This window comes from Lates calcarifer, linkage group LG11, assembly GCF_001640805.2.
Source record: "Lates calcarifer isolate ASB-BC8 linkage group LG11, TLL_Latcal_v3, whole genome shotgun sequence".
In the NCBI taxonomy this organism is placed as follows: domain Eukaryota; kingdom Metazoa; phylum Chordata; class Actinopteri; family Centropomidae; genus Lates; species Lates calcarifer.
Window position 1 is genome coordinate 6,836,741 of NC_066843.1, and position 144,179 is coordinate 6,980,919.

The window sequence follows — 144,179 nt, forward strand, 5'->3', positions numbered from 1 at the left end:
AATTAATCAGGTGCTTGTATATTTATTTTTTATTTTTTGAGATAATCATTTTCCATACTGCTCATCACTGTCTTAGTTTTTCCTTTACAGTAACAAACACTATGTGAAAAATATGAAGTACAGCCGATATCATCTCAACAGCCCCGAACAAGTGGAAGCTATAAAGCTTTTATACTCAATGGTAACTATAACAACACCCTCAGCACTTTCACCTCCTCTGGAACTACACTTGAGAGCCACTTTGAGTACACACCCCACTGAGCTGGTTCCAACCTTGGAGTCAAAAGGGAATATGCAGCTTCCTGCAAGATACACACTGGAGGTCATGAATATGGAAATCAAGGCCACCTTCAAGTTTTAATATGCGGACCCAGGGATAAACTTGGATAATTTTGCATTCTTTTTATGGACCCAAAACTCTGCAACATCTGATATTTCCAGATGTTCTTTCCAATTGCTAAACTGAAATATGCATGCTGATAAATACTGAGGACAGGTAATAGGATGAATATTTTAAGTAAAACAAAAATAATAAACAAAACTGCACTCTCAATTTTTTATTGCATTGTGATGGACAATAAAGTCCTGAATGTGAATCCACACAGTGCTGTCACACACAGAGGCTGGTTGAATTTTAACACATCAACAAAAGAAGCAGCACTATCAAGGCTCACGAAGGGAGCCGAGACATGATTTTTATGTGCTGGATTTAACATTCAGTGCATCCATAGCACACGGATATGACTCGGATCACTGAGGTGTGCTGCCATGTGTCCTCTAAGCCGGTGGTGTCCAGTGCTGTGCCCTGGAAGATATGTGGGTTTAAAATTCTAGCCAAATTCAACACCAGCTGATTTGTTCCTCTCTGTCTGGTTGAATGGTATGCCAATTATTAAAATTAGTGGGTGAGGTTTGATTGGATTGAAACCCAGCACACTCCACCGCTGGCAGGGAGCATTTTTGTGAATGGTGTCCTGCAGAGCCAGATTGCACAGCAGACACCCTCCTATCAGCTAAACAGGGAGTCCAGGAATGTTGTAACATTATACTCCATCATGTCCATCATTTTTAAGCATAGTGAACAGATGCAACACACATTTCAGAAATTCAGTCTATTTTAGACATGCATTGTGCATATATAAATGTTACAGTTTTGATCCAGTTAAAGTCCAGAGTAAATGTTTCAAATTGAATCTCCTTGCACTTTCATTTTAAACACAACTGAACTAAAAAGATACTGTGCAATAACAGCAGACAGGGATGTGCTAAAACTGTACAGAACTCATTCCATGTGATCTGCAGGCTGAATAATTTAGTGTTTTTTGGACTGAAGACCTTTTTCCCTCAAAAATTGTCTGAGCCTCTGATGTAATAGTATTTAAGGACTGACAGAATATGATGGATGCTATCTCTAATTGAGACTTTATCTGTTTCCTCGCCGGCTCAACAAAATGACCCAGAAATGACAACTACTTTCGCTTCAATCGGCCTGCTTGAATCCCAGAAAACGTCCTTAAAAAAAAAAAAAAACATTTGTTTAAAAATCACTTCAGTCGAGTTTCCTTCCTCCACTACTTTTCAGAAAGTTCCCTCTGTGATATCTGTGCCCTGTGATAAAATGTTGTGTTTAACTTGTGTGAAAATGAAAATGATAATTATCACCCTCACTGTTTTTTTCACAGCTTGTTTTTTTTTTTTTTAAATTTAAATTGACACTTGCTAATAGTAAACACATGCATAAATGCCTAAATAACCAGGCACCACGTTGGGAGTGTGATCTCAGGGTTTCTTCCACAGTTACTTGGTATGTGTCTTTGGGGGACTCTAGGATGCCCTTTAGTAAATCCTTAGGAGATCAATATGCTTACCCACAGAATTCAAAATGGATCATGACTTAAATCATTTTAAACTCAAGTTGAAACAGTTTTTAAAGTCATGTAGTCATGAATGATTTGGTTCCATTGCCTTCTATTTTCTCATCGGTTTTGCGTTGTGTTTGTATTGTCTGACTGAGTTTTGTGTATTTGTATAAAGGCCCACCCATAGAGATAGGCGTCGCTAACTAGCTAAGGCTATAATTGCTGTGCTATTTGCCACTGGTCCATGCTTTACAGTCAGTGGTGTAGCACAAAAGTCTGGGCCCCGACCATATGCTGCCCCATATGCCCCTTCCCCTTTTAACACATCCATTGTCATGCCTGTACAAATAAGGGAATCAGCAACTAAACACATGCATCTGTAGTGATTAGGAGGGTTTATAAGGCATTTAAGAAAGTCTGCCTGATCTGAAATCTCAGCATATTTCAGCCCTCTTCTCTCAACATGCTGTGATTACTGTGTGAAGCTTTCACTGTGAAGATTTCAAGCATTATTGCCAGTTTTTATGGTTTCATTAAACACTGGACATAAGACAAAGGTGGAAAAACATCTTACGCTGGCCTTTCTCTGAACTGTACTAGAACTGGACTTTTTTCAGAATAAAGGTGAATTAGTGTCAGCCAGAACACAGAAGCACAATAAAACTTAAAGGCACAAGCCAAATATGTACAGAAAATATAATCCAAATATTAAAACTGAAAACACAGGATTAGAACCTGCTGTGTCTCACAAATTGACTGTGATGTTAAATAATACATTACATCGATATAAGAAGATGGTGATGATGAACCTGCAGCTGATCAGAAGCTGCATACCAATATTAAACCACTGTGAAACACTGCTTTGTATACAGACTTTTGTATACAGCAGCTTTACATCTACTCTCTCATTCTATCATACCTGATATGAATTCTTTTGGAATAACACGATTGGTTCAAAGAAGTCCTGTGCATCAGCCAATTACTGCACTGATTTTGATGATCAGCAGATAAAAATAAGCTTTTAGTTCCAGGCTTTTAAAGCTTTTAAGACTTTTTCCACTATTCTACTAACCCTGGCCCTTACTTCTACACCTCTGTATACAGTATATAATTGGCTCCTTTCATTTTGCAAGATTTGAACAATCATCTGGTGTAATTTTAGTTCATTAATATACAGGCTTGACAAACAAAACCTCTGAAAATTTGAACCATGAATCTTCCTGTATGGTTATAACTTTGTACTGGATACTGAATGCCTTCTTCATCCAATGTTTTTATGCTTCCCTATCTACCTGTTATATTGAAGCATTGGTATTCTTTCATTCAGTGTAATATTACAGACCATGCAGTACACACCATTGTGTACATGATAAAAGATTAAGACATGCATCATGTAGGCACTAAGCAATGCTCACAGTCAAAAGGAGAGTACTGCTTTTCCAGTTATGAGTCACAAAGGCTGTTTACAGGATGTTATTGACACACGAAAATTAAATGAATTAGGGTCATACCTAACTGTGTTAATATTTTACACACTCCAAAGACATGTGCACCTGGTTTAGTGAACTGTATTAAAGGTGCTCTCTGGAATACATACACAATTTCAAGTTTTGTCTTGGTGAGAGATAACTTGTTAAGATATTTAAATGGCTTGCTTGTACAAAGGCGCTTTTAGGCATCCTCATACAATGAGCACATAATGCTTAGATAGAAAAAGCTTTTGCTGGAACATTTAATAAACACTTTATATTTCTAGCTGCAAGAGATCATTTTAACTGGTGCTGATATGAAAATCTTGTCTTATTAATTGTGGCTTTTCATTTTGGTCCGGGTCATTTGAATTCACAGGGTATTGTTGCTGTGATGCTAAGAGTCAAAGATAATGAAAAACTTGATGCGTAGCTCTGCCCAGATCCTTGGAGTTATGATTTCAATTGCTATGCACAACTTGATTTTCAAGGTCTGGAGTCTTTCTTGAATGAATGCTTGGAATCTGGCTCTAGGGGTTAACAAGGAGGCTCCATACACTGTTTAACAATTCAGCCCATGCTCACCCCACGTGACGGTGCATGCAATAGGGCCTGCACTTGTTTATATCTCTGGATAAAGCATCCCACTGGCCGCAAATTAAGCATTCAGGCTTGGCAGCCTTGTTGTGCTCCAGTATGACGTGTTTAGAGTACCAAATCTGACTCTGTGCACTAGGTACACCACAATCTTGTTTGGGAGCTTCATAAGTTCTGAAAATGTCATATCCTTTGAAATGACCTCAATACACAGGATTCACACTTGATATAGAGATAAACTCATCCTTTTCTTTAAATAGAAATACTTTTGTGGGGTTTGTTGGTTGGGAGCCATAACAAATTAGAGGTTTGTCACACAACAAGATAAGAGTTGGTAAATGTAGAGAAAAATATCGATTCTTCTAGATTATAAATAGCATAAATGTCAAGTTAATCAGACAGCAGGAGAAAAATCGCTTTATGTGTGTGGTCCAATGTTGAAATCCCCAATCGGAAGAGAAAAATTAAAATTAAACAACATTAATCCTGTTTCTAAGTTTAAAAGTAACCCAAAACACTAAGTCAGTTATCAATGCTGGCCTATCCAAATTAACTAATGATGGATATAAATTCACAAAATAACTGCTCATTCATACTCACTCTGAGAATTCAGCTCGCTAGGACAGAAATGTCAGCAGGGGGATGCAGATCAATGAAATGAAGAGAGCCTCTCAAATACATTTCTGTGATATTTTCCCCAGTCATTCTCAAAACTAGCCCAGATGGAATCATTTGCCATCAGTCAAGAGCAAAATTGAACAGCTTTGAGTCATTTTAAAATTCACCATATGAGCCAATTTATTCCAAACTAGCATCCTCTATCATCTGTCCTGATGAAAAACTACATATAATAATGTTTTTCTTATATATGATGTTGATGTAAAAAATAAATAAATAAATAAAAAGATATGACATTCATAGGTCTATGATCCTGGAATGTGAAGAGCATTTTCTGCATATTCACATCTGCATCAACTCCAGGACCAGACATTCACTATGCTTTGAATTCAGTCTGGATGCATCAGTTCAACACATCCTTGCATTAGACACTTAAGTCCCCGACATATGTCACAGAGACATTAGAAAGCGTTCTTATTAGAGCAATTAATAGATCTTATCTCGTACTGACGACAGGGGAAAAGCCAGATCACTCACTCTGGAGACAATTCCTCTGACGACATATTACATGCATAATTAAGCACAAGATCTCAGTTAAGTATGAAAGGTGAGTCTCTGAGGATGATACATACAAGAGGAGACATGTGTCCTTATATCGCATTTTTAGCATTAACTGTGGCTCTCTCTCCTATGCCCTGCATTTGGCACTGCAGGGCAATGTGGATGGAGAGACAAACCATAGTGTGAACTGCTTTTCCTTTTGATTATGACTCCTCTCTTCAATTAAACTCCCTACATTTTGCACAGATCAATACAGAGGAGTCTATAAAAATGTCAATACCTGAAGCATAGACTGTAGCTCCAGACAAGCTAGAGATAATGCAGCATCCCCCATGTGTGTTTGGCTAACAAGTTTCCCTCTTTGAACTCAATGCAGTCTTCCTTTGTGAAATACCAAAGCATTGATTAATCCATCTGTACTGATCTGAATTTTCTCTGAGTTGTGTTGCATCCCTTTGAAATATTCAAAGCAGAGCTCTTGGAATAACCATTATATGGACCTCTGCTCTCCTAGGGGCAAGCAATGAAAGTGGCTGCATACAAATTAAGTATCAGCAAAGCAAAGGGAGCACAGAGTGATTGAAACCACACTTGCATAATCATTCTTTTAGATAAAAAAGCAAGTCATTCATTGTAGAGAGGTTGTAGACAGAACTGATTGCTAAATTTAGAGTTGCTCAGGTATATTTGAGATATGTGTAATATATATAGTCATGGAAAGGTTAAATCTGTGAAAACAATGTATCACAGAATTTGAGGATCTATTAAATGTTCCTACATGGGTTGACAATAATCCTTCTTCTTATGTTACATAAACCACTTAGAAACCCATTGGACTAGTTCAAAAATTCATTGTCACAAAGCTGAAAACAGGGTTAGTTTTCTTAGCTCATTAGGCTTTTTTTAGCTCATGAAAAGAAAGTTGTCAACAGTTGATAAGTTGATAATTTCGAGACGTGGTTTTCACAGGACAGTGACAGCACTGCATGTACATTTATCTTGTGCACCCCAAAGGGATTACTGAGGGATTCAACCTGAATTTAAGAAAGATTTGTAAACTTAGCCTGTGGTGCACTTTGCAGTTGAAATGTAGCTACTAAAATGTGGAAATAGGATTCAAAAAGAAGCCAGAGTTAAATTAGTTGTAATTCGTATGGTTTCAGACCTGATTTGGTGACATGTGTGATAAATGTAGTAACAGAAAGTGTGGTATGACAGCAAAAATGACTACCTTGTGGAATGCAACAGAAGAGAAACTTGTGTATGTGTTTACAGTGCAGCCAAACAAACACTGTGGGGGACCCTGCTACTGCCTATGAACAGTACAAATTGCCGACCATATATAGTATCTACAGTAGGGGTTTAATTTCATATACTGGGTAGTATGAAACAGTACAGTATGTCCACGGTTGTGTGAAATGTGTCTTAACACCCAGTCATTGTTTTCTATGTTTGCCTGCACACAAATGGCATCTTGACGTCCATAATCGTGGGTTGACATGTATGAATTTGTTGATTTCTACACTATTACCCAGTGTAGAAGCACATTGACTCTCCAGAGAAGCAGCCATATTTTTCACATTTTTCTTGTCTTGCCAACTTCTTCTGTCTGTATGATGCATCCAACTTGTACTACAGGTGACAATGGATGTGAATCAAATGATACAATGCTGATAATGTCTGTCCTCCTCTATTTATATGTTTCAGATCTGTCATCTTCTAATCCAATTGGTATAATCAGACATTTTTGTGTTGCAAGTTGGACACAACAACAAACAACGCTCTATTTACATTCATAAAACAATAGCATGCCAGGTTATGCATGCTGATGAAATTTTATAATTATGGTAATACATCTGTAGCTTGTGTTCATTAATTATATCTGAAAATAGATTCATTTTGGATGTATGGGTACAAATTTAATGAGCAAATAAATCTTTCCTTTATAGTGTCCCACTCTGTCACATGGGGAAGCAGGATAATATTTAAAGTAAAACTGAAATTAATTGAAATATTCAGGATTAAGGGTGTTGTGTTCATGTTGTAAAGCATTACATAAGCCTGCGGGGTATATAAAGTATACAGAGAATGACTGAGATGTTTTAGTGGCCATGCAAGTAATACGTGATAAGGATGCTGTTCAGGATCTTATAGGAGAGCAATATGTTAGGAGACATGTGCCTTAACCCTAAAGGCTGAATAAATTTTATCACATGGCCTACATTCACTGTCAAACTGCACTGAGGCTCAAGATTTTGTTGAAACTGAGCTGTGTCTGACATGTCACATTTGGGTTAAAAATATTCAGCTCTGATGGTATATTAGGTCAGTTAATTTGATTCAGCCTGTTTTCAACCTAATTTTCTGACATTACATAAATCCCACTAAAATATTATAAAAGATGACACACATGAACTACAGACATTTTCATATGTCTACCATAAACTGAGAGAAAGAGGTCTGGCCCCTCACTACAGGAGGCTAACCTCATTAAACAAACAGGTAATGTCTGCTCTGCCAGTTCCTGTTATGTTTATGATCTTCTGTTTTTGACAAACAACGCCGCAGGTCAGAAACACCTCATCAGTGTGGTCCATGTTGGCACAAATCAACAGGTCATACACCTAGCTGGATCATCTATTGCCCTCGGGGCGAAACTACCTGGGCCTCGACAGACCACTAACAGGCCCTGCCCCAACTCCTCGGGCGTCTATACCCTCGGCTGCTTTATTCTCTAATTTTGCCTTAAAATATGCAGCAGTGTTTAACTCTCAGCTGTTATCAGCATGGCTGGCCGTCTCTACGCAGAAATGCAGGGTGTGTTTGACTTTTCTTAAGAGATTCTGCAACAGGGGTAAGCGTCTCAGCTGGCCTCACAGTGTTATCTCTGGCACGCTGCCAGTGTGATACAGTGTTCTGCACTCGGCTGGTTTCATCACATTAGAAGCTGACACACTCGTGGCACGATAGGGGAAATTAGCGGTTACAGCCAGCCCCAGACTGTCTCACAGGAGACTGCATTCATGTTAGCAGTGGACACAATGCTGCTCAGTGTGACTTTTGGTAAACTTCCACCACTTTCACTCCAAACTGTACCACTGAACTCCATATATTAGTTTATTGCCTTCAATAAATCCGTGCTACGGTAAGAGTACTTCTGGCCCTGAGCGTGCTGACCGCACTGATATGCCTCACTACTTATCCATGGGGACTATTATGCCTCTGCATACTTTTATACAAGGATTACAATGGCTCATTCTGGCACCCTGTTAAAAAAGAATATGTATATAAAAGAGGATGACCCATAACAATAAATGCAATTGAGTAAGATGTTTGACAAAGTGAGTGTAGTACAACAGCAGAATATGGTTCAGCTCAGTTGAACAAACAGGCAGCAGGAATGCACGCAAGTTTTCACTCCAGCCATTTAATTAAACATTAATACTTAATGGCACTGTTTTCAGTTTGCTGGAATCCATACAAAACAACATATTAAGATTTACCATTGTTTCTAGTCCATCATGAATTACACATTAGATTTTCTATGGATTAGTAATTGGCTTATCCCCAATAAAGAGGAAAAAATATAATTTGTAAAATCATATACTGCACAACAAAAGTCCTCTAATTGAAACAAGCGATATCTGATACAACAAGGAACCAAAAACTGTGCACTATGAAATAAGAAAAATCTGTATTTCAGCATTTGAAGATTGTGTGGGAAACACTGTGGTGTTGTGCTGCTGACAGTGCTGTAGTGTGGCCAGTGTCATGGTTAAGTGTTGGTACTTCAGTCAAGTTCAATGATTGTAACCACTTTCAAACTCATGAAAATACAGTGGTTACATTCACATCACTCAATAACAGAATACCTTGAAAGTGTTTTCAATATAACCTTACTTTTTGGTCATTTATTTCAAAATGAAAACATGCTTTTGGAAGATCATGTTTGTATGTATCAAAATTTAAATGTTGCCTTTCTGACTATTAGTTAACACAGAGGGTTATAAGTGGATGTGATTATTATATTGATAATATAAAACTATAATCCAAGGATTCTAATTAAAATCTGTAATTGGGTTTTTTAATGAAGCCTCAGCTGACAAAGAGCAAATAATATGAGTCTGTGTACTGCACCACCTTAAGAGCCTCCAGGGGCAGCATTGGTTGCAGTATGAAATGCTAATGAACAGACTTATTCAAAGCCATGTACAAAAGAAAAAGGATGAAAAAAAGAAGCATTCAGGTGCAGGTCAGGAGCTTGTGGACTGAGAGACCAGTGCTAAAAATAAGGCTGTACAGTATCCACTGCAGTAAATGTTTTTCAAGGAACATAAACAACATTTTTTAAACACAAAATCTGAAATGTGGTGCTGCACCATAGAGAATTAAACATTATATTAAAGACATTTAATTCAGTTCTGTTTTTAACAGGGTTGTTAAATATTAGCTGCACTATAATCAAACAAAAATGAAATCAATACTTCTATTTAGTGCAGCAGTTTTCACCGCAGTATTAGATACTGATGCCAGGAACCAAGAGTTTTATAGTGTAATTTATGTAATAGTGTAATTTTCATTTCGACTGACCCCCCATAAACATAATCTAAACAATAAAATTTGACAATTCCCCCCAATTCTGTTTCTTTTCTCTCCCCTAAATAGCATATTAAAGTAGAGCTATTCAAAAGCTCTACTCCACCACAATGCCTCAATTTGTCCTCATTATATTGTAGTCATTACTCTCAGCTGACAGTGGGACATCTTATATGAGAAATGTGAGCATATTTTACTTTTACGCGGGTGGAATTTTCCTCTTTGATTTTCCTGAGCAAAAATATGATACATCTTTTTTTACGCTCTTCATCTGAAAGATGAAAGGCACTTTATAACTCAAAATTTGACTTGAATTGACATGTCTGTCCATTGTTATTGTCTGCAGATACACAGAAATAACCTGAAGTTTACAAATGTGGATGTAACACATTATATAGTGGGATTTGTGAGCAGTAGAGAGTATTGGCAAGTTGTGTTATGGACATAAGGCTGCCTATTGAATCTAAAAATAGTGAAGACATGCATTTGAAGGTCCTGGAATAAGAACACATGAAAGCACAGGAGGCAATGCTGTGTCTGAAATCACCCCTTTTTGCTACTTGTGCTACATTTTCATAATTATATTCATTAATTATTGTCAGAAGTTTGGGTTGTGCAATGGAATAAAAAAGAAAAAAAGTAATGGAAAATGTAGTGTCCATGGCATATATACTTCTATTGCAAAATGCAACTCTCCTCCTCTGTCTCTGAGATGACAGATGTATATACAGCTAGGTGAACACCACAGACACGACACCTGTTAGCAGTAATACATTATGATAATAATTAATATAGTGGGTGTCTGAAATCTCAACTTCTGCTAAATATACCCTATTGAGAATTTACTTCTGCTGACATCTGGGCTGCTAACTACAGAGGCTCTCTCCTGATGACAGTACGGGAAGCAATGTAACATAGGAGGCAATGTGACAAGGCTTTTGTAACAAACTGGAGGCAGAAATATATGTGATATTATTGATGGTGATATGGATACTTCTTTTTTCTAATTTTACTGTATGGTCTTTTAAACAAAGTCACTGCTATTGTGTTGGACAATGAATTGAGCAGTGGTGTTTAAGTATACCAGCATATTGATTTGGATTATGAACATGAAAAAAGATGAGGAAGCAACGATATGAATTAGAACTTAGCATAAAATGGTTAAAAATGCTAAGAAATATGGATAAACATGGAAGTACAGTAATGTTGAAAAGCCTTTTCTTCTTAGCTCCATAGACTGTGCATTGTTAAAGGCTAATGAGGCAAAGCCTGCAAGTTAGACCATAAAAACAGCTAGAGATCTCAGCTGCATTGTCACATGAGCAACACTACTTGTTGCAAAATATATCTAACGCACCCTTTGGAATAGGCGGGCTATTTTGGCTTGCAATGCCCCCGCCCACTCTTTTTGTCTGGGCCTAGTTCTACAGCTCATGTAGCATTTTAAAAAGAAGTTCACCTGTGTGCTGCAATCATTTAAGGAATATCTCTGAGGATAAAATGGATTTTTTTTTCCTTTTTGTTGGGAACTTGGAAACCTGGGACTTGGTGACTCCTCCCAATGGATTTACCTTTCGCTGAGAAGTTGAGGATCACTGCTTCAGTTTAACAAGCTAAGTACCTACCTGTTGTGCAGTTGAGCATGCACATGTTCATGTCTTGGTTCTGCTCAGTAGTTGTGTCTTTATGTGCTAATTTTAAGCTGTGAGGCTGGTGTTGCTGTTTTATTTCCTGCAAATCCGCTTGCAGGCAAAATCATGTGTGTCTGCTTACTTCTGCTCTTATGCTAGCATGCAATGGTATTGTTTTTGAATCACTTCATTGCTCTAAATGTGCTTCCTTTCCTTTTGGTTGTTGTTTGGCATGTGTATTATGATGCTTTCATGCTGCTGATTGTTGTAGCAGTGGAAATGAATACTAATGTTTGAGCATTATGAGTGTTTTGGGCTGCATTAGTTTAGCAACATATTTTCCCCTTGGTTGTAGCTGTTGCTTTATTGGGTTCCTTCCTATTGAGACTGCCAGGTCTCTAGTAATATTGTATGTTGTCTATAGGGATGTAATCACTGTAGTCTTGCACACATCTGTTTCACACTACTGTTATCTCTGCAGTATTGTTTTCATGGCAAACTCAGCATGGCTACATATGTTTGACATTTACAAGGGATTTTTTCATGTCATCTTTTACAATACGAATGATAAATTCAATGCTTTTGCGTAATATCTGACTCTCATAGTGACTTGTAGTAACTAATTTGCTTTCTCATCTCTTCTCCAACCTCAGCTTGGCACAGCTGGTGCTTTGTGCTTTTGTGAGATCACAGAATGGCCTCCACTTTTTCTTTATTTTATTGTGCAAAACCACAGCTAATTTAAGGACTAGAATCCAAACAGCTTCATTTACGGATGCAAATCCAAGAATTCTGGCGCCACATTAGACTTACCTTTGTAGCATCTGATTACAAATATAATGTATGGGATGCTGTAGAATTTGCAGATAGTACAAAAGAGGTAAGTTCCTCTACCAGTGCATAGAAATGCCTTTTGAATGATCATTTATTCAGACACTGTTCTATAGGTTTTAATATTGCTGTCATGTAGGACTCAGACGTTAAAAGATCTTAAGCCATCTGGCAATGTATTTGCATTACAAAGTGTTATTCTAGATGGTATTCAAGTGGTATGGTGATTACGGGCAGTGTGGCAGGTTTTGCATCTGCAAGCATGCATTGCATTCAGTAACACTGAGCTAATAGCTAACTTGTTTGATAAAATTTCATCTAAACCTAAATTCTAACATCTTTCACTGCTTTTTTTTGTTGCTGGATCAGCAAGAACCGTATGATCATGGTGTACTTGATCATGGTGAAATTCTGCCCATACTTAAGGTCTTTAGTCATCTCAAACATTGTGCAGTCTTAAGCCAGGTTAAATAACTCACTTCTCTGATAAAACAAGACTTAGGAGAGTACGTTCAGCTCTCATGTGAAGCATAAAGACAATAAGAAAACCATTACTTCTTTCCGCTCATTATAAGATCTTCTCCTGCAGAGGAATGTGGTGGATGACGGCCCACAGCCCTGGGACTCCATTTCAGAGATACAAGTCAAAGTAAAATATTTAATTGAACACACCCTCCTGCTTCACTGATCACTGCAACAAATCAAATTTAACTTATCCAGATCGTGCTTCTCTTGCCACACAGAACAATCTGACACCTTGTGAGACCAGGGATTTAAAAGCTGTCTCTTTTATACTCATTCAGACTTTTATGTGTGGTTATGAGGGAATTGGGAAGAGCTGTCTTGGGACGAACAGACATTTCAACCATTGTATGTCCTAACAATGCTATTGCTCTTGACCTCTGCAAATAAATTTTCATGATGCAGGATGATAATGACAGAATGTCATGCTGTATATGGGAATTTTGGATTGAATTTTCATTAGAACTTCTAAAATATCATCTTCTCGAGATGACATTAGAATGACTTTTCCTACACTACCCTTGAGTATTGTTCTGAAATGTGAAATGATGATTGCATTTTACATGGCTATAATTATACCAGACAGTATATATGGACACCTATCTCACATGTGTTTGATGCACATTCTCTTTGTTGACATAAGTGTCTCTAGTTAGGACAAATTTTAGATACTGTATTTTTGATATGCCCTTTACATTTTCCAAACATACAGCAGTATCTGTGTCAATGATTTATAATCAGTCTAAGGAGGCATACAATTAAGATTCTATACTTTACGTATCTGTTACCCAATTTGGCCAGGAGCTTTCAAACTTCAAAGCCCTACTCAGTTACCGGTCTCTGCCTTTGTAAGGGAGAACACCACCAACAACCTAAAATAAGAATATAAACAGCCTCTGATTGAAAACCACACATATTTAATCTGGTAAATGATTATGCTGTATGTAAGTAAATGAACAAATTATATTTAAAACTGCATTACATGTGGCATTTAGTTGGGAAGTGTTTATTGTATAAACAGGATAATACAGTATAATCCTTTACATAGGCCTAATGCAGTGAACTGCAACTGAAGGGAACTATTGTTTCACATAATGAAGTGGTAGAGTATTTAAAGGAATAGTTTAACCCTCTTTATATGTGAATTAATTCAGTATTGTGTTTTTATTGTGTTTAATGCGTAAGTTCAAACTTGGAGGCACATGTCTCATTTGGAGTTTGTCGGAAAGGCTCGGTGCACTGTCACCACACATCTAAAAGGCTATGGGTTTGAACGTGTCGGCCGGTGGGGTGTGTTTCGTGTGGAGTTTGTGTATTCTACCTGGGTACTCTGGTACTCTGGCTTCCTACTTCAGTCCAAAGACATGCAAGTCATAAGTCAATTTTTTGACTCTAAATTGCCTGTAGTGCAATGTGAGCATGCGATGGATGTTTGTCTCTTTATGTCAGCCTTGTGACTGACTGGTAACCTGTTACCTGCCCCCCCCCAACTACTTATTTGAAATTGTTATGGAAATTCAATCTGAGAGATCATTGGACACTGCAGTCAGTGACTCTATACAGCACTTGTATTTGACTTGTTTGAAAATGTCAGCAAAACCTTTCGATTAAATTCAGGAGGAAAAAAACAATAGAAGATGTTTTTAAGATGTATGTATAATGAGATTCTGCTAAGAGAACTATATTTAGTCTGTTTCTTTTCCAGTGATCAGAGAAGATCTTATGACTCTGTGTATGTCACGACACATTTACTATATAATTTAAAATTCTTCAAATGTAAGTATCTATCAGGAGTCATAGGGGAGTGAGGTACATGACAATGTTGCCCTGAATAGTAAAACAGTTTTCAAGCCCCTGAACTACTGTATGTAAAACCTGGAGTACATCTTATGATTAAGTTCCCCAAATTTCTATGAATAAGCTGTGGGGGGAAAAAGTTACTCATGCTACACCCTCAGATTTCCCCATCTCTCTACCGGGGAATCTGCTGCCCTTAGGCAATTAGAGTGGCTGTCAATGTAACAAACGGAACAGCTGATACAGGTTTATTTGGAGAGACCTAAAAAAAGGGAGAGAAAGAATTGCAACAGAGAGAGATACAGAACCTCCCCAACTTGCTATCACGCATACTGATCTTTTGTTTACTGCCAATAAAGCCTTAATTATTTGTCAAACTTTTGGCTACCTGACAGAAGCATAACACATTGGTTGGTTACTGGCATTAAAGCAACACTGTTGGCCAGCAAATCTTTTGTAAATGCACAAACAGCATAATTAAAATATTGCTTTTACTTGGCTGTTTTGATACATTTTGTTAACTTTCCTATAAACTGTAATCTCTAATGCCTCATTTACCAGACTTGGGGTAAATTAGACATTGCATTTTGATGCAAGAATCCACATGGAAGCTCCTGCATTCATTCCTGAATTTCTGACCTTCTATAAAAATATGAAATCTCCTAGGTCCTCTCACCAGGGTCTGGTTGTCCTGAGGACAAGGTTATAATTCAAAGGGGACTGCGCGTTTGCCATCTGTGCTCAAAAGTGTTGGAACAGCCTCTCCCTTGATATTAGACTGATTAAACAAGCACTGCCATTTTTATTCCATTCCTTTAACTGGCTGATGATGTATGAATTCTGTTCTTGATTTCACAAGCATCCTCTGCTGCTTTCAGCGAAGTCCTTTGCAACCTTACCTCAGACTGAGACTTATTTATTTAAAAGTGAGGCTCCATAAAGGTTATTATTTGTTAGAGGTGGACACAATTGTATATTGTAATGCTTAATGTAGATACATAGGTACATAGGTCTGAAAAAGGGAAGTCATCTCCTTCCTTTCAGACTGGGCATTAGCTAGCTCCTTATTGCCTCTACACAGCCAGAAACCCAGAGTCACTGCGGCCTTATTATTAGTTATACCAACTGAACATCAGATCTATAAATGGTAAACTACCTTGAGGTGTCATGGCCGCACAGCTCTGTGTCAATAATCAGGATGTGCCTCAGTTTTGTATAAATACACATTAGACTGGAGCCTACAATACACATTAGACTGGAGAAAGTAAATAGCTGAATGATGTTCTTGAAATCTGTCAAGGTGGATAGCAACACACATTTGAATGAACTGAAAAAGCTGGCCCCAACCAAAGATTTCATTGTCCCACCTACTGTATGTGTAGAAAATACTGAAACACTTTTGTCAAACATGGCCTGAATTTCAAGGTCCTGACCAGAGGCCCTCTTGTCGTTCGCTAACTTACTGTGACTCTGGTTGCCTCAATACTGTTAGTTAAATAAAAATACACTATTTTAAGGTTTCTTTGCCAGTTAAGATAGTATTCCACCTTCCAAATTTACTTCAAAGGGTGAAAATAACGTGGAAATGATGGCTGGCTCCCTGCCAGTGTGTCCTGGCAGAGTTGACAGGCTTTCCTGCTACTGCCAAAGATTCAGCAGCATTTGATTTGCCTGGTGGCTAGTGTTAATTTGCCACCCCATACACTAACATGAAATACTGCTCTTCAAGTCAAGCAAAGCGACTAATTGCAAAGGACTTACTCTTTATTTTGCAATCAGCAACCAGGGCCAGCCTCATTTCTGTTGATTGATAGACAAGCATGCTCATGAAAAATGTCAGAATGAAATAGAAATGAGGAAGACGAATGTCATTTAAAGACATGTTACTGTAAAATACAAGAATCAAGAAATTATATTGTTGAGAATTAGTGGCATATTAATTATTTATACATATGGGAAATTATAATCGGAATGGTTATGTATAAAACTCTATTTCTCATTTGATTGCATTTTGTACTCTGTACCACAATATATCATAAGTTCTGAAATTTGACATTAAATATGTTTGACTCCCATTAGTGATTTTTCAAAGAGCAGAGCTACCTTGTCAGCTTGGAATCATTTTAAACAATAGAAATTTTTGCTCACATGCCCCTGTGCAACTATTACTGCGGCATAGCTTTTTTTTGTCAAGACAAAAAATTAAAGAAAAGTTTAGTCAAATTTGTTCTAATTAGTAATTCCATCCTATAGTAAAGACAGGAAGATTAAGAAAAGTAGAAGTAAATGGCCAATCAAGACAGAATCACAGATACAGGATATTAACAGATTTGGCCATTGTACAATAATCCATCCATCAAGACTCATAGAGCTGGAGCTACAATACATAACCTCCAATTTATTTCTCACAGTCTTTGCTGTAATAGCAATATAATACAAGGCCATCACCTTGAGTCAGGCCAGTGGTGTAGGGCCCCTGTGGTAGCACCCTTCACCCTTTGAATTACTGCTCCTAAAGTTTCTATCCTCCTTATGTGCTCAGGTTTTTGCAGTTTCCCTTGGTCTCCTTAGAGATTCAGGCCTGGGACTTTTTGTTTCTCACGAAAGTAGAATAAATGCATAAGCTAGTTGTTTTATTTTGGACAGATGTCACAAAATGTGTTCAACAATAACAACTTAGGCTTTATCTTTAGATTAGGATTCATTGTTTTGTTCACTACTTTGTTTTGGAATTCCGTCTTATCGCAAACAAATCCAGACAAGCAGTCTCTTTGGTGCATCTTAATTGGACTCATGGATTTACTGTGGATTTTGCATTACGGCCTCAGCAGAACAGACCTTAGGCTCAGTATCGACACAAGCAGCTGAACTAACTCTCAGTCCTGAATTTAAAGCAAAAACCATTACAGTGTATGCAGGAAAAAAGATGAGGCCAGCACCTGCAGTGTAGGCACTGTCTAGGTGTACAGTACGCCTGACGCTTCATTGACTTAAGCTGTGAACAAGACTGACACACTAACTAAAAGTTACAAGATTCTGAATAAATCTCATGCAAGTAATGCAGCCTATATTTGCCTCAGTGAAATATGAATCTTTTAAGAGCTTAGCTACATGTTGGATGAGAGGAACAAGTGTTTTATACATCCTCCTCCACCTCACTGTATTTTCCATTTTCTTCCACCTTAGGCATCTCTATACATTTTTCTCCTTTTCTCCCTTTTATAAATGCACTACTCTTTTACTCTCAAATCAAAGCTGAATTAATGCTGTCACACAACAGCTCATGTCCTCAACACCAAGTGCTTTGCCCCCCAGTATTGGTTATAGGTGGGATCCATCTTTCCATCTTTCCATCTTTCTACGCACAACAATCTGAAGGTGAAAAGGGCTAAAGAACGCTACATACAGGTGATAAAAGAAAAACATGAATAAATAAGCAGAGAAACATAATGAGTGTAGCTGGTTCAGGGCAAGAGGGGTCACTGTAGTTTTATGAATATGAAAATCATACATGAGCCCGCCCCCTGTCACTAATAGTAAAGGGATAACTGTCGTTAAGAGTCATACACTATTATTATCCATCAGAGAAACTGCTCATTATCATTCCAGTTATACGACATTCATTTGTTGACTGTCAGATAGTGAACAGTGTTTACCATCTTCAGCTAGCTGAGATAACTGTCAGCTTTTTGTTGCCACTCCTGTCAGTCTTGTAGCAGTCAGCTCAACAAATGCAGATCTTCTTTGTCTACAATTCCTCTTGATTAAAGGGGAGATGTATATGCATCATATGTACACAAATCCTGCACATGCCACTGATCCTCATTATTATTATTAACCACCTTCAGAGAAACAATAATCCTACAGATAAAAAGTGGCTATCAAGCATTTTGTTTTGCACTTTTGGTACTTTTGCAAACCTCTTTCATTTCATTTAACCTCTAGTTTTTGTTTATTTGCACATTCTAGTTTAAATAAGTAAAATCTTCCTTATCCTCCCTAGAAGGAATAGCTTTTATCTCTAACTACAGTCCCTCTGCCCAATGTCTTCAAGATGTTTTTAATAAAGATCAGCAGTGCGGAGCAATGTGGAGAAACAACATCCCCGCTGTACTGCAGAGAGTCAGGACAGAAAGTCTTCACCCACTCCCATCAGCGGGGCAGTGGAGCAGACCTGCAGGGCACGGGAAAAGGAAAAAAAATGGCCTGAGCTGGCCTCAGTAATACTAAATTAGTGATCAAAATAGAAGAATATTCAACACAGAATATGTGAGCATGAAAGTCTCCCTTTTTCTTTCCCAGCACAGTATGTGCAGCAGGCAGAAACAAACCTATAGGTCTGTTTGATGTTTGGTATTTCTGTGTGGAACATGTTTCCTCCACAGTCACAGGTTTTTGCGCTTTGCCACATTCATTTGTTTGTTGTCTGAACTCACTTTCTCATGGATTGTAAAGGGGCCTATTTGATGTCGATGATTACAAACTCCATCCATCCATTTACTGCAAATGATTTTTAATTAAATATCAAATATTATGACCTATTTTAAGTTTAGGTAACTTCTCCTATTACTGTCTGCTCTCTAAAACCACAGAATTATCTATAAAAATACTAAAAAACCCTAAATTAAAGCTGACAGTTGGCCCTTTAACCTCGTAGCCAGTGTTCCATTTCAAATATCATGTGCTGGAATACAGAACCAACAAATACCACAAACACAAAAAATACATGCCACTGAAAAAATTACATTCTGCCTACGCTGTACATGCATGTGTGTTACATTCAGGTCTGGGCTGGGATTCCCATAGTTTGCTCGCTCATGAGAAAGATAATATTGTATGTGCTGGCAGTAGAGAGAGAAGGAGCTTATTATTTTCTTATATGGTTCCTCATGCAGCTTGTCTCCTCCTTGCTGTGAGTGGCTGGCTCTACATTGTATAGGGTCCTCTCGAAGTTTTATCATTTTATAAATTTAGAGTGCAGGTGTCCTCTCTATCTTAATTTAGATTACTGTTCACTGCTTTAAAAATGGTGTTAACTTGTCAAAAGAGAAAGGTGTGTATACTGCTACTCAGTTCTTGGAGTGCCTTCAAAAACTGCATTGATTTTTATCATTCAGAAATACTAGACAGATCATTAGCGTAAACAAAGTGTAAGTACAAATATTGAGTTGTGTTTAGACTGCATTCGGGCAGGGTCGTATAGATCCTTTCGCAACAGGGTGAGGAGGGAGCCGGGGGTGGGAGTGGGGGTGTGTGTAACGGGTGCCATTTGGCTCTACAGTTATTTTTGTTTAGCAGGTGAAAGCTTATGTTGCTCTGAAAAGTTGAGAAAGTTGAGAGCAAGCACAGCACAGGTTGCTTCCGCTTGCTCTCACCCACTTGCAAATGCCATGCTGTTGACACCACAGCTTTCAAAAAATGGGAAAAAAATCACCTCAGCGCTGAAAACAATGAGCTTCAAAAGGCCAACAAGCTGCCAACTGATGACAAGCCCTGTATGTCCTGGTGCAAACTCTACAATCACCAGGAAGGACCGGGGGAACATTTCAGGTCTTTACCTGAAACGCATTTTGACAATAGAAGCAAACCACATACACTCTACATTTCATGACTCCTTCAAAACTCTAATACCACAATACAATAATTCAAGACTACAAGACTTCTTTCTGGTGTGGATAAATGTGTGCAGTGTTAAGTAATACCTATGTTTTAATCTTGATCGGGTGACTCAAAAACATTCAAATATCACATGGACTGTTGCATTCATACACACACACACACACACACACACCAGCTGTTTCTGAGTGCTCCCGTATCCCCACCCCACTTCTCGGGATCTCCGCCCCGGCCACTGCGAGAATGAGTTCATTCTTTTCAAGGAGGTCAATATGAAGACAATTTTAGCCAATGATATATCCTCACCGGTGTAGCCCGGCATTTCTCAACTGTCATCACCATCCCGGCTCAATAACTTTGAAAGATTGTCCGGGACAAGGTCAGTCCTCAGTCACCGTGTCCCAGTAGTTCCCCGCTGATCTTTACCGCAACCGCAGGGAGCCGCCAGGAGCTAAGATGAAATAATCTAACACATGCTCGGCATATGGTTACAGCAGGTAAACTTGATGTGGACAAACAGAGCAGTTGCCTGCAGCATGCATAGTGTCAAAGAATATTTTAATACAGGTGGAAGAATAAGCAGAATACAGTATAAGATTTCCTGTACATCAGTGTATGATAATTCTAGTTTTAGTGGTTATCTGTACAAATGTGTGGGCAAAACCTGTCTTCATTCTAAGAAAAACATACTATATATAATAACATTGGTGTATTGTATTTTGATGTGATGATAGATAGATAGACGATCTTTGTGAAATATATTAAACTATACATTAATTACAGTCACTGCATTGCATAGTGCATTTCCCTCTCTCTAAAAAACATGATTATCTTTTGAAGGCTTTGTTTGTATGACCTGACAGGAAACTGTCAGCAAAGCTCTTGAAATGGGATGTGGCCTTGAATAAATGTCCTGATAAATTCCAGCTGAAAAGAGTGATTCATCCCGGCTTTACATGCAAGAAACACTGCAGAGTTTCTGCTCAGACTTACAGTGCTGCATTTGTTTGCTGCACATACGCTAATACAGTCTGTTTTAATAAACGTCCAGCCCTGTCTCCTCTTTCTGGGGGATGAAAAGAAAGAGACTGTCAACTATCAGATGTCTCTGACTAAACAGGGAGAAATCTAAGTGACTATAGCAAACGTTACTTAACTGCTATGTCATTTACTGAATGCACTCACTGCTGCAGAGGTCACTGAAGTGTAACAGGGCAGCATATAGGAGAATACAGCTAAACTCAAGAGAATTTATTGGCAACTGTCAGATCTTTACTGCTGTAAAACACTTTTTTTTAAAAATATGTATGTATTATATATATTGAATAATTAGGTTTCTGTGTGCTGAGTCCAATCATAAATAAAACTCTTTTAAATATTTAGTATTTTAAGTATTTTCCTACGGGTAAGACTTCGGTAACTCCTCGTGGAGTTGTCAGACAGACAGATGGTGTCTATGTGTAGAAAGAGTCTACAGCAAGGTTAGCAGCTCTGTGAGGCTGTTCATAGGCACAGCAGTGCTTTGAGCTGAATACTAGCATTAGTCATTAGTTTTGACCTAATGATGACCCTAGATGAAAAGTGAGAGGGTCACCATCATCCTGAGAAGAACAATAATGAGCATACCAAACTTCTTGGCAAACCACTTAATACATGTGGTTGCTGATCTATTTTACTCAAAAACATAAATGTCAGCCTCAAAGTCCAAGAATCACCACAGACAAAAGGATATATTAACTGAGGATTGTGAATGTCCTCACAAAATTTCATAGTAATCCATGCAGTTGCTGTCAATATTTCGATATTTCGGTCTGGACATTGACACTTTCTCTTTCCAGCCAGGCAGCTAGCATGGCTAAAAGGGATGGCATTTTATGTATTTGCATTTGTTACTTCTTTTTTTATTTTTGTATATTCAGAAAACATGTTCTAAGAGATCTGTGGATATGTTTTTGGATTTTGGTTCGCATTGCCACAATAACAGATGGTGAAAATGTCCTTCACACTGCTGAAAAACAATTTCCACCACTGAGCCACAAACACCTCATGTGCCCTTGGCAACGCAGGTTTGGTTTCACTTGCCAACAATTTTCTGCCTTTCTCTCAAGACCAACCATATTAAAGTCATTTACATTTTAAAACATCATTGTGACATGGTAGAATAGAAATACCAGGGTGCAGCATGAAAGAATGAAAGGGTTGTGAGCAATTATGACTCAGTTATCGAGAGTTTTTCTTTTTTCTTTTTTTTTTTATCCTACAGTGAAACACAAAACAGGCCTGTCAGTCCACCCTGATTTTAACAAACATGGATTAGCTACAGTATATCAGGAAATAAGAGAGTAAGAGAGAGCAAAGTGGGAACTACTTAGATTGGAAAAGAAAAAAAAAAAACACTTAAGTGACAGGGATTAAATCAATGGGACATGAATAGCGCACTATGCCTCCAGTATAAAGCAAAACACTCAATTTCTCAGCAGTGGCTTGATGTGGCTAGTGTGTAGCAGTGACTGTTCTCAGGGGTAATGATGCTGCCTTTCACTCTATTAGACAGATCCATAGGAACACAGGTTGCATACAGTGATTTCCCCCTGCATGATCTATATGTTTGCTGCAAATTATGCTGCAAAATGTGCACAGTGTGACGACCAAAACGTCCATATCTCACATCCTGTAATGATGGCCGCTGCTGCTGCGCTGCCTGCGCTAAAAGAAATATGCATTGATTTAAGAAGCCGTAGTGATCTGGCTCTTTTTTCAGCCTATATGCTGGTGGTTTAATAATTGCTATTGGATCATTAGCAGCTTTCATGCTGCGACCACAAGAGTACCGTACAGACAGTACTGTAGATAGTAACTCTAAAGATATGGAGTGCGTGTCAGAGTGTCTTCTTTTCTAAAATAAAATCGACCAGAGAGAGACAAAAGAGACACTAAAGCACACCCACACCCACACTGCAGTATATCCTTGTCTACAGACCGGCACTGAATGTCATTCTTATGATAAGGAATGGCACGCCTGTGATATTAGACACAGCTTTTTTTTTAATATATTACGGGAAAATACGTGTAAACAAGCTTGACTACAAAAGGAATATGCTTTTAGAAATCTTTAATATTTTCCCTGGGTTTATGATATCATCTTCCTCTCCTTGGAGTGATTTGTGTGTTATGAACAAAACATTTAAAACATAACGTTTCTTACTTGCAACTTAAACTTGGTTTAAGTATATTATGTATACACAAACATTGTGCATTTCTCTGTGGGCATATATAGGTACAAAAATTAATTAGTTCTGGCGGTGTTCACCGGAAGACAGACTTTATTTCTCATGTGATTTAATATTGTATAGTAAAACAAACCGAGGTGCATGTTTTCTAGCTTTATTTTTTATAAATGTAATTATGTCAGATGGTTATGAGAGATTTTTTTGAGAAATGTTTCATAGGAGGTGGGTTTAATGTTGTATATTTGATTAGGAAGGCCTGAGAGTATGTTTATGTGAGGCATACGTTATGCTAGACGAAGCAGTGATGTAAGGATTTAGGACGTCTATCAAGTCAGTGACCTGGGCACCCAGAGGATGTAGTGCTTAAATAAAACTAAATCTTTGTCAATATAGTTTTATTGCATTGTTCTTGCTAATATTGCTCTGGGTCCCCGCTGCACAGTGTGTGGGTTCTGGTCACCCGTTGGCGATCTATTCATCAATACTCAAATGCTGCAATACACAAATGGATTTTTTTGAGCTGAAAAATGTTCAGTAGACCAATACATCATTACAAATAACAGTTGTGAGCCAGCACACTGAAAAGTGCTGTTTTGACAGACAGCTGCCCAGCTGAATCTATTAAAACAAACTGGTCGCCACTCTATAAAGCACAAGCCTCCCCGTATGTGTTTCCTATGGCGTGAGTGAGTGCACTCCTGGGATGAGCAGCGGTCATTTCCAGCATATTGCAAGCAGCTTTTTTTCCCTGACATTGTGGGCAAAATGCAGGTGCATTCATTATCCTGTAATTACCCTGCTGTTAGTCTTCTGGTATATTATTCATTACATGCATTCTCCACACAGTGTTGTGACAGGAAAGGTAAAATGAATGAGCGCCATAGATAGGATCAACTACACCAACCTGCACTCCCATCATTAATACTGTGCTGCAGCTAGGAAGTAACCTGCTCTCAAGGCCACCACTAAGTGACCGCTCACACACACACACACACACACACACACACACACACACACACACACACACACGCTAAACCTTGGCAATCTAATACTGAGAGCACATGAGAGCTTGTCCAATATTGGTCTGTGATAAAAACAAATCTCCAAAATCTTTTGTTCACATCACGCTGTGAAGATAAAATTCTAGTCCATTACTGTGGGTACAGGTGGCACTTCATTCTTGGAAGTTTTTCATTTTGGTGCAGGAAAGCGTCAACAGCTGGAAAATGTAATGCGTCCAGTAAATGATGCTTTGCGCTTGATGGTGAACACGATGCTTGCTGACTGATAATGTTTCCGCGGGGTTGAAAGCAGGCCAACTTAGAAGGATTTGGGAGGATGTAGGAGAGGGATGGGGCAGTGAATCACTCTGCAGGGATCACTGCACAAGGGGAGCAGCTCACCTAAATGCAAGCAAAGCTGGGGGAGCTAGATCTCCATGAATAAGGCAAGAATACATTGACCATTGATCCACTAGTGATCCCTGCAGCACAGCACCCAAACAAGGCTCATTGAAATCATTAAATAGAAGGAGAGTCAGGCTTCAATTGGAAAATGTGAAGAACCATAGTGAAATGTGATATATGCAGTATGCAACTCATTTTGTACATATAGTATACACACATTAGCATTATTTATACAGCCCCAAATCAGTGGAAATTTCACACGTTCAGAGGACAGGGTGGTGTATGGCCACACTATACAGTAGTGTGCCAGATTTTCATACTGCACAAGAGACTAGAGTTGACTTCTTATTAATATGCACAGAATACACTATAATAGACATAATATTAGAGACACATCTGTTATAATGGAGTCCAGTTCAACACCCCTGTTAGCTACAACCTCAACAATAAACACATAGTGACAGTCAGTCAGAACTCAGTTGTATTATCTTTGTAGAGGTAGCATTTATATAGCTGTGTTGTTACTTGGATTACATTGGATTTTACAGGTATACCTAAGTAAGTGTCCACTGAGTGTATTGTAGGGAGAAATCATTTGGACCTTTGGAGGTTTTTGCAGGGTTTATATAAAGTGATATGATGTGTTAGATGTGTAAAGAGCTTCAATATTTGTCCTTTAATTTCAGTCCCTCCACCAGAGGAAGTGCATTATTCTTAAGTCAGAGTGAAATTGTGATCAATGTTTCTTTTTTTTTCTGAGAGTTTAGTATTTGGGTGTTGTCTCTGCTTAGGTCAGACGCTAACTTTGTTCATGGTCAGACTGCAAATTTAACAATATTTAGTGTGCTGCTCTTTGATCTGGAGAAATAATTTTCAACTTTACTTGAACTTCTCCAAACCCACCAGTAATATCTTTTTCTTAAAAAATAGAAAAAAAGGCAGACAAAGCCTGTTTGTCCAGACAACATGTGTTCCGTGCTCATCAGCACGTCTCAGCAATGAGAAAATGACTATAACACATTTCACTTTTCGATGCATTTTTATGAAGCACTGCTGTGAATTTAATGTCTGATGTGCTGTGTTATCAGTTACTTGAGATCTTTTCCGAAGCACAACCGGAATGAGAAAATGTTTCTCATAATGACCAATTAAATGGCCGTCTTTGTTTATCTGTTCCCTGTGTGTCTCAGGATAACATTCAAAATTGATTTTGCTGCAGGCGATCCAGAGCTGTCCAAAGGAGTCCTCACCCGCACGTTTTTTTTTTTTTTTCCTTGAACCTGAAGTCCCACTTGGGGTTTGATTCTGGCCCTCATCTTGTGCCTCGGTCTAGCAGAGTTTCTGCAACACAGCAACATTTATATTTCAACGGCTGAATATGAATTATGCACAATAAGCAGTGAGAAGGAATTTAATGATGCCTCGCTGGTACAGTCTGCCTCAACAAACGAAGAGTGATTCCCCCTGTCTTAGCTGCAGGGATGGAGGTGCTGATTTGAACAAATCTTTGACCTCATCCTTCTTGTTGCTTAAGGTTTTGCAGTCAATGCACCAGGTTGGAGGAGGGAGACAGGAATGAGGGTACCACACCCCGTCAGAATATTGATCCGCTCTGACATCTAATGTAATGATTCTTTGTCAGTAAAGAAATGACTGGACAGGGCTGAATTTGGGTCGTATCACCAGTGACTTTTAATTAAGACTTCTCTGCCATCTCCTTTTGACCTCGTCATCTGCAGCGCACCGCAGCCAATGAGAGTTGATTTTTTTTTTTGTCACCCAAAGAGTGGATGCGTCTTCCACTGAAATTGGATGAGTTATCCTCTGTCGCTCAGTATAACCTTGATTTGTTAGGCAGATAAAATCTCCGCCTTGGGATCAAATAATATTATATGACAGTAACAGTATAAACAAATTCGTGTATGCACAGGGCGGATTATTCTCTGTGACTTGAAAAGCGCCACACTTGCATCTCTAAGCCTCATAAACAACAGAGGGACTGTTTGGGCTTCCTTCACAAACATTTGATTTGAGCTCGAGGACAAATTAAACATTTAACACGATGTACACTGATAAACACTTCCACTGCGAACATCAGTTCCATTCATAGACACGGGAATGTTGTGCTAAAACAGAAAAAAAAAAAAAAAAAATTTTATAATTTCATTATTGATTCCTTCAACCTCATTGTAGAATGTACCAATGTCTGCATTCCTTTTCATCCATTATTCAATAGAATATCATTCCAATCTGAGTCCATTGTAATTTGCAGTAGTGGTCCAATAATGTAGCATTTTGTAGCACATTCGTGAAACCAGATGGGACAATTGGGTGTTTACAAAATTAACATCAACTCATCATTGTGATAGAAGCGCATTTAATCTTGCTTTTTTTATACCACCGAATGTAATCACTGCTCAGTCTTTATGTTGTACATGTTAATATTTATTCTCCAGCTATTAACAGTTTAACCCCTATTAACCTGGTGGATGTTTTCTCTTTTTCCCACCACAGCCAGTGTTGTATATATTAACATGTGTTGGCAAGACTTTTTCAATTTCAGATCAGGCCAATTCCATTCATTTCTCAAGGGATCATTTGAGACAAGTGAATCTGCAAACACAAGTACACATTAACGACAATGCCAGAGTTTGTTGAAATACACAAAGATTGCTGGCCAACAATATCCAATTCCACGAAGGTTTATTATGTCAAAAAATCCCTGTAAGTGCAAGTGCATTTATCAGTCTAAACACATATAAACAGACATTTTTTGTACTGTGTGGTTCACAAGTCTAATGGCTTCTTCTTCTACGTGCTGCCTGATATCAGCAAGATTTTATCCACATATGATCTTTTTGTTTCTGTTTAAGCCTGATAAAAAGTGGAGTATTTCTTGCTGTGATGAGGGAGTATACAGTACCCCTGAAATATTTGGAAACCTTTTTTGTTTTATCTTAGCTTTGCTGCCACTGACTGACAAAAAAGTCCTACATTGACAGATCAAATCCTCCTTATTGCTCATCAGCTCAACACAGCAGGAGGTTAATATGGTGCGAGCAGTTGTTGTTACATGCTAAGGGGTTAATATGAGATAATTTCAGTTGTTGATATATAATATTAACTATGACAAAAATAGACACCACACTGTGGGATGTGGGATGTGTGCACTTGTCTGAAGGAGGATTCATGGGGTTTGATTCTGAGCCAAATCAAACACTTTTAAAATTAGAAGCTCCTGTCAGGGAGTCTGTGTTAAAATAGAGAGGTGAAAGGCTGCATGTTGGCCTGGTGTCTTGTTTGAGGAGGTGTGCTCGTTTACCCGTGACGCCACATAGATACCAGCTGTTAATTTCTGTATCATGACACAGAGAGCTATTATTATAATTATTAATCATCCCCTTTAGGGTGAAGAACAGAATAAAGTGTGCCATTCTAATGTATTTCTTTGTCCTTCTTCACAGGTAGCCACAGCCATCAAGTTGTTTTGTTTTGCTATTTTCAAAATAGGTCAGAAAATGAAACACATTTTGAAGGTGTGATGTTGAAGGGTTCTTTATATTTCAAGAGCTGAAATGGTTTTCAAAATGTTTTAGTTTGCCCGTGCATGGCCTCAGGCTTCCATTTGAGTCAAGTCACAACACTGTAAATGCCTTTGGACATTCGCTCTTAGCGGTGAGCTATATTCAGCTCACTACAGACTGACTTTCTCAAAATGAATTTAGTCTCTCGATGAAGGCACAGATTCTCTTTGCTGTATGTCTTGTTTGCATACCACAGGAACAACAAAGAGTGTTTATGCTCAAAATGAGGATTTTTAGCCCGCTAGCCTATGCATAGCGGATCTCCTCCTCCTGAAACACATCAATGACTTTGACTCTGAAAGCCATGCATCTAAATTATAATTGGGGAGGTACGCATTCTGTAGTAATGCTGTGAAAACCCTCTGGCCAGTCGTCCACATATTTCAGTAGCAAATGAATCTGCCTCAGTGGAGCTTCTACCAGCTGTGGATCAAAAAAACAACAACAAAAAAAAAAAAACTCAACTGCATTCCTCCACCATGAATCCCCACCTGCTCTGCCTTTCTATTAGATCCTTATGGGATGCAGTTATTTTGTGTCTTCACCACAGTGTTGCTCATCTTGCTATCTGCTGTGATTTCTGCTGCTGTCAATTTCCTATTCAATTAAATGATAAGCCCTTTTTTTCACTATTCAAATGAAGGTAGAGTGTCCAAACAATTTTCAGGAGCAAAGGTTATTTTACAAGAATTTAAGGTCCTTTGTTCAAAAAGATTTACCTTTAAGCCCTTAAAACTGTCTTAGTTCCTCTTAATGCTTTGTACCATTTCTGTTCCCTCAAGAGAAAATGTAATCAGTATGTCTGCAAAATCTGGTGTACATCTTTCTTAATATGGATCCTCCTCTTCTTTCTTGATTATAAACACAGTCTTTGAGAGCTGGTTTCTGTTGTAAAATACACAATTGGCATTTCCAGTACACAGGAGATGGACTTATTTGTTGAAGACTTTAACATATCATTTGTTGTTTGACAGCACGGATGGCAGGCTGGGAATACCTGCATGCCACTGTGTAATCCCAAGAAGGTTCATTACAGTAAACCTGCTCAAACCTTATTCCCAACAGGACGCATCTAAGAAACCCACACATACAACTGCTCGATATTTGAAGTTGTACGGTCTTTATACTATGTTTTTCCATCTCTCCCTCCTTTGTTATCTCTCAATGCCATGTGCTGGACATAATGTTTTGTACTGCAGTACACAGTATAATGCTAAATACTTGTGTCCCTAGTTATCTGTAAGAGACCAATGGTGTTTTTATGAACCAACCATATTTTTTGCTTTAGCACTGCTCTGCACTGTTTTGCTTAGGAGTTGGATTGCTCGAGGCGAAAACCTGCCATGACTTTGAGTCCTACATCATTTATGCATTGTCAGCATCAGGATGCAGTGGTTTCAACAGCCTCAGTCCAGTGAACAAACATATTGACATGTTGCCACCCACTAAAAGATTAAATCAGAGCCATTGTTTGCTCCATATCATTCAGATGAAAACAAATCAAGTTTTTATTTAAAGAGCATTTCACACACATAAGTCTGAAAACATCAGCAGAGACCAAGAACAAAGAAATTAGGCACAGGAGATAAAAGATACTTTTAAAAGAGATGATAAGAACAAAAGCAAGTATGCGCCAACATCAAAAATATCCCCCAGACATCCTTGGGAACATTATGTACAGTACATGTGCACATGAATGCATATGTGCATGTGAATTGGACACAGCAGGCTGTGTTGGCGGTTAAGGTGTTTCAGTGAATGTTTGTGGGAGCCAATTTGAGCCTCAGACTTTCAAAGTCAGAAATGTTTTCTCTCTCTTCTTTTTTTTAAAGTGAGGTCATTTAGGCAGGTACTTATTACTTAAAGATTCTTTTCTAGGGTTGGTGCAGGGCTTAAAGGTCCCATATTGTAGAAGGTGATATGTCCATATTTTTTAAGATAAAGTAGGTTCAGGGGCTAATTAAATACTGTCAAAGTGTCAAAATGTAGAACTGCACACAGCCCACACTCAGAAACTGAACCTCTAAATGAGCCACCAGGACTTATGGATCTTTGTGATGTCACAACTATACAGGCACTGCCCTTAGCCATGCCCCCAGCACTGCCCTCCTGGACCCACCATCCAACCCTTTTTTTTTTTGTCGTTTTACCTTTTAACTTAACCACTACACTACACAACACCGAATGGCCATTCCACTGTTGAGCTAGCAAGCTATAAGCCAGAAAAATGTTGAGGAAATGCTGCGCAAACATTGGATGCCTTCCCAAGGATAATAATATTAGAGATCAGTGACTAAAGTTTTTTTTTTTTTTTTGATATACCAAAGCATTTTAGTCTGTATTCGACTCACTGCTCAGCTCATTTCTGTGCTTACTGTTAAACAATTTCCTCAACAGTGGTCATCACCATTTAGCATTTAGTAGTGAGTTTTACAAAGCTACAGTAGGCTACAATCTGTTAACTGTGGTTGGCTTGGCCATGTTTGACTGTAGAGCTCCAGAGAGAAATGTGAGAGAGGAGAGGTAAATCTATATTGAGATGGTTTTTACTACTTAAAACTACTAATATATCATCTTATGGATGTCAAAACCTCAAATAAAACACAAGAAGAGTGTGAAATATGGGACCTTTAAGGATTAGTTTAAAATGTTACGTTGTCTTAAAGTACATCTGACCAGATAAGAGTTTCCACATTGTCACAATATACTCTGTATCTGTCTGTTCCATTTCTTTAACTTTAGCAGAATATACAAAACAATACAGTTACTTTGAGACCCATCTTTTGTCAAGGCTGCACCATTACATCAAATACAAAACTGTTCAAATCCTGTGCATCTTTTAGCAACTGAATCCTATACATCGTAAATAAAATAATGCCCTCTTGGTTTTCAAAATATGATGCCATACAACATGCATTTGTAATGATGGATCCAGCAGAGGGTCAGTACAGTCAGTGCAGGTCAGTGTATTACAGTAAGCTAGTCAGGATGAGTGAGGGTAAAGTCAGCAGAGGGTCATTACGAATAGAAGCAAGAGGACGTGTGTGTGTATGTGTGTGTGTGTGTGTGTGTGACTGGGAGTTCAGAGAGCAATTCTTCATTTAGAAACTGTGTATAATTGATTGGAGCCGTCACCATAGCTCATATGTTCAGCAATAAGACTTTTCAGGGTAGGAAAGAAAAACTGGGACTGGAGAAGTCCTGGTGCTATAGGTAAAATGTCTAAATCATTAACAGACTAGTACTCTACTATTATGACCAGATTTTTACCTTTGTCTTTAACCACATCATTTCTGTAAATCAGCAGGGTTTTTTGATATTGAAGTAAAACATACTTAAGTTGTTAAGGTCATAAAGACTTTTGGCCGACCTCTGGTAAACTTAATTTTTGAGACCGGAGAGCAGAATAATACATCTTTATTGAACAAAGGCTCTAACATTTTAAATTATAGAAGACGTAACAAGTCCTAGTTTAAAGAGGAGGAATAAATTCAGTCTAAGGTCATCACTGCAACTGTCTGGTCTGAGAAATACCGCGTGTCAGATGTGCACCTCCCGGGGCCTAAAATCATGATTCTGGTCTTATTTGCATTCAGGCCCATGACGCTTTTCGTCATCCTAAGATTTATGCCTGCCACATGTCGGGTCAAGTGTACTCCTTCAAACTTTATCTCCAGGCTGACAGAGGTAGTGCTGGTGCAGGAGCGGATAGTATATCATTTAGTAACATTTAGGGGAGGGGGGGGATTTATGTTGATAGGAAGTGTAAACTGTTGACATGACCAGATGGAAGAGTGAGTAATCAAACATGATGAAAAGATGCAGCTGACAACTCTCTTGTCCAGCGTTGACTGAGGATAGATTAAATACAGCATTAAAAATAAATAACACATATTTTATCTTTCCTTATGTATTTAATTTAACCTGTAGGCCCTGTATTTTAAAGCACCAACCTTCCACCATTGTCTAATTTTTTACTTAATATTTTACTCCCCCATACTACCCCATTGTCCTGTGCCCATCTGTTAAATTATTTATGTCAGATATCAGATTTTTTAATAATAGTAAACATAAATCCACACTATATTTTTTAGAATGTAACAATTGTACCATTATTTTTCTGAAATATTTTATTCCTCCCTTTTTTTCAAATTGCAAAATAGTCAACTTGTAAATTGAATGCATAGTTTTCTGAGACTTTTTCCCACACAAAATCCCCTTATTAGTGCCAGACAATGGGCCACTGGGCGCCGAGTCCCTGAAGTGTGAAAGTTTCTGGCTGCCTTTAGTCTTGCTCTAAAGCAACACATTCACTTCTTTCTTCTACCTACGCAAAAGTATTCTTCCTCCACCCAAACACTGTCATCTGATTCCTCTTTATTTTGATTTAAACTGAGACAGTTTTTTTTCATCTCCTCAGTACTTTGCACAGTTTTATGCCCCAGAGTGACATGAATGATGATAGTTTTTTTATTTGCTTCATCCCTTTTTGTGCAATAAACACTTTCAATGGAAAACTTCTCTTCCACACACAACCAGTTTGTTGCCTCCACCAGAACTTTACTGCACCATATCAGGCCTTACCATTCTGAGCACACTCACTTTTATGCTCCTCTCTTTTCCACTTGCCTTGTTTCTGTAAAACTCCTTGTTTGGCAGAGGATTTACTGGACTCCAGTTGTAGCTCCCCTTCACTGGAGTCAGTAAAAATGAGTGACTGTTATATGCTGGTGTGGAAGCCCATCATCACAAAAACAGTAAATATAACTCACAGCGTTATGTAATATATTAGCCAATAATCAAATGCAGGTTGAGATTTGAGAAAAGATGCACAGTATGAGCTTGTATTTGCTTGATGGTGAACATTTTGGTTCTTTATAGTGAGTGAGCGAGATGTGGATGGAGGGAAGATTTTAGGAAAGTCATCTTAGTGACTTTGGCAACTGTACTTACTTGAATCACTTACATGTACAAATCATCCAGTGCAGACACAGATGTAGTGATGGTGAACACCGGTTTGGCAGAACTTGAATGCAAACTCTAGGAACAAAGGCGTCTTTATTGGATGAGTTGCAAAAGCTCAACATACTAAACTAAAAAAAAAAAAAAAAAAAGGAGCTGCTGTCAACTTCTGAGAAGAAACTGTGTTGTGGAATTTAAAGAGGGAGCTTTATTAGTGATCAATAAGTTAGTTCTCCGGATATCCCAATCCACCCTTTAAAACTTGAAAACTTGAAAAAATCGTTTCAAGGACAACAATGATGTTTTCTCAGGAGGTAAATAACTGCTCGTTAGAAGTAAGTTATTAATGTGGGTTTAACCATAAAAACATTTGTGGCTAGTAGCCCAAGACTGCTCTGTAAATACATGATGCTCATATGTAAAGAAGAGATAATTTTCTGTAGATAGCAAGAGGCTAATTAAAACTTTTTAAAAAACTTTTACATGATCAATAACACTGGCCCTTGGTGTTGGTGCATTTAGTCAGAGGCAAACTGTGAAGCAGTGACCAGGTGCTGCTCAGTAATCCCTCACTGCCTGCTGCAAAGTTATGAGTATTCAGAGCATGATAATTGTCCTCAAAATACATGCATGACTACACAAAACACCACAAATAATCCCCCTTGTCACGTCCGGGGCAAAACATACCCTGTGTGAGGTGAGAGATTAGAGCATTCTTGATGGTGGTGGAGGATCAATAAATCGATCATTTGAGTGTAAGAAGTCAGCTGGACATCATGAAAAGACCTCTAATGTTAATTGTTTTGTTTATGTATAGCTCCAATCACAACATACCACACCTCTCCCACGGAAAATTAATGATTACTGGCAAAAGGTTAATATCCACTCAGCTGAAAATGAATCAACAGTGAATTAATGAGATCATTACCTGCATGGATTGATAACGAAATTAGTCTTCTTTTCAAAAGTGGGACTTTCTGGGATGCAGAGGTATCGATTTGAAAAATAACGCGTCTGTCGGTGATGCCCTTGACCAGATGGCCTGCGCTGAGTGGTCCTCAACTGTTGGAGGTTACAGCCAATAAAATAACTGTTAATGCTGGAATGAAATGCCCTTTATTGCTTTGTTTTTTAAAGTATTTAGCTGACCCCAATAAATGAAGAAAGTGTATCTTTCTAAGTTTAAATGCCAGAAATTTGAAAGAAAGGCCAGTTTCTTATAAAACCTTTGATATTTGACTCAAGGTTTTTCTTGCACCAGCCTGTGATTTTTTCTTCTTCTTTTTTTGCCATATTCCATAAGAGCTAAACTATCAGCAGGTCCCTGCAGTAATTTCAGGAGTGATTCATACACATGAAATATGTCTCTGCAGAAAACTGTACCGAGTTATTAATTGGCAGGGAGTCAGACAGTACTTAGAGAAGACTCTAGAGATGGGTTGATTCATATATCAATTCTTCTTTTGAACAGCACTTCAAAGTTGAATCTGCAACAGAACTGAAATTTCTTGAGTACCAGCCTCATAAATCTCTAACCTCATGGAAGGAATTTGGGGGTTTTAGCAACTTTAGGGAGTTTACTTAAAATTTGATTACTTCTTAGGTCAATAAAATTAAATAAATAAAAAGGATTCTGTTTTTTCCACCATGATTTTATTTCTTGCACTGCTGAAAAGACCCAGAAACAGAACTTAGACCTTCATGCCAAAAACAAATATGCTTAATTTTATTTTAGAAATGTCTAATAAATAGTTTATTTCCTGTTGTGAATGTACAACTTTGTAATTGCACACAGTGATTTGAAATATAACTATAACATCGAAATCTGACACTTTCTTTTTAGAGTATGCAGGGTGGACTATGAATCTGTGACCTCAGTATTTCACTATTAGACAAGCCAAATGTAGTGAGCTATTTAATTTTTCAGCAGTACACTCATTCGGTATATACAAAAAAATTTGGACTAAACCAACCAGTAACACAAACCAAGCCTTGTTACAAGTTTGTATAAGACTGTAACGTTATTTTCACGCATCACTGTAAATTGTTAGTGTGTATGTTGCCACAGCTCCATTTTAATTCTTAAGATCATTTGTTTGTAAAAGTTATAGTGTCGTTTCATGGATGCAGGTGGAGATGGATCGATACTGTAGTCTATACCTAGCATCTTCCTCGGTTGATGCATCTCATCTTATTGTGTGTCTTTATGTAAATGACGTAACAGATGCTGAGCTGAGCTGTGGTGATGTTGTGAGATGGGAGGAGACAGAAAGGAGGAAAACCCAGTGCGTGATCATCATAAACAGCCTTTTAAAGAAAAAGAAAAACTGGTGTGTCAGAAGGTGACTTCATTTTGACAAGGTTCAAAACAGAAGGTTCTGTTTTCAACAGCTGAAAACAGAAGAAAAGGTCAGAGAGGTGAAAGTCCCACTGTGTATTTGTGATACTGCTTTTTCTGTTTGTTTCAAAATTGTGGTTCCTCAGTAAATACTGTTTTTGATCTGTAAAAATTAATGAATTCAAGACTGTAATCATCTAAACACTGATTTTTTTTGTCAGATAGAAACCGCTGGTTTTAATGCTTTTGTTTTAGTATTTAGCCTCCACTTTAACATCCGGAATTTGTTGATATTTCTAATATTTCAGTGACACAAATATCTTTGTTTCCTGCATGCTTCTGTCCCAGAGGACTTGTTTCTACTTCAGCTGTCTGAAACCCAGAACTAAATATTACGTCAGGTTCATTTGAGGATTTGTTTTGTTTCTTTTTACAACTTCGAATGACACCGGTTATGCAAATGTTTCCCCATTTTTTTCCGGTGTTCGACAACTGTCTGCTGAGATCCTAGTTTCATGGAAGAAATGTCCCAATTTCTTCATCACAGACTGGAGCTGCTGATTTTTTTTTAAATTTATTTTTTTTTTACCATCAGTGATTTCAACAGTCACTCAAACAACACAGCTTATCATTTTAGGACCGGTTCAGCATTCATACCAATAAAGCGTACTCAGTTTGTTTATAGACTTACATGACACTGTTAATGTGCTATCTGTTTTTTTTAATAGAAGTAGCCCCAGAATTCACGTTTTATGACATTGATATTTGCTTGTTTGTCCTCTGGCTTGAATTTTCAAAACACCACAGCTCATAAATACATCACTGTCCTTCAGCCAACTCTGAAGTCTCCATGTTCATTAACACCATGGCTTGGCTTCCGGATAAGAATCTAACTGACTGGATCCAACCATGACGTATTTGCCTCCGGCCTACTCATGCTGCCTGCTGAGAGCTCATCATTATCAGAATTAAAAAATTAATACTTAGATGAATTTAAAAAAATAATTTTAAAAAGCTCAATCATGCAATTTAAATGATTCATCTCTCACTTCAATAATATTTTTGAATTTAGAAATTGCAACAATTTTACTCCTAGTTGAATGCCCTGCATATTAAGCAATAATTTCTTAAACATCATCTGGTAACTAAACCTCTCTGAAAATGGGCTCAAATGTTCACAGTGAACACAAAAATGAACAGCACACTCTAAATTTACCATGGCTTTCTGATGCTGAGCCTTCAAGTTCACATGAGTTTTTGTTTCTACAGTGTGCTTATGTTTTCTCAAGACCTTGAACGACAGATTCTATTGCCTGGTGCTTCTTCTCTGCAGCACAAAGGCCCTCAATTCAAGGTGACAGAGGACCACCTTAGAGGAGCTTTTCTGCCTCTGGAGTGCTGGGCTTCATGACAAGCCCCTGTTTTGACCTGAAGCCTAGACACTCAATTCTGCTCCTCGAGGGCTGGTGTCCTCCAGGTTTTTTGATCCCACTTTTGATCCTCCTCCTTGATAGTTAATGTGCTGTGCTCAGTGCCAAGTAGATACAGACCAGGTGTGGCTTGTTAACTGTCAGGGAGGATCACACACCTGCAGGACATTGGCCCTGGAGGACCAGAATTAAGTACAGAGCACAGAGAGGCTAGAGCAATGTTTAATTTTTCCCTTCAAAGTGAAAGGGATATTTAGTTTAAGTTGTTTTCTCTTTGTTCAGCCTAGTATAGCCTGTTGTTTGCATGTCTAAGTCATATTCAACTGCATGTGAAGGTATCAATTACTTCAAGGATTCTTTGGAGGATAGAAAGACAGTGAGCTTTTTCTTTCTGTGCAAAAACAAGACTGATTCTGATTCCATGGAAACAGTAATGATCATCACACTATGATCTACACTTGTCCTGTCATTGCATTCCATCAAAAGGGGCCATGATGAAATTATGTCAACATGCTGTGTTCTTAATTGCTGTTTTACTGTGTTAGGTCCTCAGTTTTCACCTTAACCAGTAGGTTTCAGTGGTAAATTAGTTGCAGACTTGTTTTCAAAGTTGAATTTTTGGGGGCAGTCCACAACATACGAAGAGGGTGTGTACATTGATTGGCCCTGATCCAACACCTTCAAGCTGCTCTCACTGCAGTTTGTGAAATTGTCATGAAATTGTCAACAAAAAAGTTGACATTTCCTGTCCATGTAGGCTAAACAAAGGAATACGTTAAATGTCTTGAGTAATTGATGAACTGCAAGACGTGTTTGCTGTCATGAAATAAAATGGTAAATTTATGTCCACGCTCACCAGTAGATTAGATTTCGTGACCATTACACAAACTGTCGTGGGACTGGGTTGACATCTTACCAGGCACTTTACAACCTAGTTTCTTACCCATGTCGTAGCTATTGGAATTTAATTGAATATAAATGAAAATAAGTTTCTTTTGTTTGTGAATATGTTTTACTGGGTTAGAGTAATTCTGTGTGTTTTGCAGTGTCACAGTCAACTGTTCAACAAAACGTGAAAGACTGGACTGATTTTTAGTGATGAGGTTTCTCCACAGCTCAACCAAGAGGCTCATTGTTCACCATGCTTCTGTATAAGAAACATAGTGGCATTAGATGCTATTTTGGCAGTAGTTAATTTTGTATTTACTTAACTACAAATATAAATGTTGAAAGCACTGTATTCATATTGATCCCCATTTCAGTACTATAAGTACTATAAGATTTTTGAATGACCTTTTTGGGTGTAGTACTCGTTATGTTCTCTCTTTGGAGGAAACTGTGTTGTTATATCAAAACTGTGCGCTAAAAACACAGAGACTGATATTTTCAAAATGTTAGAAACAAAATCAACAAATGGAAGTTTTCATTATTTCTTAGGCCAACGCAAAAAAGCCCTTCATTGTTTGTGTTTCAGCTTCTGATAAGTCATTATGTTTCCGAATATTGTGTAAAGTTAAAGGGGGAAAAAAAACAACACAGAGGAGAGCAGCTCATTTAAGTGGGGAAAGAACCACTACTTAAATTATTGTGCTTTTGTTATTTGTTTTTAAATGTTCATGAATGATTTATTGGACCAGGAGAAGTGTGTCTGTAAATCTTAATCCTTGAGGCGGAGTAGACTGCTGATGGTTTTCCACCAGCTAGTTAATTGCAGTCACCTGGCTCTGATTACTCTCTGATTAGAATGGAAACCAGTAGTGCTCTGGGTACTTACGACTGAACACGCCAGTCACATGCATGGCTCAGTGCTGATTCATATCTACCACACAACACAGAAAGTGAATTTACAGCAGCAGGATCAGCTCCTCTGTATGCCTGTATGTATTTATGTGTGAGAGCGGCAGTTGTTGTTGTTATTGTAAGTATTAATAAAGGAGGAGGTTGTGGGGTGGAAGACTACTGGGTTAATATAATTCAGTTGCAACTGGATTACTGCACATTATCATAGCACAGTTTGAGGAGCCAATGTGATTTTCTGCCGATTTCATTAAACATACATTAATTATGTATGCCTAATTTATTGGTCTACATTATCAACATGTTTATCTTTCAGTGATTACTGTTTAATTGGTGATTAGATGATAACTGTGCACAGTGATGCTGAGTGACATTAGTTTTCTTTCTTTTTTTCCTTTTCTCAAGCGGACCTTTAAACATCCCACACTACCTACAATGAACACACAGCATCTCAATTAACAAAATGCAGAAAACTGAGTTAATAGTAAATAACAAGGGTAAAAATGGCTTACTAGCGAATATTTAGTGCTCCTGTGTTTCAATTTCAATAATGAGTCAACTTGTATTCTGCAAAATTGCGGTAGGTTTTACTCGTTTTTGAACTAGAATTTGTAATTATACTGATTGGAAAAGCTTTATAAGGTATTTCGGATTACTAGAGCTATGGCTAGACATTTGCAGAAACACACAAGATGACTGAAATCTTAGTCACTGTATAACTTCACACAGGACTTGGTGTGAGACGAGGAAGGTTTCAGAGAGTATAGATGGGAAATCAACCAAACAGCACAGAGCTGAGAGTGGGTTCTGAGTCAAGATTTATGAGAGGATGCTTTTCCTCTCCTGAGGTGGTTGGATGGGGAAGTTCCTGATTCAGGAAGCAGCATCAGATGAAATGATTACTTCTGGTAGCGACTCTGGTCGGTGGAAATGGGAGTAACTGGGTTGATCTGAGGATATATATAGGAGCCGTGTGTAATTGAAGAGCATATTTAACTCTTATTGTTATGGACTCTGTGATGGTAACTTCAGTTCTTGTTTCAACATCAGTTTCGTATCATGTCAAAGCAGGGCAATACTTGGATAAATTTGAGATTCATGAAAAATTTAGCGAATGTGGAAATGAGAAGTCTTGCTGGAGAAAAGAGAGGGGACATACGTTTACGTTTCAGGTTGTGAATCTCAATATGTTCGGTCATCAATGTGCAGGTTGTCCTTGGCAACCAGCGGATGCATTGTCCTCTTTTTCTGACCCCCCAGCCCTCTTTACACCTGAAGACAAAGATACTGTAAAATTAGAAGGAAAAAAAAGATCAGTGTAGCCTACTAAGCGAGGAGGGGATTCTGCTTAATGCTTAATTTGGTGATCAATAAGAGTCTGGTGCATGGGTAGCAGCTAAATTCAATGAGTGACTAAACCACCCTGGGAACATTTCCATGCAGATACAATTGCAGTATGGATAAATGAATGGTTTTTTTTACAGGTGGGAAAAAAAGACGAGTGTGTAGGGAGAGTGTACAGTTGCATCTCATTTTTAACTTTGTGGATATTTGTAATGCAGTGATTCACAGCTGTTGATAAACCCTTGCTGTATGTTAACAATGAACAAACACACACTGTTCTTTTGCAGAACTGAAAACCTTTGCTAAATCTCCACAACATGCCTCTATTTTTTTGTTTGTTTGTTTGTTTTTTGTTTTTTCACCAATTGGGATGTCAGTGGGCATTAAAATGAGGATGTTTAGAGACTACATTAGAGACTAATTCAGTAGTGCAAAGTTGGTTGTAGAAGTTGACACCATTGTGCCTCTTTACACAGATGGTAATCATTCACTCAAATGAAGTGAAAAACCAATTAGTTGGTAGTAATGGAGACTTGACTATGTCTGAAGGTTTTTTTCTTTTGCAAACATTCATGCTTCCAGAGCCAAACTATTCACAGTGCTTTGGTTCAAACTGAGCTTTTGTTTGCTGTACCCTTTCATTATGCCCTTCAGCGGTATATAATTATAGGCCATATAACAGAAAAGTGAAATACAACACTTTCAAAGCACCTCTCATACGCAGATTATAGCCCTTCACCCAAAAAATAAATACACAACCAGCAAGTGCAAATCATTTCCAGGTACACCCAGGTAGCCTGTTCATGCTGTGAATTATCCTTTCAGCTTTTTGCCAAATTGTCAGTAATGACTGACAAATATGAATTTGTACTTCATTTTGAAAAGACTGCATTTAAGCAGTGACAGTTTGATGAGCAGGTGATGCCTGTTTATTGTCGCGGCCGTCTTGGCTTGATGCCGCAAAAAACCCACCGAGCCACGTAACGCAGTGTGACCCCCACGGGGAGGAACATGTGAAGGGCAGCTTAGCATGCCTTTCATGCGTCGCAATCTCGCAGGATGTATCACAGTGCTCCACCCGCACCTAAAACAAGCAAGAAGTACAAAAGAAAAAAAGGTGTGTGCCTGTGTTAATGAGAGGTGTGATCCAGGTTTTCACTTTGGAGAGGAATCCCTCGTGTGTGATCCTGGAGATGCAAATGACAGCACGGGTACATATTCATAGATAGAGTCCTCATCTGCTCTAATGAAACTGTAGGGTGCCTTCTGTGGATTTCGTTGAGCATCTCTTACACTGAGTAGGAGGGACTGTCTGGTTTTGAAGGTGGATTATACATGATCTAAAGCTTGGGGGAAACTGTGAATAAATAAATAATGATAAAGGCTTTTTTTTAAATGTATGATTAGCATGCCTTACTTGCAGTTCAGTTATTTTTATACAGAGAGCTGCACCTTTTGTGAAACAGCTTCCCACCACAACATATCGGCTCAGAGGATGATGTGCGCGTGTGTGTGTAGAGAGAGCAAGAAAGCAAGGGAGAGGCAGAGCGGGTAAAAGTGCAGAGAGACAGAGAGATTGTCAAGAAAACACCAAGGGATGGCTGCACAGAAAAGCCTCAAAGTGGAAGTTGTGACTCTGGGATAGTGAGACTCTGAGGTAAGTGTTCAGGCTTGGCGCTACAAAGGGCAGTATAGTGCTTACTTTGATTGAATCAATTGCTCTGTGTAAGTAGCTGCTGGTGCTGGCCTCCCCAGGGTGACAGAGAGGTCTGCAGAGAGTGAACCAATCCAGCCATCCATGGCCAGAGAACAGGGAGGATTAACAGAGCAATGCATCATAGCTGTAGCAACCAGTGATGTGTAGCAGACTGTATTTATTGACTCATTGACTGTATTGATTGTCTCAATTGATGAAAAGTCCAGAGACAACAGACAGACGCACAGCGAGTTATGCATAACCCCCAAAAAATAAAGAATAAATGACGGATCATGTTATTTCATTGCATGAGTAAAGGAGCATTTCACAGCAAAACCCTGTTATTTTCATCACAATGCATCCGCCCAGTTAGTCCCGCTGATCACAAGTGTTTGGTAGTAAACCTCTACTTACAGCACATTTCCCAAGCAGACATAATCTCATTCAAGTTAAGTACATACAGTAATGGCTTGGTAGTTTACCTGGGCATGTATGTAGCTTTTCCGGTGACAGCAAATTCTCTCTGACATTGACATTGCTCCAGCAGCAGCAGCGGTTTATTTAACACGCCATTAATCTCTAACGACAGAAGACCGCGTTACAGCAGATGTTTGTTAACAAACCTCTGCTCGGTCCTCCGCTGTTGTTCTTCACCCTCATTGACATGCATTACTTTGACAAGAGGAGGGTCACGAGGCAAACAGTCGAGCACCGGAAGAGTTTTGGTAACAGGAAATAAGTTTGTTTTTGTTTTTATTTGTCAAGATGCATAGCGAACCCTTGGTGTTTGTAGTACATGGATTCACTTGTCGAATTATGCTGCCAAAAACTACTGATACTGCACCACATCTGAGTGCATGGTCATCAGTATGCTAATGTTCAACTATGCAGTGAAACAATCCAATTATTGAATGATGGCCACTGTACATCAGTTCTCTTATTGAATATGTGTGCAATTAATGAGTGCAGAGCAACCAGAACACTGACACTGAGTAAATTAACACTTTGGTAAACTTAGACTGACGCACACACGCACACAAAAAATGGATTATCGCCATTCAGAATATGGATAATCGAAAAGATGAGCACATGTCGAGGAATTATTGTACTATATGTCTATCATTTTTCTCTCTCTTCTAAAGCAGCAGGAGGGTGTTGAAACAAATAATACAGAGCACTTCATGGCCTTTAGCCATTGAAATAGAATATCTCTTTGTACTGAATGCTGGTGAGTGGGTGTGAGGGCAACAAACTGCAGGAAAGTAAAGGGAGAAGAAACAGGCAGAGTTTACCCTTAGGGCTCATGAGGTAAGGACACTTAACTCATCGCATGCATTGCCATAGTCAACGTGATTTTCGTATCAGCACTATGCTTTAAAAACAAAAGGAATAAATCATCTCCTTTTCACAAATATAAATATATTTTATGTTTAGTATATACAATAATGATTTGCCATCATCAACAACATTAGTATTGAAGGGAGAGAAAAAGCATGTCAGTAAACTCTTGCTAATGGATACAGACACTGCAAAGACAGCCATGACTGATTGGCGTGCTCAAGCACTCTCTCTGAAGACGAAGCGAGACGATAGTAGTTTTAGTGAGAAGGCTGGTGGTGGGGGCTGCGCCGTGCCATCCCGCAGTCTTTCTAGTCCTGAGAGCCGCGAGATTCGCTGTCATCCTCCAGCTCCCATTCAAAGTTCTGGCCGGTCATTTGGTAGAACATCATGTTAAAGGGTTTGTAGAACTTGTGCAGCCGCCGAATCACGTCCGCGTCAATTTTGGGGTGAGTTCTCCCTTTCGACTTGCCGAGGCATCTGGGAGTGCTGCTGTCCTCGGGCTTCTTCAGACACGGAAATCCTTTAGTTTTATTGAAGTAAAAGTGTTTGTCTGTGACGATCCGCTTCAGGCCCAGGAAGTCCTGCACTTTGGCCATCTCGCCGGCGGGATCCACAATGAGTCTCTCCCCGCTGACAAAGTGCATTTGGGAGAGAGGGAAATACTGCATCCAGCTCTCCAAGTGCAGTGCATATATTCCTATACGCAAAGCGCTCCATGAGGCGTCTATTAGACCCAGCGTCCGGTTCTTAAAGGCCAGAACCTCAAAAGTGGGAATCTCAGGTTTCTTGGACAAAGTCTGTGTGTAGTCTGAAATGGCTCTAGTGACAGGATTACGCACCACAATAATAAGCTTGATGTCCCTGGCCATGGAGTGGATGCGCTTTGGGGCATGGTTAGTCACAAAGTAGCTGGGTGTCTTCTCCATGGTGATCTGCCCCTCCAGCGTCGAAGGCATCAAGTCTCTGAGAACAAAAACAAGAAGAAAAGAAAAAGCAACTTAGCACGGTATTACCCTGAACACCTCTTGCAGTGCAAGTGAAATACCCAAGGACACAGTGCAAACAAATTTGGTACATTTATTAAGCAGTACATTATTTGAAATTACAAGTGAAGAAAACTGTTATTATCACTAGACATTATGTTGTGAGGAGAAACATACAGCTAATTACATCCATGGAGTAATATGCAAGAGATAAAAGAACGAAGATGAAACGGCAGGCAAGCAAGTATGCTCATTGCTTAATTGACTCCATCTGTGTTACTCCAGGAGCTGTTTTGGAACTTTAATAATGAGTTCACCGCATATCATTAATACTGGGGTGCCTGGGGTATTGTTTTGTCATACATTTATTATGCATGCTAGGCTCACACTCTGTGGAGGCAGTTTTATTCCTAATGCACATGCACTTCCACTGCAATGGGTGCAGGCAGCTCTTTTCTTCTTCCTCTCTTTATTACATTTAAGGTTAGGGGCTGTTCATTGAAGGCAGCAGTGATTAATTATCAAGATTCAAGCTGATAATTTGTAGTACAATAGAAATGTCCCCGACTCGAGAAATTTATCTCGGGGATAACGGGGAGCCATTCGCCATCGCCACAAATATTATGTTCAACTCCCTGTGTCTGAGAATGAGTTGTAGGATACGACGGGTGCAGAGGCAAGTACATCACACGCACAGAGGCAAGTCGTGTTTCTACAGTTGCTATTTTTGTATCAATAATAAAGCATAGCATTCGCCTCAAGCAAATCCTTATCAAATGTTTACACTGATGTTCATTCCAATCCGTGCTGTTTTCTTTGTTTGTGGGCTAAGCGATTCAGTGCTAAATTGGTACATTAAATCCTCCGTGAGACACACCGTTTATTTAACTACTTACAAATACGAGCTCAGGTGCTCCACAGTATAATCTAAAGTCAAGCAGAATCCAGACATGCAGACTGTCCCCACTCCTCCAAATTAAGTAATGTTTGCTTGGAAATTAATGTTTAAAACAGCCAACCAAAATCCAAATTATTATATCCAGAGACTGAATGAGTTAGTTGCAGGAATATTCTCCATAATTCTTGGATAAAAGCTATTTCCTCACTCCCTGAAATATTTTTTTTTTCCATTAGGCTGCCCTGCACCACAAAACCTACAGTTGTAACGATATAGTCACATCAATCATTTGCATCTTGGACATATTCTAAATTAACTGTTCTCCAGCAAAGAATCCAATTTACTCTGCAAAACATAAGAGCTGTTATGCACATATCGACCACCCTCACACACACACATGCACCCATGGATACTGGGCTGAAAGTCTCACAAGTGGCCTGGTAATTGCATCTCAGTAACAGTATTGCCTTACTGATGGGTAATTTCCCTCCGGATTGTGTTTGTCTCTTGACAGTATAGAACTGTGGTTACTTCTGGGCCTGTAATGGGATATTAAACATATCTACAGATAGCATAGTGACTAGAAAGAGTATTAGTTTTCATTATATTCCATCACTTCCCACACTTTCTCCCTTATAGTAATGAATGGCTAAAGATTTTTGTAACCTTTCAAGGACTTCAGCTCTGTCTGCCACTTAAGTCCAAAGTGCGGTAGGTGGTCTGAGGGTGTAACATCACCATGTATGGTTGTTTGAAGAAGGAAAAAAAGCTCAAGTGTGCCACAGCGAATCACCTTGAAACAACCGATATCCTACTGTACGGACATGAACTGCAGCATCTCACCAGTAATGTGCTGTGCATCTTTGGAGCATATCCAATTGACAGGACAGATGTACAATGTTCAAGGTTACCTCTTTGAAGGCGTGCATGTAACAAGCTATTGCCCCCATTGGGCTCAACGCTAATCATCATACATTTAATTATAAAACAATGGAAACTGCGCAAGCCAAACACTTTGTTACTGTGGTTTTGATTGGGAATCAGTCATGGATCGTGTACATTTAAAATGTCAGTGGGACAGCAAGGGAAGGAGGGGAAAAAAAAAAAATCTAAATGCTGGTAAACAAGCTAATTTCTCCGTGTGTGTGTGGCAAATGACTCCTCTGGCCTTGCAGTCTAGTGGAACCAGAGTAAACAAGTTAACTCTTGCTTTTGTTTTTTTCTCTGCTTCAGCTGCTCAGCTCAGCACAGGTCATTCAGGTGGGTAGGTAAATAAAATCCATAGTGCTAAAGAGACCTGGCAAACCATCTGCTGTTTACTATCCTCACACCAAGAACATACCATGTTTCATTTACTTTCTTGCATTTCAACACATGTCCAAGCCTTTATTTACATAACAAACGCAAGTGTGAACATACAGGTGCTTTACACCTTAAGTAACTTTTAATGATCTTTACCATGTGAGGCATGCTGCAGTATGCCTGCGAGAGCATTGCTGCATTGAGAGAGTAGATAATGCAGTATTGATGGCAGCTCATGCAGAGTGTGACTGATACCGATACTACACTACGCAGAAAACAGTTAAAATTTCCTTTGTGAGCATCTGAATGCATTCTCATCGCTGCTCTGTAATTTGTAAAATATACGGACAAAAGCCAGACCCATTGAATTTGGCAAAAATATTTATCTGAGCCAGACAAATGCATAATAACGCAGAAAATCAACCTTTAAAACTACATTTCACCAGTTGTATCAAGGCCATGTACTTTAACTTAGGAAGGAAATCCATTTCACACCCACACACCACACAAAATTCAGATCCTAGAGGACGCTTCGGTCGTCTCTCCAAAGCTTGATTCGTCTTTCAGGACCAAATCACAGCAAATTTTTTTGTGTTTGTTAAGACAGAAACCAATCTTCGCAGATAATCATAACTCTTCATGCCTTAACGCCCACTGCGAAAGTGCTCTGGAACATGCCCAGGCATTTAACTCAAATGTTTCATTACGCTCTGTCAAACTAGTGCGCGGGGAATATTTTGAGGCATGATGAGGTGAGGGATCACACTAATTTACATTCCCAGATACTAATAGGTCCAAGCTGTTTCTGGAGGAATAGAGTTTCTCCAGAGAAGCTCAGTTGTTTCTAATAAACTCTGGCAGAGAAATAAAAGCTCCCCCAGTCTCTCATTTGGATTGATCACAGCTCAGCTGCGGAGTATCAATCCGCCAGGCTTCCTCCATGTCATGTCAAATACAATCAATTATTCTAAAGGAGTCCACTCATAATAAGCTCCTGAGTCCTCAGAGAGCACATTTTGGAGACGGCGCCAGAGATGTGGGCAGACTGCTGCGATCCTCTAAATAATTCCTAAAAACTAATATGATGATGCTGAAGTGTGAATTAATGAAATGTCTCATTTTTTGTGTTCTGTCAGTACCGACTCAGTAAGAGAGAGTAATGCTTCTGTCGTGGAAGCACTAGAGTCTTAGAACCTTTGCCCTTTGTGGAAGAAGCATATTTTATTTTGGTTTAATAAAGGAGTTGAAAGATGAATCAATCATCAATTTAAAAAAGCTGATTGAACATGAAATTTTAAATAACATTTTCTCAGTAAGCCTTAACCCTCAGTGCAGGCAGACAACAGAGAGGGAAACAAATGGTAATGTCACTTTGAGTCGGGCTGCAAATATCAATCGAGGGTGCAAGCAGCCATTCATCAACAACAGTCAGTCAGGACATTTGAAGTGAGAGATACTGTGGTCAGTTTGCAATGAATAATCCCATTATTACACCCTGAGTGACATGTCTGTGATTACAGCAGCACCAAGAACAAAGACTTTGGTTTACTGACAAGTGGAGAAAAATAAAATAAAAAATGTAGGGAAAAAAAAAAGAAAAACGGTCGGTCAAATGAGTCATTCCTCTCTCAGCTCACAACAAGAGAATGCGTACACAATTGGCACACACAAAAACAAGCCTACAGGCCAGAGCAAAAGGCCCTAGTGGGTCTGTTGTGGAGTGGGAGGCATTGTTTTGTCACGGTTAAGGTGCAACTTTTAGGAGGAAAACAAATACAGAGTATGCTGCCACTCTCAGTGATCAGATCAGGCTCAAATAATGGTGGAGAGTTTGGTTTGTTTTTGTTTTTCTCCCTCTCAATCTGACCTTTTCACCTGAGTGTAGTGAAAAGATCTTTTTAGGTGGGCTTGCCTTGAAGCTATCCACTCAATCTAGTTGTGTAACATACATGGACCTACTGTAGGTTAAGTTGTTTTGTTTTTGTACATGAGTGATTTCTTGTGTTAGTATCATGCAAGTTGTCAGTCAGTAAAGGGTACAAACTGACATTATGTTTCTCCATGCAGTTGTAAAAAAACATGACTATGACTATAATATTTTCTAATCTTGAATCTTTCTGATGCCTTTCTGGCATCACAATCTACAATTCAGATAATGGATATTTGATGAAATTCTGCTGGCAATTCAACTACAACATCCACCTTGCCCTGAGACTCCTCACTCACACCTATTACTTTCCCATATCCTTTCCCCAATTAGTTTCCTTCATACTTCTTTACACATTCATTTCCTATTCCTCTTTTACAGTTCCAGCTAAATAATTTAAGTATCTCTTCCTTTGTCCACTTCCAAATCCAAAAACTAACATAGTCCAATAAAATCCTTCTGAAATTCTGTTCTGTAGTTTTGTTGAAAGTTTTTCAGGGAGGTGTAGATTCAACTTTGACTTGTCAAATTCATAAATTCACAACATATCCTCATTACCATTATAGAAAATGTGATCCAATCCGAACTATGTTTCTCTCAAAACGTATTTGCAGTTACTGTTTAGATGTATAGAAACACAATTTCTAGGATTCAGAGTTGTTTTGGAGTAGTCTGTGGTACTGTTGAATTGTATCGCTTCATACTGAGAAGTGTCCTCTTCCTTCATAGTAATTAGCTGTGATAACCTCAAGCTACTTCTGCCTTTGATTCTAAGAGACAACAACAGTCAAAATTAGCAATTTCACAAGAGGTGCCTGTCAGGTAAACATGAACATAGGCTGATTTCAAGGTCCTGAAAACAAATTTCCCATTTCACCCTCTGTGAGCGATTGGATGTGATCCTACAAGTTCTCCAACCTAAACGGCTGTACAGGTCATTTGTCCTTACCCTTGGATATGACTCATAGGAGTGTACCAGTGGCAGGGAGTACTGGACCTTCGTCCTAATAATAAACACATGCTTAAGCTTGGAATGGTCTCGGTTTGGTTAGTTTTAGGCACAAAAACAACTTGGTTTGGTTTCAGAAAAGATCTTGTCACCTACAAACTCACCTTTATATTTCTCGCTAATTAAATGTAACATTTTGAGCCCAGCGGTGGGATATATGCCAAATTATCCTGTCATAAAGACATTAATCAACATTATTATTGTTGGCATCTCCTGAGCTTAGTTAGTTCTACCGACAAGCAAACCATGTCTGTTGAATGGCAAGAAGAGTTAAATGGTGAGACTAATTAAAACACAACACAGACTCCCCCACTCTAAGTAAGGCCCATTATACTTGTACTGCTGCAGGACTGTGGGCTTTGACAGAATAGTTGAGGACAGAAGTGACAGCTGGCCCTGATCAAAAACCTCATTCCCCCGCTCTCTTCCTGAGATCCCCCTAAAGACCGTCCCACTTCCAACAGTGGGCAAGCCAGGTACTTCTCTCCCCACATCACCAGACTGCCGCGCTGAGATCTGAAGCTGTGTTCAGATGCCCTTTGGACATAAAACATCATGAAATAAAGCGGGACGATGAGAGAAACTGTGAGGATGTTTGGAACGCCGCATCACCCTGCATCATTAGTCCATAACAGCGTATATGATCCTGAAAGTTAGTCTATTTTTAACTGTATTACAGTCCTGGGAGAGAATGGAAGCAATCTTATCTCAAATCAAAGACTCAAAGGATATTGCTTTTTTCAACTTCAGTGTCTAGTTTTAACATTACAGACTATAAAAAGGTGCTGATTTCTCCTCACAAACCTAAATATACAGTACAGGCCCTAAACCTAAAATAATATGCTTACATAATGACCTCAAACAAAACAACAGCAGTCTGCCACTCCTCTGAAAGATGATTTTCTTCTTTTATTGTTATTTAGTTGTGTGTTTATTTGCCTTTGGATGAGCTGATGAGAGCACTTCAAGCTACACTCATTCAATTTGATCACAATTGCCCTCAATATTCTGTTATTGATGTTTCCACTACAAAAACAAACAGTCGTGATGTGCTGGTTCCCACTCTGCAGCAACAGCAACACAGCACCAGGTACATATTGTTTAATGCGCTATGTCAGTTTATAGAATATCAGTTTGTATCAGTTTGAGAATTTAAAGCATTGTGCCTTCTTCTGTATTAAACAACAAAGAGTTTTTCATCCATCTCTGCATCTTCCGTAATTGGACGTCACACCTGAATACATCAGAGTCAAAGGCTAAAATTTACATCCAGGAAATGTTGCAGATCCAGCTCAGTTAAGCAGAACCAATTAATATGACAGTTTGAACATGATAGATTTTCTTGCCTGAGAAAAATGGCCAGTACTTCAGGATCCAGTCATTTCACTGGAGCTGACCACAGATGAAACTCTGCACCTGTCTGACCGCAGCATATGACACAACATTTTTACACAGATTCTCCTTTATTGCATATTTAAGCTCATATATTACATGACATATTCAGGAGATTTCATAAAGCATACTCGTACTAGGTAGGGTTCATCTGAGGTAACAGAAATTTACAACAGTATGTGTAAATTTATCAAGCGTAATTTTCAAAATGAGAGCAGTCCTGGCATTTGGCATTTTTAATTTCCTATTATATTCTCTGTGCACCAAGCCTGCAGTGATACACCATCTGACAAGATGACAAGATTGAAGGGCATCAATTATTGTGTGGGTAAACAAGTGGCTACAGAAGATATAAACTGCTGCTTTTCATCAAAGCAAAGCCATATGGCTGAAATTATCATCAGTAACAAATAGAATAAAACCGGTCATTTAAAGACAGCAAATTAAAGAGCATCTAATTTCATTCTCTGTAGCAGGAGAGCAAAATGATTTTTAATTTTGAATACGATGTTCAGAATATTTATATAATGTACAATATATCATATATGACTAATACAGTATGTGACTCTTGCTGTATGTTGCCCTGAGGTCTGTTGGTGCACTATTAAAGGAGGGAAGAGAGGCTGTCTGTTTTTTTTTATTTTTTTTATTTTTTTAAATATATCCATGAGGTTATTTTTTGGCAGCACTATCAGTTAAACACCTGAACGTGAACCTTTCCAAGAAATTACCTATCACAGCGGCTTTTTTCTCCATTTTTTTTCCCCAATTCATTATGGAGCTGTAGGTCAGTGTGACACCACAGAGGAGGAGGCTGCAAAGACTCTTCCCATTTTCTGTGGCGAGACATTAATACATATATCCAGTAATAATACAGACAGAGAATCGGCTGAAATTCTGCAGTTTTCTCCTTTTGGAGAAATTTAAAGGTAACTCACAAAATGTCAGGATGAATATCAGGGGAAAGTTATGGCAGGCAAACGTATTACTTTTGCCATTTCTCCTATTGCATAAATTGGTCATCAGCCATAAAAGTATTGAGAAAATGTCAGCGTTGGTCTTTGTCTGTCCAAAGAATGGTAATATTACCATTGGTTTTTACATATTTTTATCAGCCTTAAGTTACTTGCAGGAAGATAAGACTTTGAGTTGACTAATTACTGATCATTGGTTTTAATGGTTTTAGTTATTCCTTAAATGCATTTGTTAGACACTCAACATCAACAACTGAAGAAGATTTAACATATTTAACAAGTCAAATCTGACAGTTAAAATAGAAATTAATAGTCTTACTGCACTCTGCTCTCTATCACAGGCAAGAACTCATCCTCACTCCAGTTTCAAGCTCAGCAGGTATTTCACAGGGATAAATGGTGTGGGAGTCTGGTGCTTTGTCAGGAATTAAAAAGAGCAGGGAAATGAAGATGACAAAGATACTTGTTCTCCATATTTCTATAATGATCGGCAGAAGAGAGTTAGCTAGCTTAGCTAACTTGCCAAACCATACATTTGGATTCCAGCTAATGTGGAATACATTATAATTCATAGATACAGTCTCCAGGCTTTGGTTTGATGTTTGAATTCCTTAGTGGACGAATCGCTTTTTGTTAAACGTCCAGTCTCAACAGTGGCAAGAACCACCTCTAGCATTTAACTCGCTTTATTCCTGAGCTGGTGAAGGCGAGGTCAGGTCTTGATCATCTGCCTCTGTGGAGTGCTGGCAAAAAAGAAAGCCTTAAAAGATTTACTAATGGCATGTGTGCTACCTCGTTGTCCTGCATCCATTAAGATCATTAACACTATAGGGCTTTATCTACAGTGTCCTGTCCCCCTCCTGCTCTCCTCTGTTTAATTTTTATCTTTCTAAATTGAATCATAGAGGTGATTTAATGAAGGACAGCAGTGGACTAATAACTGAATAAAAAAAGTAATTGAATCGTAATTCTTCTGTATTTCCGCTGCAGTAGCGTCTCAGAAGTGTTAGCATTGTGACTCATGTTTGACCCCGTGTTATAATGGGCACACGTTTGGCAGCAGCAGCACACTGACATGGAATAGCAGTGGAATGTGTATTGATCTCGCGATTTAAATGGTGGTGTGGCTTGAAGGGCTTTAAAATTAGTCTAAAAACACAAAAAGCATGTGAAGTGTTGGGTCAGCAGTTTACTGCTGGCAACTGGTCAGCAGGTAAATGTGACAAACGGAAATGATTTTCTCTTTGCTCTCTTGAGGAGGGGTGAGAATCTATTCTGTGGGATGAGTATGGTGGCCTGCTGGTGTGTGATTTCAGATGATCCACCATCATTTTTACAATGCTGTGCTGATAGCACTTTGTATTACATTTTAAACATGGTGTGAATCATGTGTGATAAGTTACTATATAGCATGATGATGCTGTCAGTAAATTGTCAAGACTGTTACTGTAATACCATCCTCACTCAGCACTGCAGATGTGTGTTAATCTATTTAGATATCCTCTGTGCTCTGGGTATTTTATATATAGTTCTACACTAAGGAATATTTCCCACATACTTGTGCTTGAGAATGTGTCTCCCAATAGACGAAAAGAGAGAAAAAAAAGTAGGGAGGCATGAAATAAAGTGTATCTATTACCTTTGTATGAGAGATTTACCCACTCCCTGTCTCTATTTCTTTGCACAAAGATCTCTCACATATGTTTAATACACACAAAATGCACAAAGGTGTGTAGTGTGCTGCAAAGGCACCTTAAATACCAATCAAACAGTGTGGCACAAGTTAAATTTCATTTCAGCTGCTGTGGCAGGTCATCTGGGCAGGTTGGCCCACCCCACTACTCACTGTAAAATATTAATGTTGGCTGAAGCGATAGAAGAGAAAGGGGATGGAAAATGGGTCCTTGGTAGATATGGGGAAAGGCTAAAATGTGGTAAGACTGACACTGGGAGGAAACTTATCAGTGCTAATTGTAGAAGCACTAGGGGCTTCTTGAATTCAGGTTATTGTTTCCAGACAGATCAACATCAACTAATCAGTCAGTGCATTTATTTTTGTCCAGCATTTAAGCTGCAGACAGTGTTGTTTTCTCGCCTTCCTAAACAACAAGAAAACTAATCAGCTAAGGCCAGGGGCACCTAAAGAAGTGTACATAACATGAATCTTTAACACAATTAAAATAACATGACAAGCTTGAAATATTTCCTAATTTCTAATAATTATAATGTGTTAATTAAATAGTCTTAGAAAATGTGATCGCAACCTTAATCAGCTACTCTGTTAAACTGTAGTCTTTGTTTTTTGTTTCAAAAACTGCTAGATCCGACCTTAAATTACCTCAAATGAACTGGTGCAGGATAATCTCAGTGTCAAACTCGGTAGACTTTGTATCCATCCATTGTTCCTAGATGTTCTGCATTTGTGGAGCTGCAGGCTACCCTGCAGCGATCTGCTGTGTTTTCAGTGTTGCTGCCTGCATGTGTGTGTTGCTCCAAAGCTTTCACTTTAATGTTTGAAAGATGTAAATAGAACTTGCATTAAAAATACTTTTCAGTAAGAAAGGAACACTGCTTGATTTCCTGACTAATACAATTGGGACAATTTGATAAAAAATATAGTTGATAATTTCATGAGAGCTCTTCCTTTAATATTACAGTATGTGTAGTAAAAATGATGAGTTAAAAGTCCTGAAAGTGAAACCTGTTGTCAGAAGAGTGTCAAAGACTCCCTCAGCTGGACTGCACTTTGAAAATTACTTAACACAGCAGTTCACACAAACATTTAGACTGTCATGTATCGACCTTTCAGGTAATCTCCTTTTCAACTGATTTCCATCGCTGACAACACCACTTATGAAACTTTTAAACCTTTAACCTTGTCTTGGCCTGTTGTACCAGTTTATTGATTGTGCTGAGCATGCTGCTAAGAATCACAATGTACAATTATTAACAATACACCCTTGAATCCTTGGCATAGGTGACTGCACTCGAGCTTATCACTCATACACCGGCAGTTTCTGTGACATGGGGGGAAACTGTAATTCACTTTATCGTCAGTGTGTTTCAACAGCTGGGACAGTCTAGAGGGAGCTCTAATTTAAAGCACAGCAACAGACTGTTTGAGATAAATTACCACTGAAAGGTTTGAGAAGTTTTTAAACCAGAGTTCATGGCTATTTAAATGCAAAAAGTGTATAAAATGACTGAGCTGCTAAATATCAATTAACTAAAAGGCATTCTTCATATGCCAGCATTTGTAAATGAAGTGTCGCAGCTGAAATGCCTGCTGTATCTAAAGTAGTTTAAAATGTTGTTAAAGTTGTCATTATGATGCTTTGATTCAGCAAACAGATGAAACAAACAGCGAAATCGTGCCCACAATAATAACTTTTACAATAAATTGAATGTGGCAAATAAATGAGAAACAAGTATAGCTTGAAATGTTTTTACAGCCATAAGAAATTGATTCGGACATTTCTCCAGTAGCAGCGTTACAGTTCCAATTAGGTTTCTTGACAAAATACATCACATATGCAGAGATATTTTTTAAATGGTGCATCATTTCATGTCCCTGTGATCTAAATTCGTGTTGGGCTTATAGCAGGAGGCAGAGATGTTTGTACTGTAACATCTGGATGCAAGGAAATAGGCTGCTGAGAATGTTATAATCATGCAGACAAGGCCTAAGCTGCTCCATTACAGGCTAAGCTGACCTATCAGTGGGGCTTTTGCTAATCCAAATTGTGCTTTAGCTGGCAGAGATTGCTCAATTCAGACAGTCTGCTGGGAGAGAAAAAAAAAAGCTAAAATAGTTCACCTGCCATGCGAACTATCATTTATAAGATATTAATCTCTCAGTATCGTATGTGTGCACAAAAGCTTAGCTATTTTTTTCAGTTAAAAAAGCTCATTTTCATGGTGGATATTCCATTTGCTTACCATAAATGCCAGCTATGACCAGTTCAGAGTGCCTTAAGCGTGTTTTCATTTGACACAAGCTTAATAGCCACAGCTGCCACATCACGCTTAAATGTGCTGAGTGACAGTTATATTTACTACTGCAGACAGCGGAAAGAACAGAAAAGACTCTTTTATGTTTCTGTGTTTACTGGAAGGAACGCATGAATGTTTTCTCTTATGTCTGACTTTTTAGGGTGCTTTTGTTTGAACAGTATCACTTTTGGGCAAGCAAATACACAATTTAGCATCCTGAAATTCCTAGATAGTCCCTGGGGACTTTCTGTTTTGACAGTGACTTTTGTTCAAAAGCCAGACATTAGGTCAGATTAGCTATTTTATTCCAAAGCTGCTATGACTATGGCTAATAATCAGCAGCTCACAGTTGGCTCCTCAGGTACACTGTGTTAGCCAGGCTGACATGACACAGGGGAAATTAATTTGCTACAGCTATATAATGGTTGGTTATTTAATCACTGTTAGATTTAATCTAACACCTTAATCTCAATGGGTTTCTTCTCCTCTTGGAGTTTCATAACTGCAAAAGACTGAAGGCATTAGAGACGGAGTCCGCTATGAAAAGGACCTAACTGTGCAGTATGAGTGGGTTCAGTGTGCTGTCAGAGAGAAAACACGAAAATGGCGACTAAACAAGCACTCCATTAAATGACTCTTTATAGAGGAGCATCTGAGTTTTTTTGGTTTCTATCATGTATATTTAATAATTCTCAGGATCAAAGCATGCAAGTGTCGTCTCACTCTCATTAACTCAAAGACTCGCAACTATAATATTAGATGAACACCAAAGATCTCAACTTACATGCACAGGAAGCCACTGCAGGACCTCTAACCTGTTTTATTGTGGCTGTTCTGCAGTACCTTCGGCTGGTTACAGCCCCAGAACCTACAGAGAGATATTCTTTATCATTGAGGAAATGGACAGACAACACCTCAGCTGTGAAATGGCTGTTGCAAGTCATTGAACATCTCGCTGGTTTTCAATACTCAAGATGGGAGAAGATATGAGGATGTAATCCTTGAATGGATCATGGTATAGCCCTCAGCCCTCTGAGCAGCCTGTTTGAGCACTTCCAGTAAACCCCTGTGCACACCCTTAATCTCCCCACCAGAGGTAGTTTGACACAGCAAGTGAATCTGCCGTAAACACACATGACAAATGCAGGATAATGTTTTAGAGATATACAGATTAACTTGTGTAATCCAGGCTGCCAAAGGGGAGAGCTTAAAGAGAAATGTGTCAAATGTTTATAGATGGAATAAAACCAAATATTAAACCTTAATCTCCAAAAGCTTTTTTTCTGTTGTTATTGTTGTCCTCACATGTTCTATTCTGGGGAGGTGAGAGAGATCATTTACAATTCATTTAAGTAGTAATGGTGTAAATAGCCTTCATATTCCTAAATTTGAATTATCAGGCAAATTAATTTGAATATATTTCAGTTTAAATCAGCACAAAAGACAAAACACTCCAGAATAAATGTCAATGTCAAATCAAGGTATTGCAATAAAAGTCAGTAAATAAAGTCACGTCATCTTTTTTTCCAAGTAGTTTCATGGGATGACTTAGTGCCTCAGTGTCACACAGCAATTTGCAATTAATTTAGAAGACAAGGGTGTTACAAAAAGATGTCCGCTGCTCTCAACATGCAAACAGACGTTATTCTAGTGGGAGATGGCGGTAGCCACTTCAGTGCTATCATTTGTTGTAGGTTTCATCATTTCTGTGCTATTTTTAAACAGAAAACAGTGTACATTTTTAAAAAATGTTTAATGTGCCTTAGTTGGTGTTATCATACATAGTAACACAGTTTTGTCAGTATGAAAGCAAATGTTCTGTTATTCTGTGTAGATCATTCGGGAGAGGGCATGGGCAGAAAAAGACTATTTCAAAATAAAGCCAAAGATTAACTCCTTAGCTGAAGCAGTCACACTTGATCGCTCCCACAGACTGCTCTGAGCATCATGAGGTCACATTTTATCTGACAGCAAGTCTGAGAAAATAAAGCTAAAACAACCATTTTGTTTTCTGTGATGTTTTTTTGTCCAAAAGCTGCTCTGATAGCTGTGAGCAGACATAGTTCTGGTCTAAATGATAGTGCAGTTGGGCCACGTGAGACAGTTTACTGGCAGACTTAGCTGAGACATGGGCAATCACCACATATGCTTCACCATACCTTTACAGTCAGAGACTTTAGATACATTAAAAGGAAACAACCCATATAGGAAGAAACAGCTGCAGGGCCATATAATATGTGGCTTGACTGCACCATTTGCTGTCGGGTAACATATGGTTGATGCTAAGGAAACCACGTTAGCCTGCTGCATCTGCACCACTTGCACCTGAGGGTGGCAGGAATGTATTAATCCATACTGTACCTTAATCTGCACAACAGTGCCTTTGCCAGCTTCTACACACATTGATCTAACAAGGTCGAGGCACAAGCCACACCAATTATTTCCATAAGCTTTAGTGTGGGTAATGGTTTGTCAGTGTCATGGTTCAGATTTGGCTGCAAAAATCTGAACCACATTCCCCTACCAAACCCGTGTCACAGCTTGGCTGTTTGTTTGGCCCACATGTCTACCAGAGAACATTTGCACTGATGCACATGCTTATCAACTGATAAATTCTTATTTGCAAAGCAATGTATAGACTCTATGCTCTGCTAGACCCTAAGTTCCTGTTGTCCTTGTTCACCATGTTTGTCAATATTTACTGCGTTAAAATGTAAATTAACAGTCCCTCTCTGAACCTCTGCCACTGAACAAATTTCTGTATATTGATTATATCTGAATATTTCCTGTAGCCAGAGGGGGGATGGCTCCGATTTCATTTTATGATGGAATACATCTCAGGACTCTACCTAGTTAAAATCTGTTTAATTATAAAACTGACTGCTTGATCCCTGCCCAGTTCTATATGTCGACAGGTGTGGATTCATTTTCTGGGACGCAAACCTATTGCTGACCATGAAAATCCCTAATCAATAACTAACACTTAAAGGAGGTACACTTCCAACACGGAGGATAAATGAGTTAAAGCAAATTGCCCATATGGGCTTGAGTAGCATGTTTTAATTACTTGTGAATCCTGCTCTGCTATCTCTAGCTGTCTGCATTTCACATCAGTATTCAATTAAGCACTGTGATCAGATGATTTGGCAGAGCAAACTGCATTGCGGCTTTTTATTGCTTCCCAGTAAAATGCAATATATATATATATATATATCTCTTACGTTGAAGATATATCACAAAGGCTGTATTTTTCTAATAAATGTGGGCACATATGTGTGCTTCTACCCAAGATATAAAAAAACCCTCTTTTTGAAATATGCCTTTTTCAGTACACATGTCAAATTCAATATCGTGATCACTTTAATTCCCTTTTTATCTTTCACACAGACAGAAAGAGTCAACCTTAAACTGTTGTCTTATCTCTGGCAGCACTCAGGTTTTCTTCAGCGATGCAGTGAGTGCTGTGTTATTATACATCATTAACCACTGTGAGCTCTTTACTGATTTACCATCCAAGGAAAACAGTCTTCGCTGTGTACACCAGCAGAGCTGACCAATCCTTGAACTTGTTCCGCTGCAGTGAATGTGGACCCTCCCCTTAAATGAAAGAAAGCTCAGTTCATTTGAAGAATATAATTTCACTATCAATCTACTCTCATAAATCGTATTGGACACCAGGGTGTGTTAAGTTATACAATAAATTAATTGCCTAATGACTCTTGCACATACAAGCAATATATTCTCATGATAGCAGTGATAGAATGGGGGCCTCTGAAAGGCTTATGCTTTAGTTGAGGGCTTACAAAAGCTGGGAACAAGAGCCCTTTGTAGCACCCTGTTTGCAGACTTGCCTTGTAATCTGGTAATGGCAGTTCAGATATCACTCATAACACAATGTGACTTCGTATTTTCTTCAGTAACAATCTGTTTAGGCTATAAATACGTGAGGAAAGCTAAAAACAACTTTGCCGAAGGCTCTCTCCAGTGACTTTATCAGCTCATTCAAATGCCAGAAATGTATAAAAGGGAAACAGTTTGTTTCTTGAAGTAACGTATGATTATCTTTTCCAGTCAGAAATTTAGTGTAAATGATGCTTCGGTGCGAAGTACAAAAGCGAAGGCAGGAATATCCAGCTGCTATTTTATTTAGCAGTAATCAAGTGTTACGCCTTTTTTTTTTTTTTTTTTTTGCGAGGAAGGCAGCTGTTTGCTTTATTGGTATAGTTTTGAGGATACTGGCAATTCAATCATACTGTTTGTTGTATATTTGTTTGGTTTCAGATCACAAGAACGAAATCTTGTTGCATTTTATGCATGTGAAAAATGACTAAGAACAACCAGGGTTAATGCTCTCTGTTTAGAAGGTTTGGTATTTTACCTTATGTAAACTCCACATGATTTATAAAAATCCTTCTCAAATCCTATTTCTCTGGCAAATAAATGCCATATTTATCACTAAATAGTCTGGTTTTGTGTAGCCTAATTAATGTCTAGGTCTGTTTCTCATGGTTTAGTCTAGACCATCTCCAGTGAAGGGTAAACTTAATGATTCAACATAGTTTATGTGCTCCCAGCTTTGTATCAACAGTCTGGGAAAAGCTCCTTCCTTTTTCTAGATGACAATGCCAGCAAACAGAAAAATACTTTTTTTAATTTTATTTCTCTCTCACACACACAGTCTTGTCTCCATTACTTAAAGGGACATTACACTGACTTACATTTCCTGAAGACTTACTCTAACTTTAACCATAACTACTACTTCCCTAACTCTAACTTTAGCCTTAAGCTAAATCCAACCTTACCTTAGCCCTAAAACATGTCCCTGCCGATTTGCATTATGGGGACTTGATTTTTGTCCCTATAAGGAAAAAAAGTCCCCATAATGTGACTAGATTTAGGTCCTCACAATATGAAGAATACCTAGATACCACACACACACAGAACTCAGGATGCAAATCTGTGATTTCCACTATCCACCCTGACCACCTCCCATATGATCTCAGTGCGGTACAGTGCTTGCTTCACCAAACATTTATGAAGCAATTACCGTGCATTTCTTACCACAGTGTAGCAGGAAAAACAAATTAGTGCTTTATTAGAGTAATTTCTTGGAGCCTGGGTTGCAAAAGACAGATCCTTACAAGAAATGGTTTTCCACTTTGAAGTGGAAAAACTTGACATGGCTTACTTAGAGCCCTGACCTCAACAGCCTCGAACACCTTTGGGTTGAACTGAATTGCTGACAGTGGTTTTAGAATGAAGGTGTAAAGTATCTTCATACTTTAGGCTTTACAATGTATCCTTTTTCTTCTTTTTTTAAAGAGCAACAGACAATACTTTGAATTCATATTTCATGATGTTTCTGCACACCATCGTTATATGCATAATATGGTTGCTGTTGTTCCGTTTTGGTAGAATTGCATTCCCAGTGCATTCATTTTTGTCATCTGCAGTTTCTCTGAGCAGATGTTGGTATAATTAATATTACACACCAGTCATCTTTCACACAACAAGGACATACGCTTCATGGTTTAAACAGGAAATAACAAACTGTCGTCCTCTCCCACCACTTGTATCTTGAAGAAATTATGAAACTAAGAGGGGCTTCCACAGGGATAATCTCAGATGAACTGAAATGGGTATGGAGTTATTAATGTTTTTAATGGACAGTTTTTATATCTCAGCATAGCAGTTAAAAGCCTGTCGCAAAGAATTTTCTCCTCAATTAATCCTCTGCTTGGTTGTTCACATGATCACATTTCAAATGTGCGTTTTCACATCAACAGGCACCACTAATCTTTACAAACCCGGCTGGCATGTCATGCGCAAAACCTTTGGCAATTTGCATGACTCATGTTAATATTCACACACCGTGGAGGCATGTAATGTGTTGTTGTTGTTTTTTTTTCACTTGTAACGAGCACAAGAAGAGTTCTGTTGCTTGTCTGTGGTGGGGGAGGGGGGAGGAGAGGTTTGTGAGCCAGGAGAATTTCAGGGCATATTATGAGAAACAATATTATCATGAGGTCCACCTGATGATTGCCTCATTATAAATGGTCTCCACATTGACTTTTACCTCGGCGAGACAGGAGGCTATTAAAAGATGCTTTATTCTCCTTCTGGATGTTCATTATTTCTCACAGTTAAGGATGTTGACATCTCAAACAAAAACCCTGAAGTGACCAGCCTCAGGCCTGTCACCAGGAGCTGAGATAATCTGCATGTGCATAAATTTTTCCCCTTTTTCATATTTTGTTCAAATGACTAAGACTGATGAGGTACAGTCACAATAATGTCATGTTTCAAACAGGCATACTTTTTTAATTTTTTTTTAAACATAGCATGTCTTAAACAGATTTTTGTCTAACCCGGTAGCACAGAAGAGGAAACAAACGTCTCTACACTGCTGCTTCAGACATTTCTGGGGCAGAATGATGAAGTCTGAAAGAAAGACTTATATTATTGATAAAGATATGGTACAAGTAGCATTTGGACAGCTCTATATTCATGATGACTTAATGCGCAGTTTGTGACAAGCACATCCAATCTCATGACCACATTGTCAGACATTCCCAATAAAGCCTGTAATTATTCATGTTGCTTAAGTGCTCCAAAGCAGAAAAAAGTGTTGGATTTGACTTACTTTACTAAGGGAAGTAGCTTGCTAGAAAGAAACTGGGCTTGTATATAAATACATTTCACTCTTTCTTGAGACAAAACCCAAGGTGCTGGCACCACGGGCATCTAAAAGAAGATGCAGTAAAGTGTTGACATGGGGAAAAGACTTAGACTTCTTAGTTTATGACACACTCTAACCGCTTCCAGGTAATTAAAATTTCTAACTAGTGTGTTTGTATACCTTAAAGGTTAATTTTGTTACCCTAGACTGTGTTTTTTTGATGTCCCTGACATGCTAGTAATCAAATCAGACACTTATTATGTTGATTTGATTAGTATTTAGCAACAGAGTGTACCCATGATATTTCCCTGTTATTCTCAGAACAGATGTTCAGTGCAATCTGATGGAGCACCACGGGCATCTAAAAGAAGCTGTTAAAATAAATATTAAGCAACTACTGTATACACTGCACAATTAGATTTAATGTTCAGATGCGTTGGGGACAATTAAAATAAGTTGGTCAAAGAAATCCACATTTGTTGCAATAGTAATTTCATACATGCAGGTTAAGCTACAGTACCATCACAAAGAACAGTGAAAGTAAAATCTGAAGCTGTCTCCTCTCTGTGGTCTTGACCAAGCTGTCATGTTGCTTACAGTGCTTATCTTCAAATAACTTGCATAAAAACTTCCTTCCCTCCTATAATAACAATAGACGTTTCAAGGCTTCTTCTGCTTTAAAAAACTTCATTTTCACTTGAAGCCTGAGTGTTTTGTGATGTTTGGGTGATATGACACTCCCTTGCCGTGTTTTCAAGTGCGTGTTTCTTGGCCCCAGACAATCCTCCACCTCCACTATGGGTTGAGTGACAGAGAGTCCCCGTCTAGCTGTCATTTGGCCTGACCATGACAGAGGAGCACATGGCTGCAGGCTGCATACACACTCCTCTGCACTGAATCTGCCTACAACACTGACACTCTATCTCAGCTGGAATGAGCGGTGTTCAGACTCTGAAAGCCAACAATACTGTCTGTAATAGAAGTAGTTTTGAGGTGGTTCTGAATACCTGTCAAGACACATCACTGTTGTTCCTTTTGGCAATTTTAACTAAAGCAGCAACACAAGAAACACAATAGAAGCTCATAGAGCCCAGCAAGACCCCCCTGCCCCACAGCTGACACATTCATCAGCTGGTATTTTGGTGTATTTTTTCATGAAGGAACAGTAGTCCCTCATCATACTAACATATCCATATCCCTGAGCATTCCATTTCAAGTTGAAAAGCATAACAAGAAAAAACCTAAAATATAGTAATCATCTTCCTCTTCCATCATCTTTAACTGGACTCCATCATTAAGCACAATGAACAATTTGCTTTTGTGTTAGAAAACCAGACTTTGCCAAGTGTTTGTGAGCATTAATGAAGTTGTAAATTTGATTTGAATTCGATACATCATGTGCCAAGACACTCAGTTGTTGGCAAGCATGTAGCACTAAGATAGTTGTCACTGTTTCGTTTCAATTAACATAAGCTCCTCCGAATATGCTGAACACTGGGCTTCTTCAATACCACCCCGGGGGCAATGCCTTGGAGAGCAAAATAATTAACAGCTGTGCTGACACCTAAATTTGTGGCGTTTTTACTGTTTTCATTATCCATGTCAAAATCATTTAGCTGTGTCATCTCCACTGAGAACAAACAGGAAATCGTAAACATTTAACCAGTTTGAAATGGCATGTGTTGTTCTAAGTCAATAAGTACTTTCATAGATTTTATCCTTGTAATTTTAACTATTTTACCATAGTCTTTCTGACCTCACAACAGGCATGGACACACGTGAACTGACTGAGACATTAGTAGAACAGTATTTTTTACCCGTTACATCATCTATCATCTGTAAAAAGAGTGGCTTAACAATATGGTAAATGCACTTCATTGCTTTCTTACTGACACAGTTACACGAGGAGATTGATACCACTCTCGGATTTCACATCAAGAGAGGCCTGCTACGCTGAAGCAAAGTGTTGCACACATTACTTTCCTTCCTACATCTTGTTATTTTATTGTATTGACTACACATGTCAGAGCCTCACAGTCATTAGAACTCGCACCAGCTGAGACTAATCAACAAGCTGAGGATTTCTATAGGGAATAGCACTGCTTCACACAAAGACATTGTCTGAAATAGCCGTCTTATTCTGCATAACAATTACAAATCCAGAGTATTTTTAAATCTGTCAAGAGATGGTAAAAACAAAAGAGACAATGCTAATGCTTTTGTCCTATAACTACGTTTTTAGCATACTGTCATTCTGCCTCTCTTATATATCCGAGGGCCACAGAGGAAATAAGTCTGACTTTTCTGTCTTTATTTTGTAGAAGGTTACCCTGTGTTTCTGTTCTTCCCTGCACTTGGAATGGACTACTTGTTGTACTTTAACATTAGCATAAATCTTGTCTAAACGGCTGTCATTCCTCTAGAGCAGAGCTATTTCAAAGGTTGCACAAAAGAGATGGTGAGGCCATTACCCACATAGGCAGAAGTGTTTTGATAGCTGTCTTGATAGGGTGGCCTTATGAAATCTTGTGAATAAAAATATGTGGAAAATGTCAGTCAAAGCAGTTAAATGTCATCTAAAATACAGAGTGGATCAGGGCCTAAAACTTCATTGCAGCCAATTAAAGACAAATGTGGTGCAGACCGATATGAAAGATGTTATCAGGTCACCTCCCTTTCATAACAATTAGTCTGTTGCAGAATCAAAGTTCTTGTGAAGGCTGAGCTTCAGTACTGTGTAAGGAGCTCTGGAGACCCTGACACATGACATCAGTTAGCTCAAATCAAAGTCTCTGACCTTTGCTGCCTGGAAGATTGTTGAGTCTTCCATACAGCGCTTCCTACGATTGTAGCATGTACTTATCACAGTGAGGGTTGATCCCGCGACCCCAAGGCTGATATGCAGGCTGTGTTTTTACCCCCTGTTTGTTGATGCCCTTCATGCTGTACAACACATGGCCTTTATAGACTAGAAAAATAAAGAAATACCTTGCATGACCTTTTGAATATTCTACCATTTCCATTAAAAGTGACCTGTGATTCCAATTATTTTCCTCCTTTGTCTTCCAGCATAAACACCTGCAGGAAAAATACCAGTTTATTGGCTAATATGTCAATTAATGCAACAGCAACATTAGCACAGTGGTTGATTCACTCATAAAGAAAATGATTTCACATCTTTTTTAATAAAGCTACTATGTCGTTGACTTAAGCAGAAAGATGATAAGAACCTTGTTATCAGGGATCAAAATGTGAACCAGGCAACACGTTCAGTTTCACCTTGTGTTTGCTCTCTCCTCTGCACTCCATTAACCTTTACTCAAATTTAAAATGCAATGCTAACATCGCTAATATAGACACAGCAACACTGAATGAAATTTGTACAATTTGTAAAGAGTGGCAAGGCCAATGTAACATAGACCCTCTGTTCCTGTTCCTGCCTAGTTCTCTGATAATGAATGCCATAGGAGCGATCACATATTTACACTTCTGTGACATTATTACATTAGTGACGAATGCTGCTGCTGTGGTAATTTAATCAGGGGAGACTAATTGAAAAAGCTTCATTCAATCAAACAATTTAAAACTTTGGCACAGGCTGCCGTTGAAGCGATTGCTTTTGGGGGAGAAGAAGGAAAAGCAACAACTGGAGTGACAGTAACAAACAGCTGATGGAAATGAAAAAAATCTATCAGTTTGTTATTAGTTCCCAGGAGGCTGGGAAGATGCTGGTGGAGCTAAAGTGAGTAGATGGTTTAAACGGAGGGGATGCTGTGTTTTTGAAATTTAAACTGATTGGATAATAAGTAGCAGTTGTTGCTTTCAAGAATAACATGAATAAAAGAGGTGAATCTTGAGTGATTAGGTAGGAAGTGATGGATATTTAACTGAAGTGTTTTTATTGATTGAACCACTGTGAAGCTTCATTTGACAGTTCTGCTAAAATGCACTGTAGGTTTCTCATTGTTAGTGTACTTGATTGCTTCATTTTCGTAGCTTCTGCTCTACTGAGTTGAGTAATGACAAACAAATCATTGTCATTGATTTAAAATTATACTATATGTTATGTGGACTTGAATATTTTATATATGATTGTGTTCATCTGGATGTTTTATTCATGATTGTCTTTGCATTAGCTCCTGCAAAAATTCAACCTTTAATCATCAGGGTCCCGGATGCTCCAGAGGCTATTATGTTATAAAAATCTGATGCTCCCTGTGCAATATCAGAGTTTATGTACTGTAGTAGCAACAACTAAACAAAGAATGCAACATTAATCTGCAGCCTGCAGCATTCAGCTCACCAGAAACTGAATTATTGATGCCTTTTGTCAGTTTTGTGAGGCAGTCATCTCGCTCTGCCTGTAGTTTAACAGGTTAATCACTCAGCGACATTAAAACACAGAATTCAGCAGGTTGACATGTAAAAAATTGGTTTGAATTTGGATGATCTGATGCTATACATATAGTACACTAGTAGCCGGGATGGCACTCTGGAGAGGAGAAAGTTGGAAACAAACAATATCATTAAATATGGATGTTTGTCTTCTCTTCTAAAACAGCGTATTTGACCAAGTAATGGATTGTTCACATAGCAATTGAGACAGGAAGACAAAGGCTATTCAAGCAAAACAATATGGCCCTTTGAGAGGATATGATCACAGTTGAAAATACTGTATTTCTCATGCATTACTGTTACTACAGCAGAGGGATGATAGTGAAAGTGCTGGGGGAAAAAAACATAGTGCACACACACTCAGGAGGTTTTGGTAGTCTGACAAGGTTTGTCTACAGCAGTTAAATTCTTACTTGTGATTTCCTTGATGTTTTATTCTGACGTGACATCCAATTTTCATCAAGTCTGCTGCTTAAAATCATCTTTCACAATCCTTGAGCTGTACTCTGTACAACGTGTGCTTTTCTCTAAAGGGCCTCTTCCATTTTCCTCTCAGTCCACTAATTGGCGTAAGTGAATAATCCCCTGCACCGATGACACTAATAGATGTGAATATATTGATTTTTCAGTTACTGCGATGACAGTAAAAGGTGTGAATATGTATGGGAGATCTACTCACTTGATTGAGAAATACAACAGACGTATTTCACAGGTGTATTTCAGGCTGCTGTAGATTAAAACAAAACATTTTGTGCTTCCAAGAACAAGTAAGAGATTTTCTGCATCAGTGTCGCAACTGAGCCTTATTGCAGTTCAGTTAAGGTGAGCTAGTCAAAGTGTAAGACCACCAGGGTCAAAAGTCAGTGACATCAATATGGATTTATCTGCTCAGTTACTGCCACCATCTTTCTTGTTTATGAGATATTTGTCTTCCTCGCAGCAGTTTAATAAACAATAACATCTCACCCATCCGGATTATATTTAAAGATTCTTTACTTCCTTTTACCTCAAGGTTCAAAACAATGGTGGTCTTTTATTTTTTTAATTTATTTATTTATTTTTTGCATTTCTTAATTTCATGATAAACAATAGTTATGTGCAATATTTCTTTATCAGTACATATCCTGTTTCATCTCCGGGGAAGTTGTAACCTCTGCTCTGTTTTACTCTGGGACCGTGTCTAAAATGTGTAAAGCTGCAGGGCTTATTTTCTCCTCTCGTCCATCATCTACATGTCAAAAAACACTTTAAAACTCTTATCACTTCATCTGGGGAGAAAAGAAACAGCATGGTGAAATGATAATGTCAGCCATGGATACAATAAAAGGTGTGTGAATAGGCAGCACTGACATGTGTGGCTGCATTTTTCTTTCTTTCTTTTTTTTTTAAGAGCTATGTCTGTACATATTACATATCCTGTGTATATACAGTATAAACCTGTTCAAGCCTCATATCCACCAAGACCTGGGTGAGGAATAAGTTTGCACCTACACTGTGTGGTTACCATGGTAACAATAAGAAAGGATCATACCAGGGCCATCTGTTTATTGGAAGAAAAAAAAAGACATGAAGAGAAAGAAGGAAACAAAAACAGATTCAAATATACATGTATTATGATGGCCACGAAAAAAGCAGCAGATGTAAAGCTCAAATTTTGGCCAAAGTTTCTCTGGAAAGGAAATGAGCTAAAAATAAAACAGGTTTTAAAGAAAAGTAATTTAAGTATTAACCATCATTAAAATGTGCATTTAAATATTCATTAATTGTGGCATACTCATTATATAGTTTGGAGTTAACAAATACTTTGCATTATATGTAAATATCATAAATACATATTAGAAACAGTCATTACACACTGAGTCTACATAGTTACAAACTCCACTTTTTTAAGCTCATGAGACTTTCAGCTGTGGCACTGAGGCCTACCTTCATATGGAGGTATAATCTAAAAAATGAAATAGAGAATTCCTTTTGAGTTTTATTTCTGTTACGAATTTCAACTGATGGAGGTTTTACTGTCACTTTGAAATTGTTACACTCTCAGTTTAGTGCCTTGCTGCTTATACTCAAAACATAACAAAAACAAAACAGTTATTTAATCACTTACACAAATATACATTAGCTGAGTGAGCTCTCCTGCTTTGGCAAAAGTCATGTTTTTCATGCACGGTCATAAAGGTTAAGAGGACAGTAATAACCCACTGGACCTAAGAAAGAACAGGCACTAATAGTTTTTCAACTATAAAATTCAACAAGGAACAAAACCTTTGGATGGTTAGACAAAGAAATTCCTTGCCAGTAAAGTTATATAAAGTCAGGAGGCCTTTAGTATCAGTTTGATACATGTATCTATAAGTTCTTTAAAAACACAATATATTACCTAGTTATATCTGTTAATGAGAAGCCCTGATCAATATGAGAAACTGTTTATTTTCACAGGGCATTGAATATCCATTGATTAAGCTGAAGCCACATATCATAGCATTCATAGCCTCGAGCTAAATTGCAGTGTCTGTCCCTACATTACCCTTAATTGCTAACTGCTGCTTAAATGCTAACACCATGAATTTTTCAGCAACCATTAATGAGCAATAGCTTTGAAAAGGCATTTAATGGATCGCTGTTGAATTATAAACCTTCACAGGTTTATTTACGAGTGTGGCTGTGAAGGATAATGTGTATTATATAGTTTCTGAAATATATTTACGTTTTCTCAGGGAAGAATTTTCTTCCAGTAGCCAAAAGGAAAAAAAAAAAAAACACCATCATTTCCCCCCACCAAAGCTGAATTATTATGGAAATAATCTCTTTATAAAAGGAATGAGTGTGCCATGCAGCTGAGTCATGAAATGATAGCTTACCCTTTTCAGCCAAAATCACCTATGGTTACTGTCAGTGTTTTATTAATCTTAGGTATGATTCTAGTCTAGACAGATAGCAGAAGACATATTACAAAAATGACTCCCCCTTCCCAGTCACAACAACATTTGTTTGACAATCACAGCTTTTATTTTCAGGGTACTGCTAAACATTTTGGGGGAATGGTGGTTTGCCAGTGATGCATAACCTCAGGAGATTAATGGACATTAAAAAGCACTTCTTAGAAAAAAAGGCTGCAAATATCAATCATTACAAATGCAAAATCTGGAAATTTTAGAGCAGCACTGAGCCATGCACTCCCTGGTAATCCTTTAAAACCCAACAATTTCAGGGAATTTGGGAAATTAATGCCATGCTTGACCGCCCAGATATGCCTATGCTGCTTTAGCGCAGCAGTGGAGTGAGCACAGCCAGTTTTGACGTCTAAATCACTGTTTATCAGCACATATGTGGGGACAGTCAGCTGTAGTGTAGAGCTACAACTGTGTATTGGAAAATATTCTCTGGAGGAGATCAAACACGATCATCAGTTCACAGAAAGGTTGTGCTGTTGTAAGCCATAATTATCTTATTTGAGAATGAAGCAGACAATAATCATTATTAAAATGTATGTATGACAACATAAAAAAACAGACAAACTAATTGGGCGTGTTAAGTGTCCTCAAACCAGATGAGGTGTGACTAAATACATCCTTGGAAATATGAAGCTGTATTAGGTTCTGGAAAACAAAGAGTCCCTGCATTCTTTACCAAACAACGCAGCATGCAGAGGCACATGATTTTGTGCCAGATAAATAAAATCACCAATCAGCAGAAAACTGTGTGCCAAGGAACAACCCCATGATTTCTAAATGTGCTGTGACTATGATGGAAATCCTAAATAAGCTGTGTGCTGTTTGCCTGTCTTTTTCGTTACACTGTGATATGCTGTCTGTTAAGCTTCAAACAAGCACTGAAGGCAGCCAGACACAGGAAATACAGATGAAAATACTATCACTAATTTACAGGGGCTGATGTCAAACATCTGAGATAAGCCTGAGATACAGTGAGTAAAAAAAAAAAAAAAAATACTTTTTCCATACTGCAAAATACTGGTCTCTTATGTGCTCTATTAGTTTTATTTCTTGGTGACTGTAAAAATAGACACAGTGATCAAAGGCACATCTGGGACTGGTGAGAAGAAAAAGAATTCATCAGCAGTCAGAGAAAAGTGGGTCTGCGGCTCACGTCTGTCTAAAAGCAAAGTAGGAGCTGCGGAGCCGCTCCTTGCACATCTCCTCTGAGAGCCAGGTGCTCAAAATCACCTGAGGTCACCAACTCTCCTCCCACGTGGGCATCAATGCCCTCTGCAGGCACTATCAATGTTTAAAAGCTTTATAAGCGTGGAGAGACTGCGAGGCAGAGAAGGGGTTTGTCATTAAAAAAAAAGCTAAAACTAAAAGCGAGAGGGAAAAAAAAAACTATTAGTGAGGTGATCGGGGAAAGAAAAAAGCATGGTTAGGGGAATAGAGACTGGGTGGAGAGGAGGTAGAGCTAGTCATTTTTGCCACCTATATCTCTAAAACCTCTTATTTTTAAAAATCCGAAGTGGGTCAAACATTTTGGACAGTTTGTGTCTGGCAGATCTAACAAAATAAGGGCTAATTCCCTTCCTGAGTTAAAAGCAGACTAGGACACAAGTATGAAAAATTGATGGGAAACAAAAGACAGCACTTCCTGAATGCCAATTAAATCTCTGGGTTCTTGTATTCAGGATATACATGTAAAAATAACACACAGAAAGTATTTGCTAAACACTGGACAATAAGGGCTAATTTTATTTAAACATCGCTTTAGCCAGAAGGAGCAGTGCCTCGCAGTGTACAACTGATATAATTAAATACTCAGTTGTTACATATGCAGCGGCTTTAATTACTCCCCAAAGCTGTAGATGAAGGGAGCACTGCTTTTTTCTTTTTCTTTTTCGTGATGCAGCACTTTTGAGGATGATGCTCAGCTTTGGTATTGGGCCCAGTCACTATGTATCACGGTACAGTGTGATGTGTATGCTTCATACAGAGACTCACTTTTAGCATAACTGAGATCCAGAAACCTGCAGTGTAGATTACAACAACCACAGCCGTCAGCTTGGAGTTGGCCGGGTGGGAAAAACCATTACTCGAGTATGTTACAAGTCATTACTAAGTGTGAGGGTATTCTTGGTAGCTAGCAGCATGTGTGTGAAGAAGTGTGTCTGATTTGGGAAAAGCAATATGTAGACATGCAAGAAGAGGGCTGAAACTCACTGTATGTTTTCTTTGACCGAGTCTGAATCATGGCTTTGCCTTTGATACACTGGGAACACCTTTTACCTCCGCTGTCTAGCCTGTAAATGAAAGTGTCAGGGAAATACTTGACAATATTTTCATTCGTTTGGAGCCCCGCTGGGATAAGTTTTTAAAAAAAGATGATGTGCAAATCTTCACCCACGGTTTGACTATCTGTACCTACGGATTTGTAATCCAAGCCCACAATTTTGAAATCCCTGCACACTCATTATAAACCATGCTTTCTGATTTGTAATCTGCGTCCACAGATTTGCAATCAAAACCATGGGCACGGATTATGAAGCCAACAGCACGGGTTACACATGGACCCTAGGGGGGCACTGTACATTCAGCATGTAGTTGGAATATCAAACAGTCACTCAGATTTTCCGCTGATGGAACTTTTGTCCCACTAGGTCACATTACAGGATACTCTCCTTACTTGACATGGAGTCCAGATCACTGAACACTGTGTCAAGAGTATTTGTTTCAATGACAAAAAACATATTTTCTGACTTAATTCTTGTGGTATTTGTCCAAACAGGTAATTTAACTCATTCACTTGTTTCTTGTGGCTTTGATATATGCAGTATGAACAGTATTTTTATATTATTCATTGATAGAAAGTCCTGTAATAAAAAAAACTTGTTAACATGAGATCCACATATTGCTTCTAAAAAAAAAAAGTGATTGCTGCATAAATTAAATTTCATTTATCTCCACTGTATTGCGATGGTTTTCTGTTACTATGTGAATGACTAGATAATTATCTTTTTTTTTTTATAATTCAGGACAACAAACCTTCTACATGAAGCTTACCTCAGCTTTATCAATACGTGGTACATTCATTACTATTGACTTCATCCTTAAATGAAAATCTGAAAATATTTTTCTTGACACCTCTGACTGAAGCATATTCTCCGCGTTTAGCTATTAAAATGCATGTTGAGAAGCTCTGAACAGTATTGATAACTGCTCCTTTTCATCATCCTTTTCCATACTTTCTGCATATTGCAAAAATTATATGTAGAGTGCATATATTCAGTGGTCGTTAAATAGCGTGTTATCAAACTTTGCTTCATTAACGGCAGCATCATTATCTCTTTAGGGAGCTGTGGGATCAGTACATAGCCATGTGACAAAACTGTCAGGAATGTGAGGTGCGATTGTGCTTAATGGAAAATTTGCATCTCAAAACAAATCTTTTTGTGGGCAGGATGGAATGCCGACTCTCGCTGCGTTTTATGTACATTTCAAGTTGTCAGTGTTAGCCATGTCACATTCCTGAGCATAGCACTGTGAAAGCAACCCACTGTGCTGTAAACGAGATGAGATGAGTCCTGTTGAGAGGTGGCTGCACAATCTGTCTCTTTTTGTGTGCCTCTGACCTTCTAATGATCGAGTCTTAGGCCCAGGATGGCAACCTTGTCTAAAACTGCAACTCAAGCCGGAGTCTGAGGAGGGAGATATGAACGGTTAAGACTATGGTGCACAGAGACTCATTTCATAGCACCTTGCAAAGCTGATAACGAAATCCCTTTGACATTAGGGAGGTAGCTGCCCTCCCATTTTAATTACCTGAGAAACTGCAAGCCAAACAATATTACTATGCCTCCAGATTCGGTGATGGCATTTGTCATTTTAGAGAGATAGGAAAAACTGTCAAGTAGGACTAACCCCTCTCTAAACTGGCACACAGATTTCCAGCTAATCCGGGTGGGAGAGGGAGACTCAATGGATAGACACTGAATAGAACTGAGCAAGCAAACAATTTTAGCTGCTGCTCAAAGCATGTCTTAAAGTAAACAGCCCTGCCAAAGCATGAGAGATGTTCCTAAATTGTCATACCTTGGAACAGAGCATGTACTACAGCGGTTTCACTTCAGACTGGGGGAAAAAAAGCTGCAAACCAGTATGTGGTTTTATTTATTTATTGCACTGTTTTAGTTGTTATAGGACAGGGAACCTTTTTAAAGGCAACTCTTCTTCACAGAATGGCTTAAAATATCCCTTGAATAAGAAAGGTTCTCTTTTTTATTTTCTTGCAAAGAGAAATACTGCGTTCTGCCATTGTAAGCAATGCGCCCGAGGTGAAAAGGCGCTAAAAGCCGAGGTCTGCTCAAAGCTGGAGCCTGATGTACAGTATGCTTAATGGCATGGAAACACTTAGGGTCAGGACTGGTGCTTCTTTATGTTTGTGTTGGTAATGGTAGAGTATCTCCAATGATACGTGCTTGAGTAATTAACCAGGTCAAAGGATCAACGTGTATTTTTTTACTTGTCTGATGAGTTACAATGTTTGAGAAGAAAAAAAGGGGAAATGCTGTATTTTTAGATCATATTTTATCTCTACGGTACAAAGGTTCTCAATAACTGTTTAATTCTTGCACCTACATAAAGAAAGTGGGTTTCTCATAATCTTACACAACATGGGCGAGGTCATGAGTGCACAAAAATGAACTCTATTAAACTACACAATGCTTGCATTTCCTTTGATTTTGACAGCTTTGCTTCAAATTTTAATGACAAAGGAATGCTGATATAATCCTAATGTATAAAGTTTCACTGCACTTCATCAGATCCTCAGCAGCGTACCCACAAAGTTTGAAGTCAAACGTGGTTGTTGAGAAAACTGAAATACAGACAGACAGATGGACAGGAATTCCTCCATTAATAGTCAGATTGATTTAATCATGGAGTCATTTGTTCATGTATATAGTAGCTGTAGTTGTCCTGTCCCTCTTTTACTTATGAGTCTTGGTGGATTTGAAGTGGTAGTAGAGAAGTAATCTGGAAATGGGTTTTGGATTCAGAAAACACATTTCCAACAAAATAACAGTAAAACAAATTCATGTAAAAGGTATATTGGTGGTCATGTCTTTTGAAGACATGAAAATGAGGCTAAAGTCTGTTGTTAACTGAAAGTTTAATTGATGTCTAGATTATGTAGGCGTTATTTTAATACTACTCAAATTTGCATATGTGACTCTTGAAATAAATTATTTTAATAATCCTAATTCTTGGTCAGAGCTGTTACATGACTATTAAATGACATATTGGGCCTACAGTTGATGTCCAATCCATTTCACAACCACATTCTCAACAATGATTAATTGATTGAGATCATGTTTGATGTCAACCATTGTATGTCCAAGACTTGAACATAAGATTTCATCTGTGAGATCAAGTGAGACAATATGTGTTGTAGTTTTTTTTAAATAATCTCGCTGACAATTTCTGGTGACTTTACTGGGTCTGCAGTAATGGAGAAATAAAGAGATTTTGTGATAGACAGATATGACCATTTAATTTTTCTAGTTTTATGCAGAAAGCAGGTTTGAAACACTGTTATACAAAAACAGTAATCAGTGTTACATATCCTTTAGAGGCCTCTGGAGTTTACGTAGCACAGCGAGGTGATGATGAATGACTCTGAAGGAGGATCCTATTTTTCTCCTTGATCAATGTTATCTTTCCTTGTTTTATTCTGTGATTTTTTTTTACCACTCTGTTCTTGTCCACTTGCAGTAAGTCTCACTTGAGATAGTGTCACTGGAAGGGTATGGTGAGCACTTTAACATCCCCTCTGTTCTTGAGACACTCTTTGTCTCTTGTCAAGTATCCAACCAGACAGGGACAAGCATGCTCGCAGGTTATCTATGGTCATCACATAGTGCCATTAAAGATAACACCCCGAGCATGCTGCACAATTCAAACATTGGTAGATGGGTGATGTGGCAGTAGTGGTGTATAAAAACATTTGGTTGAAAATTCAGTGTTAAAAAGTGTATATTTGTTTCATGACAGGTTTCCTCCCAAGCAGTGTTTCTACCTCGGTAAACAACACAACTCAAACCCTGACTAAACTGTGTGATTTTCAGAAAACTGAAACAAAATATGTCTCAGGAGAGGAGAAAAAGAGAAGTGGGCTCATTTGATTTACTGCAGAGACAGCAAAGGAGAAAACTTGAAAGACACAGGTTTACTGTGAGTGAGGCGAGGCTTCCCCCGGCACACAGTAAATTATCTTTTTCACTTTGAAATTTAGAAGCAGAAGTAGAACTAGGAAATCAGCCTTTTGGGGAAAGATGGACATCTGTTAAGAGTTTTATGTTTCTAGTAGAAAAATGTTGTATGCGTTTTACATTTTGTGTAAACTGCAATAATTCTTCAAATCTTCTCTGAAACACATTCAATTACAGTTCATTAACTATAAATTTGTCATACACAGAAAACATTTCCCCATTACATCAAGATCATTGATTATCTAGTTATTCTTGCTGATCTTGTTTTATCTGGTTACTTTTTATCAATATGACACTGCATCTAGAGCTGTAATTCCGATATCTCCTCAGTATCTTTAACAAAGACTTTTGCTTCTTTTTTTTTTTGTCATGACATTTAAAAAGTTTCAAAAGCTCATTTTTACATTCCACAGGTCTGTGATTAGATGCAGTGAGAAACACTTGAGTCTGCAGCTAAATGGTGCACTGAGCAGTGCCATTTATGTGCAAATGTTAGTAATTTTCTTGTAGTTTCTAAAACTGCCTGGTAACTAATTAGAGCCAAACAACATGCAGAATACAGTGAGCAATGTGGAAGACTTTATCTTGTCTGAGAAATATTTAAACATAAAAGTAACATTTACCAGGAATGAAAAGATTTATATTCTCCTCAACTTTCCTGTTATAAAGTGCCAGTTCTTTAATATCCTTTCAGTGGCTGATAAAGAGGTGAAAAGGCCTTTCCTGTGATAAATTAAGATTCCTCTGTCTGCTCCTGACACGTGGCGATGTGGCAACCGTTCTCTACATTTAACACTTTACATGGCCTGTGGTTTCCAATAGGCTCAGCCAGGAGTAAGAGACATTTAAAAAAACGAAGAAGGAAGAGGAAAACCAGCCAAGCATTTACTAAGTAGAGCAAATGTCTTTATTCCTTACGACTGTAGTGAGTTTATGTGTACAGATGATGATAGACTTGAGTTGCTGCAGCTAAGAATGTAGTCACCTATTTAATATCAGGTACTGAATCTTTCTAAAACTATAAAACAGGAGCTGTTGTTCATAAAAATGATGAGAAAATAATGATTTCATTTAAAACTATCCCTCATGATACAAATAATGCTTCAGTTTTTCTGTGCTCAGTTATGTACAGGATGAACAAACAGAAAAACAAAACGAGTTAGTGTCGGGTCATGCTCAATGCACAATGTTTCTAATTAATCAAAACAGCCACACTATCATATAAATATGGGGATAATGCACATTTTCAGGTAGTCTCTCCTGGAAGACATTTCTAGTGTTGCGCTTGGTTGAACCCATGAAAAGTGCCACAAATAGTTATGTACCAAATGGGAAAAAAAAAAAAAAAACTACAGAGAGAAGCTCAAACCCTGGATCCTTTCATCTTGTCTTGCCTCCGCACAGCTGGGCAATCATGCTGTGAACTTAGTCACAGCAGGGCTTTAAGATAGATGCTAATGTTGGCATGCTAACATGCTCACAGTAAAAAAGTTAACATACTGATGTTAAGCAGGTATAATGTTTACAATGCTCACCATCTTAAACATGAATTACAGCTGAGGTATTTGGTCATAGACCAAAGTACTGAACAAAAAGAAATTTGACCTGATGGTGTTGCTAGATGAAAAGTGGAGGATCCCTGAAGTTATTACAGTTCACCCTATATGGGCACCAGCATCTGTGATAAATGTCATGGCAATCCATTGAATAGGTGCTCAAAATCATTTTGTGTTTTTTTCTAGTGTTTTCAAATGTGTTTGTGCGGTGTTTTAGTTATGCTTTCCAGTTTACTTGATTTAATGAGCAGCATGTGCATATAATTACTCTAATTGATAAGATATTTTGATTTAATAAGATTCTATTCAAAATAAATATTCAGTAAATGTAAATGTGCCTCCACAAACCAATTAAAACACTGTAGTGGGTTATACAGGGTACAAATTGGGGTTCACTGCCTAGACTGTAAAAATGCAGCACAAGCAGCCGGTAAACAAGGGTGCTGAATACAAAATTATGAAAATGTCTAGGGACACTTTTATGGAGAATAAAGCTGTTTACTTTTGACCAGAAAAAAGAAAAAGGGAGAATCAGAGAGAGTCACATGGCTGATGTACAGTGCTGTCAATACAGATGGGTAGGAACAAGTGAGTTTCAAGTAAATGATCCAGAATACCAGCCTACTTCACCCATCATAAGCTTTAGTAGCAATTTAAGGCACTTGGTCAGTTTGGGGGAAAAAACCAGAGATGGTTAATTTTTAACGTGTCTCCTCATTTATTTATTTTCTGCACTCATGGTCCCTTTGTGTCGTCCATCGTGGCTTGAAAAGAGCTGCTCCCCTGTGCACTGCCATAGGGAGCCAGTCATGCAGTGTAATGTTAGAGCGTGCAGCAGATAAGAGCAGGCTCATGCGACACACAATAACATGTTCCGACATAAGGACCTAAAATCTGCACAGTATACAAGCTGAGACAAATGTCTCTTGGTTTACCTCATTTAAATAATCTCACAACTATTAAACTATTAGTTGAATTAGGCTAAATTAGGCTAAAACGCCTTGTTCCATAATTTACACATGTGAAATGTGCCTGGTTAGTAATCTAATTAAATGAATGCAAATGCATTTGAAGGCACCTTGACAAGGATAGAAAAGGGTGATAATTGCGATCCTGGATCTTGTCACATGATAATGGGAAGATAATATAGACACATGCAAGCTACCAGGATAATTGTGAGGCACAGAAATAACTAGTTTCACCTAACATCGTGATCACAACGTTATGATTTAAAAAAAAAAAAGAAAATATGTGCATTACATTACCTCTGTGGCGTTACACCTGAAACAAATCATGTGATTTTAGTTCACCAAAGTTGTAGCATCAGCCATCATTCAAAACAGGAAATGTGTGCACTGTAAAAATAAAAAATAAAACTACTATTTTAATTACTTAAAAAATCTTAATCATTACAAAGTAAGAAAGTTCTGCCAGCTGCAAACTGCAGGGGAATGCAGGAAAACCAATGTATCACTCTGAGTTTACTTTATCTTTGGCACTGTAAAATCTCATTAATTAAACTTTTATTGTTTATTCCCTGTAACTATATAAGTTTGGCCATTTCAAGTTCACACTGTTTAATTATCATTTTCTGTACAAGTACCAGTTCAGTTGACACATAAAATGAATTTAATTAGATACATTGTTTGCTTATTCACTTTTTCTTCCCAGCATGCATTGCATGGTTAATATTCTCCAGAAACCTTTTTTCTCATATGAAAAATATTACATCATGGAATGCTGTTATGTGTATAACAATACATGTGCCTCATGACGAAGGTCTGTGTACAATGTGTGCGCTTTCTGCATTCTCTTTGTGTGAGGCACTTGAGTCTTGGAATTCATATTAAAGGAAATTTTTATCTGGGCTTCCTATAAATGTCAGCAGTAGAGCATAAGCTTATACAACAAATTATAAGATAAACAGAATCCAAACTTAATTGTAAACTAAAAAGTTCTTGTGGATACAGCATAAAGGTCTGATACTTTGGGTTAGAGTGAGTTAATGTTGTAATTAATAATAATTAATAATATATATATATATATATATATATATGTCTTACTCAGAATAAGTTGTCTTCAGTAAAAATTCTAAGTTGGAAGAACTTAGAAATTAAATGAAATTGCCTCAAAATATTGCTGAAGTTTGTTGCCTTGAAATATTCAAGTTTTCTCAACTTTGTCTTTTTTGCGGTGTGAGAGATGGCATGTGCAAACAGCATAAACATATATCAAAATCAGCTCATCTTGCTGTTACGAGGCTATATATCAGACTGCATGTTGTGTAAGGCTGTAATGAATTGTCACAGAATACCAACTTGTGTGCCTTCCACACAGGATGAGAACAAAAGACAAAGGGATAACAGAGCTAGTTGTCTCCGATATTGGATATTACACACTATGCCTGCAGAATCGCTAATGAACTTCATCCAGTTTCATGCTAATGGTTATCTGGGTGATTTCATTCCCCCAGCCTTTGTGTGTAATTATTGATTGTCCCAAGAAAGGTGGGGTGTACAAAGCCCAGCAAACAGCAGGTAATTAGTATTTCTGGACCTTTGGCAGGATATTGTCCTGTGTTGCTTGTATTTGTATGCATGAAAGCCGAGAATGTAAGAATTCTTTTCACACATCTAGATAACTGGGACCAGATTCACAAGCTGCTACCTGAAGCTTCATCTTATCTTCCCATCTTATGAGTGTTAACAGTTAGAAATTACAATTGGAAGATACTCGAGTTTTCAATTAAAGCCAGTAAGACTAATAATCGGCTAAGAATCAGAGTTTTCCATGATAATGGGAGTGGTGCTCCATGGAAGAAATCCTCTCTATTGTGCCCAAGTGCCTGAGAAGGAATACTATTACATGTTATTCCAACATGCCAACATTATTTTCATTATCATGATTTATCTGAAGCTTTTCAAGAAAAAACTGTGTATGAATCCTTTTCCCCCCTCAGAGGATAAATGGCACAATCTACGTATAATCTAGGAAGGTTTGGCTTTCATATTCATGAGGTGTCTCAGCTTGAGGACCCAGTGGTGGTTTGTGGCGTAATCGACATAGGCAACTGCCTAGGGCACCATTGCGTGGGGAGATGCACCCCTTCTTCTCAGAGTCATAACTTAGTCAAATCTGAACACACAGACATGTTATACATATTACAGTCCTGAAATAGATACAACTTACATTTTACAGTAGTCTATCAAATTACCATTGCAGATAAGTGCTGCTTTGCAAAAAAACAGACTTCATATAATTTCAATTCTTGCCTCATAATCATCATGATTAGAAATTTTCTTCAGTCTATGCTGCAACTAAGGATTATTATTTTTTAAATCATTAATTAGTCTGCTGATTATTTCTCAATCATCTAGTCTATGAAATGTCAGAAAAATAGTGAAAAAAAACCTGCTGAAATTTCCCAGAGACCTATGTCACACCTTCAAATATCTTGTTTTGTCCAATCAACCAGTACAAAAGCAGCAAATCTTCACATTTAAGAAGCTTGAATATGAAAATCTTTGGCATTTTTACTTGAAAATAACTGTGTACTGAGTAACAGTAATCCATTATCAAATAGTTTATGAGGTTTTTTTGTTTGTTTGTTTTTATTTTGGTCAAACCACCTAATAGTTTCAGCTCTAGTTGGCTGTAAATCCATGGTCACATTTCATATAAGTGCTAATAGCTAATGCAGCATGACTTTCCATAATGCAAATTTGCCACTGTTATTGTATGGGGACCATGGCTCATAAGGAGAAAACACATCTAAATGTGCCCACTCATTGTGCAATTACAGTGATGTTGCAAGTTCATTGTATGTTGCATTGTGCAAGATCAGTCTAAATCATGGCTGCTGTGTCAGACTGTATGATATTTTGAAGCCTGTCATGATTGTGTTATGAATGCCTGTTAAATTGTGGCATCAACTTTTGCCATACATTGTCTTTGGTTGCTGGCTCTAAATAGGCCGTTGGTGGGTGCGTGTTATGGTACCTTAAGTTTATAGCACTTTCTTTGCCCTTCAAGCAATGCATCTATTTGTAAATAGAGGAACAAATTGTTGATGTTGTATCCACATTAACTGTCCATTTCCTGAGCAGCAGAAGGAACACAGTAATGTCTTGTTGCAAATTTATTAAACTCTCTTTAATGACCAACCACCTCCAGCCCTAAGCACTGATTACCAAACACTCTGCAGGTGGGATGCACAGTGTAGACGTTGCATCAGCAGAGCATTAATTCACCATCAGGGCAATGTGAGATCATGACCATGTTTTTTGCTCATGGATGTGGAAGTATTACTTGTATTTCCACATGGGAAGCAGCCATTTATCAACCGGAAACCATTTTTTTAAGCAGCGTCTTTCATGCAGAGAGAAATGGAAAGCTGATTTGTGCAGCTTGGTGAAGCATCACCTCCGCTGGCATGGTCGGGATGACTTGTGTTGGGGCTGTACGGATACAACAGACTTCTATGAAAAGCAACACACCATTAACGAACATTTGTTGTGGATCACTCGCTCCAAAATGTCAACACGGTTACAGGCTGCCACTTTTTTTTTCTTTTTTTTTTTCCTCTTTCCAGTCCTGGGAGCGAGCTAGGCGATGCAGGGTCACTATTAAAAAGCCCCTGCAGCTCTACATGTGTATGCATCATTCATGGGCTGGCAACAACATATACACACACACACACACACACACACACACAATTCCAGGAAAACAGGAACATTAAAGCAGCCTGTGAAAAGATGGCTGTATATTTAAAATTAAAGGAACAAATACAGATTATGGTAAATTTGTACTGAAAAAATTTAATTCAGTATTATTTTGATCCCTGAGCTTTGTGTCACAGTTTGTCATAGACCCTCAATATTGGCCCAGTTCCTAAAATCCAAGAAAACTTCAGCTGTCTAAAGTTTTGGAACCGAGTGCCACATTCCAGAAGAATATGCACAAACACCCACACAAGTCAAACCACTTTTTGTCTACACAGGTGGTAGAAATTCATGCAGACTAAGTTTTAAAGGAATTTCTGAATTTTTCCATTAAATTCCGGATCCCTAACTGAATAATGTCAGGGAGTGGTGAACTGTTTGTTTTTTTTTTTTTATTTATTAATTGTCTTAAGACACGTTTCTACCACAATTACAGCTGCATTTGAATTTTACATGTACATACAAATACTTCTTGTGCTGTAAACAATGTTTTAAATCTCTAACTGTTAATTGATTTTAAAGGTCCAGTTGCCAGTATATGTGAAGAATTTATATAAAAAACAAATAACAATATATCATAGAGATATTATATTTTGAATGTACTCAGTTTGGTTGGGATGCAGAATCTAAAAAAGCAGATCAAACAAGTATTTTTATTGTTTGTATTTATCTTCACAGCTAAAACCACAAGATGTTTGCGTGTGTGTTTGCTCAACACTGTCAAAATCAAGGGTAAAATTTTGATGGATTTAGTTTTATGGACTTGTTGTTTGGGAGGTTCATAACAAACACCACCTGCAACGGCATATGTTGTCTCCTTCCTCCTGCTAGAATAAATCAAGAACAATGATCTCAAAACAAATCCAAAATGAGTACACAACTTTTGCTGCATAATCTGCACAGTTAAAGTGTCTATTACAAAAGTAAGTCTGCCAGATGATTATATAAAAGCAGTTCACTTCATGACTAACCATTGGACATTTTTTGTCAGTTTATCTTTTGATTTTTCATTTAAATTTTTAACTAGATTTTGTCCCATTAATGCTCTTTAATTACACCCCACCAAACAGAAACCCTTTAGAAACTATGTAAACTATTATAACTGATGTCTGCATGAGTTTCCTATGAAGCAGGCTAAACTCATTCTGATGTAAAAGCATCAGAGCGAACTGTTAAATCTTTCAGACATATTTGCAAATCCTCTGAGTGGGAGCACAAAAACCCACTCTTCTCTGTGTACCTGATGCATTATTTAACCACCTTCTAATGACACTAAGCAGTCTGAAAATTGAATAAGCTTCAAGGAGGAACCAACTAATTAAAACAACCTTTTCATTTATGCACATTTATGGAGGTGGCACAGGTATGGTCCTGTGGCCTGGGATGGCTGCCATACCCCCTGACGGACAGGCTGCCTCTGGGCTCGGCTGTCTCCCCCTGACACCGGATGACCTGATTGATTAGGGCCACTGCCAGTCTTCCTGACAACTGCCAATACCCAGTGTCTTGCCAAAATAAAGGCATCAAGTGTGTATCTACAATTACAAAGCTGGGATCCTCTGCGTAAGTGGACTGCAGACTTATCCCCACCTGCTGTCTGAAATTTCATATACTCCCAGCTCCATCTTTCTCTTGACTTTGGGCTTCATTTTAGGAGGATTAAAGTCATCAACAGCCCGATGCTGCTTTTGGTGAAGTTAAAAGAGACCAAGATAAGCTGGAAACATGATGATAAGGAGCTATCCATAGAAAGCAACAAGAAAAAATCTTTTCAGCTTTACCAGGTATAGGATAATTACTCCACTGCCCCCACCTTTTATCCACTGTGGCATTAGATGCTGCCTCTGACAGATTATGGAGTTCAGTACATCATAAAAGGAAAGGAAGAAGTCATACCTGTGCCCCTTAAGAACCTATATAGCATTATATAAAGGTGAAAAACACACTTCATTAAAAAGACAAATATGAACAGTGGGGGGATGTGAACAAAGAACAGGGGTGTGTATCAAGTCCATACACCTCTTCCTTTAATTAATTCTGCCACACAGCTCTCACTATAGCATCTCAGATTACAGAGAGTAAATTGCTATGTAATTACATGCTAAAAGTTAGACCATTACAGCTATGCTCTCTTTTCTACAGTAACAGCTGCATAATCGCATGCAAATTAGTTTGGGGGGCTGTTATCACTTACCTATGTGAATGGCATGCTGAAATCACTGAGTTGGGTGCTTAATGCACCAAACACTTCTTATGATTAAAAAATGTCTGGGGTGTGATTACACCAATGGTAACACCCTGATCTTTAAATAATGAAAATGTAATTTTAGCAGTGATTTTGTTATTTGCTTAGTTTTAGTTCCCTTGACATCTCACTGTTGAGAATATGGTAACGAGGCCATGGTGGGCAATCAGTTTTACCATCTTTTTTTAAGGGAAAGGTAGCAGAGAGTTGGCCTGGCAAATGCAGGGAAGAGTTCTTTTCAGTTTCTCCACTGCAGTGGCTCCTGGCGATCACTTATCAGCAGGCAAATCAGCTTAGTCATTGACCTCGTGCCCTCTGGCACTCATTAGTGCAGCATGCGACAGTGATGGAAGGGTGGGCCTGTCCTGGAGTACGCTGAGCACACAGGGAATACATGGGTCACAACTAGTGGGTGGCCAGATTAGTGTGTACCAAAGAGACCTCTCTGGTGTGCTCTGCCCCAGGCGAGCTTTTGTCTGTTTTTTGCCTGCCCTCCTGCCAAAACCCTTCTTCCACCTTTTTCTCTCCCAGTTATTCTGTTCTTGTTACCCTGCAAAGTGGAGGAGAAACTAGAATTGGAGAGTGGCTGCACTGAGTGATGTCATGTAGCTCAGGCAAGCACTCAAGGCATTATGGGCCCAACGTGCTGAGTGCACTGAAATGAGAGAGGATCAGCTGCAGCTTTCTAGCTCTTTCTATAGCATCAAGAGCCATGCACAGTGTCGCATCTTTGGAGAACCCCCTGGGTCACTGTGGCAGTGCATATGCGGTGTGGTTGTTATTGACTAAATCCAGACAAATAGGACAGTGTACCTTTTAAAGTATACAGGAGGTGGACACAATAACGGCAGTAGCCTTAGTTATAATGAAATCCAATACAGCAGCCCATTTGCGAAGCATAGTGTGTCACACATTTGTGTCACATTGAATGCGTGACATTATTATTTTGCACTCACAGCCTAATATTAGAACACTAGGTTCTGCCTTATAATATGCAGACAATTCCCCCTAAAATATACAACATGGTAAGTGTGAAAGAGAAAATTAAAAACAAATGAGAAATTACTGCAGGGTTCTTGTGTTGTATTGCAAACAATCATGCAATAACAAGCAAAAAAAAGTGCTTTCTTGCACTGCTATGAGGCAGTTTATTGGTTATACGGCAGTCTTTTCTTTAGCTTTAAATGTCAGACTATCACTAACGTCAGTGCTGAAACACAGCTAGACAAATAAAAAACAGATTTTGTACTTCAGATCCACACATCCCCTCCCACCTTCTCACAGTTCCACCTGGGGACTGGATTTTCAGTGCTGATACTACTGTAGATGCAGGCGCTGACGCATTTGGAGGATTCTTCCTGTAGCTTTGGGTGCTGGTCGACTGTGCTTCCCCAAAATAACACAAAGTGCGATGTTAACACATAAAGCTTTCCACAATTGGTATAATTACCCCGTGTGACAGAAAATACGTAAAGAAATTGCAGAGAAAGAAGACTTGAGTATGTGGGATGTGTGGCTAATTTCATTCTTTAGTATAGGCGGGTGTGAACACTATGGAATAGTGTTCACCCACATACTGTATTGTCCAGATTAAGCTGGTTGGACAGAAGCTCCCATGGTATTTAATCAGCTTCCCCAGGCCATTACCCCAGTATGGAGGAGTGCAAACACCCAGTATTGTCTCTTCTCTAATTCTGTGCTATCTCTTATTAAACCAGCATGACAAGAGCAGACGTGGGAGCGGCAGTGTTGTTGGCGGCGGTGGTGGTGGTGTGTGTGTGTGTGAGAGTGTGTGTGTGTGTGCACAAAGGGGTGTACTCTTGCAAAGCTGTAAGGAATGACAAGAGCCAGGAAGTCCACTGAGAGAAGGTAAATAAAGAAATATCTCAACCTCTAACAAGGATTTTAATTGGCTATTCAGCGATATAATTACACAGACTTTGAGTAACAATTACTCCAAATATATGACCTTCAATGCTGTTAACAGTAACCACATTAGCATTGCAACTCTATAGCAGCAGTGTCCTTAGAAAGAAATTATTCAATAATGAAATTATACTCCATTAAAAATGATAAAGGATGGGCATTTTTTTCTTTCAATCTGCACCTCTTTGACTTTGCTTTCATTTGCTGGTCAAACACCCACGGCCTAACTTTGATGGACTCATGTCCTCGAAGAAAGTATTAAGTGTTCTTTATCATGTCATACCTTTAATTTTTGGAAATTAAAAGAGAAAGAGGGAAAAAAAATCTGAGCTGTTTGTGAAGTTTTAGTACAGAGTGATCTGGCCTTGCTGAAACAGATGAGTAACCACACTCTCACTGGAAAGGCATTAACATCGTTATGTGCCACTTTAGGAACAAATGTAAATTGAGGTGCACAATTGTGTACAAAAGTTCAAGTGTTAAAACTGCATTTTTAAATATATTTGAAAATGACATTTGGCCAGGATGAAGTGGGCACTATGAATCTGTGCTCTCTGTGCATTTTGCAGAGACTTAAATGATGGTCTGACTAAGGTAATAAATATTTAGTTTTCACCTTCACCAGTGAATGTGATAGCAGATGTTAATCTTTCAACCAAGGTTCAGCTCTGCTTTTGTTCCCCTCAAAAACAAGCACACATCAGAAAAACAGAGCAGACTGAGGAGGAAAGTCAGGAGGCAGTTAAAGACGTTCTGGCAGAACTCACTCCACAGATCAAAGTGTGAGGCTTTGTCCACTGTGAGATCAGCCTGTGAAAATGGGACTGGGGGACTGGCAGACTCAGCTCTTTCCCTCAGTATTGCGTTAATACAGTTGTGCCACTAAACCTGTCAGAGCCTGTAACAGCACGTCAGATGTACAGCTGCTAGCTCTGAAATGCTATTATTGGTGCTACAGTCAACAGCCAGACAGAGAAACCTACAAACACAGACTAAACCTAACAACCGATTCACATTGAACTATTTTTCACTGTTTCATGGACAGACATATTTTATACTATGGCAGAAAATGCTGAATTCTGCCAGTGTTTACATTATAAAAGTTCAATCAATTATGTAAATGTGCTTCATTGCAATCAGTTTAACCCTTGGAGAGTAAAAAAATAATGGCATGATAATTGCGTGCGTAAAGTTTAGACAGCACAAGCTACTGTTACATATGAAGACTGTCAGATTTACCACAGACTAGACTTCTGTGTTGCAGTATGATGTGTCTTTGTTCTAAAGATGAGAAGATTTGAAAGCTATGTCATGCTTTCATCTCAGACTGACTGACTTCACAGACAGGTCTCCACAAATACAGCTACAATTTAAACAAAGTGTTTTAGCGTATAGATCCATCCCAGTGTCCAAAACAAGGACACACTAAGATATCATTGTAATGCAGACAGAAGCTACCGTAAGAGGACACCATACCCGAGAGCATTTTTTTCCCCTTCAATACCATTTCTTCTTGTATCCATTATGTTCTTGATTCAGAGGCTCTCAGAGGGGAAGACAAAGAAGATTTACTTTGTTCAATACAATGTAGGCCATAAGCCTTAAAGCAAAGATCAAACCTAGAGTTGGTCAAAGAATACCCTGACCATCTCTAGATAGAAAAATACACCAAACCAGGCTTGTTTGTTGGAGTTTTCCCACGTTTCCAAATTATTATGTATTGTAGTAAAACAAACAAAACCCTGAACTAACACAAATAATTGCATTATGCTGTTATGTAAGAAATGATTCCCCCTCCCCTGGTGTTTCTCTCCTCTATGTTCAGGATTTAGTAGTCTTTTTTTTCCAGAATAAAATGAAATATTAATATATTAAGTTATTTTGCAGTATTCAGCTTCCCTTGTCTGTAGACCCGGACAGTAATAGATGTGAGGTGTGAAACCAGGGTTTATACAGGCTTTTAGAGTCTTTAAACACAACAAACAACAACACAAAGAATAGTGCTAAAAGAGTGTTTTGTTTTTAATCTTTATTTAGTCAGATTTAACCATTTGACTGTGTCTGTAAATTCAAATATGCTGAGATATTGCATTATCTATCAATACTATATTGTTTATCCTATAGTCTATGATAACATGTAAATCCCAGCAGGATTAATGTTTAATGAATAATTTATCAGTCATCGTTTACACTGACACAGTAGTACATATACTGTTTCAAAGTGGTTCTTAATTACTGTGAAAGCCTTGTTAAATAATTTGAGCGTGACCTTGAAATTAGCCCGAGCACCAAGATTTAGAAACCTTGTTTCTCCCCTTATCATGTAAAAAATGAGAAGCAACATTTAGTTTTATGTTGCTGTAAAACTAAAATTTGAATGTACTGCGAGCCATTCAAGTACAACTGGTTTTTGACATGGCTCATTTAGCAAAATCACTTTACTGCTATGATTATTTCCAGTAAATCTTGATTTTCATAATCTGTCTACTACACATCTATAAACTAACATTCATTCATTACTGAGCAGTTTTAGTGCCACCATAGTGATAGTATTTGTAAAACAATAATTATGCATATTCGAGAGGCACACCCACGCTCTCTGTTTCCTGCATGATTGTTGATTGTTGATCATTAGTGCTAAAATAGCTTGTGATTCATAATTTTAGAGGGAAAATCTCATTTATATTGAACTTTTATTTGACAGCCCTACAAACATGGATTTCATTTGTGCCCACAGAGACTTCAAGTTCTCGTCAACGTTTAGTTTATTGTGAGACACTTTTTAAAATTTCAAAACTATTGGTGTTAATGAATGTCATGCCTCATTTTTCACACTATTATGTGAAAATTTCACTCAGCTACACAGCAATTTTCACTTGTCTGTATCTACTCAGTTAAGTGCAGAATAGAAAAGATTCTTGGGATTCTCAGCACATTTGAATTCATATGCAGCCCTATTTACCCGCCATCACAGAGTGGCAAATTACATGAACATTCTTCAGCTGAGTAATGTCACAAGCAGCAAGACTCATTACTTTCCTTGATTCAAGGGTAGTTCTTTGGCTAATCTGTTGTGCAGTGTCAAGAGCTGATTTTGATTAGCTGGCTAGCAGAGTGAAAAAGTCGGTTTACTGTTGCCATGGAAAACTGTGCTTCACACATTGATCATCTCACCATTTCAAAGGGGGGTTTTTGGTTCTGGGAAAGTTCAAACGGTTCTGAATCAAAGTCATAACAATGATCAACACACTTCTAAACCAGATGCCTTGTGCAAAAAAGAACAAACAACAGTTGCACTGTTGTACTGTGTTCATTAAGGTTTAACAGTAAAAACAGTACCTAAGGTTTCTGCATCATCTTGTGAAGCTCTGTGATCTAAATACTCCATTTTGAAATATTTAGCAGAAATCCATAATTCCTCTTCATTGATGCAGAGGATAATGTACCTTTAATGTGGGTGACAATTGGGTCTTAATTTACATTAATGGTAATGTGGTTACAATGGCATTGTGATTGTATGTTCTCCGGTTATGGATAGTTTCTAGTTTGGGATGGGGGAACTGATTTGTCAGCTAGATACTTGCTAGTCTCCCAGGGAAGAATGAATGATATTGCACTGTTCTACGTTTAGCAGGAAGAAGAAGCCAGTTAAATATATAAGAAGGGGTTAAGTGCATCCCACCTCTGGCTCTGCCCTGACAATGTTACTGTTAACAGTGACCGGGCGGGCCGGCCTCTATCAGGGATGCAGCGGGCATTACCACAGACAGGTATCACTACAGCCAGGATGAATGAGGACAAGAATGAAGGTGGATATTAACATATCCTCTCATTACCATATTAACAGTGTGCATGAAAATGTGGCCCTAGCACTTACCTCAATTAAACTACAGTTGAGTTCCAAGGTCATGGCTACATTAACTCTGATCCTTCAAAAAGTCTAAATAAATCAGTTTTTCAAAGTACAATATGTAAAATATATATTCACTCTGAAAAAAAAGGGTTGGCAGTGCGAGGGTGTTATTTTATCAGCCAAGTAAGAAAGTGTTTTTGTGTGAGGGTGTTTCTTGTAGTGTAGAATTCTTTTCTTGCACTTTGAGCTCTTTCCTGAGCTCAGGGATCACTTTGCTGAGATGGTGGATATCGCTGTCGACTGAATCTGTTCTAAAATATTCACAGAAATTAATCAACAGAAAATTTCAAAATGATGAAGGTGTGATTGAATGTTATTTTTGAAAAGATGTCATATTGTTATTAAGGATGTAATTGTAAAAATAACACTATTGAAGTTTTAGTGTCACAGACGGGTTTGTCACCTTCACACCTTCACAACAGTAGAGTTTGACAGATGGGGATGAGCCGAGCGTAGGTTAACATATGCTAAGGCAGGATGGTAATTCCCATATCTGTACAGAGGCACACTGTTTACATAATATTCTGAGGGGAGTTGTGAACCACATACTGCATGCTACTTAATATCGTACACTCCACAATTTCCCGATTACCTGGGTACGCAAACAGCTCACTTTAATCAGTGAGTCATACAGTATATAAATAAAGCATGAGTGTAAAACATGCAGGCAGGGTTAAAAGGTTCAGCTACTGTTCAGTGAAATGCTAGAATGGGCAGGGTGTGTGATTGCAGCTTTTAACGTGTCATGACTGTTGGTACCAGACTCTCGGAAACAGCTGATCTTCAGGGACTTTAGTGCGGTAGTGTCTATACATAACTTGGAATGGCATGATAAACTAAAATAAACATGCAGTCAGAGCTGCGTGATGGATGAAATGGTGCAGGGAATGTTTTTTTAACACGTCAGGCTCTGTAGTATCAATTGTCCATCTGAACACTGTGGCTTACCTAAGCATTGTCATGGACTATATGCATCCCCCCCAGGCCAAAGTGAACAATTTTCAAATGGTACTTTAAAGCAGGATGACACACTGTCTTAAAATGCTTACAGCAACATGAATGTGACTTTATTTCAGTCTAACTGCATGTGCAGCCCTCAGATAAACTCAACACAGCACCTTGGAGATGAGGTGGAACATGTTTGTAGCAAACATGTTCCACCTGCCAAAAATCTGCAGAAACAGCACGGTGTTATTGAGTCTCCTGAGGAACATTAAGGCCTTGTAAAATTCATTCCTCGAAATATCTGCAGAGTCTTATCAGAACGAGATACAGTCTAGTTTGAACAGAACTGCTGTCTAGTTAAGAGCAGCTGACATTGTTTTAGGAGACTAAATTGATTTTATGGAGTATTTGTGGTTTGCATTTGTTCTGTTGTTGAGAGAAGAGTTGCGAAGTGTAGGACTGAAGTCTGACACGTGGTATGTTTTTTTTATTACTTCTGTTAAACATAATATTACTCTTATGATGTATGCTTTTCACACTGCTATATTAGGTTAAAGGTGCTGTATGTAAGTTTTTGCTATGTTAGATAGCCAATGTTAGCATTAACAACAGTTTACTTACCCCTCTAGAGGAAACACTTCGGCGTTCAGCAAACTTTACTCCTTGCCAGCAGTGGGAAGAATTAAATTGTAGACTCGATATTCTAATTGCTGTACATAGTATGCAAATCTGTATCAAAGACATCGTATTTGTTTCAAATATTCAGTGAAATTGCACATTTGTCTACATGTTGCTACAACAGGCTGTCAGTTTGAGGAATGGCTTGTCATAGTAGTGCCCATGGGCAGTGTGAATTGAATTGCACAGCTGGAGTTATGTTAAACGTAAGGCGAAGTGACAGAAATGCTAATCAAGTATCAAAACTGACACTGCATTCCCATCGATGCACATCAGACCTTCAATGATTTATTAGTCAAAGTGAAAGCATGTGTCACTGTGTTGAGTGCTCATGGGTAAACACGGCTCTCGCCAAGGTGCACTACTTAGCATCTCTCCCCTACACGTCCCCTCGAGCATGAACAAGACTCTCCACAAGGGCCACTGATAACACGGCTGAAGAGTTACTTTCATAAACAGGTAAGCCACATGCGATATATCTAAGCAAGTCACATAAGAGTGTACTAAAGGGCTATTATAACAGCAGAAGGTAGAAGTGCGAGTGTGTCCCCACTTCAAATGGTTTCCTCTGCTGAGTAAGCCCTGCCACTCTCCCCCTTCCCTACTTCCATTCCCTTCCTGTCCCCAGATCAGAGGGAGGACAGGAGAGCTGCAGCAGACCCCAATTATCTGAGCGTCATTCACAATCCTTCATTTACCTCCTCAATTGATGCTCACTACTGCATTAATTTTAGTCAGGATATTCCTGCCAGAGCCTTGGGGAACCAGGGGTGGAGAGGTTAAACACTCCACAGAGCAACTGAGTCTTGGCATAAGAACCAAGGAGATGAGACATAAAAGAGAGGGACCTCTGCTTTTTCCCCATACTGGATATTATTTGCATCATGGACAGAAGGAGAAAGTTGTCTGTTTGCTGTGTCTCCACTTTGGTGTTGCCAATTAATTCTGAATTTCTTTGTGAGTGGATTGCTGGAACAGGGCCTGGTTTGATGGATAAACAATGCTCCAGTGCATAATTTAGTTGAGCATGGAAGTGAAAACATAAGATCCATTCACTCCTCACTCTCCCAGTTGTATTCTTAGCATCCACTTAAGTTGACTGCAGAATTGTAATGCGATTATTGTGACTGAACAACTGAAAACTGATAACTGGACACTGTTTGTGTCACTCACTCAAATGTTCACAACAACAGCTACTAGCAACTGTGAAATCTAGATATATGACATCACGCCCGTTTTTCCCCCTATGCAATAAAGAATATCACGTATAGTGATAAATACTGAAATAGCTGCTTTCTGCATTATTCATACATCTTAACATCTGAGAGAATGCCCGCCCCTGCCAAGACATTTCATTGGCTGCTTTGCAAATCAAGACAAAGTCCCTGCTGCCAAGTTTTGCAGCTATAGTGGGTTTGTTCATTTTTAATAGCATAGGGAGAAAAAATAGAATGGCTAATGATGTTGATTATTCAGTTGGGTAGACCAACATGTGTGGCTTTCCTTGAGAAAAGCATGAATCATCACAGAATTATGGACTTCCCATATAGAAGAGACTGTCCTCATGCCAACACACACACACACACACACACACACACACGTGTGCACAATTATTCTCCAAGGATCTTATTTACATTAAGTTCCTCCACTAACTTTGATAGTGTTTATCACCATTAACAAGGTTCCTTTGTTCACCTATGTAATTAATGCAGAGTCTTTGATTACTTCAGCTTCATTTGTAGAAGAAACTGAAATTAATATTCTACTCTAGGCAAAATTTTTCCACATCATTATAATTATGCATAATATAATCAATCCAACCATGCACAGTGGTGTCCTATATGTATGTTTTTTCCCATGTAGACTGATTTTTAACTCTCTGGGAGTATTGTGTGAACACGGTGTCTGCTTTCCTCTTACAGTACAGACAGTAGGACTCCGTTGCTGCACGAGAGTAGCCTGGAGCAATTTATGCTTTCATGTGAAAAGTGAAAGGGACAGTGCTGTGGGAGATTAATGGTACCTAAACAATATAGATGACTGTGTAAGCATAGAACCAGTGTCCTGTGCATGTTTTTTTTTAATCTTTATGCAGTTATTTATTTATTTATTCTGTCTCAGGCAGGTCTGTGAAGCATAAGCCCTGACAGAAACCTTGCCGAGAGGTTCACATCCCCAATGTACATATCTAGAACTGAAATATGCAACCTGCTGTATCGTGTGCTTGCACATGCAGACCCTCACCTCAGTGATTCAATATTTGCTATAAACTTCTACCAAAAAAAAAAAATCCCTTCCAGGAGGACATACTGGGTTTTACAACTCGCGAAGTAGTCCAAAAACAAGCTTTCTGGAAAAATATGAGTCACTCAGATGTAAGTTTGGTAAATAGTGAGCATCTTGTGTCATTAAGCTATTTTTCATTTAGTATTTTGCTGGCCCAGTTTAAGTAATTTCCCTCATATTAAAGGCCCAGCAGGGCACAGCTTCTCTATATAATAATTTAAACAGTTTGTATCTGTGCTATAAACAGACTGTTCCTGGAAACAGGAGAAGATGTTTGGCATCATTCAAAGTTTTATCTCAAAAGACACACAAGGGTTTTGATGGCACATTTGCACTTTGCATAAAACGAAAGGTGCTTGCTGGGTAAATTTGATTATACAGGGCCAAATCAAGATAAACACATGCTGACAACAATAAAAAATTCTTCTGTCTGATCACATCCGTATCATTGGATGATGAAACGAAATCTGATATGTTATGTGCAGAAAGCAGGCTGCTGCAAAGGCAAATCTATGGCATCGTACTGCTCGCTGAGAGTGACTCATTTCACCATTTGTTTCATTTCAAAGAAGTTAGTTACAAACCCAAATCACACATACTCAGCTACAAACAGTGTGCACAGATTTACTGTGATGTTACTTTATGTGTTACAAACTATACACCAAACACTTGATATGGTGTGTATGTTTGTCTGCATTCTCTAAAAATGAGGGAAAAAAAATTGTTGAGTTTGAAGACTGAGTGAACATTACATGGTCTTATGAATCAATTTGAGGCCCTCTGAGGATTTCTAATGGAACGCAAATGTAAGTGTCCCACAGGGAATAGTACCTTTAATTAATTTGGACATTAACCACACGTTTTGGACCTGAGATTTAGGTATGAACAGATGAGTGTTTGGTGATATACCTATAAAGATGTCCCCATAGCATACCCAAATGCTCCAATATGCAAGCGAGGTAATTCACAGTGTGCCCTGATTTATTTGCTGTTATTAATGAGGCGGTGTTGAAGGAAGTGGTCTGTGGCTGCCAGCACAATATCTGACCTCTGAGAGTGCATTAAATCAAGGCATTAGGGAATGCAGTAATAAAGAGGCCAGCTAAGGCACTGAACCTGCTCCAAAACAAACAAACCACAACACTAACACGGAGGAGGCTGAAATCACACCCAGATGCTTCTTTCATACAGATGAAGCCCACATAGAAGTCCACCATCATGCAGCAGTACAACAAATGCAACAGTTTACTGTTCATTTTCAAATGTTGTAAGGTTAGGCATCATGATCCCTTCTTCTTCTGGTGGCTTAGAGGGGTGATTTGTAAGTTTTCTCTGCCACTGAACATGGTTTCTTCCCAGGAGTGGGTGTTGGTGATTTACCAAGATGATTGCCAAGAGCTTCAGCCGTCATTGCATTTATAATACAAGAGGTTAGAATACGCCCCTCTGAGCAGCACTACTTTATCAGGGCAGGATGGGCGCCACAGTCATTATCGGAAAATGATGAGACAGGCCAGTTGAGCATTCTTTCTTGTAGCAGTTGCACAAGTGCACAGTTGCATCAATGTTTTTGGTGCATCAGTATTTGCTTTATCAAATCTACAGCCATGTTCTGTTCTTAGCCACAGTGTTGGTTTGAGCTAAATGCTAACATCATCATGCAAATACACCCACAATGATAATGCTGACATGCTGAAGTTTACAGGTGTATAGCGTGTTAGCATGCTAACATTTGCTAATTAGCACTTAACACAAAATACAGCATTTGGTTATAAACCAAAGTATTGGACAAACTGAAATCTGAACTGATGATGACAGGTTCATGTAAAAGCAGCAGCTTAAAATAGTGGGTGTGTGTTCTACTTAAGTTACAAAATCATACAGGGTATATAGACACAATACTGGCTGCAGAAAGTAGCCCTGTTGCTTATTCAGTCATTGAGTATGGAGCAGTGCCACTGTGGAAACCATCTAATCTGTCTGAAGCATTGTGCGTGTTAAGCCTTCTGAACAAGTTGTAGACTCGCAACAGAGCAGCAATTTCTCAGATGTAAAATCACAATAATCACACCCAACTTCAACAGGGAAGTGAACCCTAGTACCCTAAAAAGGTTTTAATTATCATGGTAACAATACACACAATTGACAAATATTGGCAACCTTAACATGTCAGTTCTAAATAAAATTCCCCACTGATCCAAAAAAAAACAACCTAAAAATCTGTATTTCAGTTGACTAGACTTCACAGTAATATAGTGTTAATTTGGCCAAATGCCAATAGTAGTGCACACACACCCAGCAACCATCTGCTCCACAACTTTTCCTCTCACAGACTCAATAGTCAATGTGGCCGTGCGTCATTCCAGTCACTGTGCTTCCTCAGAGCTGTGACTGTACGCAAACAACAGTCTGTAGATGCTGCCCCTTGACTCATACTCACATCCACTTGATCTGTCTGTCAACTCACAGTGTTTGCATAAGTCTTTACTTTCTTATTGACTCACACACTATGCCAATATTCTATAATGCTCATTCATATATGGTCAGTGTATTGCTGTGTTATTTTTCTTGGGTGAATGGGGGAATTATAACGCCTCCTGTTTGCCCATGAACATGTCAAAATTAGAACAATCAAGAGTGCACTATAAGAAAATTCTAATATATTTAATATATACTTAAGTGAGATCAACCACACTGCAAATGTTCCTTGTTCCCTCCACTTCCTCCAGTCAAAGATATTCTACCATGTACAGCAGGTGGTGGAGAGGGATCTTTCGCTGTTTTACATGCTCATGGCTCCAAGAGCTGACATTCTTTTTTGTAATTGTGTCAAAACAACAGGAGGCTGGATGATTACATTAATTTTCACCACACGCTTTCTCTTGCGACTTTCAAAAATTGACAGAACGTGCGGTGGACATTGTTGTGCCTTTCAGATTTTAAGCTTTCAAAAGTCGAAAAAAATGAGTTAGGAAACAAAAAGTAATGAAGTCATGGAGAAAAAGAGCCATGGCTGACTCCGTGGGTTAGCACTTATCCAGGGCAGGGGGGTTAGCCTATGTGATGTCAGTGTCTGTGCAACACACTGTCTCATTATGAAACTGAATAATTTGCTACTGCACCTCTGCAGACATTCCCCTGTGAACTAAAGAATGGCAGGCTTCAAAAAATTAAAAATATATATATTGTTTCTGACATTGTTCAAGCTGAACTTAAGAAGAAATGTAATTCTAAATGGTGTTTTTAAAAAGAAAACATTTGGTGAATTGTTGGAGAGCAATTAGAGTAGATGGGTTTGGAAGTAGATGAGTGATTAAGGCAGTAGTTCTCAATTCAAGCCCTCTGGACCTAAAGGCCTGCTGCTTTTCGCTCTGAACATGTAATCAGGAAGTGGTTTACACCTGGGAAGCCAGGTGAAGGCAATTACCTGCAATCAACTAGCTGGCAGGATAAAAAGGAGCAGTGCTCTGGGTCCTGAAGACCAGAGTTACAGTCAGTGTTGTCCAAAAAGTAGCAAATGGTTTTACAGGGAAAATAGTGGTGCATTTAACATTCTGTTGTAAGGGGTTAGCTGTTTAGGTGCTTTAGTATAACATTTTTATATTTTGAGTTAGCATTAATGCACCCTGGGATGCTGATGGCTGTGTAACCCAAGGACCTTAACCATAAAGAAGATACCACATGCATTCCTCCATTAGCAAACAAAAGGATAAAGAAAAATATTCTATACTCCAAATCTCATAAGAGAAAAATATTAAATTGCAATATGTGACAAACGCAAACATCCTATAAGACACTTAATTTGACAAAAGAGCCTCTAACAATCATGTCAGTCCTCCACATGAAGCATACATGCATACAAACACAGAGACTAAAATAACTTCACAAACAAAGACGTTTTGAAATAAGCAGCTGCCATTGTGCCAGTGTGCGATGATCCATCTGTTCAGATGTGACAATACAACACCAGGACCATGAAATAACACAAAGAAACATATGCACATTACAACCAAGGCAAATTGCACTATATATTATTAAACTCAAGGTGTGAAATCCCTTCCTCTGGCATTGCTCTGTTGCTTAACTAATTATCATGGCACATTAATTTTCTAAACCCTGAAGCCTTTGTTGAGTTTATGCAATGCGCAGAGCATACGTGTTTATTCCAGAAAAAATGAGGTGTATTACAAAACAAATATAAGAGAAAGCAAGTCACTCTGAGCCAAGACAAGACCAAGCCAGCAGCTGCTGGGACTGCTTCATTTATATTCTACAGATTATATCAGAAATTTGGAAAATGTTAACTGGAGACAATGTGTTAAGAGGCAGATATGGTCTGACATGTTGCCAACATAATAGTATTAAGGATGAATTAATTATTACAGTATGCTGAGGGTGAAAACAGAATGCCATCCTCAATCCATAGAAATACATAATAGATGAAAAAGATAGCAATGAATGCTAAACATTTGCTTGAACAAATGTGCTAGAGTGCCTCTCGGCTGACACAAAAGACACTGCCTCCCTGCATCCAACAGTGGACATGTTGACAAAGCCTTCATTTATTACAGATTCCTAGACCAGCGAGCATAGCCCCAGCATGACGCTGTTTAGAAGGCTTGTACGAAATAAGCTTGAGAGCCCCATTTCACCACAAACCTATATTCATTTAGTTCTGCAGATTTATACATCCAGCTATCTAGGCACGAAAATCCAGCATGACATGAGAGTGTATTCTGCCCTTTTGAAAAGGGGGTTAATCTCTCTTTCTTTCATGAAGAAACCTCAATCTTACAGTGACCAGCATGTCTCATATGATGCAGCGGCTGAAGCAATAAATTGAATTAAATAAACCCATTAGTTACAGCAGCTACCTTCTCACCTCGGCCTAGATACACTTTCATGGTAAGTTGGTCCTTTATAAAGACCAGAGGACACAGCTTAAGACTGTGATGGCAAAGTGACCTTGAGTCAAAAAACAGAAAGCATGTCCTTGTTCATTACTCAGACCAATTAAGACAGCCTGTTTGCTGCACAGCATAGCCCCAGTGTGCTCTGCAGGTGTTAAAAAGTAAATGTATGCTCATTCAAAAATCAATTCATACTTAAGATTCTGCCTCCTCCTGTCTTGTAGACATGAAACAAACTAGAGGTCGATTAGAGAAGAAAGCGACTATTGGGACATTCACCCCAAGCGTACTTAAAATGCATGTGAATGAATAACCAGACGCAGTTCACATACCTTATGATAAGAGTCAGAAAGAAGTCCAAGGATCCTAATCCAACAGTCTGAAAGCAGACTTTTTGTTTTTTGAGTTTGGCCCTGACAGACAACTCAAAACACATACTGAAGGTTGTCCTATGTTTTAATTATATCTACAGGTGTAAATTAGGTGTAATATTTCTGTGTATCTCAGTGAAAGACCTTATTTACCCATAGACAGACCGTAAAGGCTAACCAAGGTTAGAAAAAGGTCTAAAGACATGAATCAACATTTTATTTTACTGAGACAAGCAGCAATCAGTACAATCTGTCTGATTTTGGTAATGTAACTGTACAGCTTTGCCACAACACAGTTCACGATACTAGCTACAAGTTACTTTACAGTCAGCTACTGCACCAGTCAAATTCTGAAAAGGAAGGAAAAGATAAAATAATACAGCATGAACATTGAAGAAACCAGTAATGCTGCAAAGACAAAATGCATCCGATTCTAGCATGTTATGTAAACAGTTGCAGTGATTTAAGAAAAATGCATTCACTGGGTGCTGGGACTTAAGATGGCCCCCTGTTGGCAGCAGACTGAGCTGTTCAGTTCAATCAGGGCTGAATATCTGAATCCAACTGTGTGATTTTATTTTTTGAAAAGAATTCTTTGCACTGTAACTCACTTCAGTGTTGTGGGTTATATATATTGGTGTATGTGACTTGGGCAAACATGGTTTGGGAATGGTGGCTTTATAACAACAGAATTAAAAGAGGCTGTGAAGGCCCAAACTAAATTCTGCCCATCAGCCCTGGGGTAGTGCTGACGACAAGTTACCACCTTTTCTTTTTGTCTGAAGCACAATTCATTGCTGATTTGATTGTGTGTGTTTATGTGGTGCGTTACTTACAATATATCGCACATATCAAAGGCCCCACAAGGGAAAAGTTGGCTTCATGCTTGAGAACAGGTTAGAAAGGCAGAACACGTCAACTCTCTACTAAATCTCTAACACCAATAATCCAAATTATCCAGGAAAAACAATCACCTCCAGATACAGCAATTAGCATAATCCCTAAAACCGTTCTTTTGCATTTCACTGAGTTAATCCAAGTCTCAGGGGAGTTTGGCAAATGCCACAGCTTGTGTTAATGACTTCCAACATACCAAATGCACTGAGAACGCTGGTGGCAAAGACGTCAGCAGTATGTTTCACCGCAGAGTTATGAAATCAGGCTTTTACTGATTGTAGATTTCCTCCTCAAAGTGCCACTCAGTCCGGCATGGCAGCGTCTCCCCCGTACTGTCTGTGAGAAGCGTGTTAAGAGCAGTTTACACATCTAATACTGAGCTCATACATTGTTTCACACTGTGCTAAAATTATTCTAACGGAATACCCCATGGTGATTTGAGGGAAAGAAAGAGCATGAATAAGTAAACAACATAAAGCGATGAGAAACTTCAAAGGCGATGGGACAATCACAGCAAACAAGATCCTGGAAGCCAATGAATGTGTTTGTCTTTGTTTGTGACAGTGACTCAGGGGTGTAAACAGAGGAATTAGCTCACACCTCCGGAGTCTCAACACATCACACAGCCATAATTGAATTAAGTCTGTCAGGTTGTTGCTGAACTGTAGATGTTATAAAGAGCATGAGACGTATTTGCTCCAAAGATCACCTCTGTAAGTGGTCCTAACTTTTTTTATTTTCATCAAATCCTTGAAAAAAGAAGGTAATTGATGACAAATGAGAATCCTGAAAAAAATGGCTGAAACTGCATCTGTTTGGCAGCATGCTAATTTATGTGCCCTGACAAAATAGCTAAGGCTTTTCTTGATTGGGGGGGGGGGGGGCATATGCTGCATATTGCTGCATATATCTGCGGCATAATGGTCGTATGATAACACTGCCGGTGCTAGAGGGAAAAGCCAACATTTTCATTCTCCCCATGCCTCAGCATAACATACTACAAAGGCACTCATCAACTCATGGACACACATTTGAAACGTACTCCCAGCAGCCCCTGTATCTTGGCTCCATGACCATTTCTGTCAGGGTTTTCCCTTTGACTGAACAAATGCATCAGCTTGTGTCATGAGACCACATCCCTCGCAGCCAATAAGGAGCACCAGCAGCACAAGTGCTCCAGGAGATGTGGAAGGAAAATTGGAATCTTGACAAGTATGATTGACATGCGTATTTGTCCCAAGGTAGTCTTATTTGCAGAGATTTAAAGACGTCTGTAAACCAGTATTCTGCCGAACAGAATCATTGTTCCTCCTAGACTAGAAGCACATCACGGCAATTCTGTTGCATGCAAATAATCTTTTGGGAGAGATGAATCCCTTTGAGCATAAAATGACTTCAGCTTATACTTTATTTTGGGTCCAAAATAAATTATTTAACAGATGAAGCTATGTCTTTCATTTGCAGACAATCTGTCCATGTCGTGGAACAAAAACACAAGCCTAAGTCCTCCTATCCCAGCCACAACGGAGGAGAAGGCTGCTCTGAATTTTATCTGGCTCTTTTGATGGACACAAAAATAAAGTGGATATGAGCCTTGATGCCGAACCATAACCCACGGCCACTTCATAGCAATGAAAGGGGAAAAAAACAGTGAATTAAATTCTAACCATAAGTAAAATAGACTTCCACTTGAAAGCATCAGAGTGTAGCTACAGCAGGGAAAGAGAAAGAGATGAATGTGTGTGTGTGTGTGTGTGAAAGAGAGAGAGAGGAGGAATGCACATGAATTCCGAGCAGGACCAAAGGCAGGATGAAATTGGCTATACCCATTAACTGCTCAAGAGGGTTTTTTTCCCTCCATATGCAAAAAAGGAAAGAGAGGTATTACTTCTTCCATAATTCTCATGTTACAATACAGATCGCTAGAATAAGATCAAACCAATCTGTAATCCTGAAATTGAATGGAAAAAAGGAGTCTCTATTCAGCCAAAACAAAACACCAGTGAAAGGAAAAACCTACTGTACAGCATGTGTTGATCCACAGTATTAGGATATTTGCTGCAGAAAATATGAAACCTGGAGTGTAGTGTTATAATGGTTGTACTAATTAGCAGTGCTGGGATAGTTGCAGCTTTGTGGTTGTACTTGTTGAAACTCAAATCTGCTATAAAAGACCGTTTTCACCTGAATCTAAAGATTTAAAACCTGGATGATGGTAATATATTTTATAAAGTCTGGCATAGGCTATCTATAGAAAGGAGCAGTTTTAATTGGGGTACATAGTGCAAACCTGTCTCCTACAAATTAAATTTAAGATACTCATTTGATACAGAAAAACATATTACATACAAAATCTACCCTTGCAACTTTTTGGTTATATTTAGGAGGAACTTAGTTGAAAATAGACTGTGATCTTTGGTACATATTGGAAAAGGCAAAACCCCAATCTTTCCCTGACAAGGACTAGTTCGACTTTTGGGAATATAAGCTCATTCACTTTCTTTCTGAGATTTAGATAAGTAGATTGATACCACTCTTGTGTCTGTATGCTAAATATGTATTTAGACTCAGATGCTAGTTAGCTTAGCACAAAGGCTGGAAACAGGGGAACAGTTAGCCTGACTCTCCAAAGGTAACAAAATCCACCTCCCAACACCTCAAAAGGTCACTGATTAACAAACTGATTCTTGTTTGTTCCATACAAAAAGTATAAAAATGCTGTTTTATGGGGGTAACGTTACAGACAGGACACAGACCCGTATAACAGAATGACGACAGAGATGGGCTAGCTGTTTCCCACTCTCCAGTCTTTATACTAAGCTAAACTAACTAGTTGCTGTTTGTAGCTTCATGTTAGAGTGCTATAAATCTTCCCATCTAATTCTTAGCATAGAGGCAAGTAATAATATTTCCTAACAATTAAATTTGAAATCAAACATTAAAACTGTTTTAAAATACCACAATGAAAAGATCAGTCCCCAAAGGGTCTTCGAATATCTGGGCTCAGGTACCAACATTTCCAGAAACGGCCCTGCACATAAAATTACTGAACCGCTGAATATATAAACACATAAAAACATACAGTACATAATATACAGACAATCCATACAATTCAGGCCCATGTAACTTGACCCAGTGTTGTATACATTAACAATGTAACTAAAATTACATCAAGTGTAAAATATGTAGATAAGCAGTTTCACCTTTTGAGATTACACAGGCACTTACTCGTCCTCCAACATTACACTTGACAATCAGCTGTATGTTTGATAATAACAGAGGAGGTTAGATGGCTCCATTGTATTGCTGATTCAACAGGGTGGACAGGAGTAACATGGAAGTGTAGTAGGCCTACTGTTCGATACATTGATTTATAAGGTTGCATGTGATTTTGAGCAGGAGGAAAAGGCTGCCCTTTCATAGCTTTGGGTTATAATGAGTAATTTACTTGTGCGATGCGGCATCTACAGAGATGCTCAGACAAGAAATAAATATGATTGCTCCTGTGGTAACTGGAACCTCAGAGCTCCATGATACTTGGGCATGTAATCAAGTGGAAAGAGGGTGGGCAATGAGAAAGACCTAACTGAGGCGGTCCACTCTCTTGACAGCGCAGGGGTATGCTGCTAATTAAAAAGTTTAATTCCACAACTGCAGCACTGGCATCAGAGCACTCAGAGGTGCGTCCTTGTGAGTCTTGGCGCCGTCTTATCAGGCGTAGGCAGATTCTGCCACGTCGGGAAGGCGCAGGACAGGGAGGCACTGCAGCAGCACACAGGCCCAGCTGGAAGGGATGGCATCCTGCCTACTCAGGGATCTGGCCCACCTTGCTCTCTCCCATCTCCCCACTGAGTGGAGTTACGGGCTCCCAGTCAGGTGGCAAGAGTCAGGGGCTAAGCTGCCCATGGAGCAGCTGAGAGAGGGAAAGCAGGGCTAAACAAGGGATAAACGCTGGATTTAGACTTTCTGCTGCTGGGCTCGGCAGTGGATCCATGTCTCCATTACACACCTCCTGTCACCAGGTCCTGTCTTACGACCGGAGGTTGCAGGTACACTAAATCCTGTGCTGCAGTACACACTGTTCCTTCAGTATGCTACAGCAGCTGAATCAGACATGATACACTGACACTGCCTCCATGAATAGACTCTAATATGTCAAAAAGAAAAAAGAGAGATGTGAATTTTTCACAATGCAGTGCAAAGAAAGAATCTGTTGCTTTGATAAGGTGAGGCGGGGAGTGAACGCGCTCTATTGCACGGCCTTGGCTGAGGTAAAAGTTTTGTAGTTGTGTAGGATCTATTGATTAGAGCACATTACAACTCAGACAAAGAGAAAAGTCCTTGGAAATGGCAAGGCTCATTCTGTGACATCCTTTTAAAAGGGCCACATCTCATGAAGCACCCCAAAAAGATGATTGAAAATCAGCCTGCAACGAAAGTAAAATAGTTTCCGAGAATGCTGGAATAAAAACAATGTCTGCTGGGACTAATCACCACGGAGCTGGAAGTTATCGCTGACTCGTATCTCAGCACAGGGACGCAGCCCTGAAAAGGGTAAGAATACTGCTCCCAGAGATTTATAGGCACATCCCCTCAGCTTTTATTGCATAGGGGGTTAAAGTGTCATTTTAATAACACAGAGATATTATAGTTTGCAAACCTCAGTGATACATTGATTCTGGTTCACAGTTAGCTGATTTTTCTTACATCTGAATAATTTTCGAAGGATACACAGGAAACTGTATGCATGTGCAGACCTTTGCTGAACTGGTGATTTGCTTTCATGTTCAACAGTGATATCTAAATTTCGGATGATCATCATAACCTCTTGGAACATTTTTTGCTGCAGTTTGCATATCTCTTTTTTTGCCATTAACGCTGGAAAATCCGGTTCAGGATTTTGTGCAGCGTGATGAAAGTCATGCAACTACAAACTAAAATTGTTCCAGATTATGACCTGCTGTTGCTCCATCTTTTTCTTCTTAAAATATGCTTTTAATTTAGTGCTGCCAAGTTCTGACTGTGTGGCTATGATTTTGATAAATGATGTATTCACCTCATAAACAGGTGAGCTTGGCAATAAATCCTTTTACACTAGGTCAGATCCAAACAGTCTGCAGAGAAACTCAGAAGGTGGCAGCTGTTGTGTGTTAGCAGTAGGATGACAGAGCGATAAGTTAGTCAAGATAGCGACCACAGGTTTCATTATGCAGGATCTACTCTTGTTACCTTAGAGTATATTATCTTAGTGGCAGTATTTGATGAAGTACAGTATATAAATCTATTTTCTTATCCTATTAAGTCTTATACTGAGACTCTTCATGAGTGAAATTTATAGCTTTTGGCCAATTATTGTGGGACTGGACGTGAGTGTAAAACTATTAAAAGACTTGTTCATTTACACAGATAAAACTCAGTTTAGTGAATTTTCTCTCTCAGACCATTCAGTATGAATTTAGCACAGATGAGCACAGCAATAGTACAGATAAAATTCATTGCGATTCAGAGCTGATTCAAGAAGATTTGATCAGGCAATGGCTCCATTAGTGCACTATTATTCTGACAAAGTCAACAATGTCGTTCATTGCTGTTGCAGGTTTTGCATACCACGTTTTTTTAGTTGAGATTTAAGCCAGTGTTGAACAGAATAAAGTCTGACTTTCCTCCTTGTAGGATTGTTTTCAGGAAGTGGTGTCTTAACGTAGGTAATATATGTTACAGGGTATCATAGCACAAGAGGGGGGGGGGGGGGGGGTTGCACACGAACACACACACACACACACACACACACACATGCACGCAACCTGAAGCACGACAACACAAAAGACAGAGCTGCTTGAAATTTTAAGATCTGTGTTTCACAGTTGTATTGATTTTTGATGAAATTCACACAGAATTTGGTTCGGACCTGTGGTTCTGTGTTGATGCAGCTGTATCTGCCCACTCCCACATTGATTTTTTTTTTGATAGGTATCAACTCAACTTTACACCCTAGCAGATACGGATACTGATCGTACCAAGCCAAAAGTTAAAATACTATCACATACAGCACAAAGTGTTTTTTTTCTTTACCTAGAATTTTACCTCTTGCTCATAAGATCCAAAGATGTTTAAGGACACACTGATGATTCAACTTTTACATTTACATAATTACACATTTATTCCACAATTCCATTATTTCATAGTACATTTCTCAACACAGTTGTTCTATACCAGGTTCTTTCAGTGTGAAGAAAGCCATTCTTATTCCTTGTGAAAAGACTGATGTAACTGTTCCTACTCTGCTGACTGTCCAGCTCACACATCAATGCAGAGCAGAATTCCATTGAGCCTCAATAGATGAGAAACCTCATGCCTCCTGCTGTATTATTTGATCTGGTCATGCATGCTTTTCAACTGGAATTAATCTAAAACGGACAGTCTGACACTTTTCAAAATGGTGTTATTTTTAACAAGGTGGTAGGTTGCTATTGCCAATGTTAATCTGCCAGTGAACTCGAACTTTAAAGTGCTTGAAGAATACATATTTCTCTATTTTGTGATGTGCTAATTTAACCATTTTTAAATCTGAAAAATTACTGTTCTGTCAACTAGATTCCACTGTAATTGATCATACCATGTTTTCGACCTGTCTCAAATGATTATTAATATGTGACCAAATTTTTCAGACAGCGGTTCAACATTAATTAAGATTTTTTGTTCTTGCCCTGGAGGTTGCTCCTTTAAAACCCTATTTGTTAATGGTGTTTGCTAATGTAAACACCATTTGTTTGGCATTTTGTAGAAATGCCGAAAATACCAAGCAGCCAGCCTCACTAATAAGCCCTCATTAGACTGGTCCCTAACTAGTGTGAATTCCTGCTGAGAATGCTCACCCACAGAAGGCATAACTCTTCATGTATGACCAATAATCAATGACATTCTTTAGCACAATTTATGAGGCACATTATCTTCCCACTAAAGTATATGAACACTGGCACAGAACTGGAGTAACAGTTGCTGTATTGGTCATCATGCATCAAATGGTTCTTGTTCCAGGACGGGCTTTTGCACCAGGTTGAGAAATGCTCAAGAGAACAGATAAGTTAAATCCTTGTGGTGGTGGCTCATCCTTTTTACTCAGAAATAGAGGCAACATTAGAAGCGCCAATTGGCTGATGAAAGTCCTGTGTGTACGGTAATGATGGCACTACATTGCTAATTGCTTGTTCAAGTAAGCCCAAAACACACTGGAGAAACTGTCCAAGAGTGCTAAAAACAGGAAGGCAGCACCAATCACCCATCTGGGCCCATCTGCGGAGACCCATACTGGACCCATACTAAACCTTGAGTCCTGATGTGAATATTATATGTGGGCTGAACTGAAAATTTATACAAGTCCAAATCATACTAAAAAACTGAGAAAGCCATGTTCTAAAGAAAAATGCTAAAGGTTTTTAAGCATTATTCCACTTCAGCAATGGGAAGACTTCAGCAGGTACTCTAATGTACATATACTGTTTGATGGATTACCTCCTTAGTATTTTAATCATTGCTTTTGCTTATTTTGTGCTAAAATTTCCCAGCAGCTAAATGTGTTAGTAATTGGTCAGTTTTCCAGTATGGAGTATAACAGACCAACAGTGAAAACAGCATTGTGCTATTTTTTTTGACATTGGTGGTGATGGATGGGATGGAAGTATTGCTATATTGCAAATTAAACACAGTCCAACATTTTTATGATGGCATCCTCCCATGTAAACAGAGCAGGTAGGACAGCAGAGTCACACCTCCCAAAAACTCTTTCTGTTGCATTTCTGAGAAAATCAATGGTGATGGAAATCAGAGGCAAGGGCTTCAGGCGAACCTGAATGTATGCACACTGTATATTCTAACTTCATGGCAGGGTCTTTAATTCACAGCATAAGACTCAGTGGAATTTTCCCTCATCCTGTTTTTTTCCCCCTTGAGAGCATCACAAAAAATCACAAAGCAAATCCCCCAAACACACACAAATAACCACCCAAATACAAGTACACAATCCAGTTCTACCTAAAGATCACTAAACCGGAGTATATGTCGAAAAGATTGTGAAGGACATTCTCCAGTTGATGCAAGTATTGGGAAAAGACATGTTAGCACCCACATGATGCCTTTAGGTTACATTCCCCATAGTTTATCTAGCATATCCACCAAAATGTAGAGCAGGTGTTAAAAATTTATGAATCGCATTGGATTAGATTACTGGTCTCATTCAACTCCACCAATATCAAATGGTTGCAAACATCTGTAACTGATCATAATTTCACTTCCATTAAGTGCATGTTACTAAGAGCATCACAGACAGAAGAGAGTGATGCAGTAAAATGCATCATTTAGAAACAAACAAATATGGTCTGAATGAGTTTTTGTATCAGTGTCTGGTATCAGAAATAGAGGCTCAACTCTGATTCTTTTTAACCATTTGACTATGAAAAAAGCAGAAATTTTGCCTTGGTGTATCCTCCCCATTGATGCAAAATGTTACGTGTGAGTTTCTTTGTTCCCTGGATGCACCATTTTGAGGTGAACATTATACACAGGACAATGACAGATATGAAATTAAGGCTCCTTTAGGGATCTGGATGGCTCAGGGGCCCTAAAACACACGAGCACACTTATTATTATTTATGTAAGCATGTCATCCTCCTGTCTAATGAGCCTTTCACCGTAAGCATAATGAAACAGCTTGCATTAACACAGGCTAAATGAACAGCCGAGAGCTCCCATGTCTATGCAGCAAGATGAAAGCAGATGCTCCGTAACCCAAACACCGGCGCAACAGACCCGGTTCCTCTGCGAAACAGAAGGGACTTTGAGTCAGCGTCATTCTCATCAGCTCATTGACTCCATTAGAAAATCTTGAATTCCCCTGGTCAAACATCATTATGTGAGAACAACGCCTAACTGAGCTGTGACCAACTGACCATGAATGAACCCTCAAATTGATTTTTCTTCCCATAAACATGGCAGTGATAAACAGGTTCTTCTCTGGCTAATAAACCTGGACTCAAAGTGAATGTTGACCATCAGACACACACATGAAAGGTGGTGTAAACAATCCACACTCCTTTGAGAATCAGTTGCAAAGGACAGACAAAAGGGTATTTCAGAAAGCAGAGCGCAAAACGGCATCGTTACATGTTATTATTATATGCAATTTAAGTAAAGCAGGTGCTCTGGTAAGTGGCAGATTGGAAGTTCTGTTGAAAAGCAGGAGAGAATACTGATTGACCTGTGAAATCAAAATAGATTAAACACCAGAAAAAAAACTATCCCCCTTTAAATGCATAAATGTACAATATAATATATGTAACCCAATGCCTATCTCACAGACACAAAATGTACCACTATAAAAGAACTCTTTCCCTGTGTTTTAATCTGAGCATAACTATGCATGTGTGTATGCGTGAGTGTGTGTATGAGAAATACTGAGGATACTGAGGATTAATTAACTGAATAATGAGCCAAACTCTGCTGATTAGTGTCAAAAAGAGCATCTAAAAATTACCATCACATCAGTTATTTAATATAAACCTCCTATGATTGTTGCCTCACAGTGTATTTCACCTCTACCAGTAGATACAGGAACTAGTCTGAAGCACACAATGACCATGTCAAAATACTAAAAACTCTAATTAAATATATAAAATAAAAATCATTACTATTTTGTTTGTATGTGTTTGCGCCACTACACTCTACAACTTTGTTAAAGGTCTAAACTTCAACTTACTGTGTGACAGAACTTCACTTCACATACAGACAGATCTGTGGTACAGTGTAATTCTCCTTACTGAAAAGAACCACTGTGCATCTTCAAATGGTGTTCAGTCGATAGACTTAAATACACACTTTACATTTTAGGGGTGATTTAAAATGAAAACTGTTCAGCTACTATGTCCATGCACTCTGGTAATAAGACTCAACAAATGCTTATTAAACTTGCTCATTTCATTGTTGTGCAAGAAAAGTAGAAAAAAACACACTGTTAAAACAGAGTTTTATCATGTTTTAGTTTACCATAAATCATTTCAGATTTTTTTAAATTGATTTTGCCACAATTTCAGTCTGACATTACCCCCCTTTCATGTCACTATGTGTAGAATATTAACTTACAGAAACTTGCTTGAAACATTCTTGAATTATAGAGACTCAACACACTGATAAAAAATACATATGTGAATATTTTTGTCATAGATTCGTCACTTTGGCTCAGTAATGCAGTTGGAAGATGAAGCTGACTTGAAAAGTTTGCATCAATACATTAACTTTGACAAGCTTGAAGGCAGAAATGAGGTTCACTCTGATGGATCTCAAAGACGTTTCACGTCTCTGTCTCCTGGAAGTTCATTTCCGAACCTTACTGAAATGAAGTATTACTAGAAAGCACTAAAAACGCATTCAAAAATCGAAAACACAAGGGAAAACTGTAAACAAGAAAGGAAAACCACAGACAACATTCGCGCAATCCTTAAATAACTCGATTAAACCGTGAAATGGTAACTCACCTGTACCAGTCCAGCCCCTTCTCGTAGTTCCTGTCAAAGAAATGTGGCTCATTTCCAACGGCTCTGACGTCCGGGTGCACCCTGAGAGCCTCCAGCAGGGCTCTGGTCCCCCCTTTCTTCACCCCGATGATGATGGCTTGAGGAAGTTTCTTCTCTCCGTAATCCGAGGTGCAGTTCATCCTGAGTTCGCTGTCCGTGGTGCTGAATTCCTGGTGCTCCCTCTCCAGCGCGGTGGTGTGATACGCCGCCGCCGCCGTCGTCGCCGCCGATTTAGTTGGAGACGCCTGAGTCCTAATCCACTCCACCGTCCTTTGTTCGGCCTCAGCATGATCCTTTACGGTGGAGAATGCGGTGGTTCTCTCGGCCTCGGTGAATTCGGTAAAGCCCTGGGAAGCGGAATAAAGTTTCTCCCTCAATGTCACAAAAGTTGTCTCCTCTGTCACCAACCTCCCTTGATACACGTAGTTCTCTTGCAGGGGGAACTGCAGCGAGTTGTAGCAGCTCATCAAGCTATAGAACAAGTAGGTGACAGAGAGGGAGAGGGTGAACATGAATAAGATTTTCCGGGGCACTTTAGAGGTGAAAACCGAAGTGCTGGACCAAAATGCCATCTCTGATAGCAGTGATCCTCTCAAAGAAGTGGCCAGACATGTTTCCACCCCGAGTCTTGCATTGACAAAAATCAACGGCAATAATCAGTCACTATCAGTGCTCCAGCTACAAAAGCGTGAAGCTGGACCAAACCAACCTAATCCAACCAAATCGCATATTTATAAGGACAGCGGGGAAAACAGATCGTTTAAAATTCCGGAAGAATATCGCGTCCCTTTTCTTGAGTATCGATTTCTTATTCCAAAGCTGACAGACAATGTCACAATTTATTGGACTGAACTTGCAGATTTGAGAGGCTGGAGGTCTGGCGTCCTTCCAAATGAGCAGCCTGGCTTGAACTGGTCAGAGTATGATGGACGAAATCCTGGCATTTTATGAAGAGAGGGGGGGGAAAAGAAAAGAAAAGAAAATGAATAGCAGTATGTTTTAAAGTGGGCTTTCTCCACACCAGCCGCTCAGCCCGAAGTCCAGTCCAGTCGGCGATACAAGAGTGGATTCACATCCATCCAGGCAACCTACAAATCCACTGAATCTTTCCAGCGATAAGCAAAATTACGCACAATCCTTTGCGCTTCACTCTATTTACTTTGTCTGTTAAAGAAAAAAAAAAAAAAAAGCTCGGCAGCCTTTGCACAAAAACATCCACTCTTCCCAGTGACTATACCAGGCTGCTCCTCGCCTCGCCGTCCTTGCGCCTTCTCACATTGGTAGGGTCCTACGATGTGCGCATCGGCTGGGTGAGCTCATCTGAACTGAAGCACTGTAGAGCCACACAGCACAACTAGTGTGTACACCCACTTTTTTTTCCCTCCATCCGTGCACGAGTAGGGCTATGAACGTCAGATTTCCAAATCTGGGATAGTTGTGTGTGGAAAAGCTGCCTTCTTCCCCCTCCCATCCCTGTTATGGAGCTGGGAATCACATAACTGGAATATGTGAGGGGTTCATTGCATTGTGAAACATTTCACAGTGTGTAAAGTTGACTATAAAACTCTATCTCAAAGATTATTTTGCTAGAGATGACATTTTACAGAAAGCTCATGTCTGCACCCTGCTGGTTTTCTGTGGAGCATTGCATAAGTTAATTTACCAAAAAAAAAAGACACAAAGAGAAGTTTATCCTGATGAATATAAAAAGCAGATTATGTGAATCAAACGATAATGAGCAACAGTGTGTTTTTAAATCAAAATGAAGGGTGGTGGTGGTTGTCAATTCTCTACACAATTCTGAACGCAAGAGAGCACATGCAGAAAACAATCCTGTGTTCTGCATTATGCTGAGGATGGGGATGCTGCTGCTTAGGCGTATTATACACTGAATTTATTATACATGGGTGCAGACTATAATTACTGATGAGAATATTCACTAGACCTTAACTTGTACACTTTGTTGCCGCAATATGAGGATTTTAAAATTGCATGCCACTGAAATGTCTCCCTGTATTAGAGAATCTCATTCATCACACACCTCCAACACACCAGGAGAGCCAGCATCACGCTAAGTACTGGGTCACAAATAATTTGCAATGCCTCACTCTCAGAGCAGCGTTATATTTAAAGTTCTGTGTTTGAAAGATAGCAAATATTTCACTGTATATGTTGTCAAACATATATGTTGCCAAATCTGTCATTCCAAGTTCCTGTAGCCAGTTTGGCATGCAAACCAGGGGTGACACAAAGTCATTTTATTATAGAGTGTTGCACTGTTACTAAAGGACAACAATATACTGTAGTAAGGCAGCTCTTTTGCATTCAGCTAGTGCATTTCAATCGAATCAGAAAATCTACAGCATGTCATCCAATGAGAATTACCATTACAGAGCGGAAATACATCTTCCCATTGCTGACTTTCCTAACATAAAGTCAAGATTTTTTAACCCAGTGGAAATACATCACTTAACCCTGAATGTAAATCTTAGATGTAGTAGACAGTTAGGACTACTTTATGTATGTGTGTGCTTTCCTAAGCCCTAAATGAACAAATCAAGTCAACAGTTCATATTTTTATGGCTAAATATCATGCAAATGTCTAACAAACGGTATCACTAGTTTCAATACAATGGCCATGTATATCTTCTTTTGGGAAACTTGATCCACAACACAGCTTGCATGCCTGCATGGATCATGTTTCAAAAGATATAGTTCTGATTTTCATTCCAACTTTATGTCCCAATCAATTTGAAATATCAAGTCATTGGCAAGCCAGACATGCGCATAAGCAATGCAGGTGATTGGGTGAGGGGGAGGAAAGCGTGGACAAGTGTTTGGAGCACAATGGTTACTGGGTGTTTGGCAGTCAAGAGAGCGTAGGAGAGCTCAATGGGTTTGTTGAAATTGTTGTATTCGTAAATTGCCACTCGGAGAAGCAGAGAGCTCTCTAGCACGAACTGCCCCGTTTGTAAATTCCCACTGTTATCAGACTTCCTGCCCGTCTAAGAGTCATCACCCTGCGAGAGATTTCTGAGCATGCTCAGACGCTCTGGGCCGTTTCAGTGTTAACAGCACAAGTGGAGTGGTATTAAGATGGCTGCTGCTACTCAGTGCCGATAAACTATTATCAGAGCACAAGAGAAAATATATTGACCCCTTTTATCTTCCCTTTGTCGTGTCTGTTATCTGAGCCATTCATAAATTGCTCAGACATTGTCTGTCCCAGTGGAAGCTGAGAGCTCAGATTGCGTCTATTTGCATTTACAAATAAGCAGTCACTCAGGAAAATTGACTTTCCTGAAGTTTATTATAAGTCCAGACAGCTGTTCTGTTAAATAGACAGTCTGCCAGTTGTGTCAAAAGGCCAATATCAAAAGTCATTTTCTACCATAGCCACAGGCGGAATTTAAGTCAAGCTAAAGAATCCCAAAATGTCTTTTAGTCGGAGTTAGCCAACAGTATTTTACTCACTCCAGGAGGTTAGAAATCTCCTCATTTCATGTAACTATGGTACGAGCTAACCACTCTGGTCACAGCCAGCCAGCACATATTCAGTGTTCATCAGGATGAGAGTCTGGGCCACTCGCAGCACGGTGTCCCTCTTTGCAGCTCACATTAACATTCGCCTCGTGTCTAGATTGTATTCTGATATGAATTATCCATATTACATTTACACCTGGAATTAAAAATGTGTCTCCGCCATCCAATGTGTCTGCCACTGCAATTATGATTTTCAATCCTGACTATATACACTCACAGTTAATGCAAAATTATTAATCTAATTCATATTAAATGTCATCTCATAGGCTGAATCCTGGTGTAGCACATGTGTATGTCTTTAATACACTTAAAACACATCTGGTATGCAATGTTTCAGTATACCCAATGCCATTATTTTTCCCTGTTTCTATATTGCAAAGAGAATATTACAAGGAGAAGTCAAATTTTATCCACAGTATTCAATGGAATGGCAAGTGAATAGACAATATCAAAACAATGTATTTTTAATGTCATTATAATGGGTGTCTTACATAACTTGTGCTGTGCATCATCAAGTATAGATAATAAGAATTTAAGCTTTTAAAATCTAAACCAGGGCGATCTACACCAGTGTTTTTGTTGTTGTTGTTATTGTTGTTGTTGTTGTTGTTTTTTTGTTGTGGTGTGCAGAGGAAGCAGCCTGGACAGCCTGGAGGCACTTAACAGAGACAAGGTTAAGGACTAAACTGCATCTTATACAACACCTGCCACCACTGCTGTGGTGAACCAATGCGGGCCACAGAGCTCCTTCAGTGTCTGATTCAGCATTACAAAGTGCAAAGGATGCTAAAGACTGTTTTATGCCAAAGACTGTAAAAATAAATAAATAAATAAAAATCTGTCCAAATTTCTATCACACATGAAGCTCCTGTGCTGTCAATGCAAAAAAAATATGAATCAGCCCCTGGAACTTTCTCAATATAGTTACAGCTCAGGAGCTGCTGCATCACCCTGAGATTTGGGTCTTCTAATATGAAATGACCTGATTCTGAACTCTGCCACAGTCTGAGCCTGTCTGCCTGAGCTGAGATGAACGGCCAATGTGGGGAGGTTTTGGCAGGTACAGCCGTCTGGACTGTAACAGTGCTCACTGTAATTTAAGTCAGAGTGCAGTGGCCGGTACCACACCCTGTTGTTCCACCGGGGCTGACAGCAGAGATGGTTTATCAGGCTGAAATTAGACAGAAAGTGACAGAACGGATACAAGTGACCATGCCTCCATCAGTTAGAACTGACTATTGAGGGACCATGAACAATGACAAACTGTACAAAATACCATGAGTGGAACAGTTTTTCTTTAAGACACAAATGCAGAAAAATCAACACACTAAGTAATAGTGAATCAATATTTATATGACCATGTAATTTATTGCATAAATTTCAATATTGATCACCGACTACAAAGTGACAATAAAGTACCCTAGACAGGTTACATTTTAATGAAGAAATATATAAATTAAAAATACAATTTGAATACATGAATCTATAAACTACACTGTGTTGTGCTGGCTCAGGTTCAGTAGAGTCTACAGTTTTGTTGTCTGCATTTAATGAAGATAACAAAATTCATGAAGAAAATGCCTTCCAGTGATCCTTGAGGGCATTTTCCTCATGAATTTCTTTGAAGAATTTCTCTGCAGGAAGATTGGAAAAAAGAAACATTTCTTGTATTGGGCCACATGTAGAAGCACTGTTAAAAGATTTTATGAGATTGTTCTGGAAATTGTTAATGCACAACAACATTTTGGAGCACAGGAGCTACTGAGAGAAGAATTCCTATTGAAACACCAAAAAGGGACACGATATTTATGGCGGCAAAACCACCTTTACATTCAGCAGCCCAATTAAGGATGTGAGACTCCAATGCTATATTTCTGGACCTGGCAAATGCATTTGGATCAGTATCACACAAACCTCTTTGGAGAGCATTTGGTTTTTGTTAGCATACCAAAATATAATCAGAAGTCTGTTTAATGCATATGTGAAGGCAAGCTGAACAACAAAACGGGCAAAGCAAAGACATGAATTCTGATCATCCAGAGACCTGAAGCCTGGGGCCCTAGGATATAAAACCTGGGATGTATAAACACAGACACAGTGTGCAAATATGTATCCTGCTCTGCAGCTGCATGCCATGGGAATGTACGGTACATTTTGATGAGTATTTGGTTGTGCTGGATGACAAAAATGAGAGTTTGATTGACAAAAACAACTAAACACTAAAGTGCATGAGTTTTGGGGAGTGGTTCAATATGTAACCCCTTTGTCAGTTAAGTAAAAAGTGATCCTGACAACTCATTGCTTAACTAATTTTGTGTGTGTTGCACAAATACAAATGTACTTTGTGTTTGGTATTTTACACTACTTTAGGACAAATAGAGATAATCCAATTCATGTAACTTTCTCCTGTTCATATGCAAACATTTGTCTTCTCTGAATAGCAGATTTCTGGTTGGTTATAATGGTCAAGTCAGTTGTTATACAGTTATCAATTCATTTACAAATGTGCAGGGATGTTTGAATTGTAGGATACAACATGTTTGTTGTAAATAATTTAGTGAATAATGAGTAATGGCAGTGAGGGAATTGGAGGAAATTGGCAGTAGACAAGAGTTACACAGTGCTTTGAGCCCATAACACTGAGCTAGAACCCTGGATTTAGTGGTATGCTTAGGTCATCACCCTGTTGGAACATTAAATGGCCACTTGATCCAAAGGTTCTTGGCACTATGAAGAGGTTTAATCTTGTTTTGCTCCATCTGGCATGGGAGCTCATATCTCTCAGAGGAATTTGGATGCACCTTCATTCAATTAAGGGTGTCACCTGCAAAAAAAATCGATTGATTTCAATTCAGTCACCTAAAAGTTGATAAAAGTCAGGGGAGATGATGACAAACTTTTAATTCATCAGCATCAGTCTTGGTGCAAGTTTAGTCCCAACAGATTCAAAAAGCCAGTGGAATAAAACTGAAGAAAATACAGTTTCTGTTTTAATACAGTTTCACATCTAACTAGGCTTTACCACAATAATAAAGTTGTACTATCTGTTCCTTCACTGAAATAACTCTCATTATTTTATATTTATGAGTAATAAGGTGCAGTGACAGCTTTGGCACACTTAGACAATAGCAGAATTTGGCAAGAAAGTAGATTCAGACATCATGCTGGCTGGTTTTAGTCGTGGTTCTTCTTCAAATTTAGTATTGCAGTCTTTGACAAAAATAATTTGCTTTGACACATTTCAAGTAAATCAATATGTTGAAAGCATTGCTCTTTTTTGTGAGGATCCAAATCTGATCGACATATGATCTGCTTTATAGTCAACAGAGATCTGAATGGTTCAGATTACTGCTCTGAGTTGCATTCTGTTGACAGTGTGGAATGAGGTGACTTAGAAACTGAAGGCCAAACAGCTAAAAACTGGGGCATTTAAAGTAATAACAATTTAATGCTAATTGTCGGGGCTGGCAGCTATTGATTTAGTTTGCTATTAGGCTTGTTCCTTCCTATGCAATGAACAATTTGACATGATTGTGATTTATAACAACAATCATTTGCACTGATGAGATAATTTTGTAAATTAAGAAAAATTGTGTGCCCGTGTTGTGTGCTCTGGTCTTCATTGGTCATTCTTCATAAACGTCCACGGAATGACAAATTCTCTGACCCTGCATTAAATAAAAACTGTTGGAGACACAGTTTTGCAGAACATGCACACATCCCAGACTGTATAGTTACATTGGTCACTGTACTCTTGTTGTGATTCCTGTGTGGCTGGAAAAACTTCCAGTCTGGGCTGTTTGAAGCCCAATAAGTTATCTGTCACATTAGCCTATTATTGTTGCTAGAAAGCTGTTTTTGAATTGCTGAGCACAACTCAGCAGGGTCAGCTGTCAGGATGACTAATTGATGCTGGGATTGACAGTATTGATTTGTTTGTTCTAACATTACAGATCTCAGTGGAGATCATTGTAACTGTGTCCTAATTCAGGAGCTACCTTTCTTCAAAATCTGCATTTCCAAAACCAAATACATCACAACGGGTCGACAAGCCCTGTCCTATTTCAGACACTGCTCCAGATGTGGCCAAGAAAGCCAGCCTTGTTTGGCTGAATTTGGAGGACACATCATTTGTGGCCTTCAGTACCCAGCAATCCGTTGTACCACAGCCAATTGTTTACCACTCCACTGAAGCAGTCCTTGGAAAGTGTGGAAATAGCATATGGACATGACATATTTAACAGGTATTTGTCTGCACTTGTGTCAACATAGGAGTACCACCAGCATGCTCCATTAGTTTGGGGAGTCTGTGATGTTGGACCCTTAATTTGTGGAGTAGACACAGATTTAACCCACAACCTTCAGCTCTCTAAAGGATACATCTTTTAAGGCTTATGTATTGGAACGCAGCTTATATGTTTTATCATCCTCCAGAGGGAAGATATAGCATTATGGAATTTGCTGTTGATCCTCATGGAGGAATTGTTTGCCTTATCCTAAAGAAAATATTCTATACCATGTCCACTCATCCATTTCCTGTTTCTTCTTGGCTTTTGTGTTCTGAGCATCACTCCTCCATTATGGCAGAGTACACTTGCCACAGCTCCTAATTACATGGAATTTCCCATTGGTGATAAATTAGGCAATGATAAATGAAGTAAAAGTAAAAGCTTGAGATGGAATAATTATGGACTTTAAGTCCTGTTTTTGCTAACATCAACATAAATGTAAAAACCAATATTGCACACAATAAATGTGCTAGTAATATGTATGTACATGTATAATATTAAATGTTTTTTCAGAAGTTAACAATTATTACACTTAATACTGGTTGCTAATATAAATATTATCAGACTGTGTAAGATAGAATAATTAAAGTCCTTCATTTACTGCTGTAACAAGGATTTTTTTTTTATTAGTTCTGTACAGATGATAGTTATAAAAGACATTTAATGTTTTGGACTGTGATCTGATTCTATTATGATCCAACCTTTCTTGGCACATTTCTGATCATAATTCATTAAAATGAGGTAAGGTACAGTTACATCCCATGACTATGCAAAACTACAGCGCTATATTTCACATTTAGATTCTAAATACAGGTCCCTATTCTTCGTCTCCTTGCTGTTTTTGTTATCAGAGTAGCTGTTGCACTGCAAAGTCAGAACAACTCTATTAGTCAATGGCCTAACCGAGGAGAACAAACAAATGGCCTCTGTTTTGAATGACATTCATGATTCTCATCGCGCTTTGCTGCTGTATTGTCTCTCCTGTTTCCAAATGGTGTAGAGTGTCGATGCTGAGGTGAAATGATAGATACTATCCTTTACTTGATCAATAATTCTGCTTCCCTCCAATGTTGACCAGACTGCCACACTGTGGACTAATTAGATGATAAAAAGTGATGGATGTGTATTAAATTCAGCTGGCCCTTAAGAGAACTCCTTTGGGCTTTGTCCCATTTCCAGCTGACCTTTTGGATCCTAACTTTATTGTACGTGGATGCAGTTATATCAGTTTGTGGGATGTTTGTGATGCAGCGATTGGCCTGTGTTGCATTGATTCGTAACACAGGCCAGATAGATAGATAGATAGATAGATATTTAACATGGAGAATTTTTTTGAAAAAGGGACAATGGTTCAATTTTCACATTCCACCTATATGAATAAAACAAAGCATAAATCCCTATTGATCCTCACTTCAAAACACGACATAATGAGATTTCGCAAATTTGCTCCAAGATAAGTCACAGTGGCTTTGCTGCAAGAAAAGGGACGAATTATCCCTACTGGAGTTTGCGGTGCCAGAGAATCCAATAACCTCTATGCACGGGTCATATGTTCAATGGCATCCTATGAGGACATGAGGACTAGTCAACCATTACTGGAGGGAAAATGAAGAAGGTATAAATCAAGGCGGCTTGGAGTTCACATGGATTGGGTACTCCCCACAGGATCAGCGAGAGGCCAATAGAACGCCTTTACACAGTAGCTGCAGAATATATTAATGCAGCCTTTTTCAGTGTCAAGGTAATTGCCAAGATGCTTAAATTCTTAAAATCTGATGCATATTTAGTGTAGTTCATCCTCACAGGGGCAAAAAGCAAGATTTATTTTCTCCAGTAGAACAAAATGACCAGTACTCTGTTTTGGAGCAAAAACTCATTTCAAGACTCTTCCAATCTCCTCCTCTCATCTACTCCCCACACATTTTCTGCTGCTCAGTGACAACAGCTAAAACACCTTCTTCTGAAGCCAAAAAGGTAAACCCAAAACAATTCTGGTATTGCTGGATTTTTACATCATGAATATCTAAAATGACATGAACTCTCACTAGTTTATGCCTCTTAAATGTGAAGAATTTTGTAGATGGTATCCATGTCTTTCTTTATTATCTCTAATCAAATACTTTGCAGAGGATTTGGTGTTTTTCTCCTTTTTTCTCATATTGTTTACTCATGCGTTTTGATCAAATTCTCTTTTTTTCTCTCTTTTCTTCCTTTGTGCCAGTGTGCTATCTTTAGGGTGTTGATGTTAGACTGATGCAACACTTGGCCTGCTGTTCTTTTTTATTTAAACATGTCAGAGCAAAGCCAAATAATGGGGTACAATTAGAGCAGTGGGGAAAGTGTTCTGTTGGAAGCATCATCAGACAAAAAGCAACGTCTTGAATGAGTTTCTTTTAGAGCTGGCCCAAAAATCATTCTCCCCTAATGACCCATCAGCAGAGAGTGTCTTAAATTGATGACGTCCATTTGCCCTTTCCGCAACTGTCAGTCCCGGCTATAATGTCCTCCATGGAGCCACTGTAAAGGCCCATTTTTCCCAAGGCGTTGGAAGTGACGCTCGGACTGGAGTTGCGCAAGCTGCCTGTGGACCGCAGGCCTTCTCCTGAGTCGTTGTTCCTGAGTTAGCAAGACGTCCCCCAGTGCCTGCCAGGTGTGGCTCCCTCAGCATAATTAAGGTGGGATCTGCCAGGGCTTCTGGGCCAGGGTCATTCATCAACTGGATCACCCGCAAGATTAATGTGCACTTGCTGCAGCGCTCCAATGGATTGCTGCCACTTGCTGAGATCATTAGCGTTGGCCTCCGTATGACTGCAGAGGGCTCCGCTCAGTGGATGGGGAGATTTGCAGCTTTGCATACTAAATGAATAGTCCATCATTGCCTAATTAAGGGATTATTGGAGACACTTGTGTCCAGTCCCCCGGACAGTAAACCATAACTGAAGGGCAAACTAGATAGATTAGCTCCACCTGCTTAGTAGCAAAGTGCAAAGTAATGAAACTGCTGACAAAAGTAAGCTCAAAGGAGAACGAGGAGGGAGTGCGTCATTACACAGCATGTAGATCCCAAAGGGACTTACATACACTGTTAAATATCTCACAGTTTTTACAGCGTAAGGAGTTGAGATTGCAACATTTCACCACTCAAGTATAGTTTAGCTAACACAGGTGCCGCTGATAATCATGTGCTGCTACTTTAAAAAGACACAGAGTTTAAATGAAATGGCTACTATCCATCACACAGCAGTAATTTTTATAGAGCATTAATTCTGTACCAATCTGATTACTGCGAAGCAAAAACATTATTAACACAATTTCAATTTTATAATCAGACGCTAATAGAAAGAAAGATTAACATAGCCCAACAAGAACAGAGTTTGGTGCTATTATCTCCTTTTTTAATAGCACCAATAACTAATTAGTTGATTAACACCCTTGTACAAATAAGCAATATTTCTACCTTTTTTGTGCTTTTTGTCACTAATAAAAGCCAACATTTAAGGAACAGACTTTCGGAGCCCCTACCCTGTTATTAAGCTCTCATTTTAAATGAAAATGTCAAATTGAATAACAGATTTCTGGTTTTTGGCCGTTGTTTTGTTTGTTTTGTTTGTTTGTTTGTTGTTGGTTTTTTTGGCCACTTGGAGGCAGCAGAAACAAGTTGTGACCACCACATTACCTTTTAAGTCAATATGGAAAACTTCTTAGCAAGCAGTTGCTTATTTATACATTCATCCATTTATTTACCACTTATTGCTTCATGAGGGGAGGTTAATGAGAGCTAGGAGACTCAACTATCTGCTTATCTGTGCCCTGGTAAACCCAAACCCAAAATCTGCACAGGGCTGGTGAGTTGGGTGTAATTTACCACTTTGCTCTGTACTACTTTTGATTCAACAGACAATATTAAACAATATTGTGCAAATGTGCCAAGAGAGACTTGATAAATGCACAATAAATGCATCTATTTAATCAAAACATATACAATCATTATACTTTTCTGCAATAACACTTAAATACCAAATCTAACATAAATCTGAATATGCTAAAATGGCCAAAACAAGGAAGCCTCCACTTGTTGTGTAAACCATTATACAGTTTCACATTAAGAGGCAGGGGGAGGGCTGAGCATGGCTTTTCTGGCTGTAAGCCTCCCTGTATATGAGGCTTGTTTTTCATTGACTGTGTCAGGAATCAAGAGGGCTAATCCCTCAGAGACTTCAGATGAAAGTTTCAAAAGAAATAATGAAAGGCATACTGCCTGAGGGTGCATATCGGGGTGAACGTACAGCAAGCTGGAGAGAACAGCAGCGGCGCACGACAAGCAGCAAAGGAAGAACATAACAGCTTCCCTTGCTGCCACCCCCACCAGTCTAACTATAAATCACATATTCTGTCTCCAAGACATAAACAAATACGCAGCAGAGCACATCAGAAACTTGGCACAGCATGAATACTTATAAAACGTAACATTTTGCAGCTTGTACTTTTTACTTTTAAAATATCTGAATGATCCGTAAAAATGACTAGAGACTTTATAAAAGGGAACAAGAGACCACTGGTTTTTGCTATTGGCTTTGTATCAAAATGTCTTCTCCCAGCATTAAGAAATCTTCCAATAAGAAGCATTTGCATATTTTGTGACTAAGATATATGTAATTACAAGGATGTGCTCTATATGATACAAAGCCATTGAATCAGATTTGGCAGCTATGTTTGGAAATGGTCCTCTCTGTGTGGCTGTGTGTTTGTGTATGTGTGTTTGCATTTATTTTTCTGTGCCTGTGTGGGTGCATGGGTGAGTGCCATGTGGAATGTGTCCACATTGTTAGGTAGGTAGATATGAAATTTAAAGACTCTTGGCTTCACACTTTGGGAAAAATAAAACAATGCAACAGGATCATACCTGACATATAATTTTCCAATTAAAAACAACAAATCTTTCCATTAAATTAATAAATAACAGCGATTAGAAAGCTGGGTAAATAGGTGGATCTGTTGAACAAATTTTCCCTTCCTCCATTCACACCTCATCACCTCAATATGGCTGTGTCACTGTTACACCTGTTACTTGACTTGCAGCCATCTGCAGACTTGCAACAGGCCACAGAGTCTTTGGGGCTGCAGAGTTAACTGCATATTCTTCTTTACTAAATTGACCCATGGTTCATTTTTAGACATTCATGCAAGTGGGAATTACACCATATGTTTCTTTCATTCCTTTGAGTTGAAGGTTAAAATGACTCACCAGGAGATAAGCCAGTGTCAGGCATTACCAATTTCGTCTTGCCACTGCTTCCACTTGGTTTTTATGATGTGTTTCACAAACAAATCATTCACGTGCCCTCAGCTCCTGCAGCAGATGAGACATGTAGACTCTGACTCGGGGGCTTGAGCTGCATAGAGTGTGCACCATACCTCTGAAATGACCAAATTAGAATGCCATACTGTTCGCGAACCATGTGCAGTGAATGGAGAACGCCCCTAATAGTGCTGGCAGAGAAATGCATCTGCATTCTGCTGGCCATGCATATGTAAATCTCTTTTTCCCCCCTCCACATAGTAATGATTTGTTGGTAGGGCCAGGCAACTTGGCCAATAACCCTTGCAATTATTAATGTGCAAATAAGATTTTTTGAAAGATGCTGTTAAGTCCAACTGATCTCACTTTATACAATGAGATCAGTCTGGCTGATCATATATCACCGCTGCCAGCCACAGGCAGCGCAGGCAAGTCATAGTATTCACGGAAGCTTAAACCATTGCTCATAATCGACTTCCTTACAAACATCCATTCAGCTTGGCTTAGATTACATCATAATTATTGCGGACACAGTAATTAAATGAGCAGTAATCCCTCTGCTTGGTTATACATTTCCTCATACTTCAACAATTTCAACTTATATTTCTGTTTTTATGGCAACAGAAATGAACACTGTGCATTCTGCTCACTCCATATAATTTACCTACTAGCCCAGCATCCAGCACACAGCCAGCTTGTAAAGCACAATGGTAATAATAATTTCTGGTGGGATGAGGTGCTGCGTGGTCAAATCAGCTGCTTCAAATTCTGTAATAGCATACTGTGTAACTTTATGAATACTCATTTCCTAAAATGGTTTTGGTATAAGGTCCCTTAACCTTGGGATAATAATTTTTTCTTGACCACCTGGCATCCTACAGGCACTCAGCAGGTTAGAATAAACATTAGACAAATATTTTAAAAAAAAGGTGCTTTAGATAGTGAATCTGTTGTGTTGACACCTCTACTGCAACAGCTTAAGATATTGTAAAGATGTTTTACTGTTTCTACATAGCAGATGTTAGCATTAACGCTTACTTAGCAGTCTGCGAGTTCAGTATCAAACTTCTTTCCTTTACTTGGCAAGAGCTGTCTCAAGGGGTGGAAAGACACAGCAGTGTTTTGCTTCTAGTTCTATCACCTCTTTTCTTCCACTAAAGTTAGCAAGCTAACCAGCTACCGTTTTCTGATAGCAACTCACTGTAGCATCCAGACTGCCCTGATGAAGCAGCACTACCCAGAGGGTGTATTCTAACCTCTTTAACCTCTTGCATTGTGAATGCAATGATGGCAGAAGCTCTTGGTAAACGACCATCACTGCCACTTGCTCCCAGCAAGAATCTACGTTCAGCGGAGAAAACTGTGCATTTCTAAAACAAATAGCCCCTTTAATCATTCTACTGCTTTGGTCTAGACTGAAATATCTACTACTACTCGACAGACTTCAGAAATGTAATGCAAATATTCATGTTGTCCAGCAGATGAAAACTAAAGACTATGGTGACCCTCTTGACTTTTCTGCTAGCACCAACTACCTGATGGTCTGGCACACAATTTTATACATTAATTTGTGGTTCAGACAATAAATCTGTCTGAGCTTGATGATCCACTGTAGCCACTGTAGTCTCAGTAGCCACTGGATTGCCATTAAATATGGTATAGATATTCATGTTAGCATTGTCATTGAGAGTGTGTTAACATTCTGACATTCGCATTTAGCTTAAACAGTCAGGATTTACAGCATGACTATAAACTTTTGTTTTATTAGGGTCAGTCATGTTCAAATAAAGGCTTGGTAAACATTTAAATAAGTATAATTAATAATAACTATATACTCATAATCCAGTATGATCTCTGTTTAAATTGTTCAGTGGAAGAACTGGGGTGCAGCTGTCAAAGAAATGACATGTCTTCTGATCTATTTGAATGTGGGTATGACAGTGTTTTCTGCAAGATGGAGGCCCAGATCAGCTGTGAGGAGTGCTGTGCATTTTCACACACAGAAAGAATGGTGGAAGCAGCTGTCTCTGATTCTCCACCTGATTTACCAATAACTGACATGCAGAGCGGGTTTCCACAATTGTTCTGCTCTGCTGGGCCGGGATTTAGTTTCGCACATTGCATCAGATGTCAGAAAAACAAGAGGGTCAGTGTTTATTGCAGGCATCAGACAAAAAAAATCTGATTCAAGTCTCCCCTTGGGTGCCTTCATCCTCAACCTGAATCTCATCTTCCTCACTTCTCCCTTCCGCAGCCATCCCTCCATGTAATAGGCTACAGCGTTGTTGAGCATGACATATACAAAGTTAAGACATGCTTTACTCTGGGATGACTCTCCTCAGCGTTCACATCTGACTCACCTCAAGTTACATCTTAATTAGGGTTTAAAGTTAAAACCTCTGTGCTCTTTGCTTTCAACATACTGGTTAAGACTGATGGGCGATAGAGCTTCAACTGTGGCAGCCCTGAGACTGTGTAATAGAAAAACAGTCCCCCGAGTATCAGATCAGCCAATGGTTAAATTGCTCCTAAACCCTATTCTAATTCATTAGCGTTTCACAGTGTCTGGCATGTTCTTTTTTTCCTTGATGTACCTTTTTAAGCTTTTACCCAAATGAGTTTTAAACCTTATGTCTTAATTACTCTGTTGGCATTTGAAATCCTCTGGCTTTTCTTCCATGTATTGTAGTGCCTTAAAAATAGACATTTCCAAATTTTCAGTTTTGATGAATAAAAAGTCTGCAACTTGATTGGGACTATTTGTATGCATGTTGCTGTTCTGGAAGCATGCTTGCACCACAGTTTGTTCCATTTGAACAGTTTTTTTACTGTGTGCTGGGAGAACTTTTTTTTCCCCCTGTGAACAAGCATGAAGTAATTTAAAGGATTTATCATAGGCAAGACATGCCGGGTGCAAAGGGAACATTTGTCCAGACGTGAGATTCAGGATATACAGTACCTCTCCATTCAGAGAAGACCAGAGGGTAAATGTTCACATGGACAAGAAATATGGTCTTGCTCACTGGAGTTTGATAACACCCAGACAGAGGTTAAGTTTATCCACTATGTCGAAAGATAAAGATGCTGGTTTGGTTTTTCCATTTCTTCCAGGATATACCGAGTTCTTATCACTAAAGTGTGACATGGTGGAAAAACAGAAAGCCTAAACTTGTCACAACAGTTCTCTAAAGGCAGTGTAGTTGTGCTTATATACTGCTGCTATACTCACACTGAGTTAGTAGTTTGAAATATAAAAATAATTGCAGATGCATGATATTTAAAGTTTTGCTGTATTTGTACATCCACAGACTTATTTACTAAACTCTGCAATCTTCCCAAGTGTCTTCAATCACTGAAGGTGATGAGTACAAATTAATTTAAATGTAAAGAAACATGTAAAATTTACATATATTTGCATAATATATTTTTTTAAATTCACCTCTATTTTCTCTACTGCAGGTTGGGCTTTAAAAGCATCCCTGTAAGATGCCAGCTGCCTCAGGTGAAAACAAATTCTTTTGTAAATGTCAAAGGCAAATCTGTTCATTTTAATCATCACCAATGGTTTTAGAAATGCACAGGAATTTATCATGAATAAAACACCCACTTATGCAGCAGGTATATGATGATGCATTTATTGATAAATGTATGATATCCAAATATCAAATCAGTGATTTGGACATATTTTTTTACATAGGTTATGATGAAAACTTGAATCCATAAAATCCAACGAACCACTGCAGAAATTCTCTCTATAACCACAGCCACAGTTACTGTCTTGAGGTAGTAACAGCATATACTCCTTGACAGCAAGATTATTTAACTTTTCATAGAAAATGAAATACTGTTACCTTAGCTTAATATTTGTACCTTGCATATGTGAGTGAACTGAACACTTTCTGAATGGCCCACAAATTAAAAGTAAGAAAAAGAGGCAAAACAAAAACATTATTCTGAAGCCTGGTGAAGGTCACAGGGAACTCAGAGAAGCTGCAGAGGGACCTTTATCAATTCACGCCACGTTTTGAATGAAAAGCAACTTGAGCCATACCATCAATTCATGAGCCTCTCAACTGTCCAATTAGTCTTATCTGTGCTTTGCAAGAACAAAAATGTGTCATTTAATGGAAATGTGATAGAAATGCGTGAATGTAACTGTCCAAAGAATCAAGAACAGAATATATCACCTATTTAATACCTAATTATATAATAATTTCAAAGCTCTGCTTGTGTCAGTGCCTGTTTTATGGGGTGCCATGAATGATTGTACCCAAAATGACAAACGAAGATTTCAATTAAAGATGGCTTTCAAGAGTGAAAATTGTACTGATCTGTCTAACAGACACAGTATTACACAGGCAGTAGGTGTGTTATTTATTCCTTAATGTCGCATCAAACTGCAGGAGAAAGTGTCATATGAATGGAATGCTGAGATGAATCAACCTCCTAATGGGCAGCAAAAACAATTTAGAGAAGACAATTTATAAGGAGGGTTTTTTTTAGTTTGACTGATTTTCTTGTACTTTAATCTTAGAGCAAACCTTAAAAATCAAGATTATAACCATATATTTTACCTGCCAGCATAGTTGTATCAAGGCCCATCTGAACTATTACAAATATTCAGTCTGCTGTCAAGTAAAGGTGAACATTTTCCTGAGAGAGATGGCATTGTAACAGTAATAAAAAAAAGTGAGTGGGGTGAAGTGAGTGGAGGAGAATGAACACTTGCAAATAAGACAGCTTCTTTATCAGATGATAGACAAGTCTGAAATGCGTTCCCGGCAAATGTTTGCACAGTATTCCAGCTGTTGAATTCCAGACATCAAACGGTGTCATTACGTCTGCTGGCATCAAGGACACCTCTCGCTTGAAACAATCCTACACTCCTCCGCAGGCGAGTTGTTACTTCTCGGCAGGTGCCTGTTGCGATTGGAAGTGTATAAATCATAGAGCGGGAAGGCTGTCAGCCGTGATGACACTCCTCATAAACACTGCTGACCGCTGGCCATGGCATTGTACTTCTTCATCAGCTCTCGCCATCACAGACGAGTGCTGAGGGTGCCATCCGCATCCTCACTAGAGGGGAGCACCAAACTCTCTAGCTGACAGAAAACAGCTCTATACTCTGGAGTGCAAAGCTTTGAATTGTAGTGATGTTTCCTTGGCAAAATTTAGGCCCAAGTGCCCACGGCACTGAGGTAGAAAAACAAAATTTGATTGCAGCGAGTTTACATCACACTGTAGTGGCACAGGCTTTTATCAACATAAGCAAGCTGGACCACTATGATTGGATGTTTGGTTCACATTAATATTTTTTCTCAAGGCTATTATATTAATGAATATGGAAGAAAAACACAGACTATATGTAGTTCCACACAGTAAATGCAGGATGACGATAATTCAGCAAGACAGCAGCAATTTGATTTAATGGTTTTCAGAGATGTTCTGCAGCACTCTATGATGCAGTGACAGTTTACTCACATGCTCTGGGTTATTTTGTTTTAACAATAAACACAAGTGCATATGTAGATAAAGTGCGGTAATAACAGCAACTGTAAAATGAATGAAAACATCACTGATTCTCAAGAGAGATTTTCGGAGTACCTGTATCATCAGAAGCAGGTGCTGCTTTGAGTGAAGGAGTACATTATTACCTGCTTCATCATCTTGCTGGTGTGTGGATTGCCAAATGTTTATTCTTAAGTTTAATTAGTTTTGACCACTAGCTGTGCTGAGTACTGGGTCTCTAGGGTTGGGAGTGTTGCTCAGTTGGTCCACCGCTTTGGTCCAAACTAAAAAAAATCAATGCAGAAATTTTGCTGAGACATTCATGGTCCCCAGAGGATGAGTCCTACTGACTTAATTAATTTCCTGACTTTTCTTCTAGTGCCACCATTCTTTTTTCAGTAAAATATCTCAACAACTATTGGATGGATTGCCATGTAGGTCCAATTTTGCAAACTCAGGTATGCAATGCTGAGTAATGAAACTCCAGGGCTCCAAATTTCCTAGCTTTTCCTGTAGTATCAACATTAGGACAAAGTTTCAGTTTGCGCAATACTTTGTTCATGAAACAAATACCTGCAAAACCAATAACATTCCATTCAGTCTCAGTTGCAATTTGTGTTAAATGTTAACCAGCAAATGCTAACACCCTAAAATAAGATGGTGAACATGGTAAAGATTACACCTTCTAAATGTCAGCATATTAACATTGTCACTGTGAGTAAGTTACCATGGTGACTGTGGTGTTAAGCTTGTGCACTTGTATAGCAGCCAGAGCACCCAAGGAAATATAGGACTCATTCAAATCTGAAGAGAGGTTTGAGTCCTATGTTACCACTGTAACATTTCAAGAATGGACCAAGAGTCCTCAAATGAACCTATGGATAAAAGTGCTGCTCTGAGTTCTACATAAAGTAGATATACCAAATAGAATACCAACAAACAAATACTTTTTTTATTTTAGCCATAGGTTAGCAGTGAGACTCTATTTTCTCATTGAAAGCCACATTCTCTGATACTGGGGCTATGACATTCATTATTTTCATGTTTTCCTCTTTGCAACAGTTTGATTTCAAGTATATACTTTAATAACTTTCCATAAAATAAATGAGATGTGGATGGATGTGTTAGCAGTAGCTGCTTTTTCCTCAGGGTATCAGGGACAAAATGCTCATGATTAATAATTCATATGATCTGTTTGATCCCCATCATCATAGAAATAGTTTCCTCCAGCTTAATCCCCATCAGTCCAAAAATTGCTGTCTCTGGAGGACAGTACACCTCGCCTCTCCTCTAATGTCTCTGTTGCTCTCACTACTTTGATATGTGCTGCATTGCTAAGACCATGTGTTGTTAGGTGGAGGGGGGAATATCATTTCATAGCAGACTTCAAGTAGCTGGATTAGATTTCAGCTGGCAGGGTTGTTAACAGAAGTACCCTTCTTGTGTTGGAGGCACAGGGAACTGACTGCAAAATGAACGCAGACCTAACCAGGTTTCTGCACGACATTTATTCACTCTGGGGGAACATTTCATCCAGCGCACCTCAAGGACCCAGGACATAGTAGAGGGGTGAAGATGAAATGGACTGTAGAATGAAAAGTAAAGTTTCATTATGAGGTGTGAGCATCATATTGCAGCCCACCTTTATGCCAGACACCGTTGTTCTTTTGAAATATTAGACCATACTGCTATTCCTGTCTCTGCGGTATTGGGAGAGAATCAATCTCTTTATCCTGTTGGAAAGATAGCTTTGTTATTTTATATTAATCAATTCAGTGCTATTTATTTATAGCCATTATGTACTGCAGGCATGACATGGTTCTGCTCATGCTATTGAAATGTGCCAAGCTTAATGTCCATGTTTCTCAGGCTTAATGGAAAGACATTACGCAAAGGCAGCAATAGAGGATTAAAACAAATAGGTGCATTTATAAAACAGTCCAAACAAGGTCTGCAGCATATGGGTCATCTGGTGATAATTTCAGGCCCAGGTCTATAAAAGGCAGTGGAAATTATATGTCAGATTGGGTGATCTCAATTTTTAAACAGCAAAGTGTGACAATATTGATTTGTGTCCCATGCACTTAATCAAAGCACAGAGGAATTGAGACTGTGTGGGAGCATGTTATAGCAGTGCATTCTATAGCCTATGTGAATCTTTAAGGAAGACCAGTATATAGGGAGCTATGTGCTAATCAATGGCTGTTAATATCCTTGTGACTATGTAGTATAAAACTGCTTTATATCTTGACCTTTTTCTGAGCATGGATCTAATGCAGATTTTTGATTGTTAACCATAGTTCATGCAGATCACTCATAAATACCTTTTCTATTACTACAAATGTTCACTGCAAAGTGAATTATACCGAACCACTAATCAGATGCAGTGAATACAATGAAAAACAATGAATGAAAGAGTTCTATCTGAAACCAAATCCTTTATTTTGAACATTCAAACACTGATATTCAAGTAAGTAAAATGTCAAACAGAATCTAATTTCTTTATAAAGAACATAATACACAAAAAAACTGCATATGCTGTGTGAGGGCACAGCTGCTGAACAAGGCTTTTCATATATTCCCAGTGTCATCACTCACTGCTAAACATTAAAACACCCTGAACCCTCTTATTAATGTCAAGACCTTTACTAATGAGAAAGCATGAAATTATAAAACAGTTGTGAGCACAGTTATTGAGCAGGCTTTTTATACTAGCTATCAGTGCTGTGAAGCATTGAATACCCTGACCCCTAATGCTCTGAAGAAGTTGAATAGTTTGATAGGAAACATAACAGGCTTTTGTGTCTTATCTTAGATAAGTGGTGCTCGAATGTGTGTACCTCATGTGGTAAAATCAAATTATTCATCTGTGAGATAAGGAATGATATATAGCAGTACAGCTGGTCTATACATAGTTACTGTTTGATTTATTGATATGTAGTATTCACAATATTATACACATTTTCTGTTGAGCAGGGGTGACTCAGTCTTTTGAAGAAATACAGTAGTTCCACAATTCTGCAAAAAATTTCTGAGCAGAGTGAATATTAGAATATATAAGAGTAATTTCCCTCTTACTTAATATATGTAAATGCAACACTTAGACTGAAACAGTAGTCTGATTGAATAGCTTATCCTTCATAAAATGACTCAACCAACATCCACCTACACATCCAGTTGAGAGCAAGCATAAGCCTGTGTCACTAATGGGGGAAAAATATCCCCTGATGGTGTAATCTAGGTCAAACAGAAATGACTTCCAAGTGGTTGTTTGCCTGAATGAAGTTATAGTTCTGATTTTAATGCCATGAGAACACCACAGAGTAAAGCCAGTGTCTCTCTATTTCAGGCAAGATTAATACCAGAGTTCCCCGAGCAGTCAAGCTGATTGGGGATTTTCTATACTTTAAGTTCAGGCATATGCAATTTCATATAGTGAGAATAAAGATTGTGCAGTAGGTACTGTATAAATAAATCTGTGCAGATTTGCAGGAACTTCATGGTATTTAAATAAGTAAAGTGCTTTTGAGAGTTAAAATCCCGGTATATGAAGCTGTCCCGCTCCACATATGCATTGCATTAGCAGGCAGGCAGTCGTGTTGGTATTCCTGTGGCTACAGTGTCAAGCTGTGAAGGCACCCGATCCTCTGTGTATGGATTCTGCAGGGACTGGATGCAGTTGAGCAGCAGAGAGGAGCTGACATGCACCTTTATCACATGGCTTAAGGAGACTGAGGCTGAGGAGAAGACAGGGCTGGTGATGAATGGGCTGCAGGCCTTGCCTCCCGTCTTCCTTTGACAGAGCTGCTGTAATCTGTTACAGAGCCACCGTTGCCTCTATTAACTTCTGACACATGCACACCTGCACACTCACTACCACTGACCTTCCACTCCTCCGCATTCAATTCCATCCATTCTGTACTCCGAGGCGAGGGAACAAGACAGAGCGAAGCAAAATATTTGAATGTATTTATTCTAGGTGCTCTTTTCAAGCTGACATTAGTCACAAGCACAGAACAATTTTTTTCTCTCAAGAAAAAAATATTCTATTGTTTTTTTGTCAAAAATGCACTTTCACTGTACCTGGAAATCTCAGAAACTTAAATCAGCTTTTGAATCAACAAGTTGATTAAACCGCAGGGTTAAAGACTTGACTCATCCAAGCACTGCAAGATGTCTATTTCTACAATCAAGGTTATACCATAAACTCAGGGGAGCTTTCCATTGTTTTTCTTGTTTTCTTCTGATTTTTTGCCCCTTGTTTTTGGTGTCAAGGAAACCGAAATTATTGTTCTATCAACATCTCTGTGAGCAAATACATCACCATCTAAAGTAAAATCAGAGACTGTAATGACTGTAATGGTGCTGATGAAAGCAACATTAAAGGATAATTCAGATATTTTTCAACTGGGTGGCTCTATGGGTCATGATAACTTTGCATTCACCACCTCTGCTGTAAAGATATGAGGAAATGAGGACTCCTGCAAAACAGCGTATTGGGGCATTTGGCGTGAGCCTCCAACAGCTTTCCAAACAAACCTGATTTTTGCATTGATTCATTTCACTTGTTTCTGGTTCTGACTGAAAGTACACACAGATTATAACTACTAAGAATGGACTGATAAAAAGAGCATCAGGAAGTCCTGTTTACTGTGCCTTTGACAATGAGGCCAAAACATCATCCCTTAGTGAATTATCTATTACTAGTCTTATCTAAAAATACAATTAAGATGTATGCAAGACTAGAATTTACTTCTTTCAGTCATAAATCAAACAATCAAATTTCAGATCTTAAAAACACTTGAGAACATCATTGCTTGTTGTTTTACATGAACACAATACAGCACTTTTAATGTTTGTTGGCTAGGATAGGACAGACAGTATACATTAGACATTCAAAGTATGAACCACTCACTGTCTATTTTTGCTCTTTTAATCTTTCCTCTTCTGTTAGTAAGCCAAGTGTGTAGCTACCTTACAATAAGTGGAGAAGAGGATTAAAATCTGATAGCAGTCGACACTCAGTGGCCTTTAAGTACCTTATCTGCCGTCTTAATGGGATTGAGAGCATATCCATTACTCATATAGAATTGCGAAAGGGTCAAGGAGACAACTATCAGAAAGATCTGTGTAATGAATCTACAGAAACCACAAAATTATTTTGCTGTGGTCCACTTTTACTTAGAAATTTCACCTTACTGCTTTCACTTTAAGACACAAAGTGAAGCTGATTTATTATAATACACATTCAGGTAATATTATGTCTGTCTAAATCTATCTATGCTTTAATCATTTGAAAAGTACTGACATATTTACATACTACTATCATACTCCTACATACTCTGAGTGGATTTATACAGTGTGGTTTACCTTAACATAACCTATATAATGACATTTTTAGAATGTTGTAAAATAAGATAGGATAAGATAATCCTTTATTAATCCCACAGCAGGGAAATTTACACATACACCCTTTGATGGCTTGTAATGAAAGTAAATTATAAAACGATGCCTGTGGCTGGGGGGTAGAAAATGGCAATGACACTGTAATTTAGGAGTACAAAACAGCATTTGATTGTTAGGCTGCTGGACAGAGAAGAAGTCATACCATTTAATCGCTGCATAAAATTTTTCAATAGATTGAGCTACAACGTTGCCCCCATAATTACTCTATTGAAGTACACAGAAACTGCTTATCTGCTTGTCTACCAGGTCAACATAATCCCCAAAGCCTACACTGGAAGTCAATCACAGTGAGCAGGTGCAGCAGCTGCAGGTTACAGAGGCTACTCCCTGCATTTATTTACAGACGCAGACATAATTAACCTGAATATGAACTAGGGTTATTGAACCCATTCGGTTTCAGACAACACTGAGACGAGCTCAGGCTTCTCAGTAAACTGATTGGTTGATAGAAATCTGTCACAACATTTAATCCAAAATGGATGGAACTATTGACACACTGAGCCTCATGCTGGCATCCCAGAGTTAGCAATATGATAGAATTCATTATGGGTTTTTGTATCTTAGTTTAACAGATCAGAAATCAATGGAGAAGCTAAATGTATCTATCCATCCAAATCTTGAGGGAAAATTCTGGTTTATTACAGCCTAGATCTTATTTTCTTTCATTTGCCATCACTTCCATTACTTATGATAGTACAAGGTGAGACTTATTTTTGTGGAAATTCATTTAATAGAAAACATTATGTAACTGAATTTTATTGGGATGACAAACATAATATAGTTAAAGATAATTAAGTATATTTTAGTTTACAATGTCTTAACACTGCACATTGCTCGTACGTTTCTTTTGTAACTTCTGAAAGAAGAAAAAACACACTCCTCCTCTTACCACTGAAAAGTTAAAGTTATAAGTAATGAAGCACACTGTTGCTCAATCCAATTAATACACTGAAGGGTTCTGCTTCTACAGTCTTACCTGTTCTGGTATAACCATTAGCTTATGGTGGCTAATGTTAGCTAACATTAACAAACTTAAATATTGGTGTATAATGGGCATTAATGAGTCAGTTCTACTTGTGCTACACTTGCATTGTTTTCACATTCACCATTATTTTGCAAAAGCCACCACTAGCCATGGAGGCCATTGTTAAGACAAAGTGACACAGATTAACTTTAAAGTACCCAAGTAAAGTATGTAACAGCCACAGGCCTAAGGGCAGTATTTGTTTTGGCCTTTCTCTGCTCTGCCTGTGCTTTCCTATTTCAGATTCCTCTGATTGCCTGATCCCTCCTACCTCATTGAAGGATTGGTTTCACCTGCTTGGGGCTGTTAAAAGCTGGGTGAATCTAAGATGGTGCTTTCTCTCTCTCTCTCCCTCCTAGAAGGCTGGTGTCTTTCAAGCATCACTCTTGGTTTTGGTTGGCTTTGTTTTGGTTTTGATTCTTTTGAGCCTTGGTTCCCATTTCACACAGTTTATGTTAGCATATACAACTTCACAGCACCCAACACCCTCACCTTTCTGACTTAACATGTTACTTTATGAAGGCTAACTTACGATAAGCAACCTATTTGTTTATTTAAGCTTTTATTGTGTCAACCTCCCTTCCTCATTGTGCTCTTAAATGAGCTGAGCAACAAGTGCTAAAGCTATTCCTTGCTTTTTTCCCCCTCTGTTGTCCGGAAACTAAGTAATTGCACTAAAGTGTACCCAGTGTCAAACTGGTGCCTGCATGTTAGTGGACTACTTGAGCTCCAACAAAACATTATTTCCCCCTTCTCAGCGTATTCAACAAATATCATACTTACCTTAGCAATGAAGGATTATTACTGCTCTCACTTTCAGTTCTACCTCCAAAATAAAGGTCTAGATAATCTGTTGGCTTCTTTACAACCTGTATGACTTACGTACTATGCTTTTTAGCTATGTTGCTGTGTGTGACTGTGTGAGTGACATGATGACTGAAACTATAGTATTAAGACTCAAGTTGTAATAAAAGGGAATTATCCAACAAAGCTTTTGTAGCTTTACTCATTCTTTGTTCTCATCTAGAGTATTCCACTATACTTTGCTGCTGGTGAACATGGAGAGAAGGCTCTTCTAAATCACTGTTGTAAATGAGGAAAACACAAACAAAAATGACAAAAGTTTTTACTCAGTTGACAGAAATAGATAGATGAGGCAACAACATTGTTTCTCTTGTACGCTGGAAATGTACACATAAAGATGACGGACGTGTCTATCCCACAGTGTTTCGGCCACTGGCCACATGGAAACACTGATAAAGACTGTGAAATCAATAGGCCACCCAGTGCTTTATGATCTTTGTGCAGCAGGAGTGCTTATGCAGCATCTGGCCTCTGACCCTCGAGTGAATTTCCAACACTTGCTTTCTTTTACTGTCTTTTATGTACTCGACAAACCCTGAAGGCCTAACATCATTAGACATCAGAGGTCACTAAGTATCATTCACTTTTATTTTATTTATTTATTTATTTATTTTTATTTATTTTTTTTTTTTTCACCTCAACCAGTTGAATCCAATCACAAGTGTAGAGAAGTCTGGATCCGCCCCTAAGGGAGCGGTGCTCAAGAACCCATAACAACCCTGGCATCCTACAATGAATTGTTGCCTCTAACAATGTTGCGCGCTTCCTGGCTGTAGCAACAAAGGTGAGAGTTCATTTGTTTTCATGAGGTGTGTCCAGAAGAGGAGGAAGACAAATTGCAGAGCCGTGTGGCGTTGCTATTTGGCTGAATGCCTCATCCTGCTGAAGCCTCCCCAGAGTGTCCTGCTGCTGGCGTCAGGTTCCACGAGGGGAGGGCCGAGGGGGTATCAGCTCCTGCCCACACAATCAAAATATAACATGCAGCATGCCTTTCACTGGCTGGCTCAAGTAACCTGGTAATCCAACACTCAATGTTGCACAGATCATTAAGGTCATGCTCTGATCTTCGAGACGCAACAAACAATTGGTCTTGGCAGTATGATATGGCTATGTTTCATGGTGACGGATTTAGCTGTGCAGCATTTGACAGGACGGACAAACTTTGAGTCTAGACAGGACTGTAAATCTTCAGCTCGGTCCCTCATATAAATCTTTCATGCTCTGGCTTCTCTGATGCTTTTGAGAACGTGTCTTTTTATTTAGGCTGACCCCTCATTTGTAGCTTGCGTTGACTTGCCTGATTGGCTCCCCGCTTCTTCCTGGGAAACATGCAGTTAATTGGCTTTGCTTTGCACTACAGCCTGCACTGTGATTTACAGCATGTGGTTAGATGTTTTATGAAACCGTCCTTATACAGCACATTAATGCGTGGATGGATATGTCATGTGTAACCACATAGGAGCGTCTGCAGGATAAGTGCATGATGCAATATTCTCCATGCTTTGTGTTCTCTTGAAGCAGTAGCAAATGTTTTTTTTTTTCTCTTGTCAGATGAAGGCCTAGACTTTTATGGAAATGAGGAACCCAGCCACAGGGTGTACATGTTGAATGAGGCACTAGGATAGAGTCAATCTATATTGGCTGTTCATCATCTTTTTTTTTCTGCCCCGTTTTAAGTTCCAATTTGAACTTTCTTCAGCTCTGCCTTTCATCTCTCCTGGAGTTGCTGCAATTTACACTTTGTCTTTCAATTCATTCCTGTCTGATGTAGTGCTTGGTTATCAGTTCACCTCATGCCTTCCCTCAGTCAGGCTTCTAAAAGGTTGTGGGATGAATCACGCGGGGCATTCACTCCTGTGAATATGAGGCAAACCCTCTTTTTTTTCTACCACCCAGCAAAACACCCTCCTCTTTATTTAATGTCTGTGCACACGTTCCATTTCATCTCAGACTGGGAGCAAGGGAGAATTTTCTCTCTGTTGACATCATAAATCTGAACTAGATTAAAAGTACTACTACACTGTTGGTGAAGCTCTGTGTTCTCATCTGTCACCTGTGGAGGAGTTAACATTTGAGACAAAAAAAAGAAAGAAGCAGAACATATCTTACGTGCGTATGCCTGTTCAACTACTGCCATCTGCAGTACGTTATAGTCACAGCCTCTCCTTTCCACATGTGCAGCTCCAGGAAATGTGCAGTGGCCGAGTGATCAGCGTCTATTGTATGTAGAACCAGCAAGCATGAAATATAGAGCAGCCCAAACTAAGCAGACCTCAGGCATAGTCTGCAGAGAAATACCTACCTATAGCAACAACAAACATTTAGCAGTCATGACTTTGTCTAGAAGAGGACGCTGGAACACAAACAACCCTTATTATGTCTATTTACTATGTCAAGCCAGTGTAATTTGCTAGTGTGAACAGAATGAGAAGAGACATGACCTGTAATGGTTTAAGAAGAGCGACTCATTGGCCATCAACTCTGCTGCTTTACACCTGCTAAAATCCCAAGAGCAAATACAGAGCAGGAGGGAACTAAAGATGTTTATTCAGGGGGGGGGGGAATTCAAAAACGCATGTGGCAAATGACACTAGCACATCCTTCTCTCTCTTCTTTTTTTTCCAAGAAATGTCTTTTTTTCACAAATCAGGATCTAAAGGAGAAGACAATATAAATTTTCAATTTATATTCTGTCTGTCACAGAAATGGGACCACAGTGGCAATGCTGTGAGGACACATGAATCAGAATATCTGGCTGTATAAAACCAAAAGTGTCTAAAAATATTCATTGTGTTTGCCTGTGCATGTGTCTGTGTCTCTCTAAATGGAGCACTAACTAATGAGCAAATTCTCTGCTTATTGCCCAATCTCCCACTTAAAATTCCAAATATTTAGTGACCTTGATGCCTCGGCTTGATGCTGTTAATACTATAGTAAAACCTTTAACCTTGTTGCTCTCAGACTATGAATGAGTTCAGAAAACAAATAGCTTTTTCAGGAGGATTAAAGGTCGTTAAAATACTTAATAGTCGTGTGCCTTTGAGTATCACTTGAAATCAGTTCTGCTGTAAAGTATGTAAGCCTGTGTGGATTTAATCTCTGTATGTGTACACGCTCGGGTTGAAAGAGCAGGTCAGCATGACCACAATCCCATCTATGTCTGATAAATCTGTGGAGCAGCTCGCTGTCTGACTCCAGCGTGACATTTCTGGCACCTGTTTTTGTTGGGATTTAAACGCTCTAGCCTGGATGTGCTCCCTTATCCCCCAATCCCAGACTGCACACACAGCACACTGACCTCTGACCTGCCATACATGCCGTACATGTGCTTTCTGACATCTTCGCATTTCACACTTGTTTAAATCTGGAAATAAAAATGCCACTTGTACTCGAGCGAGGTCAGATGTGTGTGGTGGATTGCAAAGATAAGATCTATGTTATTCATTGGCTGTGGAGACTTGTCAACACTGGAATAACCTACATATTTCTAACGTCTATACAATGTGATAGAAAGAGGAGGTGCAGAGGGGATAAATAAAGAAAAAAGGAAATAATAAAATGTGAGCGTGCCATTTTCTGGCCATCAGATATTCCTTTACCCTCAAATTTCTAAACATACAGTGTATAATTTATGCAGTGCATCAGAGAACCAAAACAATGATTACACAGTGCTTGTGCAGATAGGCATCAGTTTGAACTTTGCTCCTTGCCAGGTTTTTCTGGCCATCCAGATATAATCAAATTCCCCAACTCATGCCAGCCCTTACAGATTGAATGAACAAGCACCTGCTGTGCCAGTCTGGGAAGGGGACAGAGCCTGGCAGCTTGTAGATTAAATAAAGCTGTCTAGTCTGTGCCAAGGTAATGGCTTCTCAAACCAGAGTTAAATGTGATACTGATTCCGTGTCAGTGTTGCTTTGTTAGATAAGTCTGTCTGGGGTATTGAAGGAGGAGAGCATTGCACGCGTTGCATTTAGGGCTCCAGCTGAGATCATCTCAATTCTGGGACCACAGGGGCCCCAAAAATGTTCCCTTAGTTTCAATTGTGCACTGCAGCACCAGCAGAAAGGTGGATAGCATAACCTAATGAATAGGAAGGAAGAAGACAATGTACTTTTTGCTTCACACAATCAGAAAGTCTCACAGTACCTTACATGATAGCATTTTAAATACTCTAGTTTATTCATAACCACTGCTATACGTACAGTGAGTGCTTTGGCTGGGTTCTAGTGTGGTCATGTGAAAACAGTTGCTTATTTTTAGGGGTTCTTAATTTAGCAATACTCAGTTTCAGTCTTATTAATATTAAATATAAATTTAGATTTAGACAGAAACAAAAAAAGAACAGTCCCAGGAAGGTTGTTTATATTTAGACCTGTGCCGTGCAGGTATTAGGTTTTGGCATCTTATCAGAAATACAGTAACACCTTGTCTTGTCTGTCAGTGTTCTGATCCTGATGGGCACAGGTTTTTGTCTTTTTGGAAAAACTGGGAGAAATGGGGTGTTCACTGCATCCCACGCATCCATTCTATAAAAAGCTCCCACCCTTATTAAAATTTAACATGGGTTTATGCTTCTTATGTGTGGCCTGTTCCAGTAAGATGGCAAATGGGCTGGGAATGTCTGTTTTTTGTCACAGCTCACATGAAAACATCAAATGCAGTGTGCATATTTATGCACTTACAGCTACAGAGGTTCTAGTCATGCATTCATGTATGAATATTGTGATATCTGTATCTATATCTATATCTGACTCCAAGATGTGTGTCACACTGAAATATGATTATTTTCAGCAGAAAGTGGGTTTAATGTATCTGGTACTTTGTCTAAGAATCTTAAGCACATCCAGTGTATTCAGCTGACAGTTTCAATACCTTATTCTTACTATTAAATCATTAATATGCTAAATAGATTCCAGTCATTAGGCAACCATGGGAAAAAATAAATAGTAAAATAGTGTCACAGCCTGTCAGAAATTTTGCAGGAATGTTAGTCTTTGCTATTAGAAGTAGCAAAATATCACTGGGTCATAACTGACACACTTTGGTCAATATACTGTTGCATCAGCACAGTGATGAGTAACTTTACCCAATACACCTGGATAGAAAGCCATCTAACCTGTAACTGTTGCCCAAACTAAAATATGGTATGTTTGCAAACAGTTATTATTCACTCTCACCTACTGATTGTTAATATGTGTATCCTTTGCAGCTGTGATTGACATGTGCACACTATAGTAATAATAATGATAGATTTGCTTGTTGTGTCTAACACCATGTTTAAATAATCTGAATTTAGTTTGGAGTAAATAATCCGACAAGAATATGAAAAAAATATTGACCTGAGTACATTGTGGCCTTTGTTGTTACTGAACCTTATAAAATATGCAGTTCATGGGAATAGTCAAAATATTTCTGAATACTGTGATGAAAACAATATGCAGCAGAAGAAGTACAATAACTGAGGAGGAACTGCAGGTCCAGGACAGATGACAAACACTTTGAAATACATTGAGTGATAATGTCAACATTCGCTCGTTTTCTGACACACAGACCCGTACCTTCATGTATTCTGGGTTACATCTTGATGAGGCCATTCACTCTGTCAAAAACACAACCATTTTCTTTTTTCTTAAATCAATTTCAGTTGAGATAATGCAATTTCTTATTTCATGACCACACACTGGTGGTTGTCATGACAAAGAATCAATCCTAAACTGTAACAAATGGCTTCAATTCATAGAGGGAAATGGTTCCCATTTGTCCCCAGCTGGTCAATACACATTTGAGGTCCAGTGGAGAGCTCTTTAATGAATGTGTGCTGGCTTGTTTACCCTAGGAGACAGAGACATAATTTCTGACTGCATGTCTCTGGCCACTTTCGCCTGAGCTTCATGGCATGATTGCTGCAAAGCCGGTTTTCTACAAAATGTTCTGGGCTGATGGGGCCTTTCTCTTTGGCACGCTGTATCACATTCACCACCAGGGTAAGGGATGGAGATAATCACAGCAGCTTTGTATGCTTTATTCGCCTCTCCATTTTTAAAGGGCAGCGCTTAAGTTGCCTCACTGAGAAGACATGCACACAATCTGCAATACTGAAAATAGATGGAACGCTTGACCTATACTGTATGTTTCTCTTGTTGTGATAAAAGGACATAAAGGTCTCTTCGCATATAAACCAGTTAAGTGCTGAGAATGGGTTCAAGGGCAGGGACGAATTCATAATCAATAACTGCTAAAGATCCTAATTTAGCACATTATTCATGTTGACTACTTTGCTCCATGGTTATTGATCGATGGACAATGTCATTGAGATGACAAAGACAAATAGGTGAAATAAGAGGACTTATTAAAAGATGACAGAACCACTGCTAGTCACCGGAGTCCAGATGGAAAATCATCCTGTAACTCAATGAAGTGGGCCCATAAAATAACTTCTCATATTACATGTTTCTTATCCATATTGTTTTTGTTTTCCCTCATTATTTATTCACATAGACTCACTGCAGGGACGTCTCAGTTAATATTATCGATCTATAATGTCGAGGGTTGGTCATCTTGGCCCTCACACTACTGTTGTCAATAAACATCCATTTACAGCAGCATCCAACAAATGGGGATGGAATGCAATTTGCCAGCATTCATTCAAAACTATTTTGTTCTATGGTCTTACTGACATCTACCATCAAGCAAAACCAATGTGGTGGAACCCATAGACGGGCTGCAGGCTGACAGCGAATGCTCCCCCCATTACTGCAGGAACAGATCAATCCACAGCCACTATGGAGGGCGTGCAGACAATTGACTATAAATATGTATGTTTTTAGGGAAACTACTGCCTGGTGGACATTTGTGTAGGTCTGTTGTCCAACACAACACATGGTAAACAGACACTATTTTCTCACTAAACAGGGTGCATCTATAACAACTGGGAATATGCTTCTTTTGGAGCTATGGGTGTGGTGGGAATCTGTGCATGGCAGGAAGTGGAAATTGTAGAGGCCTTCTCTGTAATCTGAATCCCTTTTGTACTATACCACAGGTGCAATTAGCCAGAAACTAATGGTTAGCCCATTACAGTTCAGTCCTTTAATCCCAATAGGCTGAAATATGTTTAAAGGAGCAGACGATATTTGATTGTTTTAACATGTCTTTATTTCTTTAAAGCCAACCTACTCTCAC

The 144,179-nt window shown here is 38.8% G+C and overlaps 1 protein-coding gene across 1 annotated transcript; it reads right to left on the reverse strand.

The window, feature by feature from the left end:
• Positions 1 to 41,656: 41,656 nt before the first annotated feature.
• Positions 41,657 to 112,532, reverse strand: hs3st4 (heparan sulfate (glucosamine) 3-O-sulfotransferase 4). Its single transcript, XM_018705102.2, has 2 exons — positions 110,963 to 112,532; positions 41,657 to 44,188 (listed from the first exon to the last, which is right to left on the reverse strand). The coding sequence occupies exons 1-2, from the start codon at positions 111,571 to 111,573 to the stop codon at positions 43,534 to 43,536; spliced, it is 1,266 nt and encodes a 421-aa protein (XP_018560618.1). The 5' UTR covers positions 111,574 to 112,532; the 3' UTR covers positions 41,657 to 43,533.
• Positions 112,533 to 144,179: the final 31,647 nt, after the last annotated feature.

Excerpts from the sequence above, each read along its gene's own strand:
- hs3st4 (XM_018705102.2), bottom strand. The coding sequence starts at position 111,573 with ATGGCATTTTGGTCCAGCACTTCGGTTTTCACCTCTAAAGTGCCCCGG. Across the intron at positions 44,189-110,962 it reads AAGGGGCTGGACTGGTACAG|AGACTTGATGCCTTCGACGC; the intron begins GTGAGTTACCAT and ends TTTTGTTCTCAG.